Raw genomic sequence first — 139001 nt, 5'->3', positions numbered from 1 at the left:
TACAATGAAGTACCGCCTCACACCATCAGAATGGCCATCATCAAAGATGGTATAAAGAATCAGAGTTCCCTTGTGGTGCAGTGGTTAAGGATCAGGTGTTTTCACTGCAGTGGCCTGGGTTACTGCTGTGGCATGGGTTCAATCTGGCTGGGGAACTTGCATATGCTGCAGGCACCCCCCCAACAAATCTATAAATCATAAATGCTGGGGAGGGTATGGAGAAAAAGGAACCCTCCTATTCTCTTGGTGGGAATGTAAATTGGTGCAGCCACTGTGGAAAACAGTAGGAAGGTAACTTAAAAAATGAAAAACAGAGCTACCATATGATCTTGCAATTCTACTCCTGGGCAAGTGTCCAAAGAAAACCATAATCTGAAAAGACTCCTGCACTCTAATGTTCATTGCAGCACTATTTTGAATAGCCAAGACATGGAAGCAACCTAGATGTCCATCAACAGATGAATGGATAAAGAAGATGTGGGACATTTATACAATGGAATATTACTCAGCTGTAAAAAAGAATGAAATATTGCCATTTGCAGCCACATGGATGGACCTAGAGATTATTATACTAAGTGAAGTCAGACAAACGGAGAAAGACCAATATCATATATCACGTACATGTGGAGTCTTAAAAAAAAATGAAATGATGCAAATGAACTTATTTACAAAACAGAAATCAACCCACAGACATAGAAAAAAAAAACTTCCAGTTACCAAAGGGGAAAGGGAGGAGGGATAAATTAGGAACTTGGGATTAGTATATGCACACTATTATATATAAAATAGACAACCAAAAAGAACCTACTGTGTAGCACATGGAACTGTAGTCAATATGTTCTTATAACCTATAAGGGAAAATAATTTGGAAAATAAAAAAAGATGCATATGTATGTATAACTGAATCACTTTGCCGTACTTATGAAACTAACACACATTATAAATGAACTATACTTCAACATTTTTTTAAACTTTAACTTTTTTTTTCAGCTTTACTGAGGTATAATGAATATGTAAAATTGTAATGTACGTAAAGTATACTACGTGATGATATGTTATTCGTAAACATTTTGAAAGGATTCTGCCATCAAGTTAACACATTCATCATCTCATATATTTACTTTTGGGAGGTGGGGTGAGAACATTTAAATTCTACCCTTAGCAAATTTCAATTATACAATACAGGGTTATCAACCATGGTCACCAGTAACACATTAGATTCTCAGACCTTATTCATCTTAGAATTGAAACGTTGTACCCTTTACCAAGCTCTCGCTATTTCCCCTACCCTCGAGCCCCCTGGCAACTGTATTTCTAGTCTCTAGTCACAGCTTCTCTGAGTTTGACTGTTTTTTGTTTTTTGTTTTTTGTTTTTGGTTTTTTTTAAGATTCCACACATACGTGAAACCATCAGAACTGTCTTTCCCTATCAGGCTTCTTTTTTTCTTTTTTCCCCCTGCTCCTGCAGCATGTGGACGTTCTCAGGCCAAGGACCCAACCAGCACCAGAGCAGCTGCAGTGACAACGCTGGACCCTTAACCCACTGCACCACAAGGGAACTCCGAGGAGTCATTCTTAATATTTCTAATGCTTTCGCTTTTCTATTAAGAACTGCTTACTCTTTCTTCGTGTTTCCAGTGTCCTCTTTCACCTCTTCAAGCATGTTCATTTTCCCGGTTTGAGATTCTTTTTCTGTTTTCCATGAGTTCTGTTTTCTCTGGATAGGTTGTTCGGTTTGTTGTTCCTCAAACAGCCCGTTCTCAGCATTTGCCCTCTGAGCTCATCCTTGTTCCTTCCTTCAGGTTCACTGATTAGCAGAAGGCCTCTGCAGAAAGGGTAGCGGTATACAGCACGTTTGTGCTCTTCCAGGTATGTGTTTGTCATGCGTCTTCCTGGGAGAGGCATGTTTTGTGCTCAACTGGTCTCCAAGGAACTTCTGAATAAACTTTTATTGGTAGCAGCCACTCTGCCACTGGTTATTATAAGTGGATGCCCACAGGGGTTTGAGAGCTGGTACGTGTGTGTGGAGGGTGCTTTCTCCGGGACTGGTCAGGCCAGCAACATTCAATGCCATCTGCTCATCACCGTGCCAGGTCCAAGCTCTGTCCTATAGGTACTCCTGCTCCTGGCCTGTACTCTGACCTCCTGCCTTCGTAGTACTCAAAGGAAGGGGCATATCTGCCTAGGGCCACACAGGGATGAGGAAAGGGCAGAACTAAAACATTTTCCCCCCAAACCTAGATCCTACTTGTGACCCCAGCCTGCCCCACCTCTGACCAGTTTCCCTGCCAGTAGATCCAGTCAACTTCTCTCTGCCCCAAGGGGTTCTTTCCACTGCTGGCTGCCGAGCCCAGCTCCGAGATCCGTCATCTCCTGTGGTGTCTGCCCAGGAGAGAACACTCCATCTAGGTTGCTTTGCTCTCTTGCCCTGAACCAGAAGCCCTGTAGGTTTCCCAAGATCACCAAGCTGTAAGTGAAGGAGCTGGGATTCAAACTTTGATCTTTTTGACTCCAACCCTTGTGTTCGTTTGTTTGTTTGTTTGAAATGGCTACACCTGAGGCATAGGGAAGTCCTCAGGCGAGGGGTCGAATTGGAGCTGCAGCCTTAGCATCTGCAACCAGCGCCAGAACTTGCAACAACGCTGGATCCTAACCCACTAAGCGAGGCCAGGGACCAGGGATGGAACCTGCATCTTCCTGGATACTAGTTGGATTCTTACCCACTGAGCCCCAAAGGGAACTCCGAACCCTTGTGGATTTTAACCCATGTTCCATGCTCAGGGTTTGCTGAAAGGTGATTGGGTCAAATTATCCACCCAACTCAAAAATCATTTCATTCCAAATATTTCCCACTAAACAGAACCCGGGCTCTTTGGAAAGTGGCAAACTCCAAGTCTGAGGAAAGAAATGTACTCGAAAGGTATCAAAAGAACACTAGAACCATAACAAAACTCAGAAGCACCCTGAAGAGACACTCAGTGGCTACAGATGGACCGATTTTAGCATCAATAAGGATAATAAGAGCAATTAGTTATAAAATTTCGATTGTGTTGAAATCCATAAGTTCACAAAGGCACAAGGAAAAAAAACTAATTATTCACCATTGGAACTAACTCATCATTTTGAGAAATGATAAATGAAGGCATAGAAATAAACCATCTTGTCTTCCTTAAGAAATGACACTGCTGGTTACCAAGCAATAGACGAGGAAGGGTTTTACATTGTGGAAATATCCTTGATAATCAGTAAAAGGATGGGAAGATCAGAACATCATCATTTTGCAGCCTCTGATAAAAGAATGGATCTAGGCAAAAGCTTCAGGGGTTGCTAACATCACAAAAGGAGAGATAATCCGACATCAGACTCTCTCATTATTTTGTTTTGAGAAAGAGAAGGTGAACAGACAGGATCAAGCCTCTAGATAGATTCAGCCATCAATTTACAAAAAAGACAAGTCAGAGGAATATGTTCAAACAGACATCAGAGATCAGCAAATGAGCAATCAGCAAAATGTAGGTTGTGGGAAAGTCTAGGGGAAAATATTTTTTAACAAACAAATACATTTCAATGATGGGGAAGAAGCAGGGGTAATCTACAGATTAAGAGAGACTTAAAAGATGTAATTATCACATACGCCTTATTTGAATCCTGATTCAAATAAAGTCTAAAACAAAAAAGCTATTATGCCATTTTTGAGGACTTTTTTTTAGTTTCTTTTTTTTTTCTTTTTGCAACCACACCCATAGCATATGGAAGTTCCCCGACTAGGGTCACATCAGAGCTGCAGCTGCTGGCCTATGCCATAGCAACGCCAAATCTGAGCCACATCTGCAAACCACCCTGAAGCATGTGGCAACGCTGGAACCTTTAACCCACTGAGTGAGGTCAGGGATCGAACCTGCATCCTCATCGATACTAGTTGGGTTCTTAACCCACTGAATCACAATGGGAACGCCTGTGAAGACTTTTAAACATTGATTAGATATTAAGGAACTCTTATGAAATATTTTAGATGTTACAACTGATTTTTATGTTAAAAATAGAGCCTTCCTCTTTTAAATACATCTCATATACATACTTTATAGTTGAAATATTATTCTTCCAAATAAGACAGAAGGTGGACCAATGGGTGGGAGTGTAAATAAAGCAAGACTGGCAAGGAGCTTATGCCTGCTGCAGCCGGCTCTTAGATGTATGGGCTATTATACTATTACTCACTTTGGAGAAAATGCAACATAAAAATTCCAAACTTGGAAACAAATTTGTTTTGGATTGGATAGAAGGAATCTTCACCAAAAAACAAGTAAATATAAGCATAGCTTAGGGCTCCTTTAGCTTGTGAACTCCACTACTGATTTGACTTTTAAATTTCAGTAAATTTAGACGTAACTTTTCAAAGGCACACACATGCACACACTCCAGGGTCCACGATCTGGATTCGAAGTTAGGAAAACTGAGTCTCTAGGTAACCTCTTGTGTAGGGCACCAAAGAACAGCTTCATCCTGTCAATTCAACTTTTAAAACTCTCTGTTTCACCTGGAAGTCTTCCATTAAAATAGCTAATAAATTAATCACAGTTGACCTGTCCAGAGAAGAGGACAAAAGGAAGCTCAGCAAGCCTCAGAATATAAATAGAGACCAAGGATCACAACTTACATGGGCCTTATTTAAAAACTGAGAGAGAAACACATCGTGTGTGCATCGATCTTAGTATCTTTTTTCTGACAAGAAGCAAGGGGATGGGCTTGCAGGACCCTTCTGCATGCCAGGAACCACTGCTCCCACCCGTCTGCCAAGCCAGCTCCATGTGCTCCTTAGAATCAATATAAAATCTCTCCGAGAGATTTTTCTCCAATTAAGATCATCTTTCTACCCAATTTTTCTACAAACTCCTTATAAACATTTACATGACTGCGTGAAATTTAATGTTATAGACAATACATAGATTAATATTGACAAATGGTAATTATGCTTTCCTGTGTACGCAGTTGATATTAACACTCATTCAAAAGCATTTGCTATAGAAAACTAAGACCTCAGCCTCTAGGAGAATCAGCTGCCTCAACATGATTCTCCAAAATTCAGAGGAGGGATATTAATTCAACCTCACTCCCTTCTCATTTTTTAACTACTTTTGCCTAATTTTACCTTTTCTTTTTATTTCTAGGACTGTTTAACTAGGCTAGACTTTCAAGTAATGCAAAAAGAAAAAAGAAAAAAAAGAGGCTAACTTCAGAATTCCTAATATTTGAAAATCAATACAAAAGAAAACAATGTTAAAATAACAAATGAACATTTTAGTCTAAATATAGCTGTTCTACAAAATGAGTATATCTTTATGTGTGCTCTATGTGTCTGAATACTCATTTTTATTGATTTGCAACCAGCAAAGCCATGGGTACCAATTTAGCATAGAAAGCACGTACTCTAGAAAAAGTCTATGTTTCTGAAATCATTTCTTAACCAAATTCTGTAACCAAGAAAGCAAGTTTTAATACATAGCCACCTAAACCTACCAATTTCCTCAAAAATGCATAGAAATAAGGGAGTTATAAAAAATTGGCAGGACAGGGATAGGGTTCATGGAAAGGGGGGGGGCTCGAGCTGTTGATAGCCATGCCTGAGCCACTGGAGCACACTCTGAGCTCACTAATATCTTAGCAAGAGTTTGTAAGGGGAGAAAGTGACATTTTTCACCTGTACTAAAACTGAGATTTCATCAGAGTAGTTCAGCTGTGTCTCACTTTGGAGAAAATCTAATATAAAAATTCCAAACTTATGAAATAAATGTATTGGGGAATTTTTTCTCATTCAAGGTAAATAAACAAGGCTCTAACCATAAGCTCTTTTATATGGGCACCAGTACTGAGCGTATGTCAGAATATTTACAAACACACACACACACACACACACACACACATACACAATGTAGTATTTGGACTTGAAGTCAGACTTGAGATTATTACAAGTTGTAACAACTGGACACAAGATTCTACAAGTCACTTACATGCCCTCGTTTTCCAAACCATACAGCAAGGAAAACAGGTCTAATGCCTCTTTTAACTCTAAAATTGTACGATTCTCTGATTTCTCTAAGACAAATTTTCTATTGGCTTAAGTCTATAGTTTCCTTATATGTCTTTCCCCCAAACTTTCTATTTTATTTTATTTTTTAATTTTTTTTTGTTTTTGTGTTTTTGTGGGAGTTTTAGGGCCACACCCAAGGCATGTGGAAGTTCCCAGGCTAGGGACTGAATAGGAGCTGTAGCTGCTGGCCTACACCACAGCCACAGCAATGCCAGCAGACCAAGCCTCGTCTGCTGGCCTACACCACAGCTCATGGCAACACCAGATCCTTAACCCATGGAGCAGGGCTCAAACCCATGTCCTCATGGGTACTAGTTGGTTTTGTTACCACCAAGGCACAGCAGGTACTCCCAAACTTCCTGTTTTGAAAAATGGTGGTTTTAGCCAATGCTCTAGGAACTGTGCAAGTATGGACTTCCTGTGGTTCTAGAACTATGGCAACTATATATCTGGATTTTTCTGGACATGTCCATAAAAAAATAAACTTTTAATCCTCAAATGCCAGTACAGAATTCTACATAAATACTGAGATCCTACGGGTGAAATGAAATAATGGATGTCTTTTCTAAAAATCTCTGGAAAAGTAAATTAAAAATTTTCTCAATTTCCCGTGTTTCTCCAAATAGTTTCTTAAATTTCCAGGGGCTGCCACCACTTGTCTATTAGTAGAGAAGAGCAGTATAAATAGGCAGCAAATTAATGCATGTGGAGAAATAGAAAACTACTGATTTTTAGTTCACTAGTTTATTTGTGACCATAAAGTTATGGCTATGGTTTTCTATTTCTACATAAATTATCATCATTTATTAACTCAACAACTCTACCTTGAACTCTTATTATGTGCCAGGCCTTGTGCTGGATACTAGATACAAGGAGATAGAGCTAGACAGGCTCTTGGCCTCACGAAAGTTTATAGGTAGCACAGACATAAATGTTGAATAAATTGTTATACCAAATATAGCGATAATTACAAATTGTACTAAATGTAATGAAGGGGAAAAATATTAAGAGAGAGAATAAGTTTCCTAACTTAGAATTTGGGATACTTAAGTCTTCAAAACAATTTATCTTTTATATAAGGAGCTTCCTATAGAACAGATGTGGTCTCTGAGGCTAGGCTGAGTGGATTAGTCGGGGTGTCCAGAGAAACAAAAGCAATAGAAGATACACACACACACACACACACACACACACACACATATATATACATATATATATATACACACACTATTTTATATATATATAAAATATACAAAATAGTACAGTATAGACTATACTATAATGTTTATACTATACATATGTAGAGAGAGATTTATTCTAGGATTGACTCACATGATTATGGAGGCCAAGAAGTCTCACAATCTGCCATTTGCACGCTGGAGAACCAAGAAAGCTGAGAGTGCAGTTCAGTCTAAATCCAAGAATAGGGGAGCCAATGGCATAAGTTCAGGTCAAGTCCAAAAGCCAAAGAACCAGGAGTGCTGACATCCAAGGGCAGGAGAAAATAGATGTCCTAACTCAGGCAGAAGGAGCACATTCATCCTTCCTCTGCCTTTTTGTTCTATTCATGGCCTCAACAGTTTGGAAAATGCCCGCTCACATCTGTGAGGGTGGATCTTCTTAGTTTATTAATCCAGATGCTAATATCAAGTCATAAAATGAATGCATAAAATGGACCTTCAAATATTATGAAGAAAAAAGCAGGGGGAAAACAATATATTAAGACAGAGATGAAGACTTCTGCCCTAGAACTTGGGATATTTGAATCTTCTAAACAATTCGTCTTGTGTATAAGATGCTTTCTGCAGGTCAGATGTGATCTTTGAGGCTACGCTGAGGGATGCATCCTTCCTCTCTTTACCCATCTCTCTTCTCTTCCTTCTTCATATCCAGGTCCCAAATCCATTCCCTGGTACCAACTTCTTTTCTTCTTTCTCCTTCAGAATAAACAAACAAACAGGCCCCTATGTACATCCAGTTGTGAAAATGAAGACCTAGGAGATCCAATATTCCCTGGAATTAGCCATGGTAGTTAGTGGACACCTGGATGAATGGTGAATAGTGGAAGAGAATGCATTAAGTAAATAAGTAGATGCACTAGACATCAAAACCAATAGAAGATATGCATATATATGTAATAGTATAGTCTAGACTATATACAGTACAGACTATACATAGACAATGCAAAGCCATGGTATGAAGCCCTATGTTCATTTTTCTGTTCTCCTTTTGCTTGGCTTCTTGGCAGCCTTTCCCTGAGTTAACTACTACCTCTCTCTTGAAACACAACCCCTCTTGGCACACTCTTACCAACCACCCCTTCCCCCCAGTTGTCTAGCCACTCCTTCTCTACTCTATCTCTAAATATTGGAATGACTCAGGGCTCAGTCCTGGTCACTCTCTATTTTTGATTCATCTCCTTCTCTCCTTGATTAATCATGTCCATTCATGCCTCTTAAAACGCATTTGTAAGAGATGCCTCCTAAAGTTATATCTAGTGCTGAAATCTTTCTTCTGACCTCCAGGATCAAATTTAAACTTTTTTCTTGATTTTTTTTTCTCTTTTTAGGGCCACACCTGCGGCATATGGAAGTTCCTGGGCTAGTGGTTGAATTGGAGCTGCAGCTGCCAGCCTATGCCACAGCCATGGCAATGCTGGATCTAAGCCACATCTGAGACCTATGCTGCAGCTTGCAGCAATGCTTTATTCTTAACCCATTGAGTGAGGCCAGAGATCAAACCTGCATCCTCGTGGATGCCATGTTGGGTTTTTAGCCCACTGAGCCATGAGAGGAACTCCAACACAACTAAAATTTTTTTAGGCCGCACCCATGGCATATGGAAGTTCTCAGGCTAGAGGTCAAATCAGAGCTATAACTGCAGGCCTACACCACAGCCACAGCAATGCAGGATCCGAGCCACATCTGTGACCTACACCACAGCTCATGGCAATGCTGGATCCTTTACCCACTGAGTTAGGCCAGGGATTGAACCTGCATCCTCATGGACACTGGTCGGTTCATTACCGCTTAGCCACAACGGAACTCCCAACAAAACTAAAGTCTTAATTCACATTCTTTAATCCTGTTCCTCTCCCAGTCTACCCTATTGTACATAGCAACACCATCATCCACCCAGTTGTATAAGCATCTGTGATGCCCTCATCTCCCACCTTCATTCCATCATATAACCTTGAATCAGCCTGCATTTTCCCATCTCCTCAGCCAATATACTGGGCCAGGCTGTAACCATTTCTGAGCTGGACAACCACAGTAACCTTCGAAGTGCTTGTTGGCCTCCATTCTCTTCTTCACAAAACAGGCATCTTTCTCTGGGTTAAAAACTTTCAGTGGCCTCCTACAGGAGTTTGAAAAATAAGTTCAAGTATTTTACTAGCATCCTGTATGATCTGACCTCTGCAAATCTCTCCAACCTCGTCTTGGGCCATCTCTTTTTTGCTCCCTGTGCCCAAGACATACTGATTTTTTTTCACATCCTTGTTCATCCCAACCTATTTCCCACATCAGGATGTTTGGGTATGGTCTTCCCTCTGAAGGGACATAAATAACCTCTACTGTGCATATACTTGCTTCCTTACTCACTAAAGGTCAGTCTACTGTCGTCTCCTCAGTCTTCCTTGATGATTCTCTGTAGCAAGATTCTCCAGAAAAACAGAACCAGTGGAGATAGATAGACAGACAGACAGACAGACAGATATTTAATGGAGAGAATGAGTGGCAAGTCTGAAATCTGGAGGTCGGCCCAGCAAGCTGGAAACCCCCAGGCAGGATCTACTCCTGTGGTCCTAGGACAGAACTTCTTATCTTCCACAGGGAAGATTTTTTTTTTTTTTTTTGCTCTAAGATTTGCTACTAAGGCCTTTGAACTGATTTGATAAGGTCTATCCTCATTATATAGGATTATCTCCTTTATTTAAAGTCAACTAAAAACTAAAAAAATTAGGTCAAGTTATTGTAGACTTTCATTACATCTTCAAAATACCTCTACAGCAACATCTGGTTAGTATTTAACCAAATGGATATGCTAGCCTAGCCGAGTGAACGCATAAAGCTAATCAGCACACCCTGCTAGAAGTATGGAGCTCTTTTTCATCTATTTTTATGTGGTTGGCATATTCGTCTTATTTTCTTACACCAGGTACCTTGGTCCAAGGTCTAGAATTTTTTTCTCCTTGTTACTCTTCAGAGTGGGACTAAGGCACTCCAGGTATGTGATAGAATTTCTAGGGTAGAGTATTGCTCCCACAAGTTTCCCCTCACTCATATTTGTCCAGTTTAAACTTTGCCAGTTAGAGATGATTTAAGTGCCAAAATGTAAACTCCACAAGGTGTAGTAATAACTATCCCGGTATCGTAAATTCTAAGCTGATCTTGGAAGGAAAAGGAAAGGAGACAGTTAAGCACAGTTTTGAGGAGGGCTCGCTCTGACTCTCAGAGGAAACTATCCTCACTGATCCCTTTTCCATCTAGTCGTACTGTTTACATCTGCTTTCATTTCCTCCTCTCTCTATTTTTTCTTTTTAATATTTATATGTGTATATATAAATATATATTTGGCTGTCCCCGAGGCATGTGGAAGTTCCTGGGCCAAGGATCAAACCAGCACCATAGAAGGGAACCAAGCCTCTGCAGTAACAGCCCCAGATCGTTAGCCTGCTGTGCCACCAGTTCTTGTGTGATGCAGCAGGTTAGGGATCCAGCATTGTCCCTGCAGTGGCTTGGGGCACTGCTACGGTGTGGGTTCCATCCCTGGCCTGGGAACATCCGCATGCCACAGGTGCAGCCAAAAAAGAAAAAGAGTTTTTTCCTCTTCCTTCTAATGACTCATAATGGTGGATATAAAATACACATTTTTATACAGTAATAGGATGAGCACACATTATAAAATGACAGAGGAAAAGATGTGGGAGAGACAGCGTCTCGATTGCGTTCCAGCGCAGGCAAAATTCGTAAGCAAATCCTACAGAAAACAATGCACAATTCTCCCCTTCCCAGCAAAAGGCGAGGCGTGAAAAACACAGACGTTCACTAACTGTAGTCAAGTGGATTTGGCCATATTTATGCTAAGGTTCCCAAACTTGGCAAAATCTAGAGTATTGACAAACTGAAAACAGGTCAAGACCAGAAATGATTTTCACATTAAAGTGCATCAATATTAAACAAGTGACACTCTCCTGGAACGTTGGCACAACTGAGTGACGAAGAAGAGGCGAGCTGGGGAGGGGACTGTGGCCCACTTGTTTTGCCTCTTTCTCCCGATAATGATCTTCCACCCAACAGACTGAGCCCCTGGGGGGAGGGGGAGGGCAGGAGTGGGGACGAAATTATCTTCTAAATTATCTTCAATTTAGTCTGCTTCGCTTTTCTGTAGAAGTACCAACAGAAGGGAACAGAGGTTGAAGTAAATGAGGTGGAAATAAGATTCTGAATTATCAGTGTATTTCAATTATCTCTGCTCACCCTTGCAGGTTGACTGCACTCAATTTCCTTTAGACTTCCCTAGGTAGGGAAGTCTAGACTCATGAGAAAGAATGATTTCTCTCTCATGCAAGCTCTAGTCCCCGTACCAAACTCTAATATTTTTAAGGAAGATTACAAAAAACTTAGGAAGGCCTAAATAGAAAAAAACATGTCTACATTTTGATTCATATAAAACGTCTTTAAGACATTTTTGTTAATAGAGAGAGGGTTTTTCCTAGTATTTCTGGACCATATGTCCGAAGAGTCCCTCCAGGTCACCTCTCTGCGTATGTGCCCCAGAGTCGAGGAAAAGAAGTAACATTATACCCCCTCTATGTACACACTTTTCCTTCAGTTCTTCCTGTCTTTGTTGGAGAAAGAGCTTCCATTCTTTTGGAATGCTTTTTTTTTTTTTAATTTTTATTTTTTTTTGTCTTTTTGCTGTTTCTTGGGCCGCTCCCACTGCATATGGAGGTTCCCAGGCTAGGGGTCCAATCGGAGCTGTAGCCACCGGCCTACACCAGAGCCACAGCAACGCGGGATCCGAGCCGTGTCTGCAACCTACACCACAGCTCACGGCAACGCCGGATCGTCAACCCACTGAGCAAGGGCAGGGACCGAACCCGCAACCTCATGGTTCCTAGTCGGATTCATTAACCACTGTGCCACGGCGGGAACTCCATGGAATGCTTTTAAATTCTCATGTCAGAGAACCTTTACCGAAGCCAAACATGGGCCTCGGTTGATTCCAGTGGATTCGGCTGAACTAAGACTATGCCTGGATGGAACAGCAGGTGAAGTCAGTTATGTTCCACCTACATCTGTGGATGTAGAAAACCATGATAAAAGCCAGGCAGGGAGATCATAAGGTTATTTATTTTTTGAAGAAAAGAAAGAATTGGACAGCCAGAAAAGAAAGGAGAAGGGCTTTTGTCTCTACAGCGTCTATAAGAAACAGTGAAAATATTAGCAGCCTGATGAGGGCGGAGAGGATGGAGAGCATCCCAGGGGAACGTTCTTTATTTGCAAGGATGCTTAGAGGATCTGGTGTTGGACCTGGAAGGGGGTGAGAGGTTGGGTTAAAGAGGTGGGGAGAGAGAATTATAAGGAGAGGTTGGAAGGGGGCACAAAGGTTGGAATGAGCACACTGGTGGGGGTGGGGGAGGATGCGTACTGAGGAGGCTTGTTTGTCTACCCAAGGGAGGGGCTGCCTCAGAAAAGGACACAAGCCTCTTCTCTGAAGGAGGGTCAGGGACGGGCCTCGCTGTGGCCCGGGCGTGGCCTGCGCTGCTTCTGTCTGGCAGAGATCCTTCATTGAGAGCCTTTGCACTGCCAAGGAAATTCGCCCCCAGATCAGCTGAGTTAAACTTCAACTCTTCCCGGCCCCACCACCAACCCTTCCGGATCTTGTCCTTTGGCCATAAGACCTTTAAAATTGCTGAAAGAATGGGGCAGAGAAGAAGAGGTTAATGGTTTTTCCTAAGCAATTCATGTGGGCATGCTATTTGAATAACTAGTGTTCTAGGATTCTCTTCATTTATTTTCCACTAGAACATTCAGCCTCATAACTACTCCTTGCAAGGACAATTCTGGAATTCCCTGTCTTTATCTGTATCTTTCTCTCTCCCTTTCTTTGTTACAAACATGCACACGCACAGCCAGAGTTTCCTGTAGGTTCTGACCTGGGCCCATGTAAGAGCACCAGCTGTAAAGGTAGCAGAGGAAATCTCAGCATTTGACTTTCAGCTCCTTATAAACATAGGACTGTGCATACAAGTTGCATACAAAAACACGGAATTATACTACTTGAAAAAAATCTGGCATTTCCCCTAGAAGGAAAAAAATAAAAATCCTGTTGGCCTGAGAATCTTGAATGGTTCTTTTTCTTTTTCTTTTCTTCCTTTTAATTCCTGAATCTTACCAAGAAGATCCCGGGGAATGATTCGCGTTTTCCAAGTGTGGGTCTCAGTTATTTTGAAACCCTCCTCTTTGGGAGCTACTCAGGTGTGTGGATCTTTGTAAAGAGATGGTCTTTGCCCAAATACCTAACTCAGTCTGCTCTCCTGTTCTCTTTCCGTGAGATCCAAATCTTTACGATGAACTTAAAAAAACAAAAAACACCTGGTCTGGCACCCGGTGCAGATTCTGCAACTCTAAGAACCAAACCATTCACCGCCTGGCCTTCGGGTCGGGTCTGCCAGCCAAGAGGGAACAGGAAGCTTGCCTCTGAGTCCAGGACTATGGAATGCAAACCCCCAAGCAGTTATTTGCTGTGGTTTTCAGCTTTGTCTTGGAAATTAAGAACAACGTGAACTCTTTTCTAAGTAGCATTTTAGTCAATAAATACCAACCTAGCACTTGAAGTCTTTGAACCTACTCCAGTAGGCACCCTTTGCACAATATTTTAACACTATATTAGTTTTTAAAGCCAATCTAATCTGGGTACAAGTGTACGGAGTGCCCAGATCGCCTGGCTCATTAGGTTGCTATTTAAGACCAAGGAAGATCAAATACCCTCACCTAAAAATCCTTAGTAGGCATTTCACTGCTTTATGTAAACCTCGGCCAGCTGCTGGACTGTTTTTCTCATGGGCCACACTAGAGTTGCAGTTTTCAGATTTGTAGAGGGGTAGGGGGCCATGAGAGAGAAAGGGCCGGAGTTTCATGCAGCTAATGCAGATGTGCATTTAGACCAAATGTCTGCTGGCAATCCAATTTAATAGCTCATTTCCAAATCCTTTCTTGGAAGAAGAATTCAGATTACATAATCATGAAAAACAAACCTGTTGCCACCCAGCATGAACTAACATGTTACAGTACTTTATGGCTGAGGGTTATTAAGCCCAGAACCCAGTTTCATGCACAGAAGAGAACACTGGGAAAATGAAAATATGCCAGTCTTGTCAGAGTAATGCCACTTAGTAGCAGTTCACTTTTCTTGTTACTTCACACTACCTTAAGACTGTGGGTTGATTAAGTAGGTTCTCATTTACTGCTGATTAAGGCCATATGATTATTAGCAACCTAAGAGCCTATTAGAGCAATGCGTTAGGTAAGCTCTTCTTAGTGGGATGACCACCTTGGGTGGTCCTAGGCATCCCGAAATTCCCACCACATGCATCCTCCTGCTGGGTTGCCTTTGCTGACACTGCAGCCCTGGGCAATGGCAGTAATGACCTTTGATTCTCGTGCAGCTGTTCACAGCACACACTGTTAAATTCACCCAAAGAAGCCTGGTATTCTGAGTCTTTAAATGTCTCAATTCCGGTAGCCTTAGAAACTAAATCTAAGCTAGATTTTAATCGATGTTTCCCAGCTTAAGAGCCATACATAGACTCTCTCCTAAGACTCTTACTTGAGGTTCCCAAAGGAAATCTATTCATATCAGCTGTGGGGCTGAGTCGATAGCCAGGCATTCAAAGGGGTTTCTTTCTCATTTCAGACAGGTAACCCAATAAAAAGAATGTTTTGTTTTTGGCCGCACCCTCGGCCTGTGGAAGTTCCCAGGCCAGGATGGAACACCAGCCACAGCAGTGTCCCAAGCCGCTGCGGTGACAATGCCGAATCCTGAACCCGCTGCCCCACAGGAGAACTCCTAAAAAAACTTTTCTGCCTCCAGCAAAAAGTTGACCTAAATTTCTATTTTCAACACAGAAGTGAAAAAAAGAAAACAATCTGACTCATCAAATTAGGCAACCACCAACTCATCATCGTATAAACTTTCCTGTGATTAACATACCTTATGAACTAACCAGGAGGTGGAAAATCCCCTTGGTTCACCCAGCAGAAAACACAGGTGATTAGAGGACCTAGCCTCTCCAGAACTGTAAGTACCAACAGTCCCTTCTGAGTACTTACCATGTGGCCCGGTACTAAAAGCTTTACACAGATTATCTCACTTAATCCTCATAAGAGCCCCGTCAAGTCGAGGAATTTGCCCGATGTCCCACGGCTGGTAGGTGGTAGGTGGAAGCCCTGGAGGTGATCCTCAGTTTGATACCCGTGGCCCTGCGCTGCACTGCGCTGCCTCCTGGTTACCAGGCAGCAGGGGAATTGAGAAGGCAAGGAAAGCACTCTTCAGATGCTGCGGACACCAGATCACCTGTATACGTCCTGAACACATCATCTGTCATCTTTGACTTTGTGTGAAATCATACATTTCTCTTGGTAATTCAAGAAGCACACGCAAATCTAAAAAGTGTTGGTTACCTGTTTGTTAAGTAGCCAAGGGTTTCTATTTTCTGGTGCTAGGATCCCAGAAGCGAAATCTCCTTGGAGGGAAAATATAAGGGGGTAATTTTATACCTTTTATCTCCCAGGCATCTGGCTAGGTGATACCAGCTAAGAGGATGGCGTGGTGCCTACAGTTCTTCCTCCTTTAATTTCCAAGCGGCAAAGGAGACAGGAATACACAGTGGTCCTTAGCTCATCTGTGGTTCATTTGTACTTCAACTCACCTCTCCGCTCCTGGACGGGGCAAAAAGGCAAAGGTTCTTTTCCCACTTTTTCTCTCCCCTTCCCTCCTGAGGACTGTCTCTCATCACATAGCTGGGCGAGTACACTCAGATGAGTTTCCACCTTTTGGAGGCCCTGTGATCCATTGTTCACAGTTTCCACATAAATTCCTTGAAACTTACTTGTGCCTAGCGTGGGGCTAGGCATTCAGCATCAGTGCTCACCTTTTTGGGTGGATATTTGGGGAACTCCATTCCTATAAAATCAGGCACTCTCTGGAGGCTGTTCGAACACTGCATCAGCTCTTGCAGGCGGGAGTGGTTTTCAGGTTGAGGATGTGAAGAACCCAAGTCAGGGCTCCCCTTGGGAGAAAGGAGGAGGAAGGGACCCTCATACGACATTTATCTCAGGCTTTTCTGGTTTGAGAAGTGAGGACTGGAATATAAGGGGCCATAAAAGCTGCCCTCTATTTTGTATCCAGTACACAGTGAAGAGTCCTTTGTTTTATTTTGTCTTTTGTCTTTTTAGGGCCGCACCTGGTGCACATGGAGGTTCCCAGGCTAGGGGTCTAATTGGAGCTACGGCTGCCAGCCTACACCACAGCCTCAGCAACTCCAGATCCGAGCCGTGTCTATGACCTACATCACGGCTCACTGCAACACAGGATTCTTAACCCACTGAGTGAGGCCAGGGATCGAACCCGCAACCTCATGGTTCTTAGTCACATTCATTAACCACTGCGCCACGACGGGAACTCCTGAAGAGTACTTTTTCTGAAATCTTGGCTCAGGGGCCCCGTATGCATGATTTCTTTTCTTCACATGCCAACCTGACTTCACCTTAACACGCTGGGCTCTGAATTCATGTACAAGATGTCTGGAGACCAGGATCTCAGCTTGTCTGAGACTGTCACAGTTTTGGTACTGCAAGTCCCACGGCCCAGGAAACCTTTCTTCACTCTTGGGCATTTGGTCCTGTTGGTCATTCAACGGCTCCTTGAAATTCAACGAGCTAAACCTACAACCTCAATACGTAGGATTATGTTTTGCTTGGAATCAGATGAGACAGTTTTAAAATGTTTCATTCTCTGGTCTTTAATCCAATGTCCAGTGCCCTAAAACAACAATAGAGAACCTCCATAAATCTGCTTAAAAAGTTCCAGGAGTTCCTGATGAGGCACGGTGGGTAAAGAATCCATTTGCAGCAGCTCAGGTAAAAGTGGGGCATGGGTTCGACCCCCAGCCTGGTGCAGTGAGTTAAAGGATCCTACACTGCCATACCTGCATAGGTCACAGCTGTGGCTCAGATTTAGTACCAGGCCTGAGAACTTCCAAATGACAGGGGTGTGGCCATTAAAAAAAAAATTAGAAACAATTAATACAGGGCATAAATGATTTAAATGTTTCTTAAATTTGGTCTTAAAACAGAGCAAGTATTCAAGTTCCAGCTGTGGCTTAGTGGTAACAAACCCGATCAGTATCCACAAGGTTGCAGGTTCGATCCCTGACCCCGCTCTGTGGGTTAAGGATCCAGTGTTGCCCTGAGCTGTGGTGTAGGTCACAGATGTGGCTGGGGATCTGGCATTGCTGTGGCTGTGGTGGAGGCTGGCAGCTGCAGCTCCAATTCAACCCCTAGCCTGGGAACCTCCATATGCCACAGGTGGCCCTAAAAAAAAAAAAAAAAAAAAAAAAAGAGTAGTATAAAATTTAGCTGCCAAATAAAGACATTTTTGAGAATAAAAGGGGTGACTAAAATTATTTAATAGGTATCATTTTTAACATATTCATTTATTGGCCAATAAATTGTTTTTTGATATTATTGGATCTATAAAATAGTTTCCTTAAAAGCCATTTCCAAAAAAAATTCTTTCTGAAAAACATATATAGCCATGTGTATTAAACTCTTTGAAACATTTATTTTGATTACCTATTAAAAATAATATAAGCAGAATAATTGTTGGTATATATTTATATACTGTGTTCAATTTCTTAACTGTATCATTTGTGAATACTTGGTTACTGAGGTATTTCTGATAAACACATTGTTTTCAATATGACCTTATTGTTATGCTTTCATTAAACTTCGAGTATTTTCCAATTTTTTTTTTTTTTTTGTCTTTTCTCTTTTTAGGGCCGCACTCGCGGCATATGGAGGTTCCCAGGCTAGGGGTCTAATCGGAGCTGTAGCCACTGGCCTACACCAGAGCCACAGCAACACCAGATCCGAGCCTTGTCTGCGACCTACACCACAGCTCACAGCAACCCATGATCCTTAACCCACTGAGCGAGACCAGGGATTGAACCCACAACCTCATGGTTCCTAGTCGGATTCATTTCTGCTGCGCCATGATAGAACTCCAGTCTTTTCCAATTTACTCTTCTTTGGAGCTCACAGTGTTTTGAACTAAGAGATTATTCTTCAGGTGGTGAGACTACTCATGGTAAGCTCAGGACACACTTTGCTAAATGAAGGGGGTTCTCAATTCTACTCTTTTTTTTTTTTTTTTTTTGGCTTTTTGCCATTTCTTGGGCCACTCCTGCGGCATATGGAGATTCCCAGGCTAGGGGTCTAATCGGAGCTGTAGCCACCAGCCTACACCACAGCCACAGCAACGTGGGATCTGAGCCGCGTCTGCGACCTACACCACAGCTCACGGCAACGCCAGATCCTTAACCCACTGAGCGAGGCCAGGGATCGAACCTGCAACCTCAGGGTTCCTAGTTGGATTCGTTAACCACTGAGCCACGACGGGAACTCCTCAATTCTATTATTTTTATTTTGAAACGTGTAAATATTTCAGCCAGGTGCCTTATGTTTGTCTCCATTCAGAGTAGATTTAAAAAAAAAAAAATCCTTGACAAAACTTGTCAGTATGTTGCCTCTCTATATTTCTTTAAAATATTTTGTGTTATTTAGATGCATCAAAATTGTTAGCTTTGCCAGCTTCCTTTCCTCTTGCTTCAGAATATACATTTATGAAATAAAAACAAGAGGATCCATCAAAAGATTATTCCACAAGTCTGAATATTCCAAGGCACAGTGATAGAATTTCAAAAGTGAAGTGTGTAAGTTGATTAAATTCTCACTGTTTAATTTATTCAAAATTTCCTTGCTTTTATTGGATAAATTTCAGTATCTCCATGTTTCCAAATTTTAAGAACTACAATTCTCTAAAAGTTTTGAAGAACATTTCTGTTCTCTATATCTCTTATTTAGTAAGAAATTTATTGACAAGAGATAGATGGTATGCAGAATTTGTACTCATATGCTCCTCACAAAACGAGTAACTTTATCTTCAAAATTAAACTTTTTAACTGAATTTACAATAGTAATCACAATAAGGTCTAGTGAGGTTTTTACTTTAATTCCATAAATTTCATGAAAAATTGAATTATTAGAATTCATTTTTTAAATTTGAAGCAATTGGTGACATAAAAAATGAGTCATTTAGCTATCTGCAGAGTTCTATTAATTAAACCAAACACATTAACGGCTATTGCTTCTTGTCCAAGAAACTTTAAAATAATGACTAAGATTTCAAGCAAATTCTGAGGTCTTTATAGCATATTTATGTCATCTAGTTTTCCTTACTACAGGTCCCATGGTGGGAGGTGGAACGCTGGGAAACATTTGATGTATGTTGTACACTTATCATCAAATCTACTGACAAATAAAAATTCCGTACTTAATTTTCACCAAACATGTGTTTTTGTTTTGCTTAGCTTTGCTTCTTGAGCTCTTGCTGCTGAGAGGGTTCACTGCAAAATCTTTAAAAATTGTTAACAGCATTAAAGTAAATACAGCTTCCCCTGCTTTATGGAAGTAGAGTGTTCTCATGAAACCTTCCGTTAAGCTGAAACAGTGTAAAGCGAAGGAGCAGTTACCTCGGGACCCATCTGGCTAAGCAATGCACAGAATGAATCCAGGTAAAGCACAGGTGTTCACAACTATGGCGGACAGATGCTGAGATGCCACGTGTGGTCCAGGGGAACAGTCTGGTGGTGCCACTCTCACTGCTCCGGGTATGGGCTGCCTCGATAAGAGCTCCTGCAAAACAAACACGAAATGCCATTTTCACCTTCTGCCTTTTTGTGTGAAAGTGAAGTCTCCTTCAGAGTTGTTCCAGTTAGCCAAAAAAGGTACCAGAATTGGTGTAAACCCAACTTTTAAAAGTGGGGGATAGCTATAAATCACTGTAGATTTACACTGGCTAATATGAGACAAAACCATTTCAGCAGGATTGCTCACACCTCTCTGTATCAGCTCTACTGGGGCATTCTTCTACTCCCCACATTTATTTCCCACATTTATTTCACAAAATTTCAAAACGACCCCACCTGCTGGCCAACGAGCAGCTTCCTCATCTCCCAGGCCGATTGTTTTTTTTTTTTGTTTTTTTTTTTTTACTTTTTGAGGCACTCTGGACTAGGGATTGAACCAGAGCCACTGCAGTGACCTGAACCACTACACTGATAACTGCAGTTCCACAAAGGGAAGTCCAAAGTGTTTGATAGGGATCTTGCCTTTCCCTTTGGCCGCCTGCGGCAAGCCCAAGTTCCCAGGCTAAGGATTGAACTCCAGCCACAGCAGTGACAAGGCAGGATCCCTAACCGCTAGGCCACCAGGGACCACTTTGAGGGCCTCACTCTGGACTAAGGCACAATGACTCATTCACCAGTAGGACCACCAGGGACAGCCGACATATTTCTCCCACTTCACTGAGGACCAGAAGTTAGCTGTTCCAAGATGCCTGTATGCAACCATACTGACAGCTACGCTATCCTTAAAGCGGAGGACTTATCTGTGTCAAGGCGGGTTTCAAAAAAGTGAGAGGCATTATCACCGATAGTTCAGATTTAACCACATGTGAAATGTTGAACTCTGCTTATTACACATCTCTCACACGCTACTGGCAAAGGCCATGGTAGAATACAGAAGTACAAAGTAATCTATCAAACCCAGCTTGGCTTAATACAACTATTTTAAAGAACGTTTTGTTAATAACAACAACAACAACAATTCTGGGACACACATTAAACCAGAGGGATGCCAGGACAATAGAAGCAAATCAGGAAGTATGTTCATTTTCTCTACGGACCGCAAGGATGCTTCACAAAGTGGACTTCTGTACTCCAAACCTGCTAAGTCAGAACAAGGGTATAACCAAAATTCGCATGCAAAAAAACCTTTCCATGATATTCTTAGGGACCCTAAATTTTTATTCCTGGATTAGGGAATTCCTTTACCTTTTATTCCAAGATGTCAGCCCCCTGGTTAGAGGGGGCTGGGAGAATCAAGCATTTTATTCCATAGCCAATCCAACACCTGGATCAAAACTGACATTGAAAGTGAGCTAGAGACAAATTTAATGTAAATTCGGTCACATCATATAAATACTGTCATCTCCTTGAGCGAACTTGTCTTGCAAGTTGAGAGATTTATTTCTGGCTGTGTCATTGCCTGTTTGGGAACGTGGACCTATAGCAGCCACGTTCTTTCTTTGAGGATCAGGTTTCCAACTGAAGACTAGAAAATATAATGAATGTTGATTTTAATACCTTGGAAGAAATAAGCACTAGGTGAACCTGTTTCCCCCTTAAAAAATGCTACTGACACTTTTAAAATATATAGATTATATCATTACATTCATAAACCTTACTATCGCAAGAATTGTGAGAATATGTTTTGTGTTTCTATAAGGTAACCGATTGCAAAATGAAAATGTTTTATCTGTTTAAATTATTTGCTTAATTTGCACCTTTTTTTGCTTTTTTAGTTTTTTTTGGTTTTTGTTTTGGTCAGTAACTGGTTGTGTGAATTTTTGGCAATATCTTGACATCACTGACCTCAACTAAGCAATTACGATTTCAATCTAGTGGATGTCCAATATTCATTTTAGTTTCCTGAATTCATCTTTTATACCTTAGAAAAGTGTTTTTTTTGGCCACACCTGCAACATGCAGAAGTTCCTGGGCTAGAGATCCAACCTGTGCCACAGCAGGGACATGAGCTACTGCAGTGACAACGTGGGACATTTAACCCATTGAGCCACATTGTTTTATTATTTGTTACTAAGAAAGATTATATAAGCAGAAAGATTATGAATTATTTTTTCCTTTGATTTTCCTCTATTTTAAGCAAGTAAATATTTTAAAAAGAGAGTAAACAAGAACAGTAGATAGACTAAGGAAAGAAGGGGTGGTAGAAGGATAATGTCCCAGGAGGTACGGATCAGCTATAATTTCTAAAGACTTTCTAAAGTATAGGGGATCACCTAGTGGTTGGGAATAGAAAAGTCTTCTTAAAAGTTTTAGATCCTTTTTCTTGTGCTTCAGTAATTACTATTGAGTAATGTTCATATGGTTTCTGGTTATTTTACTTAAAACACGTGAAGAACTGAAATTTTATTTTTTGTAACCAACTTTATTGAAATCATGCTAACATGGGAGCTCTCGTTGTGGCTCAGCAGTAATGAACCCAACTAGTATCTAGGAGGATGCAGGTTCCATTCCTAGTTTTGCTCAGTGGGTTAACAATCTGGCGTTGCTGTGGCTGTGGTGTAAGCTGGCAACTATAGCTCGGATTTGACCCCTAGCCTGGGAACTTCCATATGCTGCAGGTGGCAGCCCTAAAAAAGACCAAAAAAAAAAAAAAATCATGCTGGTATGTTGAATATGTAATATTTACCCTCAAGCCTCTCTTTCCTGGAGGGATCAAGAATCCCTTAGTATTAAGCTTTGAAAATTAATTCTCGTCCCAAAGGATGTGTTAAACTTGTGGTTCCCGGTCAAAGAAGTCTAGATATGTACAAAATAAGCATAAAAGACCCTTACCTATCAGAAACCTCTGGTCTAAAACCATCAGCACCAGGCGAATCCATTATGATTACATTTTTAATTTCACAGATGAGATTGCGAGGTTCTGCCTGTATAATAGAAGCTTTCAAACATTTGAGAGACCAAGATGGAATTTTCACTTGATGAATATAATAAATCATATATGTATGGCAACTTCTGTGTAGATTGGGTTCCTCAAAAGCAGAGACTAAGATAAAGACTTGGATGGAAGCAGTTCATTTGGGTGATGATTCCAGGAAGCAATGTGGGGAGCAGGGAGAGTGAGAGAGGGGAGGGGGAGAAGTCAAGAGAAGTATATCCTACCTTTTCCTCCCTATGAAGTAGACGATCAGCTGTTCTGCTCACAGCTCTGCCCACTGAAGTTCCACCTTGTGGTGATGCAGGGAGTGGCAGTTTATTTTCAGGACACCCATCATATTCAGGCAACCCATTTGTAAATGAGGATTAGGCAGTTTCTCCTTTGTTGGTTTTTTTGGGGAACCTAAAAAGATAGGCATGGATGTGTATTATCTATAGATGTGCATTGAGGCAAAGCCTGGGTGAAACAGAACTAGTTGACTTTTGGTGACTTGTTTATGTAAGTTATTTGTGTCCTTTAGACCCGCTTGGGCCTTACTGCCCAAGGGTTAGGGTTAGGGTTAGGGTTCCTGCTGCACTCGCTAGAATGCCTGACTTGGTGGGTCTGACAATACCTCAGATAGGGATGAACATACCTGATGTTGCAAGTTCAGGTGCTCAGTTGTTACTAAAACCAGTAGCAGACCAGGAGCCTCTTTCAAATGGTGAGTCATTCCCTCTTGGAGAAAACATAGCCTTGCTCCAGGATGCTGGGGAGTCTGTGCAATGACTCTGTCCTTGAGGCTTGCCAGAGGGTTGGCCTTATCTGCCAGAGTTACCTCCGGTGTTGTTAGGTTTGAGGATGATATGGTCAGGCACAGCACTCTCCCTTGATTTTGCCCTGTAGTGGCTCTCAGCTTGCTGCTGGGCCAAAGCCTGAGTTTTTCTGGTGCCATAAATCAAGAAAATCCAAGGGTGCTGGCTATTTACTGCTCACCTAGGAACACAACCCCAATCAACATTCCAGAAAGCTTTTGGAAAATTAATATTCTTATTCTAAAATTTTTATGGAGGCGTTCCCTCATGGCTCAGCAAGTTAAGGATTTGGAATGGTCACTGCTGTGGCTTGGGTCACTTCTGTGGCATGGGTTCGATTCCTGGCACAGGAACTCCTGCATGCCACAAGTGTGGCCAAATAAATAAATAAATAAATAAAAGACAACTTCAGGAAACTAGAATGAATACTGAATGTCCATTGGCCAAAAAAAAAAAAAAAAAAGCAAAAAAATGTTTATGCAAAATAAAGATCCTAGAATAAATGACACAATTTCAAAAAGATCATAGGTGTAAACCAAGGATTTACATTACCTAATTTCATGACTTACTATAAGGCTATATTAATTAAGACAGTGTGATTCAGGTAAAAAGATAGACATACAGATCGGGAGAACAGAATAGAGAGACAGAAATATATCCCTATTTGTATATTCAATTAATTTTCAGTGAAGTTGCTTTCAATAAAGAGAGGCTAATCTTTTCAACAAATGGTGGCAGAAGAGCAAGATCTCTATTTGGGAAAATGTAAGTATTGATCCCAACTTTGCACCCAACAATAAACTCAAAGTGGGTCATGAACTTAAATGTTCAAATCATGAACTTAAATAATTCAAATTATAAAATTTCCAGAAGAAAACAGGAGAGACTGTCTGTAAATTTGGGGCAGTTTCATCACAAAAAAAGCGCATGATGCATAAAAGAGAAAAATGAATACACTCCATCAAAATGAAAAGTTTCTACTTTTTGAAAGACATCATCAAGAAATAGAAATGGGCTCATATCTGACAAAGGCCTTGTATCCAGCCTCTGTGAGAAATCATAGGAAGAAGATCAACTTAATAAAATATAGGCAAAATATTTCAATAGACACTTCACAAAAGAAGATATACAACTAGATAACAACCGTGTCAAAAGAGGCTCAATATCATTTGTTATCAGAGAAGTGCAAATTAAACCCACAGTGAGATAACATACACACCAATTAGAATGACATAACAACTGACTACCGCTAGTTGGTGATGATGTGGCTCAGGCATAGAACACTCCTGCAAGGTGGGAATGTGAAATATACAACCACTCTGGAAAAGATAGTGGATGCTTCTTACACATCTATGGTAATTAGACGACTTGTGGTGATCATTTTGAAATGTGTAGAAATATGTAATCACGAGGTTGTGTAACAGGAACTAACTTACCCTTGTAGGTCAATTATGCTTCAAAAACAAACTCATAGAAAAAGAGATCAGATGTGCGGTTACCAGAGGCAGGGGATGGGGGTGGGGGTTGGATGAAGGCAGCGAAAAGGTGCAATCGTATAGTTACGAGTAGGTACTAAGGTAATGCACAACAGGGTAATGATAACACTGTTACATGTTATATACAAAAATGGTTGAGAGTAAATCCTGAGTACTCATCATAGGAAAAACTCTTTTTTTCTCTATTTCTTTAATTTTCAAAAAAAAAAAAAAAAGGAGTTCCCATAGTGGTGCAGTGGTTAACGAATCCGACTGGGAACCACGAAGTTGTGGGTTAGATCCCTGGCCTTGCTCAGTGGGTTAAGGATCCGGCATTGTCCTGAGCTGTGGTGTAGGTCACAGACGCAGCTCGGATCCCGCATTGCTGTGGCTCTGGCGTAGGCCGGTGGCTACAGCTCTGATTGGACCCCTAGCCTGGGAAACTCTGTATGCGCAGGTGCAGTCCTAAAAAAGACAAATAAATAAATAAATAAATAAAATAATTTTCTACCTATGAGATGATGGCCTGTTAATTAAAGTTATTGTGAAAATATTGCATGCTATACGTAGGTCAAATAATTATGTTGTATACTTTAAACTTATACAGTGAAGTATGCCAATTACATTTTGATAAAACTGGAATAAATAAACTAAAATATTTTAAGAAAAGAAAATAAAAGTATAAGCAAAACATGTTATACACACACTTACCATTTGTCCCAGTAATTTTACTCTTATGCATTTCACAGGAGAAATGAAAACTTTCCACGCAAAGACTTATACACATAAATAAATACATAGACAATTTATTCATAATAGCTTCAAATGACAAACGACACAGATGTCAATCAACAGATAAAGGGACCTACTGTATAGCCCAGGGAACCATATTCAGTATTTTGTAATACCCTATAAGAGAAAATAATGTGAAAAATATGTATAACTGAATTACTTTGCTCTACACCTAAAACTAACACAACATTGTAAATCAACTATGCTTAAATAAAACAAAACAAAAAGGCCAGATAAATGGATAAGCCAATTATATATCCATGCAAAGAAATATTACTAATAAAGAATAAACACAAGCATGTAGAACAGCAAGGATAAGGCTCAAATGCATTATTCTGTGCAAAGGAAGCTGGGCACGAATGAGTACATGCTATGTAATTTCAGTTGCATGAAACTCTAGAAAAACACAAATTTAATGTATAGTGACAGACAACAGTTCAGTGGTTGCCTGTGCCTGAGAGTTTTTAGTGTGAATAAGAGGGAAGGGGCACAAGAAAACCTTTGGGTATGAAGAAATGTTTTCCGGTTTGGGTGTTGCTAAGAGAGATGTATGTATTTTTCAAAATTCATCACACTATCCACCTAAAATAAGTGTACTTTATATAGTTCATAGCGCAATAATTTTTTATAAGATCTAGATTTTCATAATGGACAAAAACAAAATAAATTCACGCAGTGCTTACAAAAAAGCATTTAAACCATATAAACATACAAGTGTTGCAAATAAGAAGATGGGGAGTTCCCTGGTGGCCTAGTGATTAAGGATTTGGCGTTGACACTGCTGCGGCTTGGGGCACTGCACCCTGACCTGGGAACTTCCTCATGCCCTGGGCTTGGCCAAAAAAAAAAAAAAAGAGAGATGGAAAAATGTCAACAACTGGTTCCAAATCAAATCAAATCAAAAACATACACTCATTGACAGAACCCTGTATAATAGAAAAAATAAAAATCATTATTAAAAAAAAATACACTTACCATTTGTTCCAGTAATGTCCCAGTAATTTTATACCATGGCTCCCACCACTCAGACAGGGTTGCTTTCTCATGGAACCAACAATGTAGTGGGAGAGACAATCTCATAGTTAGATATATGGATAATTGTAAAGTGCTTTTAGTATTCATACAGCTGAAACATTAATAAAAAAAACGGAGGTCCCACTGTGGTTCATCGGGTTAAGAACTTGACTAGACTCCATGAGGATGAAGGTTTGATCCCTGCCTTGCTCAATGGAGAAAAGACAGTCTCTTCAGTAAGTGGTGGTGTGAAAACTGGAAAGCTTCATGTGAAAGAATGAAACTATACTCTAACACTATATATGAAAATACACTCAAGTGGATTAGAGACTCAAATGTAATACCAGAAAACATAAAATTCCTCGAAGAAAACAGGCAGAACACTCTTTGACATAAATCATAGCTAAATAGGTATTTTTTGTCCTGTTTCCTAAGACAAAGCAAAAATTAATAAATTGGACCTAATTAAACTTAAAAGCTTTTATACAGCAAAGGAAACTAAAAACAAAATGAAAAGACAGCCTGGGGAGTTCCATGGTGGCACGGCAGACATGAATCTGGCTAGTACCCATGAGAACACAGGTTCAATCCCTGGCCTCCGCTCAGTGGGTAAAGATCCAGCATTGGGTGGCTGTGGTGTAGGCCAGAAGGTGTAGCTCTGATTCGCCTCCTAGCTGGGAACTTCCATTTGCCATGGGTGCGGCCCTAAAAAAGCAAAACAAACAAACAAACAAAGACAAAAAAAGAAAGACAAACTACTAATGAGTGGGAGAAAATACTTGCAAATGATGTGACCAATAAGGGATAAATATCCAAAATATGTAGAGAGTCATATAACACCACATCAAAAAACAAACAACTTGATTAAAATTGGCAAAAGACCTGAATAGACATTTTTCCAAAGAAGACATGCAGATGGCCAAAAGGTACATAAAAAGATGCTTAACATAGTTAATCGTCAGAGTATTGCAGATCGAAACCACAATGAGCTATAACCTCACACTTGCCAGAATGACTATCATTAAAAAGACCACAAATAATAAAAGTTGGTGAGGATGTAGAGGAAAGGGATCCCTTTATACCACTGGTGGGAATGCAGTTTGGTGCAGCCTTGGTGGAAAAAGTGTACAGAAGTTCCTTAAAAAACTAAAAGTAGAATTACCATATTATCCACTAATTCCACTCCTATGTATACATCCAAAGAAAACAAAAACACGAATTTGAAAAGATGTATGCTCCCCAATGTTCAAAGTAGCATTATTGACAATACCCAAGATATGGAAGCAAACTAAGGTCCATCCAAAATGAATGGACAAAGAAGATGTGAGATATATATTTTTGGAGGGTATTAGGCTTCGTGAAATAAATCAGACAGCAAAAGACAAATATTGTATGATATCACTTACATGTGGAATCTAAAAATTAAAATAAACTAATGAATTTAACCCAAAAGAAACAGACTCACAGATATAGAGAAAAATTAGTGGATCAAGGGAGCGGGGAGGGACAGGTAGGGTAGGGCATTAAGAGGTACAAACCAGGAGTTCCCATTGTGTCCTTAGTGCATTAAGACATGATGTTGTTTCTGTAAGGATGGGGGGTTTGATCCCTGGCCTTGCTCAGTGGGTTAAGGATCCCGTGTTGCTGTGGCTGTGGCGTAGGCCTCAGGTGCAGCTCTGATCTGACCCCTAGCCTGGGAACTTCCATATGCCACAGGTGCAACCACAAAAAGAAAAAAAAAAAAGAGACAGTGAGAGGAAAAAAAAGAGGTAAAAGCCACTATGCATAAAATAAATAAGCTACAAGGATATCTTATACAGCACAGGAAACACAGCCAATACTTTATAATAACCCTCAATGGAGTATAACCTTTAAAAAGTGTGACTGGCCCTGCATCTAAGCTGGAGAGGAAAACTTAGAAAGACTCAAGAGCGCTGATGCATAGATAGAAAGTCCAGATGGTGGATGAATAGTCCAGAGAGTAGACTGGCTCAGTGAGGAAACAGATTTTAAAAAGAAAGGCTAGGAGCTGAAAACAGACCCTCTAAAAACATCTACATTTGATTGGTTAGCTTTCACCCAGTTCTCCCCCTAAAATAAACAAACGGGAAAAATAGAGGTAGGGGAAGGGAACCATAACATTGAAGTCATAGAAATATCACTGAAATTGCTACAATAATCTGCACCACATAATGCCCTTGTTTGAGAAGTGAATGCATTTCTTTCTTATTTATTATAGAAGAGTGTAGCACAAGGCTTGGCTATACAGTGGTCATTAACAGATACCTGCTAAGTAATGAATGAAAGAAGAGTGAAGGCAAATTTTTCATTCAGACCTTGAAAATCCTCTATTATATGTCTTTCAGGTTCTATTGTCTTTAGGCAGCTAATAGTTGAAAAGTTACCCTGGGAAGCAATGGAATGGTAATTGGTGTTGAAGTCAGAGACTAGCTGATAAGGCAGTGTCTGATAAAAGTTCTCCCCTACCTGTGCTCTCCTCTCTCCTTGGGGCTTCCAAGGGTAGTAGAGAACAAGTCCCTTCCCCAGCTGGCAGTTTTACTCCCCGAGATGGTTTATGTTTAAGTTACTATGTGCAGAGTTACCAGGGACTAATTAGGGATGCAAAGATGAATTAAAAAAAAAAAATCTTGGAGTTCCCGTCGTGGCGCAGTAGTTAACGAATCCGACTAGGAACCATGAGGTTGCGGGTTCGATCCCTGCCCTTGCTCAGTGGGTTAAGGATCTGGCATTGCCATGAGCTGTGGCTTAGGTTGCAGACGCGGCTCGGATCCTGTGTTGCTGTGGCTCTGGCGTAGGCTGGCGGCTACTGCTCCGATTAGACCTCTAGCCTGGGAACCTCCATATGCCGGGGAGAGGCCCAAGAAATGGCAAAAAGACAAAAAAAAAAAAAAAAAAAAAAAAAAAACTTACAGGAATTTTTGAGTCTGAAGGAGGGAGCCAGACGCAAACATAGACATCAATATCTGTATGTTTAGCTAAAAGATATGGTAAAAATCCTAAAAGTGAAGCATAAACTAAGTTCTAGTAAAGACCTATAAATTATTATTTCTAAGGACTAGGTGGGAATAGCCAAGTTTTAAGAAGAAAGTGGGGTTTGAATTGGGTAATGAAAGACTAGCAGAATTTCAGTGAAAGGCAAGAGGCTGCAGGGACAGTCTAATGAAAGATTGGAATCTATTGAGGAGGACAACAGCATCACAGTTATATTAATTTAACAATTCATTGTTTTGCTCCAGGCCTTAGATGCTTATTTTTAGTTTAGGGAAATAAAACGAGTACATAAATAACACAATACCAGTGAGCTTCATAAAAAAGGAGCGATTATACACTTTCTTGACAATTTCTCTGGCTACATGTTCTGCCCTGGAATTCCAGCTCACAAACGCACAGAATCACATTTTCTAGAATACGATCAACAGAGAACAGCAGTTAAGAGTGAAATCCTGCATGTCCTAGATTCAATTTTAAATGCTTTTTTTATGAGCCTGCTAACTTTTAAATAGAAATGAGAATACTTTCCTTAAAGAATTCTTAAGAATGACACTGGATGAAGAATGCATGGCAACATAGTACCTAGTATCTATGCCCTCCTCAATTATGTGTTTAGTAGTAGATACGTGTGCGCAGTATTAAGGGTTTTCGCCAGAGAGCACACTCCCGCTGGCTGCAGCCGATAGACCACACCCTCCTAATCAGTCTGCCCAGTCCCTGGCTGCTGCGGAAATAGAGCTTCTTTTGGTCTACCAGCCTCAGCTCAAGCACGTGGTCCCTGACTTCCCACAACAACAAAAAACCTAGTAGCTCGGTACTGGCCTTTCTCCTGGTGTGGCTTGATTTTTAAATCTATCCGAAAGGGCCAATCAAAGGCGGCAGTCCGAGTGTGCGGAAGCGGATTGGCTCGCAGCTGCTGACAGTGCCCAATAGGCTTGGAGGCGAGTTTGGTCGCGGCCGGAAGAGGGCGAATCGAAAACCGGTGGCGGTCGCGGGCAGTTTGAATTGGATTGTGGGCTCCAAACCCGCGGAGGCTGTACCTGGATCTGACTCTCTGAAGGGTTGTCTTCCCTTCCTCGCCAGCAAGGTGAGCGTCCGGCTTGGGTCCCGGCTCTGGCGGCGGGCATGATGGAGCCGCTGGCTTTGCGCCGGGGGTTCCTGGGACCGGGGTGCCTGTGAGATCCCGCTCTGCGCACTGAAGGTGCGGAGGGCCGCCGTCTCCTCCCACCTGACCCCGCTGGAGCATCGGCCCCTCTGCTCCCTCTGCTCCCTCTGCTCCCGGTAAAAGTCGGCTAGCACTAGGGTCCAGAGACCCTGCTCGGTCACGGCCTCGCCCTTTGGGGAATCAGTTTCCTCCTCTGTAACGCGGAAGACTGGGAGATCAGCAGGTATTTTACTGGCAGCCTTTCGGATCCGGAAACAAGTGGCTCCTACTTGTAATTTGGACTGTCCTTTGTTGCACGGAGAAGGTGCACACGGGTCTTGATCTGGGCGGCGGCCCGATGTGCCTATTGTTGTTGCGAGAACATTTCTCTTTTTGCCTTTCACATTTCTTCGGATGCGTCTGTGTACCTGGCTCCGCTATGGGATGAAGACCGAGGAATAAGTGTCCTGTCCTCGAACCTTGCTAGAGGATGGGGAGAGTTTTCATTCCCGGGCCCGCAGTGGGCCCTGTAGGCGGGGATTCTGGTTTCTTGGTGGAGATGGGGGATTCTGATAAAGGGAAAGCGTGAAACGGGCCTGCCGTACTGGGCGTGGGTGCGTCACACGGTCACAAAAGCGCAACCTTGGGCGCTTTTCGGGCTTGAGTGACTCGGCCATGGAGAATGTCTTCCACGTAGTTGAGACAAAAAGAGAGAACATTTTCTAGAAGGAGGCTGGTCCTGCCGATACTTTTTGCAAGAACCTTGACATCCAGGATTCTCCATCGACCCCGCCCCCTACCTTCTTACTTGGAGGTTTACATTTTTTTGTCCTTTTTGTGTCGGTGGCTCCACATAGATTGTTGATGGTTGGTACCTGTCCAAGTCCCCTCGAATCGAAATGAGCTTGGGTCTGGTGAGCACTTTAACCATTTATTTGTTCCTGTCTCTTGGACCTTGAATCAGAAAAGCATTTAAATTGTCAGTCTTCCCTCTGCTTACTTCCACCTCTATCTTTTAAAATTGCTCTTTTTAATATTTTGTTCATTATGGCGTCTCGATGTAACGATTTCAGTGGCTGGCAGAATTGCTTTGGAGTTACAGTCCTGTGCCTCTGAGGTATGGTGCTCTCACCCCTGAGCTCCTGAATGAGCAAGTTAGTTTGGAGTGGAAGGAGTAGCCTATGGGGCAGTGTAAATTGTCTTTTGCTGGTGGAGAGGCACGAGGTTCCTTTCAGTAGTTTTTGGGTAAATGGCTGCAGAGTTTAAGATGCTGTGTGCAAAGAACTGAGGGTGGGGGGCGGTGAATGCCAGAGAAAACCGCTTTCCAAGGCTTGAATCTAAATTTTGTTTTCTGAGACCCTCGCTCTTCTTTCGGTTTCTGAAAATAGTTTTTTAATATTCTTTCATCAACTACTTACTAGCTGTTCTGATAAAAAATTTCATTGATAAATTCAATTGAAACAAAACACGAAAACAGTTGTGGATCGTTTCATTTAGCAAAAAACGGACTCTGTTGCCAAAATAACTGGAAAATGAATGCTTTTTCTTTCATTGACGTTATAAAGGTTACTGAATAAAGAATAATTGCCATACTTGTCTCCCAGCTGATTTAAATTTTCTAAGATATGTCTGAGAAAGAGGTAGGTCATTTACATCTTGGTACCATAGGCAGAAATATACAAATGGAAAAATGTCTTCAAGGACTAATATAGTCACTAACATGTACAGAAGGCTTCTCAGGAGATACTGTTCTAAAGCTTTAAAGAGTTGCCACTACTATTATTCCCATTTTACAAATGAGGAAACCAAGGCCCTAAGCAGTTAAATACATGCCTAAGGTCCCACATCTTGCAGGTTGCTGAGCAGGAATTTGAATCGCTAAGGCTGTATACCTGATTCCTGGGCAAGGTCTGTCTGGAGAATGATTTTGCTGCATTTTGCAGTGATCTAGTGCTAAAATGGCATTTTGTTCATTCATGCATTGACTCAACAAATGATAACCATCTGGGAAGAGAAGGGGGCCCCTGTGCTATAAGAGACTATGATGGGGAGATACGACCAGATTATGATGGATGTCCTCAGGGAAGGCTTCCTGGAGGAAGAGCGACAGAGTGTGAGTAGGAATTAACACCATGAAGAGAGGAAAGAAGAGCATTTGCAAAATAACTTATCATGCATTTTATTTGTCTTGTAAGATCTATTTCCCTGAAACTATAACTAAATATTCATGTTTTGTATAATGAAAACAAACTGAGTGATAGAAGAAGTAAAAAATGAGAAATAAAAACAGAAAGCAAGGGAAAGCCAAACTAGTGTGCTGTGTACTACTTCACAGTTATTGGTAGTCACCTTTGCAGAGGGTGGAGAAGATGGATGTTATACTTGGTTATCTTTTGAAATGTGAATTTTTTTAATTAAAGTATGGTTGATTTACAATGTTGTGTCAATTTCTGCTGTTCAGTAAAGTGACTCAGTCATACACACATACACATTCTTTTTTTAATATTCCATCATGGTCTGTCCCAGGAGACTGGATATATTTCCCTGTACTATACAGCAGGACCTCATTGCTTATCTATTCTAAATGTTAATAGTTTATATCTGCTAACTCCAAATTCCCAGTCCATCCTACTCCCTCCCCCATCCCCCTTGGCAACCACAAGTCTGTTCTCTATGTCTGTGAGTCTGTTTCTGTTTTATAGATAGGTTCATTTTTGCCATATTTTAGATTCCAGATTTAAGTGATAGCATATGGTGTTTGTTTTCCTCTTTCTGACTTACTTCACAGATATGAGAATCTCTAGTTCCATCCATGTTTCTGCAAATGGCATGATTTCGTTCTTTTTTATGGCTGTGTAGTATTCCATTATAGATATGTACCACATGTTAATCCATTCATCTATCAATGGACATTTAGTTTGCTTCCATGTCTTGGCTATTGTGAATAGTACTGCTAGGAACATAGGGGTGCATGTATCTTTTTGAATTACTGTTTTGTCCAGATACATACCCAGGAGTGGGATTTCTGGATCATACGCTAGTTCTATTTTTAGTTTTCTGAGGAACCTCCATAGTGTGAAACATGAAGTTTTGAAACTTGATTCTTAGAGGTGGTTATATAGATTCCTTAGTCTCTGAGATTTTAAGTTTCCTTTTACTGTTGTTAGACCAATAGTCTCGTTATTCTTTTCAGTTTATTTGTAAATGTTTGAATAATAAAGAGAGGAGAGCAAAATGAGCTGGGCTTTGGAAGAATGGAAGGAAGGCCTGCCTACCAGAGCTCTTCAGAAAATCCAGGAGCTTGAAGGACAGCTGGACAAACTGAAGAAAGAAAGGCAGCAAAGGCAGTTTCAGCTTGAAACCCTGGAGGCTGCGTTGCAGAAGCAAAAACAGAAGGTATCACTGAAATGCGGGTATTTAAAACAATTCATTCATCATGTGGATGAGTCAATTTTATCTTGGTCTTTTAAATCTGGAGAAAAATGATTACGTTATCTTTAGGGGGTAATCCCCCCGCCTTTATTGAGTCCTTGTGTTTTTTCTGTAGTTACCTCATTTTCTCCATCCTCTGTTTTCATTTCTGCTTACCTACGAATATGTAGGGCTGCTGGGGCCATGAATTGGGTGTTGCTTTTGTATCCTGCACCAACATGACCAAAAGTCTCTGGCTCTGAATCTGGGGTCAGTGTTAGAGCACTTTACAGTCCAAATAGATATCGCGTTCTGAGACTGAACTTTCCACCTTGTTATTCCCAGATCTCTTAGGACTAGTAAATAGAAACTTAAATAGTGCTTCCTTTGTACTTCTGCGTCAGCCATCAGGGTAGTAATACAATCACTGCTTCAAAAATGTTTTTGCTAAGTGGGAAAAATTTTCGGTTTCTTCTATTAACTGGCTTTAGCAGCTAAACTTGAAAATGAATAGTTAAGGGAAGGTTTATATGGTTTACTTTCAATTTTTTAATTCTTTAAAGCATATTAAAGCTTCTCTTTCCAGGATGGGGATGTGTAGCCCTAACAAAGACAGTGACTTTGTAGAACTTTATAGAACTTTTCTACTAATGGACTTCAAAGTGAGATCAACTAAAATTTCTGTGTTCATCAGCACTGACACCTGGATTATTACAACCATATCACAAAATTAGTCATTAGTGTTAAACTCAGATTTCAAATAATATTTGGTGAGCTCATGAAAAAGAGACCTATTTCCTTTGGAACAACCCCCATTAGGTCGAGAATGAAAAAACTGAGGGTGCAAATCTGAAAAGGGAGAACCAAAGCTTGATGGAAATCTGTGAAAATCTGGAGAAGACTAAGCAGAAGATTTCTCATGAACTTCAAGTCAAGGAGTCACAGGTGAATTTCCAAGAAGGACAACTGAACTCCAGCAAAAAACAAATAGAAAAACTGGAACAGGAACTTAAAAGGTAAGTTTTGGGGGAATGGTATTTATTGTGGATGTCTTTGTATATATACATCAGATGCATCTATCTTTTGCTTTCATGATGTAATTATTCCATATTCAATTTTTTTTCTAGTAGAATAAACAATATTTTGAGGAAAATTCTTATATACTTCAGTCCTATCATTGCATGACTGAGTACAGTATAAATCTGAGAGACCTGCCTTCCATCTTTTCTTTTTTCTTATTCTTTTTTTTGGCTGCCCCATGGCATATGGAGTTTCTGGGCTAGGAATCAGATCCAAGCCACAGGTGTTACTGGGGATCGAGCCTGTGTCCCAGGACTCCAGAGACACTGTCGATCCTGTTACACCACATTGGAAACTCCTCTTTTTTAATCAAAGGATGGTTTATTTACAGTGTTGTGTTATTTTCTGGTATGGAGCAAAGGGTCATCTTCCATCTTAAGCATTACATAATCAAGTCTCCAGGTTTGATGCCATATTTAAGCAAAATGAAAAAATAGTACTTATTACTACTTTTCTATTTAAAAAAAAAAATCTCTAAGCAACTAGAGGCATTAATTAGAAGAAATGTAGTGGGACCTGAGCACTGCTACCTTTTAAATGGAATCTTTTTGCACTCATAGAAGAATTTTGCCAAAATAACAAGGAGTGATAAAAGACTAAAAGCAAAAAAGACTTTAGCAAATTGCCCCATTATTAATTCCATAAGTATACCCCCAGAAAATTTTTTAAAAATTATTTTGAAATAACTTTAGACTTATGGAAACAGTTGTTGACATCTTTACAGAGTACAACAACCAAACCAGCAATAAACATTAATTTGATACTATTACTAAACTACAGATTTTATTGGGATTTCACTCTTTTTAAAATTTATTTTATTGAAAATTTTTTTTTTTTTGGTCTTTTTGCCTTTTCTAGGGCCGCTCCTGCGGCATATGGAGATTCCTAGGCTAGGGGTCGAATAGGAGCTGTAGCCACCAGCCTACACCAGGGCCACAGCAATGCAGGATCCGAGCCGCATCTGCAGCCTACACCACAGCTCACGACAATGCCAGATCCTTAACCCACGGAGCAAGGCCAGGGATCGAACCCACAATCTCATGGTTCCTAGTCGGATTCGTTAACCACTGTGCCACTACAGGAACTCCAGGATTTCACTCTTTTTTTCCAGTAATGTCCTTTTTTTTTTTTTTTTTTTCTTTTCTGTTTAGGGCTGCACCTATGGCATATGGAAGTTCCCAGGCTAGGGGTCTATTGGAGCTGCAGCTGCCAGCCTACACCACAGCCACAGCAACATGGATTTGAGCCACGTCTGCTACCTACACAACAGCTCATAGCAATGCCTGAGTGGGACCAGGGCTCGAACCTGCGTCCTCATGGATACTAGTTGTGTTCATTTCCATTAACCTACAATGGGAACTCCTCCAGTAATGTCCTTTTGCTATTTGAGGATCTGATCCAGGATTCTACATTTCATTTGATATTTGCTTATTTTTTTTTCCCTAAGCTGTGGCAGTTTCTTGTCTTTTGTGACCTTGACACTTTTAAAGAGCTCTAGTCCCCTCTTTTGTAGATTAGTCTTCAGTGTGGATTTGTTGGCTATTTTTTAACAGTGGCAGAGCTGGTGTTTTGGACTGCATGATTCTTTGTTGTGGAAGGCTGCTCTGTGCACTTGGAATTGCTGGCCTTTGCCTACTAGATGCCAGTAGCCCCTTTGACATAAAAATGTCACCTGGCATTGCCACATGCCTTTTGTGAGGGTGGGTGTGCAAAATCATCCGGAATGGAGACTCCCTGGGTCAGACTGAGGTTATGAATTTTTGGTAAGGATACCATAGAACTAGTGATGTGCCTTTCTCAGTGCCTCATACCAAAGGGTACATGATTTAATTTGACTTTTATTTATTTATTTATTTTTTTGCCTTTTTGCCTTTTCTAGGGCCGCTCCCTCGGCATGTGGAAGTTCCCAGGCTAGGGGTCGAATCAGAGCTGTAGGCGCTAGTCTGTGCCAGAACCACAGCAACTCGGGATCTGAGTCACGTCTGAGACCTACACCACAGTTCACAGCAACACTGGATCCTTAACCCACTGAGCAAGGGCAGGAATCAAACCCGCAACCTCATGGTTCCTAGTCAGATTCATTAACCACTGAGCCACGATGGGAACTCCTTAATTTAACTTTTAAACTGATCTTTAGGTGAGGGTGTTATGTGTATTACTGCATTATTGTAAAGTTACTGTTTTTCCATTCATAATTCATAAATATTTTGATATCAAGATTCTTTTTCTTACCACAGCTACACTAATCTTAATGCTGCCTACAAAGAAAACATATTTTTGAAAGTTAAAACATTTAAAAATTATTCTTGGCTCTCTGTACCCATGAGTTTGGCATCTATAGAGTCAACCAATCAGGAGTTCCAAAAGCAAAACTTAAATTTGTTGTGTCAGTAACTACCTAGCATACAATACTACAGTGTTGTATTAGGTATTTTAAGTAACCTGGAGATAAAGCATTTGGGCATAGCTTATATGCACACACTACCTAAGTGACTTTATATGAGAGGTGAACATTTGCAGGTATTCAGGAGGGTCCTGGGACCAATCTTCTGCAGGTACCAAGGGGAGACTCTACTCTTATCTTTTTGTGGAGATGATAATTTAGATGCACAAAACCTTTTTCTAACCTTGTTTCCTATCCCTGGGGGAAGGTAGCTATCTAAAAGGTGTAGTGTTAGAATGATAAATTTCTACTTTGTTGAGTTTTTGTTTTCCTAAACTCTGTGAGAACAGGGACCTTGTCTGTCTTGTTGATCATTGTATTCCCAGCACTTGGCACTTGTATGTCCTCAAATATTTGTTGAGTGAATGAGTGAATTTAAGAGAGGCATTCACTTTTGGAAAGCAGGTGCTTGGGAAATAGGAAACTCACTTCAGTACACTGGAATAATTATTTCTTTGAAAAGAACGTTTTGGCTGCCAATATTAGAAATACTGGTTTTAATAATTTAGACTGAAATGTTTTATTTTTTTTCTTTTTTCTTTTTTTGGCTGTGCCTGTGGCATGTGGAAGTGCCTGGGCCAGGGATCAGATCTGTGCCACAGCAGTGACACAAGCTGCTTCAGTGACAACGCTGGATCCTTTACCCACTGTGCCACAAAAGACCTCCAGAATGTTTGTATTTGAGGAAACATTTGAGGAATGGATGCTTTTGTGTACACTTCTATATTTCATTGAAAAGTGCCATTTATAGCACTGCTTTATAAAGTGCTCAGAGTTGAGCATGAGATGTAGCAACTGTTAATTGTTAGCACTGGTATTATCCTTATTATTTTTTAGGGCCGCACCAGTGGCATATGTACGTTCCCAGACTAGAGGTCCAATCAGAGCTGTGGCTGCCAGCCTGTGCCACAGCCGCAGCAATACCAGATCCTTAACCTACTGAGCCAGGCCGGGGATCGAACCCACATCCTCATGGATGCTAGTCGGGTTCATTACCGCTGAGCCACAACAGGAACTCCAGAATTATCCTTATTATCCGTTGTTATTAGCTATTATCATCACCATCATGGAGATAGGATACCCTCATAGAACATTTACTTTATAATCATTAATTGTCTATACCTGTGGCATACAGAAGTTCCCGGGACAGGGACTCAACCTGTGCCACAGCTGTAACCAGAGCCACAGCAGTGACAATACTGGACCCTTAACCCACTGAGCCATGAGGGAACTCCTATTTATTTATTTATTTTGGTTGTGCCCACAGTATAAAAAAATTTCTGGGATAGGGGCTGAACCCAAGCCATAGCAATAACAATGGGCCACAGTGGTGACAATGCCAAATTCTTAACTGGTAGGCCACAAGGGGCCTCCAGAACATTTACTTTAAAAATATTTTTAGTGGAGTTTCTCTTGTGGCTCAGCAGCTTAAGAACCCAAGTAGTATCCCTGAGGATGCAGGTTTGGTCCCTGGCCTCGCTCAGTGGGTTAAGGATTCTCAGTGGGTTAAGGATCTGGTGTTGCCTCAAGCTGCAAATAGGGTGCTGCAGATGTGGCTCCGATCCAGCTTTACTGTGGCTGTGGTGTAGGCCAGTAGCTGCAGCTCCGATTCGGCCCCTAGTCCAGGAACTTCCATATGCCAAGGGTGTGGCCATAAAAAGAAAAAAAAAATTTATTACCTTGATGTTGATGGATATAGATATTTATAAAAGCTTTTAAATTATATAACCTCAGGCTATAGAAACTATTTCGATTATAAAAGCTATTAACAATATAAAAACTTAATAGTGTAAAACCTATAAATTATAAAAATAATTGCATGTAGTTTTTATTTTAACTTTTTTAATTTTTAATTTTTTTTGTTTTGTTTTTTTAGGACCTCACCAGTGGCATATGGAAATTGCCAGACTAGGGGTCGAATCCAAGTTGTAGCTGCTGGCATACATCACAGCAACAGCAACGTCAGATCAGAGGTGTGTCTGTGACTTATACCACAGTTCACGGCAATGCCGGATCCTTAACCCACTGAGTAACACCAGGGATTGAACCAGTGTCCTCATGGATACTAGTCAGATTCGTTTCCGCTGAGCCACGACAGGAACTCCTTGAGTAGAGTTTTTAAATTCTCACCTGTAAAGCTCAGGAGCAGGGTAGGAACTTATATTTTCCATCAATGGCCATGATTACATTTCAGGAACATCTTGAATGAGTTAAGTTGAACATCTGAAATGTTAATTAAAAACTGGTGAATATGGGCAATCTCATATAGTTAAATTAAACCTAGGAGAAGACAGCTTGACTTAATGCTTTTTTTGGTGGTGGTGGCTTATGTTTTTTCTCTAGGAGACAGGAGATAAAAAGATTTATAAGAATAGGACCAGGGTATACTTTTATTTAATATTTAAAATTAACAAACTTTCTTTTTTTTTTTTTAAATGAAAAGGTAAGGAAAACAGGGTAGGTAAGAGGTGAATTTGAAAGGGAAGAGAAACACCGATTTTGCGGGGTTCTTCAAAACTCAACTCTGGAGTCACCCGCCTTGTTAGGGCTTTGGCACTCTGCAGACCTGCAGTGTCCATTGTGGTAGCCGTGGCTACATGGGCTATTGGACACTTGCAATGTGGCTAGTGTAAACTGAGGCGTGCTGGAAGGACACAGTGCACATTCTGAAGAGTTGGTTAAAAAAAAAAACATGTAAAGTACTTTATTATGATTTTCATATTGATTATAAGTTGAAACGGTAATATTGAAAATACTGACTTAGGGAGTTCCCACTGAGGCACAGCAGAAATGAACCCAACTAGTATCCATGAGGATGCGGGTTCAATCCCTGGCTTCGCTCAGTGGGTCAGAGGATCCGGTGTTGCCCTGAGCTGTGGTGTAGGTTGCAGACAAGGCTCGGATCTGGCATTGCTGTGGCTGTGGTGTAGGTTGTAGCTGTAGCTCTGATTTGACCCCCAGCCTGGGAACTTCTTTATGCTCTGGGTGTGGCCCTAAAAAAAAAAAAAAAAGGAAAATACTGAGTTAAATAGTAAGATTAAATTCATTTATTTCTTGTTACTTATTCATATCAGTAGAACATAGCTATTAGAGGGCTGTTACTTACCGTAACTTTGAATGTGATAATTTGGTTTGTTGCGTGGCCATTTTCAGCTCCTTCATTGCTTCTTTCCTCCTGGGTTGAATGTGGAGCTGGGCTGACTAGGGCATGGAGGTACTTTGTTCACTACTTTCTTCACTCCCTACTGGGGTGATGTGTCCTTGACAGAGAGAATAGTGCACATCATTAGCCATTCTATTAGGGTGTTCATTTAATTTCTTGTGTTAGGTTAAAATCAGAGACATTATAGATTGCACAAGTTGAGTCCGCTCTTAGGTTGCTGGATTTTGAAAGTTTAGAACTTAAATGGTAGGGCTATTCTATACACATATACAATACAGTTGGCCCTCTGTATCCACGGTTGTGCATCTGGGGATACAGAGGGCTGATACCCTCAAGGGAGTTGAGCATCTGCCAACTTTGTTATCCATGGGGGTCCTGGGACCAAGGCTCCATGGATACAGAGGATGACAATATATAACTTACTTTCTCCATTTTTGGGGAACTGTTTTCTGCTGTATCTTTTCTGGATGCATTATGTTAACTTGATTATTATATCTGTTTTTTAAAGATGTCAAAAGACATGGGATGTATATCCAGCCTATGTTTTTGTCATGACGGTATTATAGTATTGAGCCCGGGACACCAGTTTCCTTCCATGTTCCTGAAATCCTGGGTTCTTTGGTGGCACTGTGTCTTTCTTTGTTTAGAATATAAAATTTGCTTGGACTACGTCCCCACCTCCCAGCTCTTCTTTGCTGCCACAGTGCTTATTTGCTGCTATGGTGCTATGGTGCTTTTACAGATCTTCATTATAGCCTTTATCACATGTAATTATTGGTTTATATGTCTACTTCCCCAGCTAGACTGAGTTCCTTTGAAGGCCAGGGACTGAGGTTATATCTTTCTCATAAGTTGGTTTGTAGTACATGTCTGTTGGGTAAAGGAAATAGTAGGAATTCTAGGAGGTGGGTTTTCCTAAGTTTATTGCTCTCTGGGAATATTGGAATTTTGTAGCTGTTGCTGTGATTTGGCATCCTCTTGGGTCCTTTTCTCACAGGTGTAAATCTGAACTTGAAAGAAGCCAACAGGCTGCCCAGTCTGCAGATGTGTCTCTGAATCCATGCATTACACCACAAAAAGTTTTTACAACTCCACTCACACCAAGCCAGTATTACAGCGGTAAGGATTTTCTCCCTTTGTATAAATAACTATTTTATTGAGATTTTAATTCTGCCAAAGATTGTAACTCATTCAACTTTGAATTCAACTTCCAATTTAAACAGTAAAAAAATATTCAACAGCTAGTTACATATACATTTGTGTATCTGTTGAACTATGTTGAGCCATCACATCAATAAGCCTTTAAACTTTTCACTTTATACTTATATAGTGTGTTTTTAAAATAATTCATTTTTAGGGGTTCCCACTGTGGCTCAGTGGGTTAAGAATCCAACATAGTTTCCGTGAGGATGCTGGTTTAATCCCTGGCCTCACTCAGTGGGTTAAGGATCTGGTGTTGCTACAAATTGCTGTGTAGGTCTCAGATGTAAAAAATTCAGTTTGGGAATATTCAGAACATCTGTGTTTCCATGTATTTTGATATTTGAGTAATTTGATCAGTGTCTCTTGCCATAAGCAAAACATTCTTTCCACCTGATGTACTAAGATACTCATTTCTACACTACTTATCGTGATGATCTTTTTTTCTAGAAGGCTTTCTTTTATTTTTTATTTTAATTTTTGGCCATGCTCACAGCATATGGAAGTGCCTAGGCCAGGGGCTGAGCCTGCGCCACAGCAGCTACCTGAGCCGCAGCAGTGACAACACTGGATCCTTAACTGCTAGGCCACCAAGAACTCCTTGTCATGATTCTGTGAATCCCTTTGTGAAATCAATGATCGAAGTAAAACTGTATCTCACTGTCTGTGTTTATTAGGTTCCAAATATGAAGATCTAAAAGAAAAATATAATAAAGAAGTCGAAGAACGAAAAAGATTAGAGGCAGAGGTGAAAGCCTTGCAGGCAAAGGTAAGCTAATTATGGGCTTTCTAGTAGAATATGCAGGTGAAGAAGTATTTTGATATGGGGCAGAACAAGGAAGGACAGAAATCTGTTTTACATAGAACTGACACAGTTTTCTTACACTGAGCAAATAAAGTTCCTGGCTCATCGGTTATATTGTTTTTAAATTTAAAAATAGATAAGGAGTGGAGTAAAAATAGATTTGAGAGATTACTTTACCCGTAAATATTACATGTTCCCTGAATTCCACAGACACCGCGGCAACATAATTATTTCTCCGTAAAGATCTGATGATGATGAACGTGTTTGGAAAGGGTGGGACCAGAGTCATCCCCGGCTGGCTTTGGTACCTGCATGCTATTGCTTCATATTCAGGGCTTCTGATGGAATATGGTCATTGCTGCTAAGGACGTGATGTCTGAGGATCATTCTTAACAACAGGTTTATTTCAGATGAGAATGTTATCAGCAGAACTTCCCCAATTCTTTTAAGTCAGTTGCTGACAAGGGTTTGAAACGCCCTTATGATATGGGTAGAAAAAGCAGAGAGGGGCGGGTGAAAAGATTTGCTTCATATCAACAGCATAAACAAAATGTAGGTTTTAGAAATCTCAGCTTTTAGTTTCAGGACTGATCCTGAAAATAACCTGGTATCCATAGAGTATACTTTTACCATTTCTGCTCACATGATGTTATTCATTTAAAAAAATAATTGCAGTTTGGCACTTAATGGGACACTTCCACTAAACATATGAACTTGGCGAGATGGCACAACTTAGCAAAGAGTTTAAGGCTGGATTTATAAGTGGTAAATATTGAGGGTCAAAAAGTACCTTTGAAAAAAAGTACCTATTAGAACTCTAACAATTTTAATTCTTTTTATGCCTTTAACCTTTGTTTTGAGGTTTAGATGTGCAGCAAAGGCATTGCTTATCAAGATGCATAAAAATGAAACACTAATTCTCTGGTTTGCCTTGGAAATATCACATGCTTTGTTATCTAATTCAGTCATTGGTATCCATTCTTCCCCTTGACATCTGTTTTCAGAGTTATTTTGTGGAGGTCTGTGAGTCTCCAAAAACATTAAACCTCTCCCTGTGGCAAGAAAAGCTTTGCTATAAAAAATTTAACTCAGCATCTACGGCCACACCACGATATTTGTCAGAATGGAGGCAAGAACAGAAAGGGAAGAACAAAAAGAATTCAAAATAGCAGAAAATCCACAGATGTGTACTATAGAATACCAAATACCTCACATGACACTTTGGGGGGAGTGGTATGGTGGAATGTGAGATTCTTGAAAGAGTTCTTTAGGTACGAATTCAGTTTTGAGTCGCTCTGTGCACAGCTGCAGGCGAGGTGACCAAGGAGAGGCAAAGGAAAATCCAATGTCAGAATTCAGAATGGCGCTGAGTACTCAGCTGTGTTTTGATGAAGTATATGAGGGATGCAGAATAAATAGAGCAACTGAGTCCATGCAAAATAGGCTGGGCCTCAGATGGTACTGGCTTCACCCTTCAGGGCTTAGTCTCACTGTTAGAAAGTTCAGGGGGTACTGGGACTCAGTGGTTCCCTTGACTTAATGAATTCTCTTGCCTGAGTACACAGGGGAAGTGCTACCTTCTTGGCACAGCTTTATGTTCTACTTTAAAATAAACCTGGAGGTTCCCGCTCTGGCGCAGCAGAACACGAATCTGACTAGGAACCGTGAAGTTGCGGGTTCAATCCCTGGCCTCTCTCAGTGAGTTAAAGACCCAGTGTTGCCGTGAGCTGTGGTGTAGGTCACAGACTCGGCTCGGATCTGGCGTTGCTGTGGCTCTGCTGAGACCCCTAGCCTAGGAACCTCCATATGTCACGGGTGCGGCCCTAAAATGACGAAAGACAAATAAAATAAAATAAACCTGTAGTCTTTTTTAAATTTGTTTTTAAATTGCAGTATAGTAGATTTACAATGTTGTATTAGTTTCAAGGGTACAGCAAAATGATTCAATTATACATATACATATATATATTCTTTTTAGATTCTTTTCCATTGTAGTTTATTACAGGATATTGAATATAGTTCACCATGCAACACAATAGGGCCTTGTTGTTTGTCTCTTTTATGTATAATAGTGTGTATCTGCTAATCTCAAACTCCCAATTTATCTTTCCCTCAGCTTTCCCCTTTGGTGACCATGAATTTATTTACTTTGCTCAGTCTAGTACATAGTCTTAAGTATTTGACTTCTAAAGGGCTCTAAAGAGTTTTTATTTTTACAGAAAGCGAGCCAGGCTGTTCCCCAAAGCACCATGAATCACCGGGACATTGCCCGACATCAGGCTTCATCATCTGTGTTCTCCTGGCAGCAAGAAAAGACCCCAAGTCGTCTTTCATCCAATGCTCTAAAAACTCCAATTAGGAGAGATTTCTCTGCATCTTATTGTTCTGAGGAACAGGAGGTGACTCCAAGTAGATCAATTCTGCAGATAGGGAAAAGAGATGCTAATAGCAGTTTCTGTGACAATTCTAGCAGTTCTCATCTTTTGGATCAACTAAAAGCCCAGAATCAAGGTACCTTCTTGAGCTAAATTAAATTTTCCTGAGACAATTCCAGAGGTGATTCCAGACACTTTTAGTCCTAGAAAATGCTGATGCATTTTGTTGGACTCACTAGTGGTCAGCATCCCAGTCTGGTGAAATACTGTCTTTGTGATGATGAGCAAAGACAGCCCCATTTTGAAGGGTATCTTTATTTGTCCTTAAATGCCCTGAAGCCTTCCAAAGTAGGGTAAGTGGCTTTGACTTTCCTGAAGTGGGACAACGAGGAGGTGGGTTACAGTTGACACTCCCCAGGCTTCTCACCTGGCTTCTTTTGTGGTCCACAGAATAAGCCAGTTTTGGCCAGAGGTGTGGCCTGTGTCTGCAGAACAGCTTTGCTGTGTGCTGCCAGGTTGTCCATATGGGAGCAAACCTGTAACCTTGGCTGCTGTACCATGCTGGTGCTGACAGCCAAGGGTGCCAGGTGGTGTTTTGGAATCTACTCTGCAGACTATGATAATTTCCAGTACTATGATAGATTGAAAATCACCATCAGCATGCACTGGTGAGAGCTGTCACCCAGCCAATGCCATTGGAACCAATATTGTGTATATGTGGGGAAAGAAATGAAAAAAATTGTTGTTAATTTTGGCAGTAGAGGGGGTTCACACTGTCTTGCTCTTTACTGGAAGTAAAACTACGAGAGAATATGGGAGGGTGAATTTTTCACTGCTCAGCACTCATTTGCATTGATATGGGCACAAAACAAATATTAGTTTTCTGGTGTACAAAACCAAATGGTAATTTTAAACGCAGGGGGTTAGATGTGATGCACTTTTGCAGTCTCATTAAGATACTATTAATGATTTTAGAAAAGCATCTTCTCCCCAAGTTTCTCTGTGAAACCATAATAAAATTTGTTTCTTCTGCCTTTTATAGGATTTTTGAATACAAATAATAATGGAGACTAAGCACTGAAATTGAATCCAGTTAAAGTAGCTGTGTCATTTCTGAATTGGTTTATATTTGAGTCACCAAAGATTTCAGAGTAGAATAACAGATTGATGCATTGAGTTTAGCTGTAAATTTCTCTGTGGAAAAATATGTATTAATTGAAGTGTGGTTTTATTTATGATTTTAGAGCTGAGGAGCAAGATTGGGGAGCTGGAACTACGTCTGCAAGGACAAGAAAAAGAAATGAAAGGCCAAGTGAATAAACTTCAAGAATTGCAGGTCCAGCTGGAAAAAGCAAAAGCAGAATTAAACGAAAAAGAGAAAGTTCTGAACAAAAGCAGAGATGAGCTCGTGAGAACAACAGCACAGTATGACCAGGCGTCAACCAAGGTACTTGACTTTTCATTAGTTATTGATAACTCTCCATTTTTTTTTTCATACAGTGCTTTAGAAAGAGTACTTTTCTTTTAGATTTATGAAATAAATGTTGACAATGAACCTTATTAATATATTCTAGGCAGTACTGATGCAGTTGAATAGTTAATTCTTTTAGAGGTGGGTAGAGCTGGGGTCAAATCTGGACTGCACATTTTCCCAGCCCAGAGACCTGGGCAAGTCACTCTCTCTTTTACATCTCAGGGGGGTGACGTATAAAGATTATGTGTATACAGTACCTGACAGGTGCCTGAGACATAGACGAGGCATATAAAATCATGGACTTTTAAAAGAGGATTAGGACACGAGATAGAATTGGATAGATCTATTCGTAGGGTCCAGTATATACACTCCTGACACTTAATTTTTTTTTAAGCCTTTTTTACACTTTTATTATCATTTTTTAAAATAGTTATTTCCCCAATACAATTTTTTTTCTACGGTATAGCATGGTGACCCAGTTATACATACATGTACACATTCTATTTTCTCACATTATCATGCTCCATCATAAGTGACTAGACATAGTTCCCAGTGCTACACAGCGCTCTCATTGCTAATCCATTCCCAAGGCAGTAGTCTGCATCTATTAACCCCAAGCTTCCAATCCATCCCACTCCCTCCCCCTCCCCTTTGGCAACTACAAGTCTGTTTTTCAAGTCTATGATTTTCTTTTCTGTGGAAAGGTTCATTTGTGCTGTGTATTAGATTCCAGATATAAGTGATATCATATGGTATTTGTCTTTCTCTTTCTGACTTACTTCACTCAGTATGAGAGTCTGTAGTTCTATCCATGTTGCTGCAAATGGCATTATTTCATTCTTTTTTATGGCTGAGTAATCTTAAGACCCTAATTAAAGCCAAGCTTCTTAGCCTGTATTTGAGGGTTTTTTGGTTTTGTTTTGTTTTTTCCTATTGCTGTCTTGTTTTTTTTTTTTTCTTTTTGGTGTTTCTATTTGGTTCTTGTTATCGCTTGGCCCCTAGCCTACCACTCTAGTCTTTTCTTCTCTTTCTATTATTCATTTATTCAGTGATAATCACTTGATAAGTATTTATCAACTGCTTACTCTATGTCAGGCACTGTTCTACAACTGGGGATGGATGGAGCACTGAAAGACCAGACAAAAATCACTGCCCTTGTGGCACTTTATCCTCTTGGGGGACATAGCACAGGTATATCAGTCACATAGATAGTGGGTGCATGGTGACCAGTGTAGAGAAAAATGAATGCTCCTTGGACTAACAGAGGTCAGTTGGTGTTTCTTGGTCTAGTCTTTGTTTGATCCAGTTTACCTTTCTGCTTGGCATTCCCTCCTCCATTGACACATTCCTCATCCCGTGAGCTCCTGGGAGTGCAGTGAGATCTCTCCTCCTGGCTTCCATCCCTTTTATGACCCTTTTCTTGTCATTATTTATGTTCCCGCCCTGTAGCTCCCACACTCAGATATTGCCAGAGCCACTGAGAACCTTGCAAAATTTATCTTGTTAGACCCATGTCTAAAGTGGGCCTATGGAATTTACCTTTAATGAACTCTAGATATGTTGGGGGGCAGCAGGCAAAAACCGTTGTGGTAGATAGACCTATATCTTCTGTTTGGTTCCTGGGACAAGTCCTTTTTTTTCCTCAAATTTATCTTTTGTGTTAAGATAATTATAGATTCAAATATAGTTTTACAAAATAATAGCTTGCTAATACAATAGGTTACAATGATTTCTTTTCAGATATTTAAATATCTTACATCCTTGGAATAAACCCTACTTGGTCATGGTATATAATTCATTTTATTTATTTCTGAATTTTATTTGCCAGTAATTTTTTTAAGGATTCCTCTGTCTATACTTATAAGGGATGTTGTTGTTCAGCTATTTTCTTTTTTTACTGTCTTTGGTATTTGTATCAGAGGTAATACTAGCTTCATAAAATGAACTGGGAAGGGTTCTCTTTTGTGATTTTTGGAAAACATTGTATAGGACTGGTGTTATTTCTTCTTTATACATTTGGTAGAATTCTTTGGGAAACTATCTAGGCCTGGAGATTTCTTTTTTGGGAGTTTGAAAATTACAAATTCAAAAGAGAAAAAGAAAAACACAGGTTCAATTTTAAAAAGTTACTTAGCCATTAAAATTATTTATTTCACTTTGAATGAGTTGGGTTAGTTTGTGATTTTAGAGGAAATGGTCCATTTTATCTAAATTGTCAAATTTATGTATGTGGAGTCCATAGTATTTCCTTATTCTTTAGATGCCTGTAGGTCAGGTTTATTCTGTGTTCATTTCTGATTGTGTCTTCTCTATTTTTCTCTTTGTCAGTATTGCTAGAAATTTGTCAATTTTGTTTGTTTCTTTTTTTATTAAACTTATCAAAGAGTTAGCTCTTCAATTCATTGGTTTTTCTCTGTAATTTTCCTATTTTCAATTTCATTTATTTTTTTGCTCTGTTTCCTTCTGTTTGCTTTGGGTTTATTTTGCTCTTCTTTTTCTCGGTTTTTGAGGTGGAAGCTTAGATTATTGATTTGAGACTTTTTTTCTTTTCTAATGCAGACATTTAATGCTATAAATTTTCCTCTCAGTATTGCTTTAACTGTGCCCTACAAATTCTGATATATTTTAATTTTTATTCTTTATTAAATAATTTTTTTCTCTTGAGACTCCCTTTTAGACCTATGGATTATTTAGAAGCACATTATTTAATTTCCAAGTGGTTGGAGATTTTCTTCTATTATTGATTTCTGGTTTGATTCTGTTGTGTTCAGAGAACATACTCTAAATTTTCTGTTCTTTTAAATTTGTTGAGGTTTATTTTATGGCCTGGGTTTTTTTTTTTTTTTTTTTTGTCTTTTTAGGGCCACACCCACAGCATATGGAGGTTCCCAGGCTAGGGGTCTAATTAGAACTATAGCTGCTGGCCTGCACCACAGCCACAGCTGTGCCAGATCCGAGCTGTATCTGCGACCTATACCACAGCTCATGGCAATGCCGGGTCCTTAACCCACTGAGTAAGGCCAGAGATTGAACCCACAACTTCATGGTTCCTAGTCGGATTTGTTTCTGCTGCGCCACAACGGGAACTGCTATCTTGGTATGTTTCATAGGCACCTGGGGAAAAAATGTATATCCTTTTGCTGGGTGGAATGTTCTAAAAATGTCATTAGTTCCTGCTGGTTGATATTCTTTATTGAATTTCTCTATATTTTTGCTGATTTCCTCACTAGTTGCTTTAGAAATTGTTGAGAAAGAAGGATGTTGAAGTCTCCCATAATTGTTGATTTGTCTTTCTCATTTCAGTTCTATCAGTTTTTGCTTCCCTTATTTTGCTGTTGTTGTTTGATGTATACAGTTTAGGATTGCTATGTCTTCTTGATGGATTGCTGCTTATCGTTAGGTAATAGCCCTCAGTATCACTGATAATTTTTTTTTATTCTGAAGTCTACTTTATCTGGTAGTAATAGAGCCACTGCAGTATTCCTTTGATTAATGTCTACCTGGTGTAGGTTTTTTTGGTCTTTTTTACTTTCAGCTTCTCTCTATTAAATTTAAAAATAAGACCTAATTATAAATTAGAAAATAGGCTTAGTGTGAGTTTTGTGTGGACAGCAAATAGTTGGGTTGTATTTTTTTAATCCACCCTTTTAAAACACTATTCATTTTTTAAGCACTGTCTTTTAATTTGTATATTTAGACCATTTATACTCAGTGTAATTATTGATATGCCATGGCTTAAGTCTTCCATTTTATTTTTTGTTTTTCATTTTTCAACTTTATTTTCCCTGCCTTCCTATAGCCTGCTTAAACATTTTTTAGAATTCCATTTTGAATTATCAGTAGTGTTTGTGTGTGTATTTCTTTGTAGAGCTTTTATATAGCAATTGTTCTAGATAATGTATATGGACATATAATTTATCACAGTATATTGGTGTTTTCATTCTACCAGTTTAATAAATTATAGAAAATTTACTTCTTTTTTGGAGTTCCCATTGTGGCGCAGTGGAAACAAATCCTGACTGGTAACCATGAAGTTGTGGGTTCCATCCCTGGCCTCGCTTAGTGGGTTAAGGATTCAATATTGCCATGAGCTGTGGTGTAGGTCGCAGAAGTGGCTCAGATCCTGCATTGCTGTGGCTGTGGTGTAGGCTGGCAGCTATAGCTCTGATTGGATCCCTAGCCTGGGAACCTCCGTATGCCGTGGCTACAGCCCTAAAACAAAAAAGAAAAAAAACAAAAAAACAAAAAACAAAAAAAAAACAAAATAGTGTGAATTCCCTTGTGGCACAATGGGTTAAGGATCCAGCATGGTCACTGCAGTGGCTCAGGTTGCTGTGATGTGGATTCAATCCCTGGCCTGGAAACTTCTGCATGTCATGTGTACAGCCAAAAAAAAGAAAAGAAAAAAATTTACTTCTTTTTGTCTTTTTACCCTCCCATGTTGATAGTATAATTTTCTAAAGTGTTTTCTCTCATACATTTACAACCACATCAGACAGCATTATATTTTTTGCTTCATTTGTCAAAGATAATTTAGAAAACTGGAGAAGGAAAGCTTTTGTATATACCGGTACTGTTTATTTAACTTGTTCTTTCCTTCCTGATCTCTTCCATATTCCTTCCTTTTTCATTTCCTTTCTGTTGAGAGATCTTCCTTCAGTCATTCTTTCCTTTTTCTATTTTTTTAATGGCTGCACCTGCAGCACATGGAAGTTCCTGGACCAGGGATTGAATCCGAGCCACAGCTGTGATCTGTGCCACAGCTACAGCAATGCCGGATCCTTTAACCCGCTGCGCCAGGATTGAACCTGCACCTCTGCAGTAACCTGAGCCTCTGTAGTTGGATTCTTAACCCACTGTGCCACAGCGGGAACTTCTTTTAGCCATTCTTTCAGTGTATTTGTACTGGCCACAAATCCTCTAATTTTTTTTTTTCATCTGGGAATATCTTGATTTCGTCTTTATTCCTGGAAGATATTTCTACAGGGTATAGGATTCTGGGCTAACGGTTTTTTTTCTTTCAACACCGTAATGTTTTTCCTTTCTCAAAGTCCCTAGTCAATCTGCTTTGTCTTCTCTTTTCAGAGTGTTCCTATGTTTGTTTTACCATAAAGTGCGGGGTTTTGAATTCCTCTTGATGGGAGGAATAGGGAACGTTCATCTCCGCACCTTCCTGGAAATGATAGTCCAGGTGCATTATGAGAATTCGTCCAGTGCAGTGCTTTGTACAGAGAAACTCCCGATAAATACGGACTGCATGTATGAAGGAACATGACCACCCTTGACTGATGTATTTATTCTCTTTGTGTACCCTGTGTTTGTTTGTTTATTTATTTTTTGTCTTTTTTGCCATTTCTTGGGCCGCTCCCGCAGCATATGGAGGTTCCCAGGGTAGGGGTCGAATCAGAGCTGTAGCCGCCGGCCTACGCCAGAGCCACAGCAATGCGGGATCCGAGCACGTCTGCAACCTACACCACAGCTCAGGGCAACACCGGATCCTTAACCCACTGAGCAAGGCCAGGGATTGAACCCACAACCTCATGGTTCCCAGTCGGATTCGTTAACCACTGAGCCATGACGGTAACTCCAAGTGTACCCTGTGTTTGTAAATGGGTTTTCTAAGTTAGAAAGACTTGAGTTTGAGCCCTGGCTCTACCACATCCCGACTGTGTTGCAGTGGAGCTATTTAATACCTTCTGAACTTCAGTTGACTTATTAATAAAATGGTATTAATAATAATGCCTGTGTCACAGGATTGTTGTAAAGATTGTGGTATTTTTTATAAAGGTTTTAGCATAGTGCCTGGCGCATGTGAACTTAGAATAGTAGTTGTTTTTATTATGTTGAGTTCCTTGTCAGTGAAAGTCATTTTCAGTTACATTTCTGCCATGTCAGACCTTCTCATAGATAAGAATTACACGTGTCTTTTTACATTTTGCCTTGTTGGTTTTGGTGTGACAAGATCACCAAATCCTTCTAACATATTTGCTGATGTCGCTTCTTACCAGATCATGAATTAAAATTGTTGGCTAGGACAGTGCTGAGAACATAGCTCTGGCTTTCTTTCTATTAGAGACTTCCGCCCAGTTTTAAAGGCTCATTTGTTTTATGCTTTCTGGTTTCTGTTTTTTCCCCATAAACTACAAATCTAACTGAAAAGTCCGTCTACCTTTCTCCATCTTGCCTCTAAAGATAATATGACCTTGTCCAATATGTTGCTGAAATCAAATTATGCTTGTTTGTGCTGTTTCCTGATCTACCATTAAAATTACCTATATTTTTAAATAAATGGAGCTAATACTGTTTAATAAAATGGAGCTAATTTAACCAAAATTAATACCATGTGCTTTGGTGAACATATGCTGTTTCTAGTATGCTTCTTTCCCAAGTTTTTACAAACCATGTGGGATGAAGGTTTGAACTCATGTAGAAACAGCTCTGGGGCTGGCAGCAAAGCTGGACTTTGCACCTGTATTTCACAGCTAAAATGCAGGCCCAGAGCAGTGAGTGTCTAGGGTCATATAGTCTGCATTTTTAAGGACTTGAGCTCTGGACCCCCCTGCCTCTTTGTTTTTTGGTCTTTTTAGGGCTGCACCCATAGCATATGGAGGTTCCCAGGCTAGGGGTTGAATTGGAGCTGCAGCTGCTTGCCTGTGCCACACTCGGCAAGTCAGATCTGAGCTGCATCCACAACCCACATTACATCGCAGCTTGTGGCAGTGCTGGATCTTTAACCCACTGAGTGAGGTCAGGGATCCAACCCGCATCCTCATGGATACTAGTCAGGTTTTTAACCGGTTGAGCCACAGCAGAAACTCCTCTGGACCCTTTTTTAAGAGTATTATGAAGCACTCATGACACCTAGTGGTCAGGTACTTACATGTGGTTTGTGCATCATAGATATCAGCAAGGAAAAAAAAAAATCTAAGTCAAATATAAATAGCTCCTAAAGGATTTTTCTTAACCTACTGTTTCCTTTTCTTTTTAAATGATATTTTAAAATTTGTTTATTTTGTTATTTATTTATTTATTTATTTGGCTGCCCAGTGGCATATGGCGTTCCTAGGCCAGGGATCAGATCTGAGTCACAGTGAGACCTACCCCTTGTGGTGGGCTGGGGATCAAACCTGCGTCCCAGTGCTCCAGAGACACCACCAATTTCAGTGTGCCGCAGCGGAACTCCAACCTACTGTTTCTGAGAAAGAATTGTTGATTCTGTGATCCTGTAGTGGCATATGTTGCAGTTTGAGGGAGTGCCAGCAGAGGGCACAAAGGGTTCACAATCTACTCTGCCACCTGGTGGGTTTTTTTTTTTTTTTTTTACCCCCCTGAGAATTGTCAACGTTTTAGATCACTTTTTTGACACTGAATTTTGTCTAGCAGAGTGCTTGACATATAGCACGCTCATAATAAATATTTATTGAGTTTATAATATTATTAGAAATAATTTCTTTCATATGTTTCCTTGGGGATTTAAAAATCCAAAAACAGTAAGTCCAAGGACAAAGGTGTCTTAAATGTCCAAGTAGGTGGATTAATTTGAGCCACTGGCTCAATATTGTACTTTTTGAATTTGGTATTTTTAAAGTTCTAATATTTGCAAAATCAGACCAGCTCTATCTTTTCATCTTTGGTTCGTTAATAATTGGTGTCTGGCCTTCCAACAAAGTCTGACATAGCGTTTTCTTTTCCTCTGAATTCTCTGTTATAGTTTTAATATTTCTAATAGTTCTAAATGGGACTATAATGGGTCTCGGAGAATACATTAGTGGAGAGATTTGCCACATTGGGGCACGTTTCTTTCAAACCACTCCTCTCTCACCATTACGGGGTGTTCTTATTCTTACCTGAGATTTTGAAGTTGTTTTATAGGGCAGCTCAAGGATTTGAGCACCATGGAGAAGGATTAGAGGAGTTTTAACACTTGAAGACTTAAGGCTTCTTGTTCCAATTTAATTTTAGAAGAGTACCCTGAATTTTAATTTAGTTCTTTAAAAAACAATATTTTAGGGGTACCTGGCTATGCATAAAAAAGAATGAAATAATGCCATTATTTGCATCAACATGAATGGACCTAGAAATAATCATACTAAATGAAGTGAAACAGAGAAAGACAAATGTATGATACCACTTGTAATGTGGGACTTAAAAAAATGATACAAATAAATCTATTTATAAAACTTACATAGACTTACATAGAAACTGAATTTATGGTTACTAAAGGGGGAGCAGATAAATTGGGAGTTTGGGTTAACAGATACATACTACTGTATATAAAATAAACAACAAGGACCTACTGTATAGCACAGGGAATGATATTCAATATCTTCTAACAACCTATAATGGAAAAAAGAATCTGAAAAGGAATATGTATGTAATGGAATCACTTGGCTGTACACCTGAAACTAACACAACATTGTAAATCAACTGTAGCTCAATTTTAAAAAACAGATACCTGGCTCTGTAAAAAGGCACACAATGTTCTTTGTGTTAAAGAACCTAGGGCAGCTTGGTTAAAACCCAGTTATGATAGTCTCTGGAGGGCTCTGAGCCTCCGGACGTTTAAAATGGCATAGCGGGAGCATTGTGGAAGGGGGCATGTTAATATTTAAAATTTCTCACAAAATCTATTATGCTTGAAACAGATTACACATGAGGATAATGGGTACCCTCTGGTTCTTTTTACAGCCTCTAATTACACAGGTCAACATGACTGCATTTTAACCTCTCATTTCCATGCAACAAAACGTTGGGTGAATCATTCTTCAGACATGCTGACTTTGTGCTTTCATGGCACAAGCTACGAAGTATTTATTTAAATGGTCTAAGGCTTTATATCCTTGCTAATGTTTCCCAAATATAAATTTTATGTGTGCTAAAATAATTGTAGTGGTTTTGGTACTTGACTGATAGTTTTAAACCCAGCCTTTGGTGAAATTAAAAAAATGTCACAACGCAATGTTAAACTTGAACCAGATCGTGGGACTAACTTTTCCAAAGTTCCAAATGTTTGCTTCCCTCCTTGAATAACTTAGTTTTGTATTGAATGCTTTCATTTGTTGTCAGTGTACTGCTTTGGAACAAAAACTGAAAAAACTCACTGAAGATTTGAGCTGTCAGCGTCAAAATGCAGAAAGTGCCAGATGTTCTCTGGAACAGAAAATCAAGGAAAAAGAAAAAGAGTTCCAAGAGGTAAGGGAAAGGAATCCATGAGTAGTTCGTCCGGAAGGCTCTTGGGGGCTCTCCTAGCTGATCATTTGAAAAGAGGACCGTGTGGTCATCTGGAGGCCCCTGGAGGGAAATACTTTTCCTGTCTTTTGGTTTTGACTGGAGAAGGGACTTCGTATTCAGGGTGTTCTTTTTTTAACCCATGGTTTCTCATTTCTTTGAGATCTGATACTGAGGAGGAAAGGACTGTATTTTTATTTCAAACACGCTGTGCTGTGAAGGACACTGTATTACATTTTCCACCTGTTTTTAACGCCCGTGGCTTGGCAAATACACTAGAAAGGTAGCTGATGTCGGGAAGTAAGAGGTTGGCAGACAAGTTAGGGCTGGACATGCCCTTGCATGAGTGCTAAACAGGGCTTCAGATGAGTTAGCCTGAAAGTAGGTCTACAGTGACTCAATAAAAGCTACTGGACGTGTACATCAGTGTCCCTGTGTGGTTATCAGAGTGAATCGGTGGCACCTACTTCCTATCATTCTCAGGGGTCAGTGGCGTGTGGTGTTTGACATGTTAAACCCCATTTATGACTGTGATAGCTTAGCCCAGTTGTGACTGTTGTAGCTCAGCTCTGCCCTTTTGCCCCTGGACACTCAGAACAGAGGTTATTCATTTAAGATGAGGATGAGGTGGGAAGAGGCCAGTTTCCATGTGTTTTCTTGGTGGACTCCTTCCTCCGCTCAGAGACCCGGATCTGCTGCCTGGAACTGTGAGGCTGGGTGTGTTGATCACTGAGTGGTTGCATCCTGGCTCCCAGGGTCTCCTGCTCTTTCAGGAGAGGTTTGCCTGGCGGATGTCTGGGTCTCATCCTGGGATCTCCCTTGTTAACCAGGGTCAGTTTGATGCATTTGTCTTTCGCTTTGCAGGAGCTCTCCCGTCAACAGCGTTCCTTCCAGACCCTGGACCAGGAGTGCACTCAGATGAAAGCCAAACTCACCCAGGAGCTACAGCAAGCCAAGAACACGCGCAACATCCTACAGGCTGAACTGGATAAAGTAGGTGCTCACTCATCTCCCCTCCTGTGTAACTCCTCCTTTCCTTACGCGTGTCTTTCTGCACCAGAGCAGACACATGATACCTTTGCAGAAAAGTCTGCTCTATCCTCACTTTCCTTACCTTTCCAAGTGGAGAGCGAACTGAACCTTTCTGGGTCTGGTTTTTCTCAATAGTGAAGGAGAAGAGTGAAGCAGATCTCAGATCTGAAGGCCTGTGGGTGTGTCCGATATTCTAGTGGTTCTTGGTCATGCAACCAGGTTGGGAGCAATCTCCCATGTATTTATGCACCCAAATTTTCATCCAAAGCACCGAAAATTATAATTTATTTATCTCACTGCAAAAATGGTCTCATCTGGTTTTATGGCATTATGTGTCATCTGTGTGATGGCCACACTCAATATTTCTCTTTCCAGCCTGGCTGTCTGGTCTGAACTTGAGACGTGGGCGTGGGCACCTGAGATCTCCATTCATGTGTCTAATAGGATCTCACCCTTAACATGTTATTCATCGAACTCCAACTTGGTTCATTGCTTAGACTTTCTTGTCTAGTAAAGTGCAATTCCATTCCTCCATTTGTCGCTCAGGCCACAACCTCCCTGGAATCTTCACCTCCTCTTTTTCTTTCTTTCTTTTTTTGCTTTTTCTTTTTCTTTACACTGCAAAGTAATCCTTTAAACCTCTGCTGCTGGCTCTATCTTTGTTTACACACACACACACACACACAGTGTGCACGACTGTGTAGTTATGTGTATCTTGTGTGTGTGTATTTGCTTGCATGTGTATGTGTGTGTATCAGATGAATAGTATATTTAATCTTTTTGTGTCAGAACACAAAATCTATATAGAATAAATGTACAACAATGAATTATTTTAAGGCATGCTTCTCTTGTCACCATTACCTATGTCAGAGGATAGATTCTTGTCAGCCACTCTTGCCACTCTTGGCAGAAGCCCTCCATGTGCCACATGCCTCTCTACTAAGAATAAACCTGACATTGCGTCTGTCTTTACATTTTATGCTCGATCTGACGGCCTCCCCCACCTCCAGCGCTGCCTGGGGTCTAAGACCCGTCCCCTCTCACCGGGGTTTCTGCACTGGCATCCCAACTGGCCCCCCGGCTTCTCTGACCTTTTCATTGTTCAGGAATAAGTAATTATTTTAAACGTAAAGCAAATTAAAGTGAGGCTTTGTCCTGTTTTCTCTTCGCAGGTCACATCCATAAAGAACCAGCTAGAAAAAAATTTGGAAGAATTTAAGCAAAAGTTTGGCAGAACCGAACAGGCCTTACAAGCGAGTCAGACCAAGGAACATGAGCTGAGGAGAAGCACTGAGGTGAGTGGGGAGCAGAGATGAGTACGCAGCCACTTCTGTGCAGAAGGAAGTGGGGAGGCTAAAGACTTTCCACACCATTTTCCAGTGGTTTATTATGGCTGCATGTTCTTCTTTACTTGCCAGAGCATTACAAAGTGTTTTGTGAATGGAAAGAAACAAAATCGGTGATGGCTTTCGGGTCACCAAATAACAAAAACCGTGTGCCAAGTTATAGATTTAAATAAACCAAAGTTATGACAGATGAGAGTTTCTAGATTCAATGCTATTATAAAAGCATGGGGAGTTCCCTTCGTGGCTCAGTGGTTAATGATCCCGACTAGGGTCCATGAGGATGCGGGTTCGATCCCTGGCCTCCCTCCGTGGGTTAAGGATCCAGCATTGCCATGATCTGTGGTGTAGGTTGAAATGCGGCTCGGATCCCACATTGCAGGGGCTGTGGTGTAGGTCAGCAGCTGTAGCTCAGATTCAACCTCTGGCCTGGAAACTTCCATATGCCGCAAGTGTGGCCCTAAAATAAAAGCCAAAAAAAAAAAAAAAAAGTCATCAAGTAATTGTAAACTGTATTACTCTGGCTTCAAGAGTCACCACCTTTGTGCTGAGTGTGTGCAAGCGTGGTTGACAGTGTCTTTGGAGAGTCACGGTAATGACATAAAATGGTAGACGTGGGTCCCAGGAGCGCGGATCAAGGATGCACTGATGTTGCTTCAATTGATAGGATTTTATCCATACTTCCTTTATTTTGCTTTTCTCTGCATTTATTTAGCGGCTTGAAGTTTATTTTAAAGGCCCTAATTAAGAACCATTTGGGGACAGTTAATAGCCTGAAACAATTTGAATAGAGCCACGAATCGGCATTATAGTTTTACAAAGAAGCGCAGAAGAACAGTAGAAGTTTCTTCTCCATCAAATGTCACAGGATAGAATTCTTTTCACTCATCTTTTAAATATTTTGCAATTACTTTGTCGACTGTCAAGATTTTTTTTCTTTAGTTCTCTATTAAAACCCAGTGATTTATCCAGGTGAGGCAAGACTAAATGTACTTATCATCAGAGCTTTAAAGAGTGGATTGTGGTCATAAAACCAGAACATCTGTTGGTAGCACAGAAGAGGTTGTGAAAGCAGCTGTAGCCGCAGAGGGGTAATGATGCTGGAGAGAGGAGGCCACCGCTCCAACAACTGGAGCGGAAGAAAACTTGCTATCAGATGATGGTTTCATCGGCAAACGTTTTCAAATGGAAGCGTTTGTTTCAGCAAAACAAATGTTTGCCTTTTGGCCAGTGGGGACCAACCAACAGATGCTTCTGCTAACATTTCCACAGGCAGACTGGCACCGAACTCTTCCCTCTGTGAGCTTCCGTTTCAGCCAGGAACTCTCCTGCGACTCCACTGGCTGCCTGGTGGAAACATTTTGTCAAAGCGATCGTCTAGTTGAGAGGGTCCAAACACTTTGCAAACGGTTTGCCTGGCCAAGGCTCTGGAGTGGGCTGGACATGTCTTGCAGGTGTTTCTGAAGACTGGTGCGTCCCCACGGGGTCTGGTTTGTCAGCTGTGGAGCTGTCCACCGTGCAGCCTGCGGAGTTAAATGCCGATCCCGTGGCGCTTGATATTCCATTGATTGCTGTGTCCACTCAGGGCTGTCATGTGAAAGTGTCTAGCGCAGGGCCAGGGAATTCATTTAGTATTTGTCTTTCTGTGTGTGTGTGTGTGTGTGTGTATGTGTGCACACGCCTTCTTTTGAGGATGATAGCAAGAATTCAAAGGATTTAGCTGGCTCTTGCATTTTGAATTGGGATTGAAATCAGAAAAGCAATTTACTCAGATTGGTGACATAACTTTGTGGTAAAATGTTGATGACTTTAGAGTAAGTGAGATCTGAAACTGCATCACTTTTCTGCCACCTCCCTGGTGTATGACCTTGGGACAAGGACTTACCCTTTCTGAGTCTGACTTTTCCTGCAGAGCTATATTAATGATTAAATTAAATATTGTATGGTAAGTGCTTAGACCTGTGCCCAGCACCTAAGGGCCCTTTGATCTTTACAATGGCTATAGCCTTTCAATGCCAACTCTGTTTGCTGTCACCCACAGGCACAGAAAGTGATGAGCAAAGGACAGGGCATTTGAGGTTTTTCACATTCAGAATTGTAGCCCGTTCTGGTCTGTCACTCTGGGTGTCTTTCTGTATCTAATTGTAAGTAAGTACAAACAAGTTTGCACACTTAGAGGTTTTGGATGCTGAAATAATGTGACAGTTGTACCGAAATTCTCCTTGTCTGTGTTTAGCAAACTAATAAACTGCTCACAATAAGTTATCAGTGCTGGAAACGTGATTTAATGGCCCAATCAAGGGTAAAGTTAACATCTAGCATCAAAGTGAATGGAAGGTTTAGCTAAACTGTTCATCCAGCATCTAGTGCCAGCCCCAGAGCCCTGGGGTTAGGCTATAACATACCATCATTTGACAGCCAAGATGAGGGAACACTTGCTTGGGGACCTTCCCGAGCATGGGGACCTGTATTACATGGGGTCCTCTAAGGCACCCGGTCTGGCAGGCAAGAATGATGAGGTGGAAGGGGAAAAACACATCCTTTGCATCCATCCCCAATTCACCATCCAGACTTTGCTCCAGCAGGGGACGTATTAAGCTTCATTCATAGATGGGACCACAAAATGCCACACAGTAACTGAAATTTGTTTTGTCTGGCCCTAGGAAAGGATGCTTCCCTTGCTGCTCCTAAACCAAAGTTGATCTGGGTGGAATTGCTTGCTAAGCTCTAATGCTGGCTTATGGTTATAGGGATTTTTGTTGTGTTTTTCCAGACTGGTGCCCAGTTTTTGCAAATCATGTGCGGTTGCGAGAGATGCCTAGGAGAATATACCCTTGTATGCTTAACTCATTGTTGATAATGAGCTACCCAATCAAGTCTTAAGTGGCTGTAAGCTGTGCAGAAAACTAATTGCTGATGGATGGCAGCCTACAAGCTCCATTTTCAGATGTTCATTTTCTAAATTCTGGCCTTTTAAAATTCTTGGGTTGGCCACAGCCATAGCATTATAACCCTGCTGGGTCCCAGGACTGGCTGAACATTTCTTCGTTTGAAAATATTTACGGAGCTCGCTCCAGAGTAAAGACATGCTAATCTTTCCGTTGAGCTTACTATTCATTTAAATGTGTGCAGTCATGGACAGAGATGGACAGAGACAAACAGGCACATAAACATAAGTTGCCCCCCTCCCTCCCCAGGGCCTTCCCTCTCCTTCTCTTCCTTCCTCCTACTGGGACGCACCCAGCTTTCCACTCAGTGTCATACCTGCTTTCTTGTCATGCCTATAGATGTAGATGCCATTTGACTTGATGATTTTTTTTAGGGTAAAAAAATATTTGCTAGGTTGGAAAATAAAAATGCTAAGTCAACTCAGGTGGTAACATTCTAGTTACTCTCATATTGAAATCATTCAACTAATCTTCGCTATTGATCATGAAAAATTAGCTGCTATTTTATTGTAGGAGCAAAAACTAATGATGCTCCATTACCCTTGTTTAAGTGCATTAAGGTATTTTTCCTTTCACATCTGTGATCTCATTTGAAGTGGTGATTATCCTGAGCCTGAAGAGCAAACAAGCGAGTGTAGATTTTCTAGTCAAAAGATGCTAGTTTAAGTCAGTAACATTGTTGCACCTTCGTGATCATTCAGTCTTTGCAGAATTTCACACCGACTGGTATGAATGTGAACATCTCAGTCTTAAGATGAGTAGGAGCGGGCCTTTTAATTCAATAGAGGGTCATTTGAACTTGTGAAAAGGAGGTAGGATCAGAACAAAAGAGACAGGAATATAACTGCAAGGGGCTCTGTCTTATTTTGATGATGAAGTGAACATATATACATGAATACAGTAGCTGCCAGCAAGTTTTCAAGTACTTTCTAGCCGCCAGATTCTCCCTCTTCTTGAATTTGGCTTTGCTACATGGGTACCCATCTGCTGGTAGTAACCAGACTGATAATTGAAGGCAGGCTTCCAGCTCTGCATTGCCAGGGCCATCTGTTTTCTAACGGTGCAGTAGGGTTTTGGAAGATGGGTCTTAATTGTTTCTTTAAGATTCAAAAATTTCCCCTATTTTTCAAGTCTGTATTTTTTTTTTTTTTTTTAAGTTAGCTTTATGACTCCCACTGCCCCTGTGCCCTGACGAAGGAAGGACTTGGTTCAGTCAATTTGTAATGGTAATGGTATATGCCAATTCCCAGTGGTCCAGAGGGTGGCATATAATAGAGGTTGAGATACTTGTCAGCTGTAATATCACTGAAGGTTGAACAGCAGGTTGAGGAATATGGATAGAGGATTTATAATATTTATTATGCAAGTCATGCAGTTAATAAGAAGCAGCATTTTTATTTAGCATGCAAATATTGCTTGGTTTTAACAGTCAGAAAAATAGATCTCCCTAGATAATAGAATGGGGCTGTGGATGCGTCTCTGCTACTGCAAGGCACATCAATGGACGGGTGCTTAGTCGGGTACCCAAAGGATCTGCTTTCGCTGGGAAAGCTCAGATTCCTCCACCTAGAATTAATCCTTCCGTCCGTGCTCCAGCCGTCTGATTTCCCATAGCACACTTCACCTCTCTTTAGTGTGTAGCACAAACTGGTGTGTATTTAGTGATTGGTATCATATCTTCCCCCCCGCCCCCCTCGGGCGGGGACCCGTCCTCAGGGCAGAGATTCTGTCTTAGTTTGTAGCCCTGTCTTAATTTGAGGCATCTTTCATCACGTCCATTCTAGCATCTTGCACATTGCAGACTTTCTTAATAAACATTTATTAAAGGTACTTTCACTCATAAAGACATTCCCATAACAGTGAAACTTAAGATGGTTTTATAATAAAACATCAAAATTTGTCATGGGAATTGTTGGTTTGTTAGCACCTCAGAACTTTTTTGCACAGACGTATCTGAGCATTCAGGTGATAGGAACTTGGAGTGTTTGTGCCTTTGGGGGGGGGGTCTTGTAAATATGATTTTCCTTATGAGTGAACACTTTAACAAGCACAAGGACATCCGGAAAGTTCAAAGCTATGTTTCTTCTTTTATTTTAAGGGCCACTGCTCTGGCACATGGAAGTTCCCAGCCTAGGGGTCGAACTGGAGCTGCAGCTGTTGGCCTATGCCACAGCCACAGCAATGCTGGATCCGAGCCACGTCTGAGACCTACACTGCAGCTTGCAGCAATGCCAGGTCCTTAACCCACTGAGCGAGGCCAGGGATCGTACCCACATCCTCATGGACACTATGTCGGGTTCTTAACCCGCTGAGACACAGGGGAACTCCTAAAAATATATTTCTTCATGGAAAAGATTTGAGTTTGTGCTTTCGACTTCTATTTACAAAGTCATTAGACTAAAGTAAGACTAACTTGAGAGCTCAAAAGGCAAGTGTGCCTCTTCCCCTCGTGAGATACAGAGTCCCTTAGGGACCCTCACCAGAAGGCAGAAGTCCTACGCTGCTTGAGCATCAGGTGCGATGCTAACTAACTGTGTGTTTTAGGAGATGAAGAGGGAAAACAGCCTCGTGAAGAGTCAGTCTGAGCAAAGGGCCAGAGAGGTCCACCACCTGGAGGAAGAGCTGAAGAAGGTCAAGCAATGTTTGAGTCAGAGCCAGAGTTTTGCAGAAGAAATGAAGGGTGAGTAAATGTAGTAGTTTCAGAGCTGTTTCCCTAGGCTCATGCTCCCCGGGGGGAGGGAGACATGATTCGAAATTTCTTTGAATTTTTCCCTATCTTCTCCCACAGAGTGGTCTGCAGCTAATACGGAAGCTTTTCCTTTTCCATTTTTTAGTTTCCAAAGTGATAGCTGGCCTTCCTTTTTTAAAAATTGGAACACACAGAGTCCCCAAATGCCTGGTGTTCAGCACTTTGAAATCAGAAGGGTAAATATTTTCCACACAAAAGTAAATTGTCAGTGCTGTCGTCTCTCACCCCAGCGTCCTATTCTTGGTGTCCCGAGGTGTCTGTTTGTTCTATCCAGACAGCTCATCTTCTCACCCGTTACCATTTTCCCTGTCATGGAAGCTTCTTGACTAAAAGCATATTCTCCCAGCCCTTGGTGACTGTTGGTTCTGAATGGCTTGTCTGACTGAATGATTTTATCACCTTACTTTCTGTTTCGCCACGGAATGATGCTGTATACACCCAACGGATCCACCGTTAGTTTCACCTTCATCAGCATGTGCCCTATGCCTTTTCCTTACATTTATTTTCTCACCTGGGGCATTGGCACATCTTGGACTTATTTTAACCTGATGGGCGGAATGTGTGTCACACGTCCCTAATTTTCAGTTTTCTCTCCTAATTTCCAGTCTCCCCAAGACAGCTTCCAGTTTTTTCCATGGCAGGAGGCAGAAATGTCAGTCTTCAGCTTTCTTGAGAGAAAACGAGAGGAGAAGGAAGGGTTCGGGCATGTTTCAGTGGTGGTCACTGGTGGCACTGTTGGAGGTCCTCAGACGCAAAGTGGACTGATGGGCCCTGTGGCGCCGTCTCCACAAGCCATCCACGCTCAGTAGGCAGACGGAGATTAGCAGGCAAAAGTTAGCCTCTGAATTTCTAGTACATGCCACCTTTTACACCTCCTGTTGAGATTCTCAGCGCTTATTCTCCCTCAACCTGCTTGGGGAGCCTTCCCATCACTGTCGACTGAAAGCAGTGGGGCCAGAGGGGCCAGAGGGCAGAGGGGGGGCTTTAGCCAGAAAACTAGGTGGTGATGGCGTTTGAGAAGTCTTCCAGATTCTCATCTTCGCCGGCAGCACCGTCACGGTGCAGCACTGGGATGTGGGGACGTGGCCCCTCAGGGATGCGCGTTGCCTTGAGAGTTATTGCTACGTGGCACCTACGCTGTTGTGCTTAAGCCTTACATTATGGATTTTGTGCCTAAAATGGCAAAGAAGTCATTTACTTTTCTGGGAAATCAGAATCACTCCATAGTAGGGAATTTCCCTTGTAGTGCTGCTTTTGTCACACTTTTTTCTCCTTGAATAAGTATTTCAACAAAGCAAAAGTGTGCATGTACATAAACACATACAAGGGATAAGAATAAAAGAAAGCTTCACGTGCTTAGGAAAATAACCTCTTGGTATTTGATACAATAGCATTTTATTAACTGCTTGGAAAGAAGATAAACAAAGGGACTGCCATCCTGAAAAGGGTCATTTTCTCACTGTCTTCATACACACTTAGATAATTATTAGGTGATCTGCTTTCCAGGAGGTATGTGCAATAATGCCAATTTTTGCAGGAGTTGAGAAGCTGTTGGTTTATTTGGATTTTTTTTTTTTTTTTTTTTTGTGTTTAGAATTCTTATAGAATAAGTATTTACTAAAAACACGAGAACTGAAAAAAAAAATTCTTTTCTTAAATAGCTAAGAATACCTCTCAGGAAACCATGTTAAGAGATCTTCAAGAAAAAATAAGTCAGCAAGAGAATTCCTTGACTTTAGAGAAACTGAAGCTTGCCTTGGCTGATCTGGAAAAGCAGAGAGATTGTTCTCAAGACCTTCTGAAGAAAAGGGAACATCACATTGAACAACTGAACGAAAAGCTGAGCAAAACAGAGAGAGAGTCCGAAGCTTTATTGAATGCTCTGGAGATAAAAAAGAAAGAATATGAAGAATTGAAGGAAGAGAAAACTCTGTTTTCTCACTGGAAAAGTGAACACGAACAACTTTTAAATCAGCTGGAATCAGAAAAGGAAAGCTTGCAGAATAAAATTAATCACTTGGAAACCTGTCTGAAGACACAACAGATAAAAAGCCACGAATACAATGAGAGAGTGAGAACACTGGAAATGGAAAGAGAAAATCTGAGTGTCGAGATCAGAAACCTTCACAACGTGATAGACAGCAAGACTGCGGAGGCAGAGACACAGAAACGGGCGTATGGAGAGCTCCAACAGAAAGCCGAGTTCTCAGATCAGAAGCATGAGAAGGAAATAGAAAATATGTGTTTGAAAATTTCTCAGCTAACTGGACAGGTTGAAGATCTAGAACATAAGCTTCAGTTACTGTCAAGCGAAATCAGGGACAAAGACCAGCGTTACCAAGACTTGCACACCGAATCTGAGAGCCTCAGGGATCTGCTAAAATCCAGAGATTCTCTTGCAGTGACAAACAGGCTCCTCAGAGAAGTCTTTTGGGTTTTGAACAGCAGTCTGCAATGAATAATTCCTTTGCAAATATAACTGGAGAACAAGGAAGCGTGCCTTCGGAAAGGATCAAGTGCCATTTAGAAACAGATCAAAGTCCCGAGCGTTCAGCCATGTTACACAATAGAGTCATTTCTCTTGAATTTTCATTAGAGTCTCAGAAGCAGATGAACTCGGATCTACAAAAGCAGTGTCAAGAGTTGGTGGAAATCAGAGGAGAAATAGAAGAAAATCTAATGAAAGCAGAACAGATGCATCAAAGTTTTGTGGCTGAGACAAGTCAGCGCATTAGTAAGTTACAGGAAGACACTTCTGTTCATCAGAACGTTGTTGCTGAAACTTTAGTTGCCCTGGAGGGCAAAGAAAGAGAGTTACAACTTTTGCATGAAAAATTAGCAGCTGAGCAGGCAGAAATTCAAGAATTAAAAAAGAGCAACCATTTACTTCAGGAATCTCTAAAGGAGCTACAACTTTTGTCTGAAACGCTGAGCTTGGAGAAAAAGGAAATGAGTTCCATCATTTCTCTCAACAAAAAGGACCTTGAAGAGCTGACCCGAGAGAATGAGACGCTCAAGGGAATGAACGCAAACTTAACCCAAGAGAAGATGGATTTGCTCCAAAAAACTGAGAGTTTTTCCAACTGTATAGATGAAAGAGACAAAAGCATTTCAGAGCTATCTGATCAGTTCAAACAAGAAAGACTTACTTTACTACAAAGATGCGAAGAAACAGGACATGCGTTTCAGGATCTTAGTGAAAAATACAAAGCAGTGCAGGAAGAGAACTCCAGATTAGAATGCTTGCTGAATGAACGCAGCCGTGTTGGTGAAGATCGAAAAAATGAACTGGAACAGCTAAAGGAATCACTTGCGAGGGAACACCAAGCATTTGTATCACAGTTAGCATTAGCTGAAGAAAGAAACCAGAGTTTAGTTCTGGAGTTGGAGACAGTGCAGCAAGCCCTGAGATCTGAGATTACAGACATCCAAAACAGTTCCAAGAGGGAGGCTGATGGTTTAAAGCAAGAAATCATGACGTTAAAGGAAGAGCAAAGTAAGATGCAACAGGAAGTTGATGCCTTATTACAAGAGAATGCGCACCTCACGGAATTAATGAAGACGAAACATGAGCATCAGCATCTGGAACTGGAACCCATTTGGGCCTCGGTGAAAGAAGGAGAGAGGGAGCTAAATAAAGGTCAGGTTCAACTTCCGATGGCTCTTGAAGCTCAAGAAGCTTCTCTAGACAGTAGTAATGCACAACAGGTACAATTAGAAACTGAAGTGAGAGACTTGGAATTAAAACTTCAGGAGAACGAGAAGGAGGAGGCATCACAGATAATTGGAGGAGAATTAGAAACTGGAAATTTGCAACGAGACCCTCAGTCACAGGACATGAGCAGCCTTGGAGACTGTGAAGTCCATCCGGAAGACAAGTTTCTCTCAGTGCTTCATGAACTGTCAACAAATCAGCAGGACAACGCCCACCTGCAGTGCTCCCTACAGACAGCAGTGAGCAAGCTGAACGAGTTAGAGAAAATGTGTGCAGCACTACAGGCGGAAAAGCTTGAGCTCATATCCGAGCTGAACGGCTCAAGGTCAGAATGTATCACGGCAACCAGTAAAACGGCAGAAGAGGTGGGGAAACTGGTTAATGAAGTTAAAATACTAAACGACGAAAATGAACGTCTTCAGGGTGAGACAGTGAAACCAACGCCAGAAAGTGAGTTTGGGGAACAACCAGATGAGCAGACAGCTGTGTCCTTCAATCCTGTGGATGACAGTAATTTCGCTGAGCACCTGACAGTGTCAAACAAAGAAGTTCGGATGCACTTTGCTGAATTACAAGAGAAATTCTCATCTTTACAGAGTGAACACAAAATGTTACATGATCAGCACTGTCAGATGAGCTCTAAGATGTCAGAGCTGCAGTCCTATGTGGACTCACTAAAGGCTGAAAATTCAGTCTTGACCATGAGTCTGAGAAACTCACAAGGTGACGTGGTAAAGGAGGCGATGCCGGGACCTGGGGAGGAGCGTTTACTGTCCTTGTCGTTCTCTGGTGTGACTGACAGTCCTGGTAACACAAGTTTGGGAGACTCCTCTTTTTACAAAGATCTTTTAGAGCAGGTGGGAGAAATGTCCCTTTTAAATAATTTTGAAGGGAATGTTTCAGGAAACCAGTCTAACGTAGAGGAAGCCTCTTGCTCCAGTTTGGAGGAGGAGGAGGTGACCAGGAGAGAGGCCCTTTCTGCCCCAGCAAGAAGTGTTGAAGAACTTGAGATCCTTTGTCAGATGTACCTGCAGTCCCTCAAGAAGCTGGAAGAGAAAATTGAAAGTCAAGGGATCATGAAAAATAAGGAAATCGAAGAGCTCGAACGGTTACTAAGCTCTTCCAGGGAAGAGCTTGACTGTCTCAGGAAGCAGTATTTGTCGGAAAATGAAGAGTGGCAGCAGAAGCTGACATGCGTGACTCTGGAGATGGAGTCCAAGCTGGCGGCAGAAAAGAAACACACGGAACACCTGACGCTTGAGCTCGAGGTGGCGCGACTCCAGCTGCAGGGTCTGGACTTGAGTTCTCGGTCTCTGCTTGGCACTGACGTGGAAGATGTAAGTACCTGGGCCAACGGGCTCTTTCTCTAATCACGTGCCTCGTAGGCATGCAATCAGTGTTTGCTGACTTGCAGTCGACATTAAATCTAAACTAAAATATTCTTAGGGTTCAAGGACGTAAGAACAAAATATACTAAAGTTTTGAAAAAAATAAACCAGAACTTTGGGAAAGTGAGTTAACTTTATGGGGGGGGGTAAACTTCTAATCATGATTATCTTCAAACACTATGATTTGAACATGACTAAAGATGTTTTTTAAAGTCTCTTGGAGAAAATTATGTCAGAACATCTTCATATGTGTTCTCTCTCTTTGTGAGTTAACAAGCACATTAAACATTAAATTGGAACTTAGGAATGGTAAGGTGATATGAACTTGAACTTCTCTTGCTCTTTTCAGACTGTTTTGAATGTTATAGAATTATAGTCATGAAACTAAATATTGCAGTCTATTATGTATTTCTGAATATTTTTCTAATAGTTGGCCTGGATCCAAATCTGTGATTTGGTACTTGTCTTTTAGAGAGACATCTCCTTCTTTTGAACAAGAAAATTGAAAACCGAATATGAAATTGTTTAGTTACTTATACCTTTGTCCTTTCTAGTCTAGCAGCTAAACTAATAATTCCATGCAATCAATGAGTCTCGCTTGATTTCCTCCTTCTGCCTCTGTAAGGAGGGAGGGCAGGTGGAGAGGTGACAGCAGTGTAGTCACAGTAGCAGATCCCCATTTTACAGATAAGAGGAAGAGGAGGTTCAGCATGTGGTTTATCAAAGGATATAGCACTGAGTGCTTGCTCTGTGATAAGTTCTTGGGCTAGGAATCTGGTCATGAAACCTACTGCTTTCTCTTACTGACGATACCATAAATGCTGAAGATAGAAGCTGACCATTTTATGTAGAATTTGTCAGCTTCTTATTTGATAACAGCAAAGAAAATTTCATAGGCTACTTAGAATATCCCTAGCAAGAAAAAAACATTGACATATAGCTACATCATTACAATTTAGACAATCAAATAACTGAACTGAAGGGTCATTGTCTTCATGATAAATACCCGTACCTTGCCCATAGAGAATAACTTCCTCAGTGTTTAATGGTGTCAATATTTGGATGGAGAGAGACAAATTTGGTGGGAAATGCGTCCTTTGAAGAGATGTGTTTGGCAGAGGCAAGTAGCCAGTTTCCAAAAATCAGTAATTAAGCCAATTTAATTCTGTTTTGATTCTTCTTGAAAAATAAAATGCATTCTATTCTATCTTACAACTATAGGCTATTCAGGGTGGAAACGATAGCCGTGCCATAAGAGAATCAGAAGAATACACTTCAGAAACTAAAGAGAGGACACCAAAGCATGAGATCGATCAGATTTGTGAAAAAGATATTCAGCAGGACCTCGGTCTAGAGATTAAGAAAATAACCAAGGCTAGTGCAGTCAAACTTACAGGAGGATGGTCCAGAGAGCAGTCCCCAGAAACCAGTCCTGAGATTCCACTGGACGACACAACCCAGGGCTGTTCAGAATGCATTTCTGAATTGTCACCTTCTGGTCCTCATGCTTTGGTACCTATGGATTTTCTGGAGAATCAAGTAACCATTCAGAATCTCCAGCTGCAGGTGAAAGAGACATCAGATGAGAATCTGCGATTACTTCAGGGCCTAGAGGAACGTGACCAAAAAGTCAAAAGCTTGCTACATGAAATCAAAGCATTAGACTCAAAACTCAGTTTACAGGAAGCACAACTAACTACCAAGATTGAAGCATGTATGGAATTGGAAAAAACAGTTGAGGAACTTAAGAAAGAAAAATCGGATTTAAATGAAAAATTGGAATCCTTTTCTTGTGATAACCAGAGAGTAGTAGAAAGATCAGGAGGCCTCACCTCATTGGACTTAGAAATGGGCACAGATAAACCGTCATGTGAAGTTATTGAAGACGATGTAGCCAAGGTGACCGATAACTGGGGAGAGAGGTATTTTGATATGAACAATGAGCTACAGAGGATCAAATCTGAGAAAGGTAGCACGGAGCATCATGCCCTCTCTGCAGAGGCTGACTTAGAGGTAGTTCAAACAGAGAAGCTGTACTTAGAAAAAGACAATGAAAATAAGCAGAAAGTTATAACCTGTCTTGAGGAAGAACTCTCTGTGGTCACACGTGAGAGAGACCGGCTTCGTGAAGACCTGGATACTTTGTCAAAAGAAAACAAAGAGCTGGATCAGCTGTCAGAAAAGATGAAGGAGAAAATAGGAGAGCTCGAATCTCTTCAAGGTGAGCGTCTCCATCTCCAAGAGCAGCTGCAGCGTTTGGAAGAGGACTCACAGGCACTGTCTTTGGTAAGAAGTGAGCTGGAAAACCAAATCGGACAACTGAATAAAGAGAAAGACTCACTCATAAGGGAATCTGAAAGCTTGCAGGGCAAACTGAGTGAACTGGAGCGTGAAAAGCTGACCATTGCCAAGGCCTTGGAGGCTGCACTCATGGAGAAGGGCGAGGTGGCGGTGAGGCTGAGCTCAACGCAAGAGGAAGTGCACCAGCTGAGAAAAGGCATTGAGAAACTCCAGGTCCGCATCGAGGCTGACGAAAAGAAGCAGCTCCACGTCTCAGAGAAGCTAAGAGAGAGCGAGCGCAGGAATGACGCGCTTCAGGATAAAGTTGAAAACCTTGAAAGGGAACTGCAGATGGCAGAAGAAAACCAAGAGCTGGTGATTCTCGATGCTGAGAATTCCAAAGCAGAGGTGGACACCCTGAAAACACAAATAGAATTGATGACCGAAAGCCTGAAAACTTTAGAATTAGACCTTGTCACGACACAGTCAGAAAAAGAAACCCTGACAAACAACTACAAGAAAAACAAGGTCAGGTGTCTGAATTAGACACATTGCTCTCCTCATTGAAAAATCTATTAGAAGGAAAGGAACAAGAAAAAATACAGATGAAAGAAGAATCTAAAGCTGCAGTGGAGATGCTACAAACACAATTGAAAGAGCTAACTGAGGAAGTAGCAGCCTTGTGCAAGGACCAAGAGACCTGGAAGGCCCAAGGGCAGAGTCTGGACTCACCAGTGCAGGAAATACATCAGCTGAGATGTGGCATTGGAAAGCTGAAAGTCCACCGAGAAGCTGATGAAAAGAAGCAGCTCCATATCTTAGAAAAACTGAAGGAAAGTGAGCATCATGCAGATTTACTTAAGGATAGAGTTAAGAACCTTGAAAGGGAACTAGAGGTATCAGGAAAAAACCAAGAACATGCGATTCTTGAAGCTGAGAAGTCCAAAGCAGAGGTAGAGACCCTGGAAGCAAAAATAGAGGAGATGGCCCAGAATCTGAGGGATTCAGAATTGGATCTTGTCAATATAAGGTCAGAAAAACAAGACCTGATGAAAGAATTACAAAAAGAGCAAGGGCGAGTGTCTGAGTTAGAAAAACTGAATTCTTCATTTGAAAAGCTACTGCAAGACAAAGAGCAAGAAAAAGAACAGATGAAAGAAGACTCTAAAGCTGCAGTGGAGATGTTTCAAATGCAATTACAAGAGCTCAAAGAGAAAGTGGCAACTTTGTGTGATGACCAAGAGACCTGGAAGATCAAAGAGCAGAGCCTGAGTAGTCAAGTCGATTCCCTTGAACAAGAGAAGGCTCAATTGCTACAAGGCCTTGACGAGGCCAAAAGTAATTACGTTATTTTGCAGAATTCTGTGAATGGCCTCATTCAAGAAGTCGAAGATAGCAAGCAGAAGCTAGAGAAAAAGGATGAAGAAATCTGTATCCTACAAAATCAGACTCAAGACCACGAGCAGCTCGTTTCTAAACTGTCCCAGATGGAAGGAGAACAACAACTCTGGAAGAAGCAAAAAACAGAACTGGGAAACCTGATGGTGGAAATGGAGCAAAAGATCCAAGAGGTGCAATCCCAAAAGGACACTTTGCAGGACGCCTTAGAAGCTCTGCAGAATTCTTCCGAGGGTCTAGAGAAAGAGCTTGAACTGACAAAAATGGAAAAGATGTCCTTGGTTGAAAAAGTAAGTGGCTTTATGTCCTGACATTTGAGTGTGTGGTCCTGAGGGAGGGGCAACCACTGTGTAATTTGTTTCTTTCTGGACAGTGTTTGCAGTATTGGACCAAACTTTATAAAGACTTTAAGTTTTGAGGTCTTGAGCCACGGTCGCCACCAGCAGCTGTGACTCTGCTTTGGCACACACTTCCATGGGGCACGTCTATGGGCTTGTGCAGTTTTCACTGTGGCACCTGGACAGGGGAGAAGCTTTGGGTTATGCTTGGTTCCCTTCTCGCAGCACCTCAGAATAGCAGCCTCCATATCCATACCCAGTTGAGAACCACTGCTGTAAAGAGTGTAACAGACCCCAGTTAGAATCAGTAGGGATCCCATTTGTCACTGTCCTGCCTTTTTTTGCCTTTAGGAGAAAGAACGATTGACAGAATTGATATAATTGTAACTGACAGAACCTTTGTGGGTCCTGGAGCCTTTGCACTTTCGGGCCCATCTTTTGTGCCTTCTCTTTGGGCAATCTCCTGTTTTGTTAGTTGATTAAAGGGAAGACCTGCCAGTAAGAGGCTCAATTATTAAAGAAAAGTGAAGATTTTGCCCTGTACTTCCTAACTGATCCAGGAAAGCAATTCCTTCAAATTAAAATTTTACTGGACAAATATTAAGAAAAGAGAGTGCCCAGAAAATATAATCATTTATATCTCTACATTTCCCAGGACATTCAAGTTTTTGTATAGCTTGCAAGAGGTGGCAGTTATGGTGAGACAGACGAACTATACCAGGCTGTTTCAACCTGCTGGGGGGCGAATGCAGACAATATCGCTTTAATGATTCATAGGCATGTTTCCCACAGGCTGGGATGGCATATTGGAGAATCAGTAAGAGATCCCAGGACGGATAAAAGTCTAAGTTGTCGCCTCGTACAATATTCTCTGATGTTTAAATTTAATTCAAAGCACTCTGTCTATGAAAGATTTAAAGACCTGGTAATAGTATATTTCTTTGTCGTTCCTTTCCTTATCGCTGTCTTTTATTCGGTCTTCGGTAGAAAAGAAGGTAAGCTTATTGGTAGGTTTTGAGGATGTTAGTTGAGTGGATGAGTAAGGGATTAGCGGGGTTTTTACTGTTGGGGGCTAAAGGGAACGTCATGAATGTGCTTTATCAGAGTGTTTACACTGATCAGACAGACAATCAGAAGCAGATCCTAACAGACAAAGATGAACTTTCAGGTAAACACAATGACTGCGAAGGAAACTGAGCTGCAGAGGGAAATGCATGCGATGGTGCAGCAAACCACGGCGCTGGAAGAAGAATTTAGTGGGGAGAAAAACAGGCTCGCTGAAGAATTAAAGAGCAACAAAGTAAGTTTCTCGGTGACAGATTCATTACACCCTGATCATTCTTGCGCATTCTCTCTCATTTGTTTTTAAGGCCTTCTGTAATGTACCAAACTTTTTTTAGCTTTTGAAAAAAATAGCCCAAGCTCATGTCATGACCAGACTTGCAGTAGTCTTCACCATCCAGCACTCTCATGAGCCCAGAAGGAGTCAGGAGATGCCCTTGAACACATGAAAATACTTGTCATGGAGCCCAGATATTTTTTTTCATGGAAGACGACCCTTGTAACTACATTAACTCATACCAGAAATGGATTGCAGGCAGCTTTCAACAGGCTGTTTTCCTAGCCTGCCGCAGATTACAAGCCAGAATGTTGCTAGAGACAGATGCACTGCTCTTGCAAAGTACTAGCAAAGTAACAGAAAGAAAGCCACAGAAAAATGTAAACTTGGAGCAGTCTTGTGGAGCTTTTTTAGAGCAAGTTGTGGTAGAACTATCACATTTGGGCTGCCACTGCCACCTCTGGTCCCCTAGTAGATGTTGCTGATTCAGACTCTCACTTTCTCCCGGATCTCTGAACACTGTCTTTTTTTTTTAAGGGACAAAGTTGTGACCTTTGGAGGTTCACAGGCTAGGGGTGGATTCGGAGCTGCAGCCACATCAATGCCTGATCTGAGCCAAGTCTGTGACCTACACCTCAGCTCTTGGCAATGCCAGATCCTTAACCCACTGGGTAGGGCCAGGGATTGAACCTGCATCCTCAGGGATACTAGTCGGGTTCATTTCTGCTGAATCACAATGGGAGCTCCTGAACACTGAGTCTTAAAGTAGCATCTACCCTGCATGCAGAACTGGCAGATGAAATGCAACCTATTTGCCAAACCTAGTTAAATGGTAAACATTCCTATATCCTGGTAGTCCTCATGTAATTTCATCCCTAAGTAGTCTGAGAAAAGGATAGCAAAATATAATTGTGATTATGCCCCAGAATAATCACAAAAAGTTGAAATAATTTTGCAGTAGTTTGTATAAAGAGTTGCGGAAGTCTGTGCTTTTCTTTAAATATGGTATTTAAGTTAATGAAAAGTTTTAGCATTTAATCTCAGCAATTGACACATGGACTGACTTTTCTGGCAATGCTGCGTGGAAGGAGTTCCTAGGAATGGTATTTGAGTCCTGCATCTGCCAAAATCTCCTTTGGGTACTTGAGGATTGCAAGAATATTGTTATTTGTTTTTCATTTATAGGCGCTAGTAAAAAGATAAGCTAGGTGTGTGGTCTCAAGTCCACATATATGAGTGTGTTGGTTTTTAGTGGCTTTATTCATTCTGTGACCACTGCTCCAGTCAGAGGATAGAATGGTGACGCATAGCCATCCTGCAGTTCCTTCACTCTCAGAGCTTACCATCTCGACACAATACATCATCAACTAAAAAATGCAGAAGATAATCATAAACTGTTAAGTGCTATAGAGGACACATAAGCTTCTTCGCTGCAGAATATTTGGGGAGTGCAGTGTGGGAGTAGGGAAAAACCTAATTTAGACAGGTGGTCTGAGCATGTCACCTGCAAGATGAGGAGTCAGCCACATGAAGAACAGAGCAGAGGAAGGAGCCTTCTAGGTTTAGAGAGCCATGTGATCAAATCTCTGCGATTAGAAAGATCTTTGTACTTTTTAGAAATTGAAAGGAAGCCATTGTGGCTGGAGTCAGGTGGAAAATAACATGACAAATGGCTGCCGTAGTAAGGAGGCATGGTGAAGAACTAGAGGAGAATCGAAAGGAATACCAAATGCAGGGGGCTGGAGATCGAAGGGGAGGTTTAGGGTGGATGCATGAATTTGGCCAGTTCAGAATATAGGTAGTGTTTAAAAATTACGGGAATGACTTGTAGTTGCCAAGGGGAGGGGGAGGGAGTGGGGTGGTTGGGGAGCTTGGGGTGAAGAGATACAAACTGTTGCCTTTGGGATGGATTAGCAATGAGATCCTGCTGTGTAGCCTGGGAACTATGTCCAGTCACATATGATGGAGCATGATCATGCGCGAAAATAGAGTGTGTACATGTATGTGTAACTGGGTCACCATGCCGTACAGTAGGAAAAAAACTGTATTGGGGAAATAACAATTAAAAATAATAATAATAAATAAGACTTCATCTACTTTCAAAAAAAAAAAAAAAGATAAAAGGCTAGGCACTCTTGCCACTTCTGTAACACTGTACTTGAGGTTCTAGTCTGTGCAATCAGGCAAGGAAAAAATAAATAAATAAAGGAATCCCCAAAAAAAAAAATCATGGGAATGGTAGAGAACGCAGATGGAGAAGGGAAGGTGGCCCTGTGCCTAGCCCAGAGGACCTCCGCGTAGGGTAGGACGGAGGTGGAAGGACCAACAAAAAAGCTGAGAAGACAAGAGGAGGCAAGCCAAGAGAGTGTTGTGTTCTCGAAGCCAAGAGTGGAGGCTGTCTCAAGATCGGAGGAGTGGTCAGCATCCTTGCGTTCGACTTACAGTTCGAGTGAGATGAGGACTGAGGAGTGCTCCTTGGATTTGCAGTATGGAAGCTGATGATGCCCTGCAAGCTGTTTCAGAAGGAGCTGGGATAGAAGCAGGTTGGGGTGGGTTGGGGAGTGAATGGTTATGAGGAAGTGGACACTGCGCATATACAAACGTGTAGAAACAGCCATTTGGGATCATGTATGGAGAGAAGCCAGATTCCTCCAGGGCTGGGGTTTGCTAGTCCTGCACAGGGAAGGGAGAGAGGGGCAGCAGAATGGAGGGCTTGTGGAAGGAAGTGATCATCTCACAGTGACAGAAGATGGAATCTAAGCTGGCCAAGGAAGAAAAGGAAAAGTTATGAGGGGCTTGAGTGTGGAGGTGGTCGTGTTGGTGGTGCTGTTGATGAGGTTAAGGAATTATTGCAGCAGAAGTACTTAAATAAGTGAGCCTAGGAGGGTTTGGTCCAGAATGGTGTAGTTGAAGTCAAGGTTTCAGAGATTCAGTGGTCCCTGTGGGTGTACCTCAGGGGTGGCTGGGCTTGAATAAAGGAAACTGCCCTTGGGATGAAGTGCCTGTTTAAAGGGATACTCATCCCTTGGTATCCTTGGGGGCTTGGCTCCAGTACCTCTGTGGATTCCAAAATCCACAGATGCTCAAGTCTCTTATGTTTGCATATATAACTAGGCATATCCTCTTGTATGCTTTAAGTCACCTGTAGATTACTCAAAACACCTAATTACTATACAGTGTAAGCGCTGTGTGGAAACTTGCTGGTAAACTGCAAATTCAAGTTTTGCTTTTTGGAACTTTCTGGAACTTTTTTGGGGGGGGATATTTTTGTTCTGCAGTTGTTTGAATCTGTGGGCGTGGAATCCGTGGATACAGAGGGTGGACTGTGCATTGCTAAGGATTATAGCACTAATTTTATATAAGTTTCGTCTTGCCTGTAAACTATTTTTTCCTCTCGGTATTCAGTATTTCCTAAACATGTAGGTATATCCAGGATCTGGATTACCGTCCCGTGATTTTATTACTTTCCTCATTAGAGTCAACTGAAGGAGCTCATGTTAGAAAATAAGGACTTGAAGGAGAGTTTGGATTGTGTACACAAAGACCAGATGGAAAAGCAAGAGAAGATGAGAGAAGAAATAGCTGCCTATCAGATACGGCTGCAGGAAGCTGAAAAGAGACACCAGGCTTTGCTTCTGGACACAAACAAACAGGTAAAACTTTGCGTCTGGTTACAGGGGAGCTGGAGAGTGCGCGCTGACCACAGCGATGAGGCACGTGTTGCAGGAATGTCAGTGCCTCGCGTTATTACGCTGTAGAGTCTTGTGAACGGTCCCATCCTCTTAAGGTCACCATCTTTCCCCCTCTTACTTGCATGTCTTATTCTATGACTTGATTTATTTGAAACACATTTCCCTCCTGGAGTAGCATAGGAAGAGAGTCGCAAAGACCATTTGAAACAGTCCTTGGAACGGGTTTTGGTTTTTGCTCCTTTTCCTTACGATGTTTCCAGCTTGAGTCTCCTGGCTGAGGTAACCTTTTTCTGCCCTAGTATGAAATGGAAATCCAGACATTTCGAGAGAAATTGACTTCGAAGGAAGAATGTCTCAGCTCACAGAAGGTGGAGATAGACCTCTTAAAGTCCAGTAAAGAAGAACTTAATAATTCTTTGAAAGCAAACACTGAGATTTTAGAAGAACTGAAGAAAACCAAGGTATGCTCACTTGACATGCTTCCCAACTGAGACTGGCTCATAAATATAATAATGGTTTTATTTTATTTTATTAAAAAATTTTTTATTATAGTTGATTTACAGTGCTCTGTCAATTTCTGCTATACAGTAAAGTGACCCAGTTATACATATATATACAGTCTTTTCACACATTATCCTCCATCATGCTCCATCACAAGTGATTAGATATATAGTTCCCTGTGCCATACAGCAGGATCTCATTGCTTATCTACCAAATGCAATAGTTTGCATCTACTAACCCCATACTCCCAGTCCATCCCATTCCCTCCTCCCTGTTCTCCATGTCCATGAGTTTATTTTTTTCTGTAGATAGGTTCATTTGTGCCATATACTAGATTCAGTATATCAGTAATATCATATGGTATCTGTCTTTCTTTTTCTGACTTACTTCACTTAGTATGAGGGTCTCTAGTTCCATCCATGTTGCTGCAAATGGCATTATCTTGTTCTTTTTTTACGGCTGAGTAGTATTCCGTTGTATACATATACCACATCTTCTTACTCCATTCATCTCTCAATGGACATTTAGGTTGTTTCCATGTTTTGGCTAATGTGAATAGTGCTGCACTGAATGTAGGGGTGCATGCATCTTTTTCAATGAAAGTTCTGTCTGGACATATGCCCAGGAGTGGGGTTGCTGTCATATGGTAGCCCTATATTTAGTTTTCTGAGGAACCTCCATTCTTTTTTCCACAGTGATTGTACCAATTTACATTCCCACCAACAGTGCAGGAGGGTTCCCTTTTCTCCACACCTTCTCCAACACTTTGTTATTTGCAGACTTATTAATGATGGCCATTCTGATAGGTATGAGATGGTACCTCATTGTAGTTTTGATTTGCATTTCTCTAATAATTAGTGAGGTTGAGCATTTCTTCGTGTGCCTATTGGCTATCTGTATGTCTTCTTTGGAGAAATGTCTATTTATGTCTTCTGTCCATTTTCCAATTGATTTGTTTGTTTTTTTGCGCTGAGTTGTATGAGTTGTTTGTTTATTTTGGAGATTAGGCCCATGTTGGTTTCATCATTTGAAACTATTTTCTCCCATTTTGTAGGTTGTCTTTTTTTTTTTTTTTTTTTTTAATGGTTTCCTTTGCTTTGCAAAAACTTGTAAGTTTGATTAGGTCCCATTGGGTTTATTTTTGTTTTTATTTCTATTGCTTTGGGAGACTAAGAAAACGTTTGTACAGTTGATATCAGAGAATGCTTTGCCTATGTTCTCGTCTAGGAATTTGATGGTGTCTTGGCTTACATTTAAGTCTTTCAGCCATTTTGAGTTTATTTTTGTGCATGGTGTGAGGGTGTGCTCTAGTTTCACTGATATACATGCAGTTGTCCAGTTTTCCCAGCACCCCTTGCTGAAAAGACTGTCTTTTCCCCATGTTATACTCATGCCTCCTTTGGTCAAAAATTAATTGACCATAAGTATCTAGGTTTATTTCTGGGTTCTCTATTCTGTTTCATTGGTCTGTATGTCTGTTTTGGTGCTAGTACCACACTGTCTTGATTATTGCAGCTTTATAATATTGCCTGAAGTCTGGGAGAGTTAGGCCTCCTGCTTGGTTTTTTCCCCCCTCAGGATTGCTTTGGTAATTCTGGGTCTTTTATGGTTCCATATAAATTTTTGGATTGTTTGTTCTAGTTCTGTGAAAAATGTCATGGATAATTTGATAGGGATTGCATGAGTCTGTAGACTGCTTTTGGTAGTATGGTCATTTTTACTATATTAATTCTTCCAATCCAGGAGCATGGAATAGCTTCCCATTTCTTTGCATTCTCTTTAATTTCCTTGATTAATGTTTTTTAATTCTCAGCATATGTCTTTAACTTCCTTGGCCAATTTTATTCCTTGGTATTTAATTTTTTGGGGTGCAATTTTAAAAGGTATTGTATTTTTATATTCCTTTTCTAGTGTTTCATTTTTAGTATACAGAAATGCAATGGATTTCTGAATGTTCATCTTGTATCCTGCTACTCTGGTGAATTCCTTGGTCACTTCCAGTAGTTTTTGTGTGGAGTCCTTAGGGTTTTCTATATATAGTATCATGTATCTGCATAGAATGACAGTTTTACCTCCTCTCTTCCAATTTTGATACCTTTTATTTCTTTGTTTGTCTGATTGCTGTTGCTAGGATTTCCAATACTATGTTAAATAACAGTGGTGAGAGCGGACATCCTTGTCTTGTTCCAGATTTTAGTGGGAAGGCTTTCAGCTTGTCTCCATTGAGTATTATATTGGCTGTGGGTTTGTCATAAATGGCTTTTATTATGTTAAGGTATGTTCCCCCTCTACCCACTTTGGTAAGAGTTTTTATCATGAATGAATGTTGGATTTTGTCACATGCTTTCTCTGCATCTATTGAGATGATCATGTGGTTTTCGACTTTTCTTTTGTCAATGCGGTATATGATGTTGATTGATTTGCATACGTTGAACCCTTCTTGTGAACTTGGGATGAATCCCACCTGGTCGTGGTGTAGATCTTTTTTAGGTATTGCTGGATACCGTTGGCTAAAGTTTTGTTGAGAATTTTTGTGTCCATATTCACCAAAATTGGCCTGTAGTTTTCTTTTTTGGTAGTGTCTTTCTCTGGTTTTGGTATTAGGGTGATGGTGGTTTCATAGAATGTCTTTGGGAGTATTCCTTCTTCTTCAGCCTTTTGGAAAAGTTTAAGAAGGATGGGTATAAGTTCTTCTTTGTATGTTTGGTAGAATTTGCCTGTGAAGCCCTCTGGTCCTGGACTTTTGTTTGTAGAGAGTGTTTTTATTACATATTCAATTTCATTTCTAGTGATCAGTCTGATCAGTTGATCTATTTCTTCTTGATTCAGTTTTGGTGGGCTGTAAATCTCTAGAAAGATGTCCACTTCTTCTAGGTTGTCAAGTTTGTTGGCATATAATTGTCCATAGTATTCTCTTATGGTTTTTTGTATTTCTGCAGTATCTGTTGAGATTTCTCCTTTTTCATTTCTTATTTTGTTTATTTGGGTTGTTTCTCTCCCTTTCTTGGTGAGTCTGGCCAGAGGTTTGTCAATTTTGTTTACCTTTTCAGAGAACCAGCTCTTGGTTTTATTGATTTTTTTAATTGTTTTTCGAATCTCTATTTTATTGATTTCCTCTCTGATCTTTATTATTTCCTTCCTTCTGCTGACTTTAGGTTTTGTTTGTTCTTTTTATAATTCTTTTAGGTGTTAGGTTAAGCTGTTTTGAGATTTTTCTTTTTTGAGGAAGGCTTGTATTACTATGAACTCCCCTCTAAGAACTGCTTTTGTGGCATCCCATAGATTTTGAATGGTTGTGTTTTCTAATAGTGATTTTAAAGGTATCAAGTTAAGTGCTTTCATTTAAATTTTCATTAAAAAAATTTTGTATTTATAAATATCTTTCTTCAGTTCTCTGCTCAGTTGTATTTATTTAGTTGTTTGTTTGCTTTTTAGGGCCACACCCTCAGCATAGGGATGTTCCCAGGCCAGGGGTTGAATTGGAACTGTAGCCACCATCCTACACCACAGCCACAGCAACGCCAGATCCAAGCTCCATCTGTGGTCTACACCACAGCTCACAGCAATGCCAGATCCTTAACCCACTGAGCGAGGCCAGAGATGGAACCTACATCCTCATGGATCTGAGTTGTTCTTAAAAATTCGAGGTTAGACTTTAGTTATATAGCTGGAATAAACTTTATCCACTGCTCAGTGAATGCTCTCAAAGTAGAGGGTGTCAGAGACTTCTGAAGATGGAGATGAAGATCAATTCTGTAACAAATCAGGGTAGGGCCCTCAAGGTGTAGACAATCATTTGGTGGGTAATTCTAAAGTCTTGCTTGATTAGTCCCCAAGTTCACTGATGTCACAAACTCCACTTTCCAGTAGCTTATGGGGAGATCATAGTGGGCCAGGTACTTGTTCAGGCATATGTCTGTACAATCTCCTCTTCCTTCCCACGAAAAAACCATAACGCGGTTTTGGTTTTTTTGTTTGTTTGTTTTTTTGCTTTTTAGGGCTGCACTTGTGGCATATGGAAGTTCCCAGGCATATGGAAATTCCCAGGGGTTGAATTGGAGCTGCAGCTGCCAGCTTATGCTACAACCACAGCAACGCAGGATCCTAGCCGCATCTGCGACCTATACCACAGCTCACAGCAGTGCCGTATCCTTAACCTACTAAGCAAGGCCAGTGATTGAATCCACCTCCTCATGATACTAGTCAGGTTCGTTACCACTGAACCACACTGGACTCCAAAAGCTTTTTACATTAGAAAAGAAAATGAGGTGAACCCTAACCTCAGGATTGTTAGACTGTAGATGGTGCTACAGTAATTCTACTTGGAGAGAGAGGCTGTTTTGGTTCCCACAAATGGTGTTCATAAAACAAACACCATTCAGAATGTAAAATATGAACCTGGAAAATAAAAATCTTCTAGTAGAGGGCAGAAATCTAGGTATAAATTTCTTAAGTTTATAGCTCTTACACAATTATCAAGATGAAGGAAGTATACCCATAAAAAACAAAGTTCAAAATAACATTAATCATCAGTAATTTCTGTGCTATAAAAGGATAGATGTTGGTTTAATAATAGAAAGAAATAGCTTCAGGTCTACTTTTTAATTTGCTCACTTTCTTTTTTAATCTATGACAGTTCTACTGTGGGGAATCTCTCTCTATATACATATCTTGTACAAAATGGTATTGTTAGTTGATTCTATTCAAATCTCATAAAATTTTAATGAGGTAGAAGTTGATAAACTTTGTTGAAATTGAATTAAATCCATCTCTACCCTGATTGTGGTTGGAATCAGAAATAGAAAATTCTTAAAGTGCAGATTTACTCCAGCATTGCTAATAAATTATTTCAAGATGAAATGTATGTGCAAAGAATTAAATCTACTTTAATATGAATATGATGCTCCAGTTCTTCTTTCTTCTTTCTTTTAATAATTTGGTCTGCCTTCGTATGTTCATGATCTCTTATCAGAAACTCTCAGAACTAGATTGTTTAGAATTCTGCATATCTTAGATATTACATAATACAATGCATAAGCCACATATTACATAATGTCCCATCAGGGTCTGGGGTAATAGTTCATAATCAAATTCATATTTCTGCAGCAAAATGTATGAATATTTTCACAGCGAGGGATAAATAAAGATTGTAAATTCCTTTGTTCTCTCTTCAGGTCAAATTTTGCCTACTAATCACTTTCATAGCTTTTTTTTGGATTTTGCAATTATGCTACAGGAAGTGTGAATAAGAACTCAAGAATTACTGAGAAGTGCATGATGACATAATTTTCCCACTATTTTACTCACTTGTTGTTTGAGCTACAATAAAATTTAAATTTGTATTGTAAAGCATAATCTCATTTGGGGAGTTCCCATTGTGGCTCAGCCAATCTGACCTGGTATCCATGAGGATGCGGGTTCAATCACTGGCCTTGCTCAGTGGGTTAAGGATCAGGTGTTGCTGTGAGCGGTGGTGTAGGTTGCAGATGCAGCTCATATCTGGCATTGCTGTGGCTGTGGTGTAGGCCAGCAGCTGCAGCTCTGATTTGACCCCTAGTCTGGGAGCTTCCATATGCTGCAGGTGTGGCCTTAAAAGAATAATAATAAAAAAAGCATTATCTCATTTGGCCTTAATTTGTGTTGTGAGCCATAATATCATTTGGCCTTAAATGTGTATTGTGAGCATAGTATTGTCTGGCCTTCACTTGGTGACTAAACAGTGCCATCTTAGGTACTGAAATTGTGCAACCACGCAGATTACAAATAGGAACACAATTCTTGCACCTAGGATGTTTGGCCACCAAGAATATGTCCAGGGATCCTCAGTTCCCACCTCCCAGGTGTGATTCCCACTGGATAAACACGGACATATTGGGGTACTTAATAGGACATTATCTTAGGAACTGTGACTGATGCTTGCTGTTACTAAGGAGGAGAGTGACAAAACTACAGTGTCTACTGGGGGACTTAGGACACTAAGCAAGGAAGATGAATTGTTTTATGCATCTCTGGGTATTTTGTTGTTGTTGTGTGTTCTGGGTGGGTATTTTATTTGAACATAGTAGTTCTTAAATTTACAGCATATGATTCTTAAATTATATCTCATTACTTTCCCATAGGCTCATGACAAGCAATTCAAGGTTTTTGCTTTTTTTTTTTTTTAAAGGGCCACATGTGCAGCATATGCAGTATATGGAAGTTCCCAAGCTAGGGGTTGAATCGGAGCTGCAGCTGCTGGCCTATACCACAGTCACAGCAATACAGGATCTGAGTCACATCTGCCATCTACACCACAGCTCATGGCAAGGCCAGATCCTTAACCCACTGAGCAAGGCCAGGGATCAAATCTGCATCCTCGTGGATACGAGTCAGGTTTGGAAACTGATGAGCCACAAGGAGACCTCCCAAGCAATTCAAGGTTTTAACTGGAATTACTTGTGTTTTGTAGATGGAAAACCTGAAATATGCAGATAAGCTGAAAAAGGAGAATGATCGTGCCCAGGGGAAAATAAAGTTGTTGATCAAATCCTGTAAACAGCTGGAAGAGGAAAAGGAGATGTTGCAGAAAGAACTCTCTCGTCTTGAGGGCGTCCAGGAGAAACAGAAGACAGGTATGTGTTAACTGGGCCCATCAGTGAGCCAGAACTGCTTCCCGCTGGTGAAATCATACATGCATGGTGTGTGTCTACATGGGAAGTATTTTTAGGGCTCTGTTCAGTTACTGCATGCTGATTTTCAGCAGTTAGTCATTTCCCAATTTCTAATTTTGGGCTCAGCTTGGGGTCATTAAGAGGATGAGAATGAAGCCAGCATTTTTTTAAAAAAACAGAGTTAGCACATCTTCTGTTCTCTAAAACATACAAAACACAGCCCTTTTTGCTAATGAGCCTTTCCAAGAAAGGTTTTTCGTGTGGATGTCTATTATGTAGTTCGTACGTCAAAGGAAAATTGGCATCTGAGCTGACATTGGTAATTTCTAAACCACTGATTCTGGTTGTTCTTGGCCCATCTTTGTGGGTCAATGAAATTGAAATGGGGGCTACATCTTTGGGTGTGGAGGTAAAAAGAAATGACAACTCTCCTTGTCACTTTTCTGCACTCATGCCCCCAGAGTGCTGTGCTCTTTCTTTGTGGATAGATGATGGCGAGTGTAGTACGATTGGCTCTTCTGGACCGTCCACACCTTGGCAGGAGGGGGGTCAACAGTCTTGCCTGGGGAGAAGAGCCCTTAGAGTGGACTGGGGCTCCAGGGAGTGTCTCAAATGGAATCAGCACTAACCCAGGGAGCTACGAGTTACTGAGACCTCTTCCATTATGTTCCCTCAAGCTCCTGTCCATCAGATCCTCCACTGCCTCCAGATAGTTTTCAGAACTACTCTGGCCTGTCTTGTCACTGACCACTTCCTGTCTCCCAAAGCCATTACAACAGTGACTTTATATCCTCTACCGACTTTTGTTGTTCATACACTTAAAATGGAAAGAATGGGCAGGGGAAAATAGGGGATGTAATAAATTAATTCATTTGACGTCACATGAGAACTACAAGAACATTTGATGGAGTTGCTGAAATATGAGTTTGAGATTTTGGCAGGTTATATTTAAGCTATCCCAATAACTATGTAACTTACTAGGATATGTATCTTGATATGGTCTTCCCAATTAAGAGTTGTTTGAAGTTTAAGGACATATACAGATATATCTTTCCCCACTCCTTCAAAAAAAAAAAAAAAATCAAGCAGCACGTCTAAGGTTATCTGCTTGATGATGTTCACTGTTAACAAGAGAAGCATTAAGTAACAAATGACATGTTGTACTTTTAACAGGCACTGTCGTGGACGCCAGCGTCGATGAATTAATGATCGAGATGAAAGAACTGAAAGAAACTCTTGAAGAAAAAAACAAGGAGGCAGACGAATACCTGGATAAATACTGTTCCCTGCTTATAAGCCATGAGAAGTTAGAGAAAGCCAAAGAGATGTTAGAAACACAAGTTGCTCGTCTGAGCGCACAACAGTCTAAACTTAATCTTCGAAGCTCTCCTTTGCTGAGTTCAGCTGTTCCAGGACCATCCCCAGACCCTTCTACTACTGAAAAGAAATTATCATCCAGCCAAAATAAAGCTTCAGGCAAAAGGCAAAGGTCCAGTGGGATTCGGGAGGATGGAGAAACCACGCCTTCTACGCCAGAGACGTTTTCTAAAAAAAGCAAGAAAGCTGTCAAAAGTGGTTTTCACCCCACAGAGGATTTAGAAGACGCTGAGTGTGAGCCAGAGGGACTTCCGGAAGTTGTAAAGAAAGGTACGCATGATGAAAAAATGAAAGTATTTGTGTTGTTTTGAAAGTTCACATCAAAATTCACACAGAAAGATTGAAGCCTTTATTTTTCAGGTTACTGTGCAACAGTAGCAATTGACCTTCAGAAGCAGAAGTCCACTGTTAAATTGGGAAGGTGTATACTTTCTATCCTGAGAGAAGGACTAGGATCTAATTACTCATGTCTGTGCTACAAAAGGTGGTGGGAGATTTGAAAAATTACTAACAAGAACCTGTTCAGAATTTGATATTTCTGAGCTGCAAAGTCGCCGAATCAAAGACACCCTCCAAGCTTTCCCAGCATTAGTCGAGTGCAGCCCGTGTAGTCGGTGAGCTGGAGGACGGGCCGGGTAATGCTGACCCCTGCCTGGAGCCATGTAGCCCTTTTTTTTTTAAACCCCAGTGGTTCTCCAAGTGTGGCCCAGAGACAAGGGCCCGTCTAAGAATATTCCTGCTCCATGACCAAAAAAATGTATCGAAATCAAGAACAAAAGTTTAAAATTTTCATAGCAACTTGCTATTGTTGCAACATCCAAGTGCATAATCCGTTTTCTGTTAGCCTCATTCTAATGGTGTTAGACAAAAACACCATTCCACAGCCGGTAAGAAATTACTCCCCAACCCTCCACTCCCCAAATCTCAAAACCAGTTCTTGCCATAGATGGTCTGAAAAAAGAACTGTTCTGAGTAACTCTAGCCCTTAGGAAATATAGTCTCCAAATAGTTAGCTATCTTTTTCTCGTTACTGGTTTTTATTTGTAGTTAAAGGGTTAAAAACAGCAAAACCACATGCATCTGTAGGTACTGTAGTTACCTTATGCTGCTCTGGAGTGTGCGAGATATGCTTTCCTTTAGTATCCTTCTCCTCTCAGTCATCACAAGCGGTGTTGGTTCCCTCTGTGGAAGGAGATGATGATGAGCTCAGAGTGAAATTGCTCTCAGCGAGGTCATCACCCCTCCCAGCTAGTTTTTCTAGTTGTGACCTTTCCACATTTCCCCCTTTTAACAAGAGCAGACCCTTTCTTTTATCTTTTCCCTGTCCAGTACCCTCTTTTCCCTCTAATCCAAATCTGACAGGAAGGCCGTCAGGTGTGTTCTTCAGATCTTAGAAGAATGAGAGTGAGTTAAGACATCCACAGAGCAGAAGCAGGAAGGATTTTTTTCTGTGTATTGTTATTTCCCCTTCTTTTCTGTGTATTGTTATTTTCTCCATGTGGTTTCTTATGTTTCTAATAAGAAAAAAAAAACCCAGTTAGTTATTCAGTTTGATGACTCCCGGGGTAACTGAATGAAGTGGATCCACTGTCCACCGTGGCTGGGAGAGTGTTTTTGGAGTCACCTTTGTTCTTGTTCAAACTACCTAGTTCGGAATTTGAAAGACTGTAGACAGAATTTCGGCCAGCGAGTTGACCATCAGCTTTTTGCCCTTAGGGTTTGCTGATATCCCAACAGGAAAGACCAGCCCATATGTCCTGCGGAGAACCACCATGGCCACAAGAACCAGTCCCCGCCTTGCTGCGCAGAAGTTAGCACCATCTCCCCTAAGTCTCAACAAAGAAAATCTTGCTGAGACCTCCAAACCAACAGCTGGTGGCAGCAGATCACAAAAGGTAAACTACCGTTTGAAATCCAGGACATGACAGCACTGTCTGGACAAGGGTTTGGCACTGCACCCTCTGACTCAGGAGCTCTTTAAAGTCTGACCTTCTCCATGGGGTATAAATAAGTCAGTAGAAGCAGAGGAGTGAGCAGATGCGAGGAGAAACGTCACATCATCCTGCTGCAGAACTTGTCCTTGACCCTGTGGGCTGCTTATAAATAGTTTGATGGGAAATGGCATTGTTAGATCAGAAATCCAAGGGGTCGTAAGTTTCAGGCATGGCCATTGAAGGATTTGGCACAGGCATTGGTCATCACTTGCTTCACGCTTTCTCATCTCACCCATCTGCCCCCCAGCTGCCAATTCTTTGTATTTTATGACTCCTTTACTTTCTGCAAAAAGTACATATTTCAGTAGATGTCTAAAGAAAGCTGTGTTTATGGATTTCTCTATTTTGGTTTTTGTGGATGGGGAGGGCTGGGGTCTTTGTGATGTCTCTGCACCTTGCAAACAGCCCAGTCAAGTTATTTAAAACATAGAGAATATTTGCATCACAGATCTTTGTTCCACTATTATAATCCATACCAGCAGCTACCCCTTATTTATGCAAAGTGTGTGCACTTTATGGAAGTCACATTTTATTTTTTCATTTTATTGAACTCTCATAGTAAGTAGCATTATAAAAGGATAAAGAAAGTAAGACTCAAAGATTGAAAGGGCCCAGAATTAAAGCCTCCTCTCTCTCAGCTTCACAGTCTTGCTCTTTTCCCAGGGTTGTCACACCAAGGATCATAGGAATCTTGGAAGTTTCTGGAATAGCTAGCAGATTTTTTTTTTTTTTTTTTAATGTTGTGATTTTATTTTGCTTACTTACTTGTCAGAGTTTAAGTATTTAAACTGATTATCTTGAACTGGCAAACAAAGCTTTGAGAGTGTAGTAACCTCTATTTGTGTAATGTAATAATTCTTCAATGGGCAGCCATATTCCTCCTTAGGATATTAGATACCAAAATACAAAGACCTTGGTGGTTAGTTGTATCAAAGGAAGAACGGACTTGCCAGGGTTTGTTATGTTGATGTATAAGACCGTTAAGGATTAAGGCGTTTATACCTACTATTAAGTTTGTTTGTAACGTATCATAGAAATTTCATTAACTCAGGGGTGAGGAAGATGGGTCTGAGATTTTCTTTCACTCGTTAACGTGGACCCATGCCTGACCTGTGTTAGAAATATTCTGGAGTTTCTGTTGTGGCTCAGCAGGTTACGAACCCAACTGGTATCCATGAAGATGTGGGTTTGATCCCTGGCCTTGTTCAGTGGGTTGGGAATCTGGTGTTGCTGTGAGCTGTGGTGTAGTTACAGTTGCAGCTCGGATCCTACGTTGCTGTGGCTGTGGTGTAGGCCAGCAGCTGTAGCTCCAGTTCAACCCCTAGCCTGAGAACTTCCATATGCTGCAGGTACGGCCCTAAGAAGACAAATAGAAAATAAAAGAAGAAAAACGAAATATTCTGCCATTTTGTGCACATTTCCTCTCCACCACCATCAGCCCTCTCACTTCATCCCCACCCATCTTTCTTTTTTTTTCTTACTCACATTTGGATTTAAGTTTTGGATGCTGCTAACAATAAAATACTGAAGAGTATACTGGAGTTGGACCTGACCTCACAGGAATCGTAAGGATCGTAGTTACCCTAAGTCAACTAATACCTTTAAAGAGCGAAGCTTCCAGACTTGACCAAAGCTCTTCACCATAAATTAATCCCTGAAATGAAGTATCTGGCTCTTTTAAAACAGGAAGTCATCACACATAGGTAATACCCTGTACTTCCGCTATTGTAGAGCAGCTCACTTTACCGTAATTATTGGCTTAAACATCTGCCTTTCGAGTCCCATTGTGACTTAAGCAATGTTTCTGACTATGTTTATGGTTCACCTGTGTCCTCATGTCTGATACCGATATTCATTGAATACTGAGCTGTTAATGTCCTGAAGTGACTGCAAGAGTAGACATTTAGAGATATCTTAGGAAATCACCCATGAAATCACCATATGGATCATTTTTTCCTTCTTTGATGAGGGGATTGATGATAAAGCCGTTTGCATGTGGCGTTAAGACTTATTAGCTGAGAAAAAGAGCTTTGCACGCTAGGGGGCCTGCTCTCCACACTGCCTTTGAATCTGCTGTGGACAGAGCAGTAACCATGGTTTCCTGCAGACTCGTGTCTGTGACTAGCTACAGGCTGCAGGAGACACCAGCAGTTAGGAACTGCTAAGCAATTCTTTGCACTTGTGCCCATGATGTTATGAGAGACTTCAGGATTAGAGACAAGCCTTCCAAACCTAGCCAGTTGATTTTTAATGTAACTCAGCATTTTCTTAGTCACCTTATAAAATGCTTGCCTCATCTGTTGAGCATCTTTTGTCATTGAACCTGAAAAAGAGAGAGCAGGGTATTGTTTCCCAAAGCGGTGGCTGAGAAACCTGGGATTGTGAGTTCTTGCCTGAAGTAACTGGCTGAGTTTTGAGAGATTCCCTAGATCATTTAATAGAACCGGTGGTGACATCTGACAAGTTCCAAGGGGAATATGGGGGAAATGCAGGCTAGTGAGGATCATTCTCTACTACTCTCTGGGCTGAATAAGCGCAGAGCTCCCAGTTTGCTGGGGGCAAGGGAGTCATGGCTGTGTGTAGACCTGATCTGAACCTGCATCTGAACCGTGGCTGTCAGCTCCAGAGGACCGTCCTCTAATTGTAGAGGGTGAGGGTGAGGCTGTTTGCACAGCATCCTGCCAGCAGTTTAGCGGGGTCTTGGCCCTTTTCCCTACTAATGAGGTTCATTTTCAATGAGCCATTTGCATACCCACCCTCTCTCCACTGTGGCTGCAGATACAGTTTGGAAGACAGTTAGGATTTAGGTGCACTTAGTAGCTTAAATACCTGGTAAATTTGACCTCATCTAGTCGTAGATAAGTCTGAGGCTAACTAACCAACATGAGGAACAAATCCAAAGTTTATACTCTGATCACAGACTGCAGTTTCCTCAATTCAGAATCAAAGAAATTGAGTCTAGACAGGGGAGGCCAAAGGGTGGACTCTGGCTATTTAATTGGGTTTAAAAAGGAGTTTTACTAGCTCAAATTCTCTTTTCCCAATGTGGTCTCCCCTGCCCCCCCCTTCTTTTTAAATGATGAACCTAAAGATTTGACTCTCCTGCATCTAATGAGTTCAAGGGAAATGTCTGTCTTTTGTATCACTTTCTACTTAAAAAAAAAAAAAGAAAGAAGAAGAAGAAAAGAGTGCCAATAAAGCTGTTTTTTTCCTTTAACTTTCCATGGACAGTAATTTTCCATTAAGTCCTCATCCTTCGGGGCTGTTCCTTTTAAGTGTCCTGCACATAATCTACATAATCTGAGGTAGAGGCAGGCTTTCCAGGGATCTGATCTGTTGGCCAGATTTACGATGTTTTCTGTAATGAAAAGTCTTTAGCTGCCTTTTAAAACTACATACTTCCTATGGAAAGAAAATAAGTGGGTAATAATTTCCATTCTTTTTACTGCTTTAGAAGGTCACTGGCAGTCAGTTGCACAGGGGTGGATCTGCACCATAGCCACTTCTCACTGTGGGTACCCAACACGGGTCTCCCTTGTTGAGAGTGCCTCCTCTTTTAAAGATCTCTCTACTTCAGTCATCTACTCTTGCCTTTAACTTTGCCTAAGTGACATTTTTCTAGACTTCATCTGTCTGGCTCCTCTTACTCTTTCCTGACTCCATATCTTTTTTCACTACCATGAAAATCTGAAAAAATCTTGACTCTACCAGCTACCCTGCCCTCTCATCTACTTCTTCAAGTCTCACATTTTCTCAGATCCCTCTTTCTTTTAAAAGGCAGGGCATCTGAAAGGGAACATATTTTTTTGGACTAAATTATTAGATAGCTGCCCTTCTGCCATAAACCAAATATGGGAACCGAACAACAATGTAAGGAGAATAATTAAAATGCTGTTAATATGAGGAATAGGTTCTAGTTCTTTTTTTTTTTTTTTTGTCTTTTGTCTTTTTTTTTTTGTTGTTGTTGTTGTTGCTATTTCTTGGGCCGCTCCCGCGGCATATGGAGGTTCCCAGGCTAGGGGTTGAATCGGAGCTGTAGCCACCGGCCTACGCCAGAGCCACAGCAACGCGGGATCCGAGCCGCGTCTGCAACCTACACCACAGCTCACGGCAACGTAGGATCCTTAACCCACTGAGCAAGGGCAGGGACCGAACCTGCAACCTCATGGTTCCTAGTCGGATTCGTTAACCACTGCGCCATGACGGGAACTCCGGTTCTAGTTCTTTTGAACGTTGCAAATAAAGCTGCCACCCTCTGAAGGCGGTATTAGTCATTTGGAATATGTTCATCTGAATGACCGAAGGGGCTCAATGAAGATACGTGGAAGCTGGCTTGGGTCCTTACTTAGGCCCATATTGAACCTTTGTCAGGCAGTCAAGTGTATTCTGGGCACTCCAGATATAAAGGTAAAGTCAGAGGTAGTCCTGGCCCTCAGAGAGCTTACCTTCTGATTTGAGAATATCACACTGGCCTTGGGAGGGAGACTGTGGCTTCAGAGGTGTCAAGGGAAGCTTGCAAGGTGGCTTGTCAGAGGTTGTGTCTGCCCTTTCCTCTAGCTTGTTAGGTGGGGACCTATTTTCAGGGAAGGAGAAATAGGGAAAATGTGCACAACTGCTAGAAGGATTTAACTTTAAATTTGGTGACCCAAGTACTTTATTTTTCGTGTTGTGGAAATGTGACGGTGATTTAACCCTCTAACAACGATGCTTGTGTTGCAGGTCAAGGTGACTCCGCAGAGCCCCGTGGATTCAGGCGCTGCCCTCCGAGAACCCACTGCCAGATCTCTCTCCGTCACTAACCTTCCTGAGAGAAGTTCGGCTGACAGCCCCCATGAGGGCCTGAGGGCCAAGCGAGGCCGGCTGGTCCCTAGCCCAGAAGCTGGCCCCCAGGCCAAGGAGAGTGAGAACTGTAGGGTCCAGTAGAAGAGCCCTGTGTGTCAGCAGCCCTGCAGTGCTGAACAGAAGGCAGTGTGTCTGCGAGGCTCTCTTGCTGGGGAGCACACTGTCAGAGGGAGGAAAACCATTCCTTATAAATCTAAATGGACCAGACTCTTTAGATTTCTCCTCAGCATTAGAAAAATTTGGAAGCACTGATTACCTCTTCACAGACATTCCTCTCCTCTTATGTAGAGTAGTTCTGTATAAACCTTTTTGGTAATGTTACACGGAAATGGCAAGCACTATATAACACTTCTATTTGTATGTGGATATTACACTTAAAAAACGCAAAACATTTTTTTTTCCCACTTGAACAGCTCCCAGGAAAATGTAAACCTTTGCGTTACGATGTTTCCTTTGTATAGTGTTAGGCAGGAAATAACTTTAGATCAAGAATTTCTCTGCGTTGAGTAAAATGAAGGAAAAGTGTATGTTTTCAAACAAACATGCACACCATCCATATGTGGGAGTGTCCCTCCTTCTCTAATGTGTTTTCTAGATCTTGGCTTCTCTAACCTGTACATATTTGTGTGTGGGTGGTGAGAACGGTGTGTTGATTCCCGATGAGCCTGCCTGTAGGTTCCTCAAAGGTGTAGTATATTGTTTTCTGACATTGTGCTGTTTCTTCTATTAAAATATGACACTTTTTTCTAATAAAAAAATTCACCTTTGTTTTCTGTGAGAATGACTGCTAAAAATGAATGTATTATGAACACTGGTACCATTTCTTGCTAACCTCAACAGCCTCTTCTTATAAAAGTAAAAATGTTTTAACAAATGACTCAAGTATATGTGGTGAACGAATCCAGTAATATTAGAAGGCATGATTTGGAGTATGGGTCATGAAGATTATGTCGTAATATAATACCTCCAGCCAGTGCCTAACACATTGTGTGTACCTGTTAAACCGCATCAGAAAGGATGCGAATATGTGGTATTTTCCGGCTCATTTATTGATGACACGGTTTTGAAAATATGCAGGCCTTATGAGCCATATCAATTCCAAAAACTCTGGAACGAGTCCTTGTGTCCTTGAATCAGAGTAAAGAAGTTTTCCGGGACATGAGCTAGTAAAAGATAATTTGCTCTTGACTTTCAGTTCGGACTGATGGATGAACCCTGACGAATATTACCATTTATATTTTAAAATTGTCCTTTGCCAGGGGGCCTCTATTGTTAGACAATGCTTCAATAATATTAAGCTGCTTAGTATTCATCTACTGAAAGTGATATCCTGACTTTCCTCCTGTTTCTTCAGTTGCTCGGGGTTGTGGTCTGGTGCAATATCCTTATCATAAATCATCCCAAGGCTGCCATGTGCTCAAGGGCATGGCCCGGCGTAGACGTTGCTGGGATCGGGCCATTGGCTTTATTGGCTGTCCCCCGTTATTGGAAGATTCCACTCAGTGGGTCTGGCCGGGTGGCTCTATGGGTCCTTGAAAGCATCTTCATCTTTTCCTAAGTGGACTGTAGCTGCTGCTCCGTATTACAGGGAGTGCCCAGCCTGACTTCCATTTTCATAACTGTACAGAGTTGTTCACAGTCTTATAAGTGGACAACCAGTACCTTATATATTCTTTTTCTTGAGCTAGCAGTACTTGGTACGCCATGACCTGAGCTGCATTTACTAAACGCACCTGATACGCCAACAGAGTCACAAAGAAGATGCCAGCTGACAGGTCACATGGGAAAACAGGCCAAGTCCAGAGATCTGGGAATATGAATCCCATCTGTACAATGAGGGGCTTGGTTGGGACAATTCTTTCATCTTGAATGTTCTGTAGGAACTGAGATGGTCCTTTGTGTTACCGGGAGTTATTGAGTACAAAGGGAATAGAAACCAACATTTAAATTGCAGACTTATTTCCTAAGGGTGACCCCTCCTACCCTGCACACAAGCTAACCTTCTCCAAGATTCTTCTGTGGTTTTTCTCCTTCGACCCCAACCTATTTATTCTTTTGGAACTACCACAGTTTTGCAGATTTGTTTCAATACACTTCTTCCCAGATGCTCCTAACGCTAGGAGGGGAGACTTGTTTCCCTTCCCAACTGATTTTAGTTGAAAAGACTTCTTACTCTTCTTGGATGGCTTGGAACACTGATCTTAGAATTTCCGAGTTAGCTTTTCCAGAGTCATTCAGGCTATGGCAGTATGTCATGAAAATAATTAAATGGGAAGATAAACTATGATTAATTCTTTTAAGTCAGAGGTTTAGTATACTGCAGTGGGAAGCTGATCTAATCATGAGCATGTATTCTTATCTCCCTTTTGTGGCTGACAAGGGGATGCAAGTGTTTCTTTAGGAGGACACTGGAGTGGGTAGTTGCCGGTTAATTGGTAGTTGAGGATAGCTGGCTTCTGCTCTCCCTCCCACTTCTTACTCACATAAGCTGCCCTCCCTTTAGAGGAAGGGGCTTTACGCTGAGTTCACTGACTAGAGAGAACACTGGGGGGATAGAACTTAGGTTTCTCAGAAGAACCAGGCTGTTCCATCTAGAAAAGCCTGAGGACCAGAAGCTAGCATCCTGCTGAAGTAAGAGTTTTAACGAGAGAAACAAGCCTGCTGACTGAGGAGGCAGCTACATGCCTGAGCAGATTTGCTTGCCCCATACCACTCTTCTTGTAGTCTCATAGCAACTGCGTGCCTTATGTCCTTGCGAGCAGCTCTGCTAGCTGTGCTCCAAGCATTGCTTATCAGTTTTGTTTTTGTCATCTCGTTTACTCAGCTTCTTAGGCAGGAACACTGTCTGCCAGGGGTGGGGGTGGGGAGGGGTGGTGGTGGCTTGCACAGGAAAAACAAGAGCCGGAAGTCTGTATTGTATAAAAGCTACCCAGAACAAATACCTGGTGCTCAGACTCTGGAGGCGACTCCTCAGGGCCCGCACTGGTGCTGAATAAACCTGGCTATTCCGCATCTCCGAGTGCCGCTTGTCTCTTTCCGCTGCCATGGTTTCTGCAACACTACCTCCAGGTGGAGCTACGTATCTAATGGTGCTATTCACCTGAGCTATGGTTTAGGTGATTACAACACCCCGGGGAACGTTATATTCATTTCACAAAGTGTTTTCACATGTTTTTTCAAACCTTAAAACATCTTCAAGGCAGATATTAGGATCTCCCTTTCATTGGCTGAGATTAAGACACGTTAGAGCTTCTGACTCATATGGATTCGTACCTCAGAAGAGACATCTTATTAATAATAATAAAAACTCAGAAGAGAGATCTTATTAATAATAATAAAACAATGTGTCTCACAACAAGCTTGCAAAATAGGGATTATCCTCATTGGATAAAAGATGACATAAGCGCAGATTTGAAACATTTCTTTCTTTTCATCTTTTTTCTTTTTTCTTTTTTGCCTTTGCATAGCTGTCATTTATTTTGCTTATGCTTCTGTGAGTTCGGTTTTCTAAGTGGGTTTTCTGGGCTAGACCTCCCAGAGAGTTGAAGTATTTCAACCTCAGTTTCTTGTTTATAAGGTGCCTCTCTAGGTGCAGGCTGTTCCAGAATAATTGATAGCACAAATATTCCTGTGATAGAAGTAGCTTTTGCACTACTATGCAATGAAGGTGTCCTTCAGGCTAGGATGGTGGCCTCTGACTTGTGTTACCCTCTGCTGAATTTACAAAACTAGGAAAAGAGACTAGCTGTAAATTTCAGCTTCTAAACATTGTAACTACTAACTCAGTGCCTAAGCTCTACTTACTTAAATGATTTCAAGGAATCAATTTTGGAAAACTTTGAAAAATCTGAAGATATGTAAAGCTTTGACTGTGAAAGTTTAGTATAATTAGCCATTAAAAGTGAAATCAGGTGTCAGAACACCGGGGGTCCCCATATATGCCTGGGCCAAGTGCTTAATTAACTGGACCCCAGTTTCCTCTGGAAAAATCAGGAATAATATCTCCTGATGTTGTGATGATTATTAAATGAATCAGTTACTATTTATCTATACATGATTTTGCATTCAATAATGTTGGTTATTCTGTATACAGATAATTACATAGATAATTTTAAAAATTGCAGTTTATAATTTTTAGATAAATTTGTTCTTTCAACACTACACATTACTTTTAGCTTAAGTTCTGTCCAAAATTCTCACCATTCTCAAAACAACTAATGCTTATTTTGCAAATGAATTTAATCACATTTGCTCATACTGTTCAATTACTGATCTTGCAAATGCACTGACCACTGGTTGGTTTGTTTGGTTTGGTTCATTAAAAATACCCAAAGAAAACAGTTACTGCAATTTAAATTACAAATGAATTGTGCTGCTGAACGTCATATAAATTGGTCATTTGGAACTCAAAATACACGTCCTTATAGAAACAACATTGCTCCAACATCCATTCCTGATCAAAACTCTTACCAAAGTGGGAATATAGGGAATGTACCTTAACATAATAAAAGCCATTTATGACAAACCCACAGCCAACATAATATTCAATGGAGAAAAGCTGAAAGCCTTCCCACTAAAATCTGGAACAAGACAAGGATGCCCGCTCTCACCACTTTTACTTAACATAGGAATGGAACACAGCAATCGGACAAACAAAAGAAATAAAAGGTATCCAAAATGGAAGAGAAGAGGTAAAATTGTCAATCTATGCAGATGACATGATACTATATATAGAAAACCCTAAGGGCTCAACCCCAAAACCACCTGAAATGATCAACAAATTCAGCAAAGTAGCAGGATATAAGATTAATATTCAGAAATCAGTCATATTTCTGTATACTATCAATGAAACATTGAAACATGAATACAAAAATACAATACCTTTTAAAATTGCACCCCAAAAAATCAAATACCTGGGAATAAACCTGACCAAGGAGGTAAAAGACTTAACATGCTGAGAACTATAAAACATTAATCAAGGAAATTAAAGAGGATTCAAAGAAATGGAAAGATATTCCATGTTCCTGGGTTGGAAAAAATAATATTGTAATTATGGGCATACTACCCAAAGCAATCTACAGATTAAACACAATTCCTATCAAATTACCCATGACATTTTTCATAGAACTAGAACAAACAATCCAAAAATTTATATGGTACCACAAAAGATCTAGAATTGCCAAAGCAATCCTGAGGAAAAATAATCAGGAAGCATAACTCTATCAGACTTCAGGCAATATTACAGAGCCACAGCAATCAAGACAGTGTGGTATTGGTACCAAAACAGACATACAGACCAATGGAACAGAACAGAGAACCCAGGAGTAAACCCAGATACATATGGTCAATTAATCTTCGACAAAGGAGGCATGAATATAAAAATGGGAAAAAGACAGTCTTTTCGGAAAGTGGTGCTGGGAAAACTGGACAGCCACATGTAAATCAATGAAATTGGAACACCCTCTCCCACTCCGCACAAAAATAAACCCAAAATGGTTTAGAGACTTAAATGTAAGACAAGACACCATCAAACTCCTAGAAGAGAACATAGGCAAAACATTCTCTGACATTAACCTTACAAATGTTTTCTCAGGTCAGTCTCCCAAAGGAACAGAAATAAAGGCAAAAATAAACCAGTGGGGGAGTTCCCGTTGCGGTACAGCAGAAATGAATCTGACTAGGAACCATGAGGCTGCGGGTTCAATCCCTGGCCTAGTTTGGTGGGTTCAGGATCTGGTGTAGGCTACAGACATGCCTTGGATCCCGAGTTGCTGTGGCTGTGGTGTAGGCCAGCAGCTGTGTCTCTGATTCGATCCCCTAGCCTGGGAACTTCCATATGCCATGGGTGTGGCCCTAAAAAAAAGCAAACAAATACAAAAATAAACCAATGGGACTGAAGACAAGCTTTTGCACAGCAAAGGAAACCATAAAAAAACCCAAAAAGACAACTTTTAGAATAAGAGAAAATAGTTTCAAATGATGCAATTGACAAGGGCTTAATCTCTAAAATATACAAACAGCTTATACCACTCAACAGCAAAAAGCCAGCAACCCAAAGGAAAAATGGGCAAAAGACCTGAATAGATATTTCTCCAAAGAAGATATATAGACGGCCAACAAGCACATGAAAAAATGCTCAACATCCCTGATTATTAGAGAAATGCAAATCAAAACTGCCGTGAGGTACCACCTCACACCAGTCAGAATGGCCATCACTAATAAGTCCACAAATAAAAAATGCTGGAGAGGGTGTGGAGAAAAGGGAACCCTCCTGCACTGTTGGTGGGAATGTAAACTGGTACAACCACTATGGGAAAACAGTATGCAGGTACCTTAGAAAACTATACATAGAACTACCATATGACTCAGCCATCCCACTCTCGGGCATACATCTGGACAAAACTTTCCTTGAAAAAGACACATGCACTCACATGTTCATTGCAGCTCTATTCACAATAGCCAAGACATCGAAACAACCAATGTCCATCGACAGATGAATGGATTAAGAAGATGTGGTGTATATATAAACAATGGAATACTACTCAGCCATAAAAAGAAAAGAACAAAATAATGCCATTTGCAGAAACATGGATGGAACTAGAGACTCTCATACTAAGTGAAGTAAGTCAGAAAGAGGAATACCACACATATCACTTACGACTGGAATCTAATATAGGGCACAAATGAACATTTCCACAGAAAAGAAAATCATGGACTTGGAGAACAGACTTGTGGTTGCCAAGTGGGAGGGGAGGGGGTGGGATGAACTGGGAACTTGATAGATGCGAACTATTGTCTCTGGAATAGATAAGCAATGAGATCCTGCTGTATAGCACTGGGAACTATATCTAGTCACTTAATGATGGAGCATGATAATGTGAGAAAAAAGAATGTATACACGTATGTGTGACTGGGTCACCTTGCTATACAGTAGAAAATTGACAGAACACTGTAAACCAGCTATAATGGAAAAAATAAAAATCATTATTAAAAAAAAGAAACAACATTGCAAATTCTGCCTAATTCCAGCTTAGAAAGTCAACTGCGCTCACACATAATATATTGAAAATGGGAATTTCTTTTGTTTCAACCGTCAGAACCTCTACTCCGCATTGTTTTACTGGAAAAATATATTCTAAGCATGGGTGACCAGAGACTCATTTTTCTACCCCGTAACCATTTTTCCAGTGTGTTCCACTCCTCCCATTCTGAGGTGTTGAACAGGATTCTCTAGTGGTTTCTGAAGAGTAACAGGTGTGCAGATTCCTGTCTGCCACATTTCAGTAGCAGCCATTCTCGGTATGAAGAGGAAAGGGACAGTTTTATGCTGGTTCTCATGCTGCCAGCCTTGTCTGTCCCAGGTAATATTGATGTATTTATGTGTGTAAATGCAAGGGGTTTGTTCTAGTGATGTTTTAGCAACATGAGGACCCACACACATCCCCAAACTTCATACATCTTTGTTGTCTTGCAGATTGAATTGCAGCCTACAGAATTCCCACCAGCCCTCATCCCCTCAATGCCAAGAATGTGGGAGATGAATAGGAGGACAGTTCTTGGTTATGCCTCTCTCCTCAAGGACACCTTGACAATGAGCAGAGGGTAATGTCAAGCCAAATGCTTGCCGTTTCGATTGCTTTATCTTACTTGATATTCAATAATCTTGTGAGACGGGTCCCATTTTGCCACTCGAGAAGGCGTCCAAAGACTGTTACAGCAAAACAAAAGTGAGATTCTCGACTTGATCTCGGGTCCAAAGCTCTTCCTATGTTACATGTGCCCCTCAGTAGAGAGTAAAGGAGGACAAGAAGCTTAATACCAGCCTGATACGTTTGTTTTAGGATTCTATTCGGATCCCAGCGGGGTGTCTTTCTTTCTTTCTTTTTTTTTTTTTTTTTTTTTTAGGGCGTAGGACGTCTCTGCACCTAAGGAAAATGTACTTTACGTTTACCCTTTAAAGGCAGTCAGGGATGGTTTCCTCAGAAGTTACACGGTCGTGATAATAACAAATTTCACTTCTTCCCACTTCAAATTTTCCCCAGGGTTGCTTTTGCAGGGAGGTAGGAAAATGGCAGCTTTGCAACCGTTTTAAGCAAAACAGTGGGCTATTTCCGAGTTTTAAATAAGAGCAGATCCTCTTGGTGTTGAAATCGCAGCTGTATCATCTAACAGAGCTTGTGCTGGCTGAGAACCCGCTTCTTCTCTAGACCTGGGTCTGTCCACATGAGAGTGCTGCTTGTCCTGTTTGCCACCTGCCTGTTGTTTTAATGGTCATCTTCTTGGACCAAGGCCAGCAGGTCACGAGGGTGCCCTGTGTCAGCCCAGAGTGCTTTGTCTCCTCTATGCTGTTGACGGGCACCCCATGTTTTATGCCTTCACAGCAGGCTGGTGGTCACTTTCCTCCGAATCACAGGCACGTGGCGAAGGACAGAAGTGCGACTACTGATCTGTAAACAGAGTAGTGAGTGTGGAGAGTACCGTCCTTGGGAACTAGCTACGGCTTAGTGCAGGTAAGTGAGCGGCATCTTGGCTCTGCCCATTTAGTTCTTTTGGAGGTTGGGTATTTAACTTAGGAGACAATGGGGGGCTCCTTCCAGATTGAAATGCCAGATGTTCACGGACTTCCATCTAAAAGACGTTAATGGCAGAGCTAATAAATGGGGGATACACATTATTCCTAGAAGTTAAAACAAGTTCTTACTGAGAACATTTACCGCAGATTCCACTTACCAATCTGCTGTTATAAAAACCAGAAGCCTAAATTAGCATCCTAAATCTCGTTCCAACATGTATAATAACAAAATGAGAATTTTTCTCCTTCTTGAGGTTGCCATAAATTCATTTAAGGAAAGGGCACATTGGTTTGCAGCATCGCACATTGATCTTGCAAAAGTAGCCTAGGTTGCAGTCAATGAAGAATTACTTTTTTAACCAAATTGAGCCAGTTAAAAATAAAATTATCTCCTGACAGAAAATCTTTGTTGCTGTGGTAGAAATTGTTGATTGCTTACTCAATTGTCACTTCCATTTTCTTTCTTGCCAGGAGAACCCACTTCTGTTCAGATCCTGGGCAGCATTTGCTGAGGAAACACACCATCCCCAGGGAAGGAATGAAATTAGCAAAAGCCAGTTATGGTCATTCCATTCTCTTTTGCCAGTGATTGGTTGTGATAATCACCCTGCAGCAACCAATTCTGAGATCAGAAAGTATTTCTGGGGAGTTCCCTGGTGGTCTAGTGGTTAGGACTCAGCACTTCCCTACTGCAGCCTCGGCTTAATCGTTGGCCTAGGAACTGAGATCCCACATCAAGCCGCTGCATGCATGGCGAAAAAAAAAAAAAAAAAAAGCAAGCAAGCAAGCAAGCATTTCCAAAACACATGATGCCAGATCAGAAAGGTGGTTCCTTGATAACTATGCTAAGCCTCTGAATCAACCTTGGACTTGTCATGTTAGAAAATAAATTATTTCCTAAAGTAACTTCCAGTAGGAAATTGTTACTTCACCCACACACTTGCTGATACAATTGCAAAGCCTGTTTTCTGATTTTTTCTTAGTCCCCATATTTTATACTTTGAGTTTGGCCTGCTGCCTGAGCAAGAGAGCCCTTTAAAACCCACTTGCGTAACAATCTTACTTTCTCCAAGTCTGTCATAAAAAGCACTTCTGCTTAGACTGGATCAGGGCACCTGCCTGAAACGTAAACTACACAGGGGAAGACATGAAGATAGTACCTAATTTTCTAATGTCTCTTAATGCCCATCTTGAAAGCCATTCATTATTCTGCCTATTGCGATTTCTCTTAACATCAGGTAATTGTAATTACAATAATCAAGTCCAAAATCAAATGACTTCTGGAGCATCCATAATTCCTATTATAACAACATGGTTTAATTACCTAGGCTTTCCTTATCACTTTGAAGATAAAGAAATTGAGATCCTGAATGAAAAATAGGTTTCTCTGCATCCCACACTTTGTCCTAAAACTTTCATTCCAGTTACTCGGAATGGTGCTTTTAAAAAATAGAACACGTGGCCAATGTGAATAATGTTTACACATTTTTCTAGAAGTGATCACTCATGGCACTGGAAGGAGCGGCAAGTTTGAACCATTGCAAGAAAACCGGATCTTGAGTTCTTTGTGGGGCGAACATTCCTTCATTCTGTCCTGACCTTAAAGACCATGGGAGATCACTAGGAAAATCCAGTACAGAAGCTGTAGAGAGATGCACGTGCGTGTTCATGAAATAGCTGCAGGGACGAGACGCTTAGGACTGAACAGCCCAGTGTTTCTGGTGGCAGGATCACAAAGCTATGCAGTTCCCTCCCCGGGCTTTTCCTCCAAGCCAATGCCCGCCCCTGCTGTCGCTGTGTGTCCTAGGGCTTCCCTCTTAGTAGCTCTTAAACAGGCCCCCGTGTGCCTTGTCCACAATTAAGGCTTTCCAGTAAAAAATATATCCCAGACTCCTCCCTTGATATGTATAATCTATATCTGTGAGTTTGCTTCAATTTATGAAAACCAGGACAAAATCAGAATATCAACCTTTCCAAATAATGCCCAAGCATTCCCTTTAAATGACAGTGGATGGGGGCCCTACCGTAATTGCTCTGGAGACAATTAACCACTTGACAGAAAGACTTGAGTGTTCAGAGAGAAATTTAATAGGTTAGTTAGAGGGTCACTCCCACCAAAGATCAAGTAGAAACGCAAATGAAGAATATACAGTGGTCATTGGACAAGCAAAACATCTTTAAAGCCAATATAATAATAACAGAGAATTTTGAAAATGAAGGAAATATTATTAATAAACTCACCCTAACACAAAAATTATCTTTTAACTGAAATAGAAACATTGCGAGAAGTTTTTTTCTCAAGTAACTTTTCAAGACGCCTCAACAGAGAAGAGTTATTAACCACATACTCATCCTAGTTAGATAACTATTTACTAGGATTCCTCTCAATTCTGTGCTTTGTTTATCATTACTTTTTTTAAGTTTGAAAAGATAAGCATTTTTAAAAAGCCTTTTGTTTTCTAGTTTCATATATTAGATTTCCACTTTAACTTGTTTCTAGTGTCCAAAACAAATTTTGTGTGTGTGTGTGTGTGTGTGTGTGTGTGTGTCTTTTTAGGGGCCAACTCTGATTTAGTTAACAGTTTTAGCTTAGGAGTATGGAGGTTCCCAGGCTAGGGGTGGAATCAGAGCTGTAGCTGCTGGCCACAGCCACAGCCACAGCAACTCCAGATCTGACGGGTATCTGCGACTTACACCACAGCTCATGGCAATGGCAGATCCTTCACCGACTGAGTGAGGCCAGGGATCAAACCTGAGTCCTCATGGATGATAGTCAGATTCATTTCCACTGAACCACGTTGGGAATTCCCCCAAATAAATTTTTAAATGTCTGAGGTAAATGAGCCCTAGGGCTTAGAGATCATAGCATCTCCCAGTCATTGATAATGCATCTATTCTGGCTGACAATGTTCAGGAAATGCTGAGAGATGGACAGTGAGGGAAGGGAAAAAGTGGGTAGGTGGAATTCCCCCTGCAGCACAGTGGGTTAGGAATCTGGTTGCTGTAAAGGCACGGATTCAGTCCTCAGCCTGGCACAGTGGGTTAAAGGATCTAGCATTGCTGGAGCTGCAGTGTAGTTTCAATACCTGGCCTGGGAATTTCCACTTGCTGCAGGTGTGGCCAGTTAAAAAAAATAAAAAATGAAAAAATTTTTAAACAGGTTGGAAGGAGGAACATTGAGCTGATGGAAGGAGATATGGGCAGGAAAGGGTTTGGGACCAGAACACCCCAGAAAGCTGTAATTAAAGAACTGGAAGCTCAGATGTCTTAGGTAGATCCTGGACCTCAGTGACACAGCTGTTCCCTGCCAACGTCCTCATTTTACCACCATGAACTCATGAAGCCCACCCAAACTTCTATCCACAGTTTTACCCATACCTCCTACTTTCTCGGTGTGGTCAAAAAGCCTCGACTTATTTAAAGAAGCTGCTATAGAACTAAGATCAGGCTATTCTAACTCCAACTCTGATTTAGTCAATAGTTTTAGCTTCTGCCACCACATTTTTGACCAGTGATGCTCTCCTATACTGACTTGGACTGGTTTTTGTTCCTCTACCCTAGTCCTACTTCACCTCTTGAGGAAGCTTGTCTATTACTCTATTCTTCAGTCTTTATTGTGTTCAGTATCCCACAGGTAAGGGGAACACTAGGAGTAAAAAATTAAAAGGTTAGATAACTCCATATGAATTTTTGGATTGTTTGTTCTAGTTCTGTGAAAAAAGTCATGGGTAATTTGATCGGGATTGCACTGGAATCTGTAGATCGCTTTAGGCAGTATGACCATTTTTACTATATTAATTCTTCCAATCCAAGCATGGAACATCTTTCCATTTCTTTGAATCCTCTTCAATTTCCCTGATTAATGTTTTATACTTCGCAGTATATAAGTCTTTCACCTCATTAGTCAGGTTTATTCCTAGGTATTTAATTTTTGGGGGTGCAATTTTAAAAGATACTGTATTTTTATATTCCTCTTCTAGTTTTCATTGTTAGAATACAGAAATGCAACCAATTTCTGAATGTTAATCTTGTATCCTGCTACTTTGCTGAATTCAGGTAGTTTTGTGTGGAGTCTTTAGGGTTTTCTATATATAGTATCATGTCATCTGCATAGAGTGAGAATTTTACCTCTTCTCTTCCAATTTGGATACCTTTTATTTCTTTCATTTGATTGCTGTGGGCTAGGACTTCCGATACTATATTGAATAAAAGTGGTGAGAGTGGGCATGTATGACTGGGTCACTTTGCTGTACAGCAGAAATTGATGGAAAATTATAAATCAACTATAATAGAAAAAATAAAAATCTGAATAAAGAAATAGGAAAAAATGGATAATTCCACCGATGGAGAAAAGCGACCTTTGTCACCTTAAAATAAAATCTATTACTTCCCTCTTTTAGACCCGATGGATTTCTCTTCTCATTTCCATATTTCCATCATTGCATTGCTCCTGACTGCTCTTTGGGGGCAGAATTCTACTGAATCACCTGTGATTCCACACTTTCAGCCTCCATTCCTGCTTCATAAAATGCTTTGCTTAAATGTTTAGAGAGATATTTTGTGTAAAAGCTTGTGTCAGTGACTGTTAGTTGTCCCCAGTATTCATTCTTTATCATTCATTTTTTTTTATTACAGAACTCCAGTTTTGGGTGGGCACATTATTGCCATTCTTTAAAATATTTTACTTACATTTCAGTCTATGAAACACGGCAGGCATCGCTGCTTGAGTTACTCATTTTCTACTCATTATACATTGCTTTAAATTTTTATTGCTTATCTTTTTTCATGTTTACTCTCTCCAAATAGAACTTATGCTAAAATTCTTTGCAAACCTGGTCATCTATAGGAGTGCCCTACATGGGGGAATCTTCAATACCTAGTTGTTGATTAACCAGTAGCTGAATGATTATCTCAAAAATGGAAGTATAATCGCTCAGAGCCTGAATATAGATTTTTTTTTCCCAGTTGGAAAAATCAAGAATGTAATTGCAGTCTTTTTGTTTTTTATAAAAGAAGAAAACTCCAGGGTTAAATGGGCTTCACTTTTAAGGCAGCAGTGGCCACGATCACCTTTCAAAATATTTTATTTCACTGTATCTAAGAACAAACATTCATTCCAACCAAATTAGGTGGTTCATGGTAGCCTAATTCACCTGTTCCCAATATTGCTTCCAAAGTATTTTTCACCATTCCTTGGAGTGTTCCTTATCCCCAATTCCACCTAATTCTACCGGGCTTGGGGTAAGCCGTCCCTTTTCTGTGCAGTCATCTCTGACCATGTTCCTTGTTTATCACCTCCTCCCGGGAGTGACTTCATGACCTCTCATTTGGTTAGCATTTCCATCACAACAATGTAACATAGGCCATATGTATGTGTGTATACATATATATGTACATATACATATATTATGGCTGCACCTATGGTACACAGAAGTTCCCTGGCCAGGGATTGAATCTCAGCTGCAGCTGTGACCTGTGCTGCAGCTGTAGGAATGCCAGATTTTTGAACCCATGTACTGGGCTGGGGATCAAACCTGCAGTTCTGCAGCGACCCAAGGTTCTGCAGCCAGATTCTTAACCTACTGCGCCATACCGAGAATTCCTATATTTTTAATGCATATTCCCATTTCCTCATCTGAACTCCAGGACTCTTTGGGGACAGTGGAGTGTCCTACACCTTCTTATATTCCCAGTTCAAGTGCAGGATCCAGCCTGTAAACACTTGATTATTATTACCTGGATGACAGCTGCCATCTCTCTCTCTCTTTTTTTTAAATCAGATAATTGAAGGGTGAGAAATGGACAGAAATGCACTGATTTTTCAGCCTTAGCTCTGGCTGGTATTAAAAGCCATCTTCTCAAACTTATTTTTGATAAAGCTAGACAAAATGCTTCTTAATAAGCAATCAAATCTTTGCCGACAGCTGTTTCAACAGATGGATTGGGTGAACATCTTACAGAAAATTCCTTTGTGATTAATCTGTCCCGGAATCCATACAACCATTCCCATTATCCAAGAGAATGGTACACGACAAACTCCTTGCTCTCACAAGTTTGCTAACTCTTTACTTCCAGTACAGCTACTTTTGATCTTTCTTTGAGAGAAATCGAAATGTGTATTGTTCAAGGATCTGATTACATAAAAGTCAAGAAATTGAAGTCCAGAAGGTTTGTATGTGCTTCATCTTTTCTCTCTTAATAAAATTACCTTATATAATTTCGCAGGTACAGTAGAACCTAAGGGATCCACTCCTCATACATTTGGAATTTGTGAAAATGTTCTCATTTAGTCTAGGTTGCTATCTATCTGCATCATCTGGAGGAACATGTTTTCCGAATGGATTCAGTTTACAATGTTCTCATCACTCATCAACCTCATCACTCTCCCTTAGAGAACCAGCTCTGGTCAGGTATTTTTATTTTAATAACTTTCGTCTTATTCCTTTGGTCTTAGGAATGCGTACGGCTTCTTGCACATGCAACCTCTACCTCAACTCCTTTGTGCTCTTTTGTTTACTTGTTTAGTTCTACAATATCTGGTTAACAATTCTTTATTAAATTCACTCTGCTTAAATAGCCAGTGTCTTTTCTGCCTCTTGGTTGAACTCTAATATAGATCACATAGTTGTCTTGTGTATTTGGAGGTAATAGAAACATCTCACATTTTCTAATTTATGTTTTTCACCTTTTAAAATTTCCACCACGTGTGTCTGAATTAGTGACACATTATAGAAAACCATGTTTATCCCTCTACAAGAGTCTGTTTACCAAGCTTGATAATACCTGATATACTTCAAGACAACAGCAACAGCAAAAAATCCACAAACTTCCATCTCTACAAGGGAGAATTGTTGTCATTCTCCATTTCCCTGTCCCTCCACCCCCCAGAAAGAAAGGATGACTTGGAACGGGAATATCCAAGTCAGCCCCACTCTTGGGACACCTTCCAAGTCACAGGAGGGGACAACACAGGACACTGTAATAATCATTTCCCCCAGGAAGCAGTGACCCTGGGTCCTTCTTGCTCTTGGCAGAGGAGGAGGACCCCCAGTGGGAGCAGCAGAACTGATTTAAATATTCCTTTCAACATTGCTCAGCATGAGTGCAAATGGGTGATAGGGACACGGACTCTGGCTTGAAGTTGGCTATTCTGAGGTTAGAGAAAGTTTCTCCCTTGAGAACTTCTGTGCTCAGAGGGGGTGCTCATGTATGTATCATTACTCATTAACTTCTGCTTCTCTAACAGATTTTTTAAAAGTCATTATGGAACGGTATCCTTTACAAAGCAGAAGTTTTTAACTTCGGTGAAGTCTTTCAAGAGTCCTGCTTTTGGTGCTGTGTCTAAAAACATCACTAAATCTAAAGGCACACAGATTTTCTCCTATGTTTTCTTCTAGAAGTTTTATAGTGTTATGTTTTATCTTTAAATCTATGATCCACTTTGCATTAATTTTTGTGAAAGGCGTAAGGTGTCTATATTTATGTTTTGTTTGTTGCATGTGAACATCCAATTGTTCCAGCTCCATCTGTTGAAAAGGCTATCTTTCCTGTATTGAATTACCTTTGCTCCTTTTTCAAAGATCGGTTGATTACTTCTGTGTGGGTCTAATTCTGAGTGCTCTACTCTGATCCAGGTTCACTCAATTTTCAGATACTGTCTATTAAGTACCTACTAGAGGAGGGAATTCTGCTTCGGCACAAAGAGGAGAGGCAAAGTCACTGCTTTCAGCAGCTCTCAGCCTGATAATCAAAGTAATCATTCACAGTAGAGCTTGGAAATGATACAATGGAAGTATGCATAGCATATCGAGAGTTCCCAGAACATGGACATAAAGCATCCAACTATTTCTTCCCACCTCTATCACGACTGTTTCCATTTGGGTCCAAGGCGCCATTATTCTTCATTTGGATTTTTTAACTTGTCTCCTAACTAGGTTCTCTGATGCTCTCCTTGCCTTTCCTTTAAAAGAAAGTGGAATTATGTCATTGCTCTGCTAAACATCTCCAGGGGACTCCCTTCTACCTCCTCTCTATGGCCTTCTTGAGTGGGATCCCATCATGTTCCTAACCTCATTTCCTACTCTCATCCTGGTCCTTCTGTTCTGGACTCTCTGGGTTCCTTGTGATTCCATTAAAGTGCCAGGCGCTCCTGTTTCAGGACGAGCATTTGTTGTGCTCTCTGTTGGGGATAATCATGCCAGATATCTACCTGCCCCCTTCCCTCCAATTCCTTTAGATCTTGATAAGTCTATGCTATCAGTATCTACTACCTGCTCAATATTTTAGTTCTTCTTCTTCTTTTTTTTAAAAATTATCTGTCTCTCCCCAGTAAGTTCCTTGAGGTTATGGAATTTTATCTCTCCTTCTCCCCCTTCCTTCCCTTCTTCATTTTTCCCTCCTGTAGTGCTTAGAATAAAGTGTATGAACTCATAAAATACTTATGGAATGAAGCAATAAAGGCATGAAAAAGAAAAAGGGACACTTTGTGGTAATCCCAGTAAACTACCAGCTTCTTAAGAAAGAAGAGCTTATAAAAGCCATCTTTGATTCCCAGTGCTGAATGCTGAATTAATGAACTAATGGAAAACAGTACACTTAAGTAACCACTTAGAGTTGAGAACACTGAGGCACAGAACATTAAATGATTTCTTAAGATCATGTTACCCACTCCCTACCACCCAATAGTGGCAGACATGACATTTGAGACTGCAGGGGTATTTTCTTTTCATTGCAACATTTTAAGATCTCTAAAGTGAGATGAACTAATCGAGTCAAGGGAATTAATCAGAAGCCAGGAGAAGGCTTCATGGGTTAGAATGGTTCTCAATAGGATTCTTGAAGGAAAGGAGACTCAAAAGTTTAAAAAAAAAAAAAAAAAGAGTTTTTCTCCTTCCTTGTCTGAGAAGTCTACCAGTTCAGGAACACGCACAAGAGGGTCCTGACAGCAGTCTTGACAAATGGGCATGGTGACCTTTGCTGGCCAGTAAACAGAGTCAAAGAAGGTAGGGACCGAAAGGCCTTAACATCCCAGCAAGGTCTTCTTCCCTTCACATCAAAAGGGAAATACTGGAAGATTAAGAACATCTCAGGTACCTAAGACGAGGAAGCCATGCTCTCAGGCCTGGGCCCTTCTCAGGTAGCACCTAGAAATTACCTGGAGAGAGCTATCCTCTCAGGGTCCTTCTCAGAGGGTCTCTCTTGGACTCAAGCTGGAGATCCCAATCCTGCACAGCTTTTCCAGGAAGACATGGAAAAAGGGTGAGATGTAGCTGAGTCTGCTCTCAGTGCCCTCCAGTGCAGAAGGTATATGGGGGTGAGAGCTGTTTGCATTCGTACCTCACTCAGTCCACTTCGGGAGCAAGTGGCCGTTGAACTGCTGTGATATTACTGATGTTCTTCTTGGTGCTTGGCAGATAAACAAACAAAAAGCATTTATAGCTTTTCTCTGTATTAACTGTCTTGCTGAAAATGTAGACCATTGGAGAACAAAAAATACTTTTAAGGTTTATGCAACTAATTCCATATGCCTTTGACAATTCTATCATATTTTTATTTATTTATTTATTTATTTTTTCTATCATATTTTTAGACAGTTAAAAAAGATACTGTTTTCCTATGGGATGTCAATATAGCAACTTGGACAGTTGATGGGTGTCTTGTGAAGTATATAAAAGATGAGAAAATAAAAAACTAATTTCAAATGTTTTTACTAAAGCTGATCAAAGAAGAAATGAGGAGAGATATTCTTTATCATGATATTATGGAGTAAAAAATGCTGCTTTTTTGTGCAGGACAGTGTTTTTTTAAAAAAACCTCTTTTTTTTTTTTTTTTTTTTTTTTTTGTCGTTTGCCATTTGTTGGGCCACTCCTGAGGCATATGGAGGTTCCCAGGCTAGGGGTCTAATCGGAGTTGTTGACACCAGCCTACGCCAGAGCCACAGCAATGCGGGATCCGAGCCGCGTCTGCAACCTACACCACAGCTCACGGCAACACCGGATCGTTAACCCACTGAGCAAGGGCAGGGACCGAACCCGCAACCTCATGGTTCCTAGTCGGATTCGTTAACCACTGCGCCACGACGGGAACTCCAAAAAACCTCTTCTTAAACATTTATGGTCTATTAGTAAACCATTACTGTCTTGAACATGTTACAAATTTTCTCTTTAAATTTCCCATGCTTAGCATTATTCAGTATACTTGATTGAAATTTCATTTTTGAAGTTTCAGAGGCTGGATGAAATGGATTCATCACTTGATAAGGTAGAACTAAGAAAGAATGGAGCATTGTTTAAACTGAATTTATGCTTTGTAATTTTAGACTATTATAAATGTTATAAGAGAAAAAAAAGCATTTTCTCTTTAGGAGAAGCATCATGACACCAAATCTCCTCATCCAGTATTTCTACTCTAAGGACCACTGGGTTAAGTCAACTGCTCTTTAAGCATTTCAGGGATGGAAAGGGCAACTTGATTTTCACTGTGCAGGGTCTGACCCACAACACCGAATTCTTCTCTGCATATGGATACATTCTCTCGCACTCACAAAGAGAAAAAAAAAAAGGCTTGGAACTCTTTTTATTCCCTCTGAGGGTTCTTCTCTTTCTTCTCCTCTTCCATTTGGCTAAAGGAGCAAAGATGAATGTGAATGGTTATTAAATAACCACTTGTTACAAGTAACTGATTAGAATTTGGACTATGTCAACAGTGGTTGCTTGCCAGCCTCTTGGCAGAGCCCTAATCGCGTTAGGTTTGGGGTAATCAATTTATTCTAATACAAACCATATTGGATGATTGAGATTTTATGCCTTTTTATTTCCTTTAAACAGCCTTCTTAACCAAATGCTTATTATTTTGAAATGAAGCCAAATTCTGGCCACCACAGGAGTCTAGTGTTAAGATGGAGCGCCTAGTACTTTAGATATTTTCTTGGCTTATGCAGAAACACAGAAAAGTGGAGAAGAAATTATGTTTCTGATTTTCCTTCTAATCTGCTTGATTATTCGAGTTTCATTAGGAAAGTGACAGTAACTTTTCAATCTACAGACTTTTTTCCTGTAATAAACCTTCTTCTTGTTTTATTTTGCCTGGATTTTAGGTAAACAAAGAATATCCAAACATTTAGTATTCAAATCCAGTAATAAACAGGCATATGGGGTGGGTAGAACCCCAGAGAAGGGAGCAAAGGGAGGTTTTCTGGGAGGATATCATGGAGATTGACAACCAGCAATGCAAAGGATTAGAAGGCTGAGAGGTTGAGCATAGAAGGAGGGCCGGCACTCCGTGGGAATGAGGCTATTGAAAAAGCCATGTCTGGGAGTTCCCATTGTGGTTGAGTGGGTTAAAACCTAACTAGTATCCAAGAGGATGTGGGTTTGATCCCTGGCCTCGATCCCTGGCCCCTAATCCCTGTAGGTTAAGGACCTGGCATTGCTGTGAGCGTTGCTGGGGCTGGGGCTATAGCTGGCAGCTGCAGCTCCGACTTGACCCCTAGCCTGGGAATGTCCATGTGCTGCAGGTATGGCTCTAAAGAAGCAAAAAAAAAAAAAAAAAAAAAAAAAAAAAAAAGAAAAAAAAAGAAGGAAAGAAAGAGCCATGTTCTAAAGAGTTACATAAGAATGTCAACAAGCCAAATATTTTGAGATATATGGGGCAGCAGAAGCACGGAACTTTTTACCTTTGAATGAGTGTCTGTGGATGAGCTGGAGAGATGGCTACAGTTTGAGAGAGGTTGCAAACTCAAACTCAAATGCCTGCGGGGGTAGGCAGGTGACCGACACACAGGGATGCTATTAGTAACGTTTAACTGATATGGTGCCAACACATACCAGTGAGTACAGACGCTGGCTGCAGAGGTGGAGCAGTGTGTAATAGGTTTCTTGTGACAGCTGGCATTTCTCCTTTATTTCCTGGATCTTGGGGGGATCTGAAGGATCCTCAGGGAGAGGGGACGGTACGGCTGCGATGCAGGGATACATTCAGAAGGCGCAGGAGAGTGCTGATTTGCCAAATCAAAGTTTCCAATAGTTCAACAACTCATTTGTCTAAACTACTGGTGGCTTATCAGCCCTTCCCACATGGCTACAGAGGAATCTCTGGAGATACAATAGAGCGGTGCAGACTGTGGTCAGCCTGGGCGGGAAGGCCGCTGTTACCTGCAGTCCAGTAGATTTTATATCCACCAGAAATCTCCTTTTAAAAAGCTATTCTTTAACCCCAGCTGGGAGAAATAAAACACATCTGCAGGGTGATTGTGGGTGTTTGCCATCATATGAACTTGGTCCTCAGGTTTCTTTTTCCTTCCTTCCTTCCTCCATCCCTCTTTCTTTCTTTCTTTCTTTCTTTCTTTCTTGCTTTCTTCTTCCTCCCTCCCTCTCTCTTTCTTCCCTCCTCTCTCTTTCTTTCTTCCTTTCATCCTTCCTCCTTATCTCTCTCTTTCTTCCTTCCTTCCTACCCACCTCTTTCTTTTTCTTTCTTTCTTTCTTTCTTTCTTTCTTTCTTTCTTTCTTTCTTTCTTTCTTTATTTCTTTCTTTCTTTCTTTCTTTCTTTCTTTCATTCTTTCCTTTCTCTCTTTCTTTCTCTTTCTTTCTTTTTCTTCCCTCCCTCCCTCCCTCCTTTCTTTCTTTTCTTTCTCTCTCCCTCCCTCCTTCTCTCTCTTTCTTTTCCTCCCTTCCTTCCTCCTTTCTTTCTGCACCAGATGAAAGTTCCTAGGCTAGGGGTTGAATCAGAGCTGCAGCCGAGGCCTATATCACAGCCACGACAACATCAGATCTGAGCTGCATCTGTGATCTATGTCACAGCTTGCGGCAATGCCGGATCCTTCATCCACTGAGCCAGGTCAGGGATTGAACCTGTATCCTCACAGAAACTACGTCAGGTCCTTGACCCACTTAGCCACAATGGGAACTCCATTAGGTTTCTATCTTAATAGCTAGAGCATTACAACATCAATGTCTCAGGTAAGAAACCTCCGTTGTTTCTCACCTCTTCAGTTCTCTATTCCCTTATGTATTTGTTCAAAACCATTGAAGATTTTTTGATCTTCACTTTAAAAAAAATCTTTTTAGGACCGCACCCATGGCATATAGAGGTTTCCAGGCTAGGGGTCGAATCGGAGCTGTAGCTGCTGGTCTACACTGCAGCCCCAGCAACACAGACTCTGAGCCGTGTCTGTGACTTACGCCACAGCTCATGGCGATGCTAGATCCTTAACCCACTGAGCAAGGCCAGGCTTCGAATACTAATGGATACTAGTCGGGTTCATTACCACTGAGCCATGATGGGAACTTGCTCCTATTGCCTTGAAGGTTTAGAATGAAAGAGAAGCCTTGTTAGCTTTCAGGGATCTGCTTACTTCCATGGAATGAAATGACTGCTATCCTGAATGTTATATATTCAATTGTGTCTCCCTGGAAAACACACACTGAAGACCGACAGGTACCTCAGAATGAGACTGTCCTTAAAAATAGAGTCTTAGAGGTTGTCAGGTTAAAATGAGATCATTAAGGGTGGGCCCTAGTCCAATATGACTAGCATCCTTACAAAAAGGGGAAATTTTGCCCTAGAGCCAGGCACACAGAAGGAAAAGGATGTCACGATACACAGGAAGAAGGCACCCATGTGATTCAAAAGATGCATCTACAAGCCAAGGACCATTAAGGATTCACAGCAAATAACAGAAGCCAGAAGAGGCCAGAAAGGATTCTCCCGCAGAGCCCTGCTGACGTCTTGATTCGGATTTCTTGCCTCCAAAACTGGGAGACAATAACGTCCTGTTATTCCAAGCCCTCCCATTTTTGGTACAACTAATACTCCTTACTTTGCCACCAGTCCTACATCAGCTCTGCCTATGGTATGCTGAAAGCCATGTGATAAAAGCTAAGTCTCTTCTGCCTGGGGTAGGGAAAAAGAATCACTGTGTCTTGCAGACACATTTGCACACAAAGGCAGTATTTGTCTGTAAGCTAATAATATGCAATACCTTCTCTGTCATTCTACAGCAGCCCTGTCTAATAATGCAGTAGCCACTAGTTTTATGTGGTTCTTTAAAAGTCAAATTTAAATTAAAATTATTAGATTAAAATTTTAGTTCCATGGACACACCAGTCACATATCAAGTGCTCAGTAATCATAAGTGGCTAGTAGCTCCTGTGTTGGACAATACAGATACAGAGAATGTTTCTCACTGAAGAATGTTCTATTGCACAGCATAGTTCAGAGAAAGAGGTGTTCTAGACATTTGAATGTTCTGGTTAACAAAAAGACATTACATAGGGCTAAAAAACATCAACAAAAGACATGAACAAGGAAAAAGAAGCCAATACAGTTAACCTTGAAAATGTACTTCGATAAATCTGAAGGGATGCTATCACCTTGAAGTGTTTTAGAGGTGGGAGTATGAATTTCAACTCACTGTACTGACAGTGGGCCAGAAGGCTGGCAAAGTGAGAGTTGAGTTGATTGAATGCTAAATAAATCAGCATCTGGTGCCTAAACTACGGCCCAAATACAAAATCTAACCCAGTCTGGGGAATAATTTAGGAACATTTAACGTCATTAGGATCATTAGATCTGACTCGAGCAAAGCAAAATAAACAACCCTCCCAGCCTGATTTGGAACGAGTTCTTCTACCACCTCCGAAGTCAAAGCCAAATCCTCTGAGTTTAAGTATATGACAAATGTTTTTCTTTGTTGGGCTGTGTTTATCCTTTTTTCCCAGTGTCTGTTCCATTGTTTTCCGTACCCTAATCACTCACCGTGTTGGAGCCACAGGACTGCTAAGGATCGAAGAGTCTAGTTCGTCTCTTTGCCTCTCATCCGGAACTCAACTGAACAGACTGTCTACGTGTCTGTGTTCTAGGCCTATCCTTCACGGGAACATAGCGGCCGAAGACGATACCTCGCAGCTCCACATTGCGACATTGCCACCGTGATTTTTCTTTCTCCTGCCCTCCCATTTTTCATAATGGCATTTTAACATTCTTTCCAAACCTTCGGGTCAGAGTGACATTTAGTTTGTCCCTCTGACTTCTAGCTGCAATTTTCTTTGTCTGGGCTACAGGAAGAGAGACTGAATTTCTCTCTCTCTCTCTCTCTTTTTTTTATTGTGGTTAGAGGGTTTACCAAGGAACCAGGGCAGGAATGTAGCTCTGAGTCCTGAAATCATAGATAACTAAATAATACTTCACAGAGAGAGGGGACTCCAAAAATATTCTTAACTGACTGGTTGGCTTCAAGAAATTAACACTCTTCTGTAAAAAAAATAATTTTGTCTATATTTAAGAGATATGTGGCACTCTAAATTTGAAATAAATTGCTAGAGAAAGACTTCTCCCCAACTCTTAAGGGAATAAAGTCTCTATTTTTGGCTTTATTGATAACAGTGATTTGGACTTTCATTCCTTTTCTTCCACCAGAAAAATATCATGCCAGCTGTGTTGCCAAGAGCTACAGAGTTGACTAGGCTCTGACGAAAGCTTATCAGGATGGTGTGACTAAAAGGCTCCCCTGGCTGAGCGGGCGGCTGAGTCTCTGCTGGTGTCCTGAGTGCTCCTTGGGAAGACAGTTGGGCCAGTGGGCTGCTTCCCTTTCCAGGCCAGCCATCTGACTATGGCATTGACAGGTTATCATGTCAACTAAGAGGAAAGATGAATAGGTGAAGCAAGAGAGAGAAGTTGAACGGAAGAGCATTTTCTATGTTGAGAGCAAAGAGGTTCTACCACAGTTTCAAGTCACCCCCTGACCCTAGGCAGTTTGCCCTTCTCCTCAGTATGGAAGACACATGTGTTTCTCATTTTAAGAAATTCAACAAACAAAAATCTAGACAAAGAGGCCGAGAACGTCTTTAGAAAAATAGCAATTATTGAGAAACACTTTCTAAATTATCAAAGACTATCTATGCAGGATTTCCCTGAATAAGGAGATTAGACAGAAATCTCTGTTCTGGTTTTATGCAAATTCATTAATTTTTTTCTTTGCCACCCAAGTTCTGGACACTTCACAACTCACTCCTGCTGGTTTACAGTGAGCTGCTTTTTCTATCATAGTGGGGCCCTTATTGCAAGTTATAGATAATTCTTGGTCTCTCCTCCCAAATTCAGAGCTCTAGCCCACCCTTCTTTTGTGGATTTCAGCTCTATATACCCAATCATCTAGGTCACTTTTCCACTTGGTGGTCCCATGGACATCTCACACTTAGTGCCCAAGACCGTCTTTCTACCCCAAATCTGTTCTACCCATAGTCTTCCCTGTGTCAGTTTTGGATGATTTCAAAATTCCATCTCCTTAGGCCTGAAACCAACCATACCTTCCCTTCTCCCCACCACCCTTTTCCCACATCTCACATCTACTAGTGGAGAAACTTGATTTCAAAATATTTCCAGAACCTGACCATTTCTCACATCCCTCACTGCTGCTATTAGCCACCCACAATCTCCCACTTTGATTATTGCAGTAGCCTCCTGGCAGTTCTTTCTGCCTCTACTCTTTCCATTTATAGTTTCTTGACCCAGCGGCCAAAGTGTAGGGGCCATTGCAGGGTTTTGACTATTGGAGTGACAAGATATGACTTTCACTTTTTTTTTTTTTTTTTTTGTCTTTTTAGGACCGTGCCTGTTGCAATGGAAGTTCCCAGGCTAGGGGTCAAATTGGAGCTGTAGCCAACAGCCTACACCATAACCAGATGCCAGATCCGAGCCGTGTGTGTTATCTACACCACAGCACATGGCAACACCAGGTCATTTCACCCACTGAGTGAGGCTAGGGATTGAACTCACATCCTCATGGATACAAGTTGGGTTCTTAAGCAACTGAGCCACAACAGGAACTCCTGATTTTTGCTTTAAAACAATCTCCTTTCTCAAGCATACGCACACTCAGTAAGCCTTAAGAATAAAGACTTGGTTTAAATATAACTCATACATTTCAACAACAAAAAAACAACCCAATCGAAAAATGGGCAGAGGACCTAAATAGACATTTCTCCAAAGAAGATATACAGATTGCCAGTAGGCACATGAAAAAACGTTCAGCATCACTAATTATTAGCTATATGCAAGTCAAATCTACAATGAGGTGTCACTTCACACAGGTCAGAATGGCCATCATTAACAAGCCTACAAATAACAAATGGTGGAGAGGGTGTGGAGAAAAAGGAACCCTCCTATACTGTTGGTGGGAATGTAAATTGGTACAACCACTGTGGAAAACAGTATGAAGGTACCTCAGAAAACTAAATATAGAACTACTATATGATCTAGTGATCCCACTCCTGGGTATATATCCGGACAAAACTTTCCTTGAAAAAGACACATGCACCCACATGTTCACTGCAGCACTATTCACAATAGCCAAGACAGGGAAACAACCTAAATGCCCATTGATAGATGAATGGATTAAAAAGATGTGGTACACCAAAACCAGACAAAGATACCACAAAAAAAGAAAACTACAGGCCAATTTCACTGATGAACATTGATGCAAAAATCCTCAACAAAATACTAGCAAACCGCATCCAACAATACATTAAAAGGATACATCATGATCAAGTGGGATTTATCCCAGGGATGCAAGGGTTCTTCAATATCTGCAAATCCATCAGTGTGATACACCACATTAACAAATGGAAGAATAAAAACCATATGATCCTCTCAATAGACATGGAAAAAGCCTTTGACAAAATCCAACACCCATTTCTGATAAAAACCCTTCAGAAAGTGGGCATAACGGGAACCTACCTCAACATGATAAAGGCCATATACGACAAACCCACAGCAAACATCATTCTCAATGGTGAAAAGCTGAAAGAATTTCCGCTCAGATCAGGAACAAGACAAGGATGTCCGCTCTCACCACTACTCTTCAACATAGTTCTGGAAGTCCTAGCCACAGCAATCAGAGAAGTAAAAGAAATAAAAGGAATCCAAATTGGAAAGGAAGAAGTAAAACTATCCCTATTTGCAGATAACATAATACCATACCTAGAGAATCCTAAAGATGCTACCAGAAAACTGTTAGAGCTCATCCGCGAATTTGGCAAAGTTGTAGGATACAAAATTAATACACAGAAATTGACAGCATTTCTATACAAAATTAATACACAGAAATTGACAGCATTTCTATACAATTAAAGAGCAGAAAAGGAAATTAGGGAAGCAATCCCATTTACCATCGCATCCAAGAGAATAAAATACCTAGGAGTAAACCTACCTAAAGACACAAAATACCTATACTCTGAAAACTATAAGCCACTGATGAAAGAAATCAAAGATGACACAAATAGATGGAAAGATATACCATGCTCGTGGATTGGAAGAGTTAATATTATCAAAATGACTATACTACCTAAGGCAATCTACAGATTCAGTGCAATCCCTATCAAATTACCAAGGACATTTTTCACAGAACTTGAACAAAATATTTTAAAGTTTGTTTGGAAGCACAAAAGACCCAGAATAGCCAAAGACATCCTGAAAAAGGAAAATGGAGCTGGAGGAATCAGGCTCCCGGACTTCAGACTATACCACAAAGCAACAATCATCAAAACCATATGGTACTGGCACAAAGACAGAAATAAAGATCAGTGGAACAGGATAGAAAGCCCAGAATTAAACCCATGCACTTACAGCCAACTCATCTATGACAAAGGAGGCAAGAATATACAATGGAGAAAGGACAGCTTGTTCAGTAAGAGCTGCTGGGAAACCTGGAAGCCACACGGAAAAGAATGAAATTAGAACACTCCCTAACACCATACACAAAAATAAACTCCAAATGGATTAAAGACCTAGATATAAGACCAGACACTATCAAACTCTTAGAGGAAAACATAGGCCAAACACTCTCTGACATAAACGACAGCAACATCTTCTCAGATCCACCTCTTAGAGTATTGACAATAAAAACAAAAATAAACAAATGGGACCTATTCAAACTTCAAAGTTTCTGAACAGCAAAGGAGACCCTGAACAACATGAAAAGACAACCCACAGAATGGGAGGAAATCTTTGCAAGTGAATCGACTGACAAGGGATTAATCTCCAATATTTATAAACACCTTCTGAAACTCCATACCAAAAAAACAAACAACCCCATCAAAAAATGGGCAGAAGATCTAAACAGACAGTTCTCCAAAGAAGACATACAGATGGCCGAGAAACACATGAAAAGATATTTAGCGTCACTCATCATTAGAGAAATGCAAATCAAAACCACTCTGAGGTACCACCTTACACCAGCCAGAATGGCCACCATCAAAAAGTCTATAAACAATAAGTGCTGCAGAGGGTGTGGAGAAAAAGGAACCCTAGTACACTGCTGGTGGGATTGTCAATTGGTGCAACCACTGTGGAAAGCAGGATGGAGATTCCTCAGAAAACTAAACATAGAACTACCATTTCATCCAGCAATCCCACTCCTGTGCATCTATCCAGAGAAAACCATGACTCACAAAGACACATGTACTCTGATGTTCACTGCAGCACTATTTGCAATAGCCAAGACATGGAAACAACCTAAATGTCCATCAACAGAGGAGTGGATCAAGAAGAGGTGGTACATATACACAATGGACTATTACTCAGCCATTAAAAGGAATGAAATACCAGCATTTTTAGCAACATGGATGGACCTAGAAACTATCACGCTAAGTGAAGTCAGCCATACAGTGAGACACCAACATCAAATGCTTTCACTGACATGTGGAATCTGAGAAAAGGATAGACGGAACTTCTTTGCAGAACAGATGCTGACTCACAGACATTGAAAAACTTATGGTCTCCGGTGGAGACAGTTTGGGGAGTGGGGGGATGTGCTTGGGCTGTGGATGGAAATCCTGTGAAATCAGATTGTTATGATCATTATACAACTACAGATATGATAAATTCATTTGAGTAATAAAAAAAAGATATGGTACATATATGCAATGGAATACTACTCAGCCATAAAAAGAATGAAATAATGCCATTTGCAGCAGCATAGATGTAACCAGAGATTCTCATACCAAATGAAGTAAGTCAGAAGGAGAAAGACAAATACCATATGATGTCACTTATATGTGAATCTCGGTTGTGGCACTCATGAACCTATCTACAGAACAGAAACAGATTCATAGACATAGACAACTGGCTTGTGGTTGCCAAGGGGGAGGGGGAAGGGAGCAGAATGGACTGGGAGTTTGGGGTTAGTAGCTGCAAACTATTACATTTAGAATGGATAAGCAATGAGGTCCTGCTGTATGGCACAGGGAATTATATCCAGTCTCGGGATAGAACATGATGGGTGATAATGTGAGAAAAATATATATATGAATGAATGGGTCACTCTGGAAATTGGCACACCATTGTAAATCAATTATACCCCCCAAAATAAAAAATACTCAGTTTAAAATTACAAGCTACCCTTCTCTCAGCATTCTCAATGCCCTAAGCTGGATCAAATTACACACAGCACTAATCACTTTTACGGAATATATAATTTACCTATTTATCACATTTACTATTGTCTTTCATCCTACCTCCCACTCCCACCCCAACAGACTGTAGATATTTGGTCCATTCATGAATATTTCCAAGCATGGAATCACATACGGCATATTGAAAGCACTCTACGTACTTGCTGAATGATTAAAAATAATTTTCTTTGTAACCCATCCAGGGGTAGAGACTTCAGTGAAGTCTGTATTTTCCCTCTCTTCCTAGATAAAGTCTTAACTAGGTCCTATAGCTTTTCTAGTTAGAGTTGGATAATGAAAAGGCTGTGGGACACATTCCCACACAGGAATTCCCACACAGGACACAATTCCTGTCGCAGGAATTGACAGTGCTTTAAATAACCCATTTCCTTGTAATGTGAAAATTCATATTTTAATCATATTTAAAGCGTTCCCCATCCCCAGTTTCTGAATCTTGCACTGGGGAGCGAAGCATGGATGCTTCTGTTCTATATCCTCAGCTTTTCCAAACCCTGTTCACCAGTCCAGGCTTCTGACTCCTTCTGAATTGGGAAAATAGCATAAAGGAAATACATAGTATTCAGGGATTGGTATTTTGGTACGCATGCCAGTGTGTCCTTGGCATTCATGAGGCTTGTCAACTGTAAACCTAGATCTTTCTCTTGGGATTCATCTTGTGGGTTTCTAGGAAACTCCTCCAGTGGGAATCTCCAATAATGACCAGTCCTGTGATGTGGGATGTGGCTGGCCACTCAAGGGCACAAAATCTCAGCCCTGGGGCATGGGGCCTTCTGCTTCACAAGACTCTGTGTCAGCCTCTTGAGAGCAAGGTCTCCTTGAAGATGACTCCAGTCTGGCTTCCACGAGATCATATATGGTGGAGGTTTGATGACAATCTCTCCTCCATTCTAGCCTGTGTGAGGTGCAGTTTCTTCCAATGCTGCCATTTCCTCTGGAGTCTACTCATGAGCAAGACGGTTGATGTTTTAGCCGAGTCAGACAGCAGTGCCTTGAGGGGTCTCCTGGATTCTCCCACTAGATCTCAAAGTGCGGGGTAAGATATCCCTCTTCTTCCCCTTTGTGGGAGAGACAGGCCCAGGGAGTGGACAGCGAGCAAAACGACAGCTTCTCCAGAGAAATCCTTGTTCTTGACCTTCTCAACTCCAACTCTGTTGTCGTCTCAAGATGGGTGCTAGATAGGGCTTGACAAATGGGTGTCTGAGTACCCACTTTGCCAGTTCTGCGGGGGCATCTGGGATCTATTATTTTGCCGTCAGCTCATAGGGAGAGAAAAAAAACAGAACAAGCCATAGTTTAGCACGTTCTTACAGTTTTCAAATAATACAGTAATGAGTCGGTGTTGTCAGGATGTCCCCAGTTCAGTTTTGTCCCCCATGCTGCCTCCTGGGCTTGGCACCCTCACGTGGCCAGCTCTCCTCCATTTCAGGCTTAGATGAAGCTTCCTACCAAGGCCTGCTTGGCCTGCCCAGCCCAAGACAAGCCTCTGTTATGCTCTCTCAGCTCCTGCTTCCTTTCCTTTATATATTTATTACAGTCTGTAGTCATTGACGTATCGATGTGATTCATTTCCGTCTCCCACACCAGAGACTCCCTCCAGGAGGTCAGTCTGCTGGGTTCACAGTAGACTCTTTGGAGCCCAGGACAGAATCCAACAGACAGCTGCTGCTCAGAAGCGTTAGGGGACCTGCTGCCTGGTGTGAATGTGGCTTTGCTGCTCACTAGCCATTTGCTCTCAGGAAAGATCTTTCCCTCAGCTGTAATGTTGGAACAGCAATAGCACCAATTAATAGGTGATATTTATACATTTATAGTGGGAAAGGGACCGGCAAGCGCTCAAAAGCGTTTGCCATGATTATTCACTACATAAAGGTGATACATTATCTAAGTGGCAAGTGGAGTGTTTTTAGGGAACAATCAGTTAAGAAGGGGTTATCGTTCCGCCGCAATCCAGGGAAAACCAGCTAGTGCAACGTGTTTCAGGAAATATGCACATCTCTAATGCCCTGGCGTTGACTGGTGCTCCTTAGTCCCCACATCACACAGGTCTGGGGAGAGAACATTCAGAATAGTGGTCCAGGTTAGTGGTTCAAGTCCAGGCTGTGGAAGCAGAGCAATCAGTGCCTCTTCCATTTAAAAACTTTTTTTTTTTTTTTTTTTTTTTTTTTTTAATGGCCACACTCACAGTATACGGAAGTTCCCGGGCCAGGGATTGAATCCAGGCCACAGCTGTGACCCATGCAGCAGCTGTAGCAACACTGGACCCTTGAACCCCCTTCCCCAGGTCGGGGATTGAACCTATACCTCCTCAGTGACCTGAGATGCTATGGTTGGATTCTCAACCCACTGAGCCTTTCTTTTTTTTTAATTTTTATTTTTATGGGACTTATGAACTTTGTAATGTTGGGGAGTTATTCAATTGCTCAAAGGCTTGATTTCTTTATATATAAAATGGGTATAATCATAGTAACCACTTCACAGGGCTGTTGCACGGATTATATGATTTTCTATGTGTGTGAGACTATTTGACTCTCATAAATGTTGATATTGTCACTAGTAAAAGTAATGACAGCCATAGAAAAACAGTGGACAAGGACTTTATACTTCAAAAGTAAACATTTAGAAATTGCACACAGAAAAAAAAAAAAGAAATTGCACACAGTGTATTTTATAATCAGAGTTGTGACTAGCACGTAACTATTGGATATAATTTTATTGAGGAAATAAACACCCCTCCCAATCCTATCAGTATTAAATTAATAAAAAATATTTCTACTCCCTGTTTATTTCAAGCAACACGCACTGCAAGCAGTAGTCGAGAACATAAATCAGATGGCAAAGGCGAGGAATGGTTTGAACCTCCATAGTCTTTGGGTTTATAGGCACGTGAAGCACCTCCCTGTAAAGGCAGGTTGAACTCCGACTACTGACTGCTGGCACCATCTAAATCCAAAGTGCTGGTGTTATTTCTACTGAACTCAACTTCTGGAATACTCTCTCCTTATCCAAATAAATCTCTTAGTTTAAACCTGTAAAACACTAACATAAGATACTCAGCGTCTGGTTTACTGGGAAAATACGTCTGGATTACTTTAGAGCTGCAGATGTCTTGTTAGTTTTATGATAACTGCATGGAAAAAGCTAGATTTTTACTTAGAATTTCTTCTACTGACATTTATTTCTTTGTTTAACTTGTGTACCCATTCCTTTTTAGCAGGAGACAAATGAAGTTGAATAAAGATACTGTACCTACAAGATTAAGTCTATTGATAATAGTCCAGAAACTCTGTGTCTTGGGGGTAGCAGCACTCAGCAGCTCCCCATCATAATCAGTCTTTAGGATGAAATATTTTGAGGACATTCTCCAGGTCCACTTCTTAAAGACACTTACTCCCTTTGACGACCTCTACTTGACGTGGTGTTATTTTCTTCTTGTCTCAACAAAGCTAGACAATTAAGCTAGAGTTCATATATTTTTTGGTTAGTGCTTATGGAAATTGAAGTACATAATAGATTCAATAAATCTGTGGCCTCTAGTTTGCTCATGACAAGCACATGCTTCCACCACTCACCAGAAGGCTGGGGTCCTTGTGTTTTCTCCATCTCCCGAGACTGCGTCTCTGAACTGTTGGCTGTAGAATGTCGGAGAAACTGTTCCAACTGTTGGGAGCCCTGTGGCTTCAGGCAGGGTATGCCCTTGGGTTGCCTCTCCATCCTGGGTCCATTTCCTGTGGGACCCATTCTCTCCTTCTGCATTTGGTCACTGGGAGTCCTCCTGTAGATTCAGAGAGCCAGAACTCGGGAGATGGAGGGATGTGGTAGAGAAAAGAGGCCTTACGTTCCATCTCTCAGTCCAGTGCAAGGCCTGGTCAGGGTGTTTGAGAGGAAAGCTCAGCTGCTCAGCTACTCTCCTCTCCTGATGTACCCTTCCTGATGCTCTTTCTATGTCGACTTAAAAAAATATGCATAACTTAAAAGTGGAGAGTTAAGCTTTATTTGGGGCAAAATGAAGATTATACCCCAGGAGGCATCACTCTGAAATACTGCTCCAGAGAGGCAAGGGGAAATGTCAGTATATGATTTTGGTGAACGGGGAGGTACATGCAACCAAGCACGCATTTTACAGAAGTTTGCTGCCAGTCTTGTGATGGTAACTGCTAGTCACGAGGAACAGACATTACCATGAAGGATGTCGTGCTTTTCTAGGTATGAGGAGATGTAAGAACTGGGCTCATAAAATTCCTGAAAATATCTAACGATCTGAAGACCTGTTCTGCCAGTTTCTGCAGAGCTCTGAGTGCCGCACTCTTGTTCTCCACCTGAGCTCTTTCCGGGTGTTGAGTCGGCATCCACAGTGGCTCATGATTCAATCCATGTAGAGGCAGATGGCAAGTGCCTGTCTCCAGTTCACACCTGGTGAACCTTCCTCCTTGCACAGAAAAGCTTTTCTTCTGTTTCAGAGCCATGCTGTGGCACCTGAATGTTGTGAACTAGCAGAAAGTGAATGGACCCAAGGGTGACTAAGCTGAGTTTGTGCCTACGAAGTTGTCTATGTTCTGGAGTTGTACATACCTGCACCACCACCATGGCATGGGGTGACCTTAACCAGGATAACAGTGAAACAGAAATTTAACTGAAGATCTCTTGGCCTACTTTTAGTATTAGCAAGTAGCTTCCTAATTAAGTGTTTAGGTTTTGCTTATGAAAATGCTTCTAGTACACTGGAAAAATAAAGCAAAAAATTTTTTTAGCAATTTCCTTTGAGAAGTTATCAAACCCAACACAGTTGTCAACAGCACAGTTCATGGTATTTAAGAGAGAACAAAAATATGCCAAATATCGTCCCTTCTTTTAGAGAATGTAGATAAGGTGTGTGGTGTTTTAAAAGGGTGTGTGTGCATGCAGTATTTTATTAAGAGACTTGAGCTATGATGCAGAATGAGGAATGCCATGACTTGCCAAATTTAAAAACATCCAAATACAGAAAAGTTGCATATTTAAAACATAAACCTATTAAAACACTGGGTGGAGGAGGGCATTTTTGTAATCTTGAAGTGGGGAGAGGTCTCCCCAAGCAGATACAACACCAGAATTCTGAAGGAAAAAACTGGCAGAATTGACTCCAAATACTCATTTCTCATTGATTTTTTCCTTTAAATTAAAATTTTTATTCTGAGATAATTGTAGATTCATTTGCAGCTGTAATAAACAGTACAGAGATCTCTAATGGACTTTTTACGCAGTTTCCCCCATAGGCAGCATCTTGAAAACCTGTAGTACAATATCACAAGCAGGATATGGACATGGACACAGCCAAGATACATGATATTTCCATCACCATAGGGAGCCCTCATGGTACCTTTTATAACCACAGCCACTTTCCCTCTATCCCCACGTCCTCCTTAGCCCCTGGCCACCACTCATCTGTTCTCCATTTCTATAATTCTGTCATTTCAAGGATAGTAAAGAAATGGAGTTATAAAGCATGTAATCTTTTGAGATTAAAAAAATCAGGATAATTCTCTCGAGAGTTATCTAGTTTGTTGGGAGTATTAATAGTTTCTTCCTTTTTATTGTGTAGTAATATGTCATGGCATGTATATGCCATAGTTTATTGAATCATTCACTCCTGGAAGGATATCTGGGTTATTTATAGGTTTTGACTATTGTGAATAAAGCTATTATAAGCATAAGTGTACAGATTTTTGTGTTACCATAAATTTTTATATCTCTAGGATGAATGCCCAGGAACTCAACTGCTGAGTCATGTGGTAGCTGCATGTTTAGCATTTTTTTTTTTTCTTTTTTCCTACGGCCGCACCCTTGCCATATGGAGGTTCCCAGGTTAGGGGTCTAATCAGAGCTGTAGCCGCTGGCCTATGCTATGGCCACAGCAACGCCAGATACGAGCTGCATCTGTGACCTATACCACAGCCCATGGCAACGCCGGATCCTTAAACCCACTGACGAGGCCAGGGATCGAACCCACAACCTCATGGTTCCTAGTCGGATTCACTGACCACTGAGCCACGATGGAAACTCTGCATGTTTAGTTTTTAAATACACTGTCACACTATTTTCCACAGAGGCTGTACTATTTTACATTCCCACCAGCAATGCATAAATGATCCAGTTTCTCTGTATTCTTGCCAACATTTGGTGTTGCCACTGTTTTTTATTTTACCATCCTGATAGGTGTGTAGTGATATCTCATTTTAGTTCTAATTTGCATTTTCCTAGTGGCTAATGATGATGAACAGCTTTTCATGTATTTATTTGCCACCTATATATCTTCTTTGGTAAAGTGCCACTTTATGTCTTTTGCTCATATTTTAATTGGGTTGTTTGCTTTTTGTGGGGGTGGTTGAGTTTTGAGAGCTTTATCTGTATATTCTAGATAATAGTACTTTGATGCATATGTAGTTTGCAAATATTTTTTCCCCTCTGTAGCCTGTCTTTTCATTCTCTTAACTGAGTCTTTTGCAGAGAAAAGTTTTTTTTTTTTTTCTTAAAGGGCTGCACCTGTGGCATATGGAAGTCCCAGACTAGGGGTCGAATCGGAGCTGCAGTTTCCAGCCTACGTATAGCCACAGCAACGTCAGATCTGAGCCTCATCTGTGACCTACACCACAGCTCACAGCAATGCTGGATCCTTAACCCACTGATTGAGGCTAGGGATTGAACCCACATCCTCTTGGATACTAGTTGGGTTTGTTACGGCTGAGCCACAATGGAACTCCCAAGTTTGTGTTTTTGATGAAGACCAACTTATCAATGTTTTCTTTTTTGCTTGTTCTGTTGAGTATGAAAACTTTATGCTTAACCCTAGATTATGAAGATTTTTATTGTATAATTAAAAAATGATTTTCTTTTATAATTAAGTCTGTGATCATTTTGAGTGAATTTTGTCTAAGGTGTGAGACCTAAGGTGAAAATTTTTTCTTGACATATGGATGTCCAAGGCTCTAGCACTACTTGCTGAAAAGGTTCTCTCTCCTCCATAGTTGATTTTTTCATCTCAGCTGTCAAAAGTCAGCTGGACATGTTTATGTGGGTTTATTTCTGGGTTTTCTATTCTGCTCCATTGGTTTATATATCTATCTCTCCCTCTGCCAATAATGTACAGTCTTGATTACTGCAGGTAATGTCTTGAAATCAAGTAGATTGATTGCTTGTAATTTATTCTTTTACAAAATTATTTTAGCTATTCTAGTTCTTTTGCCTGTGTAAACTTTAGAATAAATTCTTCTAGGTCTACAAAAATATTGCTGGGATTTTGGCAGAATTGCTTTAAACATGTGTATCAATTTATAGGAGTTCCCACTGCGGCTCAGAGGTAACAAAACTGACTAGTATCCATGAGGATTCAGGTTCAATCACTGACCTTGCTCAGTGGGTTGGGGATCTGGTGTGGCGTAGGTCGCAGACACAGCTAGGATCCCATGCTGCTGTGGCTGTGGTGTAGGCTGGCAGCTATAGCTAGGATTTGACCCCTAGCCTGGAAACTTTCATATTGCTATAGGTACAGCCCTAAAAAAAGCAAGCAAACAAACAAACAAATAAAACATGTGTATCAATTTAAAGGAAAAGTGACATCTTGGAGTCTTCTAATCCATGAACATGTGTGTCTTTTATTTATTTAGATCTTTGCTTTCACTCATCAGTATTTTGTCGTTTTCAACATGTAAATCCTGTACTTGTTTTGTTTGATTTACACCTATGTATTTTTTTTTTTTTGGAGAGACTGTAAATGGTATTATATTTTTATTTCAGTGTCTCTGGGTTTACTACTAATATATGGAAACACAATAGATTTTTGTATATTTATCTTGTATCCTGTGTTCTGGCTAAAATAACTTATTTCTAGTTTTGTTTTTTTGGGGGGTTTGGTAGGTCCCTTGAGATTTTTTATGCAGAAAGTTATGCCATTTGCAAATAGGGAGAGTTTTACCTCTTACTTTCAGATATACATGCTTTTAATTTCCTTTTCTTGTCTTATTGCACTGACTAGAACTCCCAGCACTATGTTGAAAAGAGTGGTGAGAGTAGACATTCACGCCTTGTTCCCAACCTTAAGGGAAATATTCAGTCTTTCACAATTAAGCATAATGTTAGCTATAGGTTTCTTTGTAGATGCTCTTGTCAAGTTGGGGAAAGTTCTCTCCTTTCTGTTTTTTTTTGGCAGTTTTTTTTTAAATCATAAATGGGCTTGTATTTTGTCAAATGCTTTTTCTGCATCAATTAATTACTGATTTTTCTTCTTTGGCTTATTAAGATGGTGGATTGCCACTGACTGATTTTTGAATATTGAATCTGCCTTGTATCCTTAGTATAAACTTCATTTGGCCATTTTTTATAATTCTTTTTATTTACAGCTGAATTTTATTTGATAAATTTTTGTTAAAGAATTTTGTATCTGTATTCATGATGGATATTAGTCCGTAGTTTTCCTTTTTTGTACTGTCTTTGTCTGCTTTTATTATTGGGTTAATACCAGTTTCATAAAATGAATTGTGAAGTATTCCTTCTGCTATATTATTTTTTTTTTTTTTGCAGTGTTTCAGAATCTGACTTTATTCTGCCAATCAAGAGTAGAATTTTTAGGTTTCAAAAATAGATCTGTGGTAAGAAAGTGTCACAAAGGAACACAGATTTCCCTTTTAGGGGCAGCATTTTACCACAGTAGTGGCTGAGTACCAGGAACAAAAGTGCAAGGCTGGAACTTTCTCTTAGATATCTTGTGCTGTGGTATTTTTGCTGCTGCTCTCTCCTTCTCATTTTCAATTATCTGCAGACTATTCCCCTTTTAGAGTATGACTCAGTCAGATGACTTCACCTGATTCCACCTAAGGGCATAGCCTGGCCTGAAGCATTTCTTTGGTTCCAGCTTTAGCTAAGTGGATGAAGAATTTTTTTTATTTTTTTTATTCAAATGAATTTATCACATCTGTAGTTGTATAATGATCATAACAATCTGATTTCACAGGATTTCCATCTCACAGCCCAAGCACGTCCCCCCACCCCCAAAACTGTATCCTCTGGAGACCATAAGTTTTTCAATGTCCATGTCCATTGACAGAGGAGTGGATCAAGAAGAGGTGGTACATATACACAATGGAATATTACTAAGCCATTAAAAACAACGAAATACCGGCATTCTTAGCAACATGGATGGACTTAGAAACTATCATGCTAAGTGAAGTCAGCCATACAATGAGACACCAACATCAAATGCTTTCACTGACATGTGGAATCTGAAAAAAGGACAGACTGAACTTCTTTGCAGAACAGATGCTGACTCCTTCTGCTATATTCTAAAAGACATTATGTAGAATTGCTGGTGTTTTTCTTTATACAATTCTCTGGTGAAAAAACATAGGCATAGAGATTTCTCTTTATGGACATTTTAAGCTAAAATTCAATTTCCTTAATAATTACAGGGCTATTAAAATGGTCTATTTCAGACTGGGTGAGATATGGTAGTTAGTGATTTTTGAGGAATTGTTTCATTTCATTTAAATTGACAGATTTATGTATGGAGAGTTTTCCACACTATTCCTTTATTATCTTTTTGATCTCTGCAGGTCTGTGGTGATACCCCGTTTCATTTATGATATTGATAATTTATGTTCGCTCTCTTTCTCTTTGTCAGTCTTTGCTTTGAATTTATTTTCTCTTTTCTTAGGTTGTTTTTCTTAGGTTCAGGGCTTAGATAACTGATTTGAGGCTTTTCTTTTTTCTTTCTTAAAAATAATTTTTAAATTGAAGTACAGTTGATTTATAATATTTATAATATTGTGTTAATTTCTACAAGCAGAATGACTCAGTATACATACACATACATTCTTTTCGATATTTATATTCTTTCTATCATAGTTTATCTCAGGATACTGAATATAGCTCCCTGTGTCATACAGTAGGAACTTGTTATTTATACATTCTATATGTAATACTTTGCATCTACTAACCCTAAACTCCCAGTCCATCCCTCCCATCTTCTTTTCTAATGTATAAATTTAGTGCTATAGATTTCTTTCTCAGTGCTGCTTTAGCTGTAACCCACCATTTGATATATTGTATTTTTTTTTTTTTTGTCTTTTTGCTATTTTGTGGGCTGCTCTCGCGGCATATGGAGGTTCCCAGGCTAGGGGTCTAATCGGAGCTATAGCTGCCAGCCTACGCCAGAGCCACAGCAACACAGGATCCGAGCCGCGCCTGCGACCTACACCACAGCTCGCGGCAATGCCGGATCATTAACCCACTGAGCAAGGGCAGGGATCGAACCCGCAACCTCATCGTTCCTAGTCGGATTCATTAACCACTGCGCCATGATGGGAACTCCTGATATATTGTATTTTTCTTTTCATTCAGTGCAGTTTCTGATTTCTGTTAAGATTTCCTTTTGGCTTACGCATTACTTATAAGTGTTTAACTTCCAAATGCTTAGAGATTTTCCTCTTATTTCTCTTTTATTGATTTCCAGTGTGATTTCATTGTGATTAGAGAACACACCCTGCATGATTTTAATTCTTTAGAGGTTGAAGATTTATAACCAAGTCTATCTTGGTTTCATAGGAACTTGAAAAGAATGTATATCTGTTGCTGGGTAGACTGAAAATGTCACTAGTCCCTATTCATTGATGGTATTATTGAGTTCCTCTATATCCTTGGTGATTTTCTGTCTGGTTGTTCTATCAATTTTTTGAGAGGGATGTTGAAATCTCCAACTATAATTGTTGGTTCATCTATTTTTCCTTTCAGTTATATCAGTTTTTGCTTCACATATTATGCAGATTTGTATTTTTGATGCATACAGATTTAGGATTGCTATGTCTTCTTGAGGAACTGATCCTTTTATCAATATAAAATATCTTTCCAAAGGAAGCAAGAATGTACAATGGAGAAAAGACAGCCTCATCAGTAAGTGGTGCTAGGAAAACTGGATAGCTACATGTAAAAGAATGAAACTAGGACATTCTCACACAACCGTACGAAAAAATAAATTGAAAATGGATGAAAGACCTAAATGTAAGGCCAGATACAATAAAATTCCTAGAGGAAAACACAGGCAGAACACTCTTTGACATAAATAGCAGGAATATCTTTTTGGATCCACCTCCTAGAATAATGAAAATAAAAACAAACAAATGGGACCCAATTAAACTTATAACCTTCTGCACAGCAAAGGACACGATAAACAAAATGAAAAGACAACCCATAGGATAGGAGAAAATTTTTGAAATGAAGCAACCAACAAGGGATGAATCTCTAAAATATAAACATCTCATACAGCTCTGTATCAGAAAACCCAAGCAACCCAATCAAAAAATGGTCAGAAGATCTAAATAGACATTTCTTCAAAGAATACAGACTGATGACCAGAAGGCACATGAAGGATGCTCAACATCACTAGTTATAAGAGAAACCCAAATAAAAATTACAGTGAGATATCACTTCACACCAGTCAGAATGGCTATCATCAAAAGTCTCCCAACAATAAATACTGCAGAGGGTATGGAGAAAAGGGACCCTCCTACACTGTTGGCAGGAATGTAACCTGGTGCAGCCACTATGGAGAAGAGTATGGAGATTCCTTAAAGAACAAAATGTTTAACTACCACGTGATCCAGCAATCCTAGTCTATTTATTTATTCATTTGTTTCAAGCATGTTCCTAGTTGCTCATTGTAGCATCTCTATCATGGCTGTTTTAAAATTTTTGTCAGATGCTCTTTTATTTTTTTATTTTTATTTATTTTTTGTCTTTTTGCCATTTCTTGGGCCACTCCTGCGGCATATGGAGGTTCCCAGGCTAGGGGTCGAATCGGAGCTGTAGCTGCCAGCCTATGCCAGAGCCACAGCAACGCGGATCCGAGACGCGTCTACAACCTACACCACAGCTCACGGCAACGCCGGATCGTTAACCCACTGAGCAAGGGCAGGGATCGAACCCACAACCTCATGGTTCCTAGTCGGATTCGTTAACCACTGTGCCACGACGGGAACTCCAAGATACTTTTAATACCTCTGTCATTTTGATATCTATTGATTTTCTTTTTATTCTTTTTTGAGATATTCCTCATTCTTGGTTTGGGAAGTGATTTTTCAATAAAAACTTCCATTTTTGTACTATGTTGTGATACTCTGGATCTTATTTAAACATTCTGTTTAACTGGCTTTTCCTGATGCCATTCTGGAAGGGAAAGGAGAGCTCTGCCTTTTTACTGTCAGTTGGAGGTAAAAGCCTAGTTTTCCCACTCAGTCTCTGCTGACATGTGATAGAAGTGCCTCCTTCTCTTTAGAGCTAGGTGAGGATGCAAGCTCCTGCTGTCTACATGGTCTCCACTGACACCATGGTGGAGGTGTCTTATTAACACTGGTGATGGGTGAAAGTCCTGAGTCTCTACTAGACCTCCTTGGATGCCACCCCAGTGGAGAAGAGTTTGGGTGCCTTGTTACAGCTTTGCTAAGGTGAAATTCTAGGCTACCCACTTGCTCTTTGCTGGCATGGGTTTTCTGTGTTGTTTGGTAAAGTAGAATGGTTATTTTCTAAAATGTTTCTATATTGCTAGGCTTTACTCTCTTCTGATTTTTTGACTAGAGTCAGCAGACTTTTGTTGATACTTCTTTGGTCTCTGTCCATTAGCATTTTTGAGTTGGCAGCTTCTTTAGCTCAAGGTCTGCCCTATCTGAGGCAAAAAGAAAGCCCAGGAAACCCATCAATGTGTTGTTCCTTGGGTTCCAAGGTCCTTAGCCAATCTGCCATCTTATCTCCAACTTTCAGAGTCTTCTTATGACTGTTTTATATACAAACATGTTTTATATGTTTATATTTATATATCTATACATAATATATGTTTGTTTTGCATAAAATGTCCAGGGTTTTTAGTTGTTCTTGGTGAAAGAAACAGGGAAAAGTACATCCATTCTATCTTTCCAGATGTGGAAGCATTCTTCTGTGATTTTTAGGATTTCTTCTAATATCTAAATGTTTATAGTTTTTCTATTATCTGTATTGCAAGTATTTTCTCCAAAGTATAACTTCAATTTTGCTTTAAAGTCTTTCACCATTTCATTCACAAGAAATCTTAAGGAGACAGTTTTTTAAAAAACAGGCAAGAAAAATATTGACAGTTGAAATAGAAATAAATATGACTGGCTAACAATTTGTATATGAACTCTGATATCAATGTTTATTTCAAAGCAAAATGATAAAATTGTAGAGGTGCTACAAATTTTAAGGTTAAAATGTAAAAACCTTGATGAAAAGCTTAGTGAGCTATCAGTCAATCCATGGTTTCCAGTGATTAAAAGATCTTTAAAGACAGATGCAATTCTGGAAATTTTTTTATCCCACTGCCAGGTCTCTACTTGTTAGAAAATATTTATAAATCAAATTTTACAAGGAATATCACGGAGAAGTTAGAGATTCTTTTAAAACTAGAGATGTACAGAATCTATTTTATTATATTTTTTGCTATTTTTGTGCAATTCACAAAAGAGACATAAAATTAAAACACTGGAAGCACTTAGATAAGAATTCCTTTCTAAGGTGTAGAATTATTCTTGGTACTCTAAGTAAGATAAATAGTCTCTGTGAGAGCTAAATGATCTTTTTAGGGTATAATAGAACCATACTGTAATTTACTAAATGCATCAAATTACTAGGCCCCAATAAAGAAAGAAATATTATCTTAAAATAAATTTCCTTTTAGGGTAATGGGTTACTTTTCCTGTTTTCCAAGATGCCTTCAGTCGCTTATGTGCTTTCAATATGTAGTATTAATTTTGCAACACAATGCTCTTGAGAATTCACAGCATATCTAGTTTCCTCAGAAAAGTATTTTAGAGGATTACGTTGCTTGGTTTTGTATTACTGGCCTCAAATAATCACATATACTGTATTTGGATGAAAATAACCTGGAAAGGTTTGGGAAATTTTATGGATGATAATGTAGATATCCATTTTACCATTATATCTGCAACTGGCATTCAATTTTCTCCAAGGAAAAAGGATATAGGCATTGGTTAAATCTCTAACTTAATTTTAACCTTGTTCACAATAAAAAAATTTACTCAAACTATAAACTATCAGGAAAATTACTTTGATTCATACTTGCCTCTACCTGTCTGTTTTCTGAAACAGTTGCTAATGCAATATGAAAGGTGGGTAGGAGAAACAAAGATAAGCAGAAGGCTGGATTAGCCACAGTTGGCTGGAAAATTTTTATCTCAAATTATAGAATCTGAAGTACCAATCAAATGTCTTCATGTCGTGATATAGGTATAAAATAAAAGTAATGATGATTATTGAATTATGGAAAAGTGGTGATATAGCAATATTTGACAGGCTGAAAAGGAGCATTTCCTAAACTAACAGCATATTTCTCTATACTGGAATGTGGTATTTGAATAGAGATTTTTAGTTTGAAACCATATGGAATGGCCATTTTTAGTGGTTAAATATTAGCAACTTCATATGGTTCAATCTATACAAATTTCCCAAAATGAGCACATATATTGGGCAAGATATCCTAACACAGTGAAATTCTAAATTGTGGTGGGTGAGTATGGATGAGATTACAGAGAGAAGGTGTAGCATGTTGGAGGCGTAAGATGCAGAAGGTGTAACATGACATAGAAAAAAAAAAAAAAGCAACTCTTCTTTCTGTGCCACAGGACAGCAAGTTTTAAAATGCTGAACTTTACTTCTAGGCCAACTATCAAACCTTCACCTCTACCTCATCCTCACCAGAATTCTGTGCAGATATGTTCACAGGTGCATTGACGTGTGAGTCTGGGTCAGTCCAGAGGGAGAACTAATCATTCCTAGCGTGATAGGTCTGGAAATGCTGCTGAAACAGCATGAAAAAGTAACATGGAAAATACAGAGAAAACAATCATAATAAGTTATAGAACTACAGCAAAAAGAGCAGTGCACCCTACTATGCCTATCCTGGTGTGTGACTGGTTATATTTACTTGGGGCTTTAACAATTTCCAGAAAGCTCTGATTATTTTTCCCCTCATAGACAGATCTGTGTGCTGTACTTAATCACTTGAGAACTGGTTTGGATTTATGAACTAACAGGCATTGTTAAGGAACAAAACCACAGTTCTCTATTTGAATTGTAGCTAGGTTTCCAGAATTAGCTGTTCTAGTTGTTGCACAAGCAACCCATGTTAAGTTTTAAAAATTATACAACCTTCTGGATCTAAATTTCTGTTAGTTGTTCTTGCCAAATATGATATCTTTGGTGTAAAATTAAGAAGTACATCACAGACTACAAAATGCTTCTGAAATAGGGAGCACTAACTATACACAATAGAGAGAGAAAAGAAACGTAACACAAAACACAGCCCTTTGTTTCTTTTACTGTGTGCAGTGATTGTCTCTGTGTATGTTCACTTTAGTTAAAGAGGGAGTGCATGAAAGAACAGGGAACCAGATAGAATGTTCGAGTTATTCTCAAAGAGCTTTCCTTGTTCGCTAGGGAATATACATGGAGTAACTACTGCACATAGTAAATAAAATAAAAATTCAATATATCGTGAGTTATAAATTCCAAAGAAATGTGTCACAGTGCCCTGTAGAAAGTGGCTGGATTTATACCTTGGGTTGACCCTGAGTGACCATAAAGTCATACCTGGAGCAGACTTTTAAGAGAATATTCAGATGGCAATAACCAGTTGAAAATCGACATTCACATGGAAGAATAGCTATTAAAAAGAACAATTCAGAAGTGAGTCTAGGAAGCATAGATCGTCACAGGCACTCATTTCTTTCGGCAAAGTTCTTTTTTGTCAAAAGATGAACCTATTTAAAAAGATTTCAGCTTATTTTTCCTTAAGAGACTGTTCACTGCCTACCCTACGTCATTCAAATTAAAATGTAAACAACCACTGAAAACACCAATTCTATACTAATTGGGACCTCATGAAGAATACAAGATTATTTTTGCATTTAGTGTACTTTCAAAATGTGTTGATTGTGACTTCATTTTCACAC

General features: G+C 40.6%; 1 protein-coding gene and 1 long non-coding RNA gene across 2 annotated transcripts; one reads left to right on the top strand and one right to left on the bottom strand.

Moving 5' to 3' along the window:
- Positions 30977-94832, top strand: CENPF (centromere protein F). The gene is given in 22 exon segments (XM_003130395.6): positions 30977-31133; positions 34384-34586; positions 35421-35617; positions 42285-42406; positions 43165-43256; positions 45512-45803; positions 46912-47114; positions 56208-56333; positions 57234-57362; positions 58574-58696; positions 64237-64372; positions 66103-66852; positions 66855-69493; positions 70766-72326; positions 72329-73512; positions 74729-74860; positions 78376-78552; positions 78891-79052; positions 85541-85703; positions 86916-87389; positions 88836-89014; positions 93833-94832. Coding segments are annotated over 21 exon segments (9207 nt in total). The 5' UTR covers positions 30977-31133; positions 34384-34424; the 3' UTR covers positions 94037-94832.
- On the bottom strand, positions 41087-93825 carry LOC106505039. Its single transcript, XR_002335972.1, has 3 exons — positions 93559-93825; positions 88219-88301; positions 41087-41384 (listed from the first exon to the last, which is right to left on the bottom strand). It is a non-coding gene; the product is annotated as an uncharacterized LOC106505039 (long non-coding RNA).

Source organism: Sus scrofa, chromosome 9 (assembly GCF_000003025.6).
Source record: "Sus scrofa isolate TJ Tabasco breed Duroc chromosome 9, Sscrofa11.1, whole genome shotgun sequence".
Taxonomy (NCBI): domain Eukaryota; kingdom Metazoa; phylum Chordata; class Mammalia; order Artiodactyla; family Suidae; genus Sus; species Sus scrofa.
Note: the sequence above shows the minus strand (reverse complement) of the source record. Positions and strands in the feature narration are given on the sequence as shown.